This window comes from Aethalodelphis obliquidens, unplaced genomic scaffold, assembly GCF_003676395.1.
Source record: "Aethalodelphis obliquidens isolate GAN/ISIS:26980383/991018 unplaced genomic scaffold, ASM367639v1 scaffold5, whole genome shotgun sequence".
NCBI classification, from domain to species: domain Eukaryota; kingdom Metazoa; phylum Chordata; class Mammalia; order Artiodactyla; family Delphinidae; genus Aethalodelphis; species Aethalodelphis obliquidens.
In genome coordinates, this window is record NW_020837949.1 from 11451802 (window position 1) to 11592679 (window position 140878).

A 140878-nucleotide genomic window follows, 5' to 3' on the forward strand; every position below is an offset into this window, starting at 1 on the left:
ATATCATATCTGAAAATGCTGTGTAATACCCAGTATTATTATTCAATTCGCAGTTCTGACAGGTTAACCTAAGGCCATTTTCCCCATATGTCCCCTTCCAGGTTTCCAGGCACGTCTCTCATGGGCCCTGGTTTATGCATGCCGTCTCCTTCCTTCAACTTGATCAAATATTTAATCACACCTAAGACTACCTCTTTGTCTCCTTCTCAGACCCCACCGATCTTTCTTTTCTCTGGTGTCTTATTGCCTTTGTCACCGGTATTTCTCACAGCCACAAGCATGTGTAGCCATGTATAACATGAAGCATGCAGTGCAGACCTTCTCTGACACGTATAAGCTGGTCCTGGGCCTGTCCCTGTGAAGATCTGCTAGAAATTCGATACTAGATTTCCTGTGAGACCAAAAGTCTCATCGCCAATCCTTCAAAACATACCCACTTAGGAAAGTTAGGAAGATGGTTTCCAGAAAGCATCACGACAGTAAAAGCCATCTGCCCTCTCAATGTCTCCTTAAGGAATGTGCATGTGCAAAATATAGTATATTTAATTGTTAGGCAGCTGAACCTATTTATAAATCAAGAATAGACGAGTGCAGAGGCAAGCGCAGTTTGACTGACAACTAAGAGCATTCGGGATGCAGAATGCTATTCGGGAAGCTAAGAGTTTTAAGCCAGGCATTCTAAATACAGGAAGAAACACACAGAGTATCCCAGAAGGACAGATTCACTAGGCCAGGATGTCTCAAGTGGAGTTGCAAGGTCAATGCTTTTAAAATGCACACAACCAAAATAAATTAATTAATTTAATTAAGTGCACACAATGAATAAGAGCAGTCCTAATGATTTTTAGTTATTTTTCTTAAGTAAGCAACTCTAATTGATCTCCTCAGGTAGTGCGTGTAAAGTGTAGTGCAGAAGTACACGTTCCGCCTAATCATTTCCAACAGCTTGAGGCCAGACAAGAGAGAGGAAGAAAATGGGCAGTGACCTTTGCTACTTAAAACATCTCTACACACCTCCAAGGATTTATATCCACCAGGTGCCAGAAAGTCTCCTTCAAGGGCGCACAACATAAAGTAAGAAGTTAGAAAGTAGTAAAGAAAAAGAAGAAAAAAAAAAAAAAAGGAAGGAACAAGGGCAATGGCAAAAAAATAAATTCTGAAATGAGAAGAGGGATGCGATCACGAGGTTCTTTCCATATGCTGGCTGCAGACGGACTGAGGGTCAATTATGTGCCAGGTGCTGCGCTAGGCGCACAAACAACAGCAAGGACAGCAACCACCGTAACAACCACAACAATAACAGCACGCACTTAGATAAAGCTCAGCATGGGGTGCTAAGCACAATACCTATTACCCCACTTAATCTTCACAATAAACCTGTGAGGAATGTACATTATTATCCCATTTTTCAGTTAAGAAAACTGAGGCCAACTGGATGTTAGATTTTCCACCTCCTAAACTGCAGAAAGTTTCTTGCAATCCAAGTATTTTATTATTTGAATACAGCCCTGCCCCCTACTTACGTCCTCGCAGTGCATCACTTGCTCCCTCAGGAGCGCCCGCTTGGTGCATCTACAGCCTCTTCAGGTCAGCCTCCAACTCCATCCCCCACTTTAAGTCCTTGGGCCACCATTTTCTTCTTCCATTACATCGTATCATCAAATTCTGTCTGTCTGTCTGTCCATCTGCATATGTGTATACACACACACGTTTTGTGTATGTGAGATATATATATGTATTATATATTTGTGTAATAGAACATTTCCAGAGCCTTCTCAAAGAATTGTTAACAGTGTTAGGTGTTAGGACATAGAATTGGGGGAATGCGGAGGTCTTTTATAACTGTCTTTTTCTCCATGAATATGTATTACTCTTATCATTTAAAAAATAGGAAAAGAAAGGAGAGAAATGACAGAGACATCATCTCTTTTTCCTTATATCAGAGTGTTTTCTTGCACTGAATACTGGGTGCAAGTGGTCTACAGCTTTCCCAGATTTACTCCTCTCTTAGTCCCACTTGCATCTGCTTGTCAGGACAAAAGAATCTCTCATCCGTGGGACTGCAGGCATGATGGAAGGTAGGGTGGGAATGGAGGTGGGGGTGGGTGAAGTCCCAGCAAGGCCCAGGGATGTTTGTGGCAAAGCCAAGGAAGAGCAGCTCCCTGCTCTGCCCAGGGGCACCCACACCCCGCGCCCCACCCCTCCAGTCTACCCCTCATCCCCCTCCCTACGCCCACCTCCACAATGGAAGGGATGAACTTAAAGCTACAAATAACCCCCCTTTTCCTCCTTTCTTCCTGACATCAGAACATCATCGTCTGTGCACTTTCTCTTCCATTCCCCAACCTCAGTTTAACCAATATTTACCAATAACGTCTATGTTATAGGCACCCGGGATATAGAGATAAATAAGCCCAGTTCTTTCCTTCAAGGTACTCGATCTAGAGTAAAAACACTTAAGTAGGTATTTTTAGTATAATCAAGTAAGTGCTAAGATGAGATTACAAAGTTTTCACCCACCCAATAGTGCTGGCTTGGTGTGGCTACACTAACTACAATAGCTGGGTGGACTTCTCATTATTTAAACCTCATTATTATTATCCCACCAGGTCTGAAGCAGCAGTGAGGATTCCAGGACTAGGGGAGCAAAGCCTGCATAGGGCGTTTAGGGAACAGAGGTCCAAAGAGACACGGGGGCTACCCTGGTGGCGCAGTGGTTAAGAATCCGCCTGCCAATGCAGGGGACACGGGTTCGACCCCTGGTCCGGGAAGATCGCACATGCTGTGGAGCAACTAAGCCCACGGGCCACAACTACTGAGGCTGCGCTCTAGAGCCCATGAGCCACAACTACTGAGGCTGCATGCTACAACTACTGAAGCCCGCGCGCCTAGAGCCCGTGCTCCACAACAAGAGAAGACACTGCAAAGAGAAGCCCGCGCACCGCAAGGAAGAGTAGCCCCCGCTTGCCGCAACTAGAGAAAGCCCGCGCGCAGCAACGAAGACCCAACGCAGCCAAAAATAAATAAGGAAAATACATTTTTAAAAAGAGAAGAAGAGGCACAGAAGTCTCCATACACCCCAAGGTCTGAGCCAGATGGGCACCCAAAGAGCCTGCCAGCATCAGTCAGGCAGAGATGTGTGGTGGTTACAGGGGCAGAACGAGGCAGATGGTCAGATGGCAAAGAGTCAGCAGCCAGGGGAGCTGGGAAGGGCAGACAGGAAAAGAGGCCCAGGGTACCAACAGTAGCACAGGCAGGTTACTGGCGCTGAGGCCACCGCTAGCGGAGCATCTGCTGCTTCCCTTCCCCCTGAACCCAGGGGAAGCCAAAACATCAGAGAGAGCCAGGGCTAGAAGCTAGATTGTTTGTCACTGAAAATAGCCGACTAAGTCACTACAGGAAGTAGACATGTCAGGGAGTGGGGACGTTAAATACAGATAAATAACCTAGTTGCCTCCCCACCCCGGTCCCTTTAATAAGGTGGTCCTAATGTAAAGAAACCCACCAGGCTAGCCTGACGCAGGAACTCAGTGCCCCTGAGCCAACCCTCAGCGCTCACTCAAGGTTCCTCAAGCGCCTTCCTGCCACCCATTTAGTTGTTGTTGACCTCGCCATCCAGATATATGCTGCTTCAGAACGTGGCCAATGGGTGCCCAGTCTCAGATAAAGGGACGGGGACCCACCCCGAACAGCGGGTGGCTTCATAACGAGGCTTCTCAGCATGCTTGAGAGAGCTGGAGACGGGCCTTATGTTCCCATGTGTGAGATGCTCCCGGAGGACACTCAGGCCACAGAGCAGCCTACCCATTTCCAGCACAGCAGAGGAGGCCTAGCACAGTGCCTGCCACCAAGCCAGGACCTCAGATACACTTACTGACTGAAATAGAGTTCCAGAACCATTGAAATCTTGTACTAGATCAAGGGAGATCCTGCGTTTGAGAAAGCTTAAAGGCTTTCTATAACATCTTCGATCATTCATTTGTTTACTCAACAGGTATTTATTGAGGATCTACTAGGTGTGGGACACTTTGGTAGGTGCTGGAAATGTAATATTGAGCAAAACCAGACGTGATCTCAAGCTCTCACGGAGGGTCCGTGCCCTCAGGGAGTCGGCCAGGCGAGATATTAATCAAATAATCACAAACAAAATGTAAAACTGCCACTGTTACCAGAACCTCAGGAGAAAGATTGATGATGCAAGTGCTTGAGCACATAACTAACTGGGAGATGTGTCCTGGCTGGGGAGCTCCAGGGAGGGATGTGCAAGCTGAGATCTGAAAGATTAGGAGGCCTTAACCAGGCAAAGTGGGAGGGGAAGCATTCCACGCGGAGGGAGCAGCATTTGCAAAGCCCTGGGATGGCGATGAGCACAGCCTGTCCCTTGCTTACACTGAAGGAGGCAGGCATGACTGGGGTGTCTGAGAGCGAGGTGTAGACGCAGGCTGCAGCAGAGCTGGACAGGTGGTTGTGCAGATGCTGATCGCGTTAAAGCATTTTGACTTTGTCCTGAGAACAGGGAGGAGTTGCTGCAGAGTTTCAGGTTGAAAAGAATGGCATGAAAAGGCTTGAGAGCTGTGAAAATCTCCCAGGATTTCCAATCTTGGGACAGTGTGGAGAATAACAGAAAGGTCCAGTACAGATGTGGACAGACCAGTTCAGAGGCGATGGTAGAGCTCTAGGTGCAATGGGGAGGCTTGTGGAGGTGGATAGATTAGAGGGCTATAGAGGACATGAAATCGTCGACGGAACCGAGTGATGGATTGAGTTCGCGCCTGGGGGTTGGTAGGCGGGGAGAAAGAGACGTCAGGGATCCAGCGCAGCTGCTGGCTCAGAAGGTGGTGCTCTCTGCTGAGAGGAGCAGGTCTGGGAGGAAGACTGTGTGTTTGGCTGTGGACGTGCTGAGAAAAAGAGGGTGTATGGTAAGCAGTGGGATATCCAGGTCTAGAGCAGAGAAAACAGGACTGTGCTGAGAATCCACATTTATGAGTCATCGGCCTCCAAGTAGTTGTTCAAATCTGTTATTGGATGACAAAGTCGCCTAGCGAGTATTACCTGCGAAGCTGAGAAAGCTTAGGATGGGCTCTGATGGATGATAGTGTTTGATGGATAGCTGGAAGAGGTAGGCCTGACTCTCACAGTAAGGAAGCCCTTCCGCAGACTCCACAGACTACGCTCTCCAAGCCTCCGTGTCTCCTCCAACAGGAGTGAAGAAAGGACCCCTCTTTCCCTCTAATCCTCTTACACTCACTGCCTTGCCTCCATGTGCCCTGCTCCGAGACCACCAGAACTAATTACATTAAGCCCCTTAACCCCGATTTGTCAGTCAGCCTTTCCCTCTCTACTTGTTCCTTCTCATCAGTATACTGATAGGCTATTGTTTGCCCCACCTTAAAAAAAATTTTTTCCCCTCCCTGCCACTCCATTTCTCTGCTCATTTTTGCACAAAACTTGAGTTTTCTATACTCGCTATCTCTGGTTTCTCTTCTCTCATTTTCTCTTAACTTGCTGCAATTATCTTTTTTTATATAAATTTATTCATTTTTGGCTGTGTTGGGTCTTCGTTGCTGTGCATGGGCTTTCTCTAGTTGCGGCGACTGGGGGCTACTCTTCGTTGCAGTGTGCAGGCTTCTCATAGCAGTGGCTTCTCTTGTTGCGGAGCACAGGCTCTAGGCTTGCGGGCTTCAGTGGTTGTGGTGCGCAGGCTCAGTAGCTGTGGCGCATGGGCTTAGTCGCTCTGCGGCATGTGGGATCTTCCTGGACCAGGGCTCAAACCCGTGTCCCCTGCATTGGCAGGTGGATTCTTAACCACTGTGCCACCAGGGAAGTCCTGCAATTATCTTTTACCCCTACCACTTCACCGAAATTACTCTTCTCAAGGTCAGCAATGACCTCCATGTTGCTAAACACAATAAACGCTTGGTTCCCACTTTTCTTGACACATCAGCTATATTTGATTCAGTTGTTTGCTCTCTCCTTTGTGAAACAGTCGTTGGTTGCCTCACTTTCTGCACATCACATACTCCTACTTTTCCGTCAACCTCACTGATCCATGTTTCTCAGTCTCCTTGTTTGTCTACAACTTCTCTGCTAAGCCTCTAAATGTTGGGGTGCCCCAGGGTTGAGTCCTGGTACCTCTTCTCTTCTTTTACTCTTTCTTTGCTGATTATACCCAGTCTTAAGCCCCTAAATGCCATCTATATGCTAATAATTCCCAAATTTATATCTCTGTGTTGGACCTTTCCTATGACCTAACAACACATATATCCAAACTCTTACTCACAATTCCCACTTGATTATTTTTTTAATATTTATTTAATTTATTTATTTGGTTGCACCGGGTCTTATTTGTGGCTTACTGGCTCCTTAGTTGCGGCTCACTGGCTCCTTAGTTGTGGCACACGGGCTCCTTAGTTGTGGCATGCAAACTCTTAGTTGTGGCATGCATGTGGGATCTAGTTCCCTGACCAGGGATCGAACCCGGGCCCCCTGCATTGGGAGCACGGAGTCTTAAACAACTGCTCCACCAGGGAAGTCCCTCCCACTTGATTATTGAATAGACATTTCAAATGAAATATGTCCAAAACTTAATTCCTACTCTTGCCCCCTAAAACTTGTTCTACCCATAATCTTTTTCATGTCACTACTAGAAATTCTATTCTTTGGCTCAGGCCAAAAACTTTGGAGTCATCATCAACATCGCTCTTTCTTTGGCGCTCCAAATCCATCACATCTTGTTGATTCTGTCTTCAAAACATTTCCAGAAACTGACCACTTCGCACCATTTCCACCACTGCCTTTTTGGTCAAAGACTCCATCATTTCTTCTGATTTACTGCAATAGCTCACATCCCTACAATCTACTCTCAATATAGCAGCCAGTGTTATCCTTTCATCTTACTTAAGAGCATGTTATTCTGATCAAAACTCTTCTTCCCTATTTCACTCAGAATGAAAACCACAGTTGTTTTTTTTAATATCATGTCTTTTTTCATTTTCATTATTTTGGAAATAATAGGTATGCATAAGTGCTTTGATGTATATTTTCTATAATATACCTATGTCATATATATTAGCAAATATATAAACATATATATGTGTGTATATATATGAAGTAAATATTTTAAGTATGATTCAAATTTTCAATGTCTGTATTAAATTGACTGCAATTTTTTTCTTTGCCTTTTGACCTCCTTCACCCTTTTCTCCCACTCCTTACCCCCCACCTATGGTAACCACCAATCTGTTCTCTGCATCTGTGAGCTTGTTTTTTGTTTTGGGTTTTTCTTTTTAGAGTTCACATATAAGAGAGTTCATATGGTGTTTGTCTTTCTCTGTCTGACAAATTTCACTTAGCATAATGCCCTCAAGATCCACCTATGTTTCCACAAATGGCAAGATTTCCTTTTTTTTGGCTGAATAATATTCCATTTTATATATATATATATATATATATATATATATATACACACCACAATTCTTTATCCAGTTATCTATTGATGGACACTTAGGTTGTTTCCATATCTTGGCAATTGTAAATAATGCTGCAATGAATATGGGGGTGCAGATATCTTTTTGAGCTAGTATTTTCATTTTCTTAGGATAAATACCCCAAAGTGGAATTGTTGGGTCATATGGTTGTTCCATTTGGAATTTTTTGAGGAATCTCCATACTGTTTTCCATGGTGGCTGCACCAGTTTACATTCTCACCAACAGTGCTCAGGGTTTTCCTTTTATCCACATGCTTGCCGACACTTGTTATTTCTTATCTTTTTGATAATAGCCATTCTAACAGGTATAAGGTGATATTTCATTGTGGTTTGGATTTGCATTTCCCTGGTAATTAATAACGTTGATCATCTGTTCATGTACCTATTGGCCATATGTATGTCTTCTTTGGAAAAATCTCTATTCAGATCTTCTGCCCATTTTTCAATCGAGTTTTTTGTTTTCTTTGCTATTGAGTTGTAGGAGTTCTTTATATATTCTGGGTATTAGACCTTATCAGATATATGATTTTCAGATATTCTCTCCCATTCCAGAGGTTGCCTTTTCATTTTGCTGTCTGTTTCCTTTGCTGTGCAGAAGCTTTTCAGTTTGATGTAGTCCCACTTATTTATTTTTGCTTTTGTTGCTTTTGCTTTTGGTGTCAGATTCAAAAAATCATCTCCAAGACCAATGTCAAGGAACTTAAGACCTGTGTTTTCTTCAAGGAGTTTTATGGTTTTAGCTCTTACATTCAAGTCTTTAATCCATTTTGAGTTAACTTTTGTGTATGGTGTAAGACAGTGGTCGGGTTTCATACTTTTGCATGTCACTGCTCGGTTTTCTCACCACTATTTATTGAAGACTGTCCTTTCCCCACTGTATATTCTTAGCTCCTTTGTCAGGGAGCAAAGTTACAGCAGAGTACAAGGCTCTCCCCAGACTGGCCCCACCTATTCTCTGAGCTCATCTCCTATGACTCATTCTGCTTCAGCCACACTGTTCTCTCTGCTCTCCTTCCAATGTGCAAAGCACACTCCCACCTCTGAGCTTTGCACTTGCTGTTCCCTCTGCTTGGAAGGCTCTTCCCCAGACATCTGCCTTGATCACTCTAGTATCTCCTTCTTGTCTTTCTTCAAATGCCACCTTCTCGGTGAGGCCATCCCTGACCACTGTATTTAGAACTACATATACCAACACGCTTTACTGGTTATCCTCCTTTCCTTCACTTTTCTTCATATCATTTATCACCTTAAATATATTATTCAGTCCTGGGTTTCAGCACCAAAACCCACTACATCACTTATCTAATTCGTTTATTGCTGTCTCCTTTCCACTACTTCTCACTAGACCCTAAGCCCCATAAAGGTATGAGTTTCAGCCTCCACCACCTAGAATAGTCCTGATATATAGTAGGAGCTCAATAAATACCTGTAATATAGAATGAATGAATGGACGGAATGAACTAATGAGCAGTCAGAAAGGCAGGTAGAAAACCAGGAAAGAGTGGGGACAAGGGAATGTGGACTGCTCCTGGTGTGCAAAGATGAGAAATGAACAAAATCGACTGACATAGAGGATAGAGCAGACCCCTGTGCGAGCTGTTTCAGGAGAGTGAAGACGCCAGACTGGAGTGGGATGAGGACTGAATGCAGGTGAGGAATTGAAGATGAATGTCAGCAGCTCTTTCAAGAACGTTGGCTGTGGAGGAAACTTGAGAGATACAGGGAGAGAAAGATCAAGTGGCAAATTCCAGCTCTTACCTCAGAATGCAGAAATTACTCCTACTCCTTCCCTAAACCCAGTTTTCTGGTCACTGTGGCTAGAAGAAGCGACTGCCTGATGTTACCTATTTGATTCTTCCTTGCTCTGTCAGTGGCTCTGGGATTTATGAGTGCTGAGAACTCACTTGATCTCCAAAGATCCCATCTGGTCCAGCTCTCTGGGACTGATGAACTCCAGTGTTGATTGCCTACCTGGCCTCTGACTTACGGTTGCCCAAACTCTAGGCCTGCTTCCTCGGTCCTGGCATCCTGCCTGGTCTGCTGCTGCCTGTGACCAGGACATGATGATGGTACCCTGAGCCCCTGCATATGCTTTGGGGCAGGAAGTAGTAAAGCACTGACACCGTCCCAGGTCCTCTGGGTTAAACCCTCCCCTTCTCTGAGAGAGACGTAGGAGCCCATCAGCCCAGAACCCAGGCTTTTCTCATCAGAATGTTTGGATAATACCCCCAAATCTGAAGTGATTCTGTTCCAGACTTTCCCACAGTCCTGTTTCTCCAAGAAAAGACAGGGCAAATGCATTCCCTTGATAATCTAAAGAATAGACTATTGGAGTCACCAGGGAAACATTTGTTCAAGCATTCTTCTCTGCTGAATGGGAACCTTAAGATCCTTCCTGCGAAATGTGTACTCAGTCATGCTGACCCGCCCATGGAAGCTTTAGCTCATGCATGGAGGTGTGTATCTGGGGACAGAACCAAGGTGGGCAGGGGTGAGTGGGGAGCCACCACTGCCCACGTTACTAAGCTTCCTTTTCGTACTCCACACTGGAATGAGCTCACCTTAAATCCCTAATATTTTGCAAAGGTTTCAAACCTCATCTAAAAAGTCAAACGCACAATAACGTGTGCTGGTGTAAAAGGTTTTATCTTCCTTGGTGTTCAACAGAACAGAGATTGATCAAATGAGACCTTTAGGCTCATTGGAAACCAGAGAATTTCTGCTGGGACATGTCATTCTGCATAACTAGCTGCCCTGAGAAGTCCTTCCTTCCTCAGTAAACTTGTTCTGCTCGGGAAACCCCCTGCCCCAGCATAACAGCCAGGAACCTCATCTACTAATTACATTGGAAATCCAGAGGACGGTGGGTGTGGGAAAGAGAGCTCCACAGACCACCAGCACAGCTTCTGTGGCCACTTCCTACTCTGTGGAAATACAACTTACACACTACCAACATTCCCACCGTGGACCCATCCGTGACTTAAGTCTGAGTCTTCCTTGATGTGTCAGCAACCCAACCCCCAAGCCCCATTCTTCGTCTTCCTGTTCACCGGGTATTGAGGAAATTAATCCCTTTTCAAAGAATACAGACTTCCATCACCTTTCTTAGACTCTTCTGATTTCCACCCAGACCCCATGCTATTCCAGGCAACTCAGTGCCAAACAATCTACCCCAGCCCTGTTACAGAGCTCCTCTAGTATCAGCACACCCACTTCTGGTGTCTTAAGCAAATAGGGCCTCCCATGAGCCACTAAGGGCTTCCCACAAGCTGACTAAATTTGGAAGCAGCCTGAATCACCTACTTGTTGCGTCGAGATACAGACCCAGATACGATACACAGATGTTTCTGTGATAGTACAGGTCTTTGCTGTCATGTTTTAGAGCTGCCTCTCCAGTTTTGGGGGGCAGGCCTGCCTTTGGTGTGTCTCTTTCAGTCCTGCAGATAAAAAGGGACATATCTTTGTTCTTGGGGACCCAGTCTTCAAAATGGGATGATGAGTATCTTGCTTGGTCCTTTAAGTTGGTGCTATTAACCAGACTATTAAGCTCTTGCAGAATTTAGAGACTTCCACCACCACTATCACCACCAAATATGTATTTAGAGACCAGGGGTTCTTAAACTCTTTTGTGCCCTGGATCGCTTGGCAATCTGGAAAATCCATGGTTTCCCTCTCAGAATAATATTAAATGCATAAAACAAAATACAGATTACAAAGGGTACCGATTATATAAAAATAGTTATAAAATTGTGGTGTAGTAGTATATCTGCTTCTTTATAAAAGCATTAAATAAGTAAACGTAGAGGCAGGTTCAATACTACTATAATTTCAAAGTAGTGACGAACATAAAGAATGTTGTAAAAAATCTGCCACAACTGTTGTCTAATAGAAACATCTGCAATTTTCATGGCTGATAAAGACACAGTACAATACCTCTGATACAACTATGGTTTGCTGCCTACATGCCTAATATAAGTGGATGGGGAATTTCGGTTACAAGTTAGTGAACATAATTTTTTTTCCCATCCAAGGTTATGGATTCTGGATTCCGTCCATGAATCCTGGGACAAGAGTCCCCATTTTAGGCAGTACTGGCTCTCAGCTTGGTTTGTCCTTCTGTCCAAGACCTGTCCACAGGAGATTAGGAGCACGAAGCAGCAACCACAGAGAGGATGGAAGCATAATTTCACCTTGGTGTTGTGTCCCAAAGAGAGCCAATAAGGAAGATGCCAGTGTCATGCTGGGGCATTCTGCCAAAGTCCTATATTTTTAGACTTTGGAAATGGACTGATTAATATTGTAATTTCATTGAGAGTCAATCTGTAACTGATGAGTGGAACTGGACATTTGTAAAATATAAGCTTTCTTCAAGGAATCCCATAAATTATTTGGGATGGAAAGCCTGACAAAAGGCAGGAGAAGAATCTATGTGTGTGTGTTTGTGTGTGTGTGATTTTTAAACAAAAATTGATACACTGTAATTCTTATAGCCTGCTTTTTTATAATATCGCAATGTATCATGAATAATTTTCAACAAATACAGTTATAAGATAGTATTAATGGCTGCATAATATTCTATTATAGGCATATAGCATAATTTATTTAATTAAGCCCCAGGTTTGAACATGTGGGCTGTGTACAATCTTTATAACTATTATGAAATTGTACTCTGATGGATGCTGTAGATTTCATCTTCGTCCACATTCTATTTTTATTTTCTTAGACTATTTCTATAAATGGAATTGCTGTGTCACAATTTAGTAACAATAGTAATGCATGTTTTGAAGATTTTTTGATCTGTACTGTCCTCCAGAAAGGTTGTTCCTGTTCATAACAGAACTAGAATCTTTGACCTTGGCTCAGAACACAGCAAAGAGACTGGAAGAATGTCTCTAAATGGTGAGAAGTAAGAAGATTCAAGAAGCAGGAAGGAAGCATGCCAGTGTTGTGCCTATGATAGTCTCCTTTGCTCTGATGCTGGAAATACCTTTAAGACAGAATATGGGATGGGACTGAGTCTTCTAGACCTGGGATCCCTTGTGTTGACTTGATTTAAACCATTTGGATAAATCCAGCCTTATACAGCTGTGCTAAGGGGACCCAAGGAAGGGTTTGTATCCATGTTTGGACCAGATTAATACTGAGAATAGTGGAATCAGAAAGCACCCCAAGGGCTTCCCTGGTGGCGCAGTAGTTGAGAGTCCGCCTGCCGATGCAGGGGACACGGGTTCGTGCCCCGGTCCGGGAAGATCCCACATGCCGCAGAGCGGCTGGGCCCGTGAGCCGTGGCCGCTGAGCCTGCGCGTCCGGCCGCAACGGGAGAGGCCACAACAGTGAGAGGCCCGCGTACCGCAAAAAAAAAGAAAGAAAGAAAGCACCCCAAGGGAAGAGCAGTTTCAGGTGAGAAGGCATGAGCAGAGCTGGCCACCTGGTCCATTACTGCTGACCTGGAGAGTCAGCGCCTTCTCTGCTCACACAGTAGGGGTTTGGGAGCATTACTATAGTAATGGAGGCTGTTTCTTCCTTTTATCTTTTTTTTTTTTTAACCATCTTTCCATTTTCTTTCTTTTGCAGCTAGACGCTATATTCCAGGAGGGCAGAAACCACTTAGTACCTCTTTTGTATAACCAACAAAAGCTGATCTGGGGGGTGGAAAATACTTTCTAATTCCCTCCACTGTCAAAATAAGAGAGCAGATCCTGCCACAAAGTGTACTGGACAATTAAAATCTAAGCCCACCCGCCACTGACCTTTCTCTCTTCTCTCTCATGGTTCTATAGATGTAGACTTGGTTTGTTTCTTCATGCACAGAGACCAAAGATTAGTTCCCTTTCCATCATCCTATCTCCTAGATCTGCAATTAAATTATTAGTATCTTCCCCTACATCTCTCATCTGGGATTCCACAGAAGGCAGTGGTTACCACCCTAAAGTTTAGCTTCCTATTCATAATCTAAAGATCAAAAAATTGCATCCGTTAAGACTTGGTCTCTCTCCCTGTTCCAGGTCCTCACCAGGGCCCCCTGGCCCACTGCCCTACTACTCCCTGTCCAACCTCAGGAGGGACATAAGATCAGGTGGGCAGCAAACAGATCCTAGATTAGCATTTGCTTCTGACATTGGTGCTCACCAGGTAGGCTCCCTCGAACTTTGGGGTACTGCTTAGATAAAAGGGTCTCCTTTTCTCATGCGACTTTTCTGGATTCCACTTCTTGCCTGCTGTAACTGTAGTGCCCACCTAACCCTTGCCACTTAGATGTCTCTCCGTCTCTTACCCAAGAGGCCCTTGGTACCTACCCCATCCGACCCCACTAGCCTGAGGGCAATCCACCCCGCTCTTGCCCGCCTCTGACATCCTTGCGCTCATTTGTCAGAGAAGGCCAAGGCTCAGAAAAGTTACACTGGATATAAAACTGTCTCCTAGCCAGCCTCGGGCCCTGACATTTTTATTTCCCTCGAGATGGGATCGAATTATCTTCTATCCCCATCCCCGATCAGAACTGGAGTAAGATTATCTGCACCATCCCCACACCCATGCCCGATTTTCCCGCGAGCGCCGAGCACCGGCAAGTCTAAAACACGATCCACTTGCGAAGACTTCGCGATCTGTTTGGGTGGATAAAACAGCGCACAGGAAACGCAGAGCAACCGGAGCTGCATCCAATCACGCTCCCGTTTGGGTCCCAGATGCAGCCCCAGGAAGAAAACAAGTGTTTGCGGAATTTAGCGGCGAAGGCCCTTCATCCAGGCTTTATTCTCACTCCTGCCCCACTTTCTCTCTAGACATCCCCAACCCCGAGCCTCAAAATCAATCCCCCAGATCCGAAGGGTGGGCCCGGGTTTCTTTACCCGGCTCCTGAGACCCAAGGCGGGCATCCTCCGGGTCTCCAGCAGCCCCCGGGCGCGAGCCCAGCGGGGACCCGGCGAGCAGCCCCCGAGCGTCTCTGGGGAAGGGCGAGAGAGGCAAGCGGCGTCAAGGCCCCCAGACAGCCCGGCTCCCCGAGGGAGCGCCGCGGCGGGGTCAGGGGCAGGGCGGGGAGGCGCCGGCGCAACCAATCCCCGGGCCGCCCCCTCCACGCCGCCGCGAGCCGAGCCGGGGCGGGGGAGCCAGGCGGCGGCGGCGGCGGCGGCGGCGACGACGGAGGCTGCCGTGGGGAGGGATGGAGAGGGGAGGGGGGAGCGGAGCCGAGCGGAGACAGCCGCGGCGCTGCAGAGCGGCTGGGGCGGCGGCGCGGCTCCCGGTGCTCCCCCCGGCGCCCGCCCCGCGTCGGTGAGGGCCCGGCCTGGAGGCCCGGAGCCATGGGCTGCATCGGCTCCCGGACCGTGGGTGGGTACCGCGGCGGCGCGGGCGCGGGCGGCGGCAGGACTCGGCGGGGTCCGGTCCTCCGGCCCCTCCCCCACCAATCCCCGCGCCCCTCCGGGTCCCTCTCTCCGCACCGCTCGGCCCCGCCGCGCTCCCTCACTTTCCCTCTGTGCCCTCGCAGTCCCTGCCTTCCTCTCTCCTCCCCGTTCTCCCCTCGCGCCTCCGGGCCTCGCATCCCTCTGGACTCAGTTCTCTCCGTCTCCCTCCGGCTTCCTTCCATTGCCCTTGCCCAGGCGCGGTCCCTCTCCATCATCTCCCCGCCAACCTTCTCTCTCCTCCGTCGCCCTCCCCGACTCTCCCGTTCCCACACCCTCCATCTCCAGGCCATCGGCCTCGACTTTGCCTTCCCCAGCGCCTCCTCGCCCCCCCTCCATTTCTGAAGCAGCCCCCGTTTTAAGGACCCCCAGTCTCAGTCTCAGCCCCGAGTCCCTTTCGCACGCCCCCGCCCCCGCTCCGCCTCCATCTGGCTTGGGTGTTTTGCCCCCATCTCTTTCCCTCTCCGTTGCCTTTTTCGGTCGTTTCTGCCTCCCCCGATTTGCTTTGTTCACGTGCATTTTCCCTCCGGGGCGGGGGCGGGGTGAGCCTGGTGCCTCGGGGAGGGGAAGGGGTTCCACGGCCGGAGGCAATGGGTCCGGGCTGGGTTGGGGTGGAAGAGCCGGGGACGCCGGGGGGAGGCCGGCGGTTCGAGGGCCGGAGAGGGGTCGGGAGCCCGCTCCCAGGAGGGTGGGGCTGGCCGAGCGAGGGAACCCGGGGACCTGGCTGCACCTGTCGGCGGGGGCTGGCGGGGCGGGGCCAGCTCTTTATTTACCTTTGACCGGGGGAAGGAAGAGAAGCGCCTCGGAATTCTTCTCCCCTCAGCATTTGCCTTGCTACCCAGTGCCTTCTCCTGCACCCCGTACACCCACTCCGCTCTCACAGCTCAGCAGATTGATTCAACCCTCTCCCAAAACCCCCAATTTTTCCCATTCCGACTCCCAATTTCTCCCGCCTACATGCCCCAGTGACCTCAGGCTGAGAGAATAATTGGTATTATTATCACAAACAAACTCACTCTCCGGAAGCCTGATTTCTCTGAGACCCGATTTATTTCCATGGATACCCCCACTTCCTCCTCTGCTTTCACCTCTTCTCTGGGTTCTTTCCCTCCCCCTCCCTGTCCCCCATGGCTCTGACTCAGCTCTCCCTCTTCTACAAAGGCCACCTCCCCTCACCCCTCTCTCCCACTCTGCCCTCGCCATCTCCCTTCCCCTCAGAGGTTGTCCTCTGCCTGCCCATTCCTGCTCTATCCGCCCAGATGTCCATCTTTCCTCTTCCCTTCCAGCCACTGGTCTGACCCATCTCACCATTCCCCTGTAGCCCCAAGGGAGAGTGTGCCCACTTCGGAGGGGCCTTACCTCTCTCAGACCTGTCCAGCACAACCCCTTCCTCTTGCAGCAGCTATGCTGTTGCCTGCCGAATGCCTCCTGGTGCCCAAGACCCCATTCAATTCACCCCTCCTCAAGAGTGGACGCCTAATCCTAAATTCAGAATCAAAAAACTTTATGTGTAGAAAAGATCTATAAGGTCAGGTGGTTCTTCCCCAAGGCTTCCAGTTGGCATACCCACCCCTCACGGCAGCAGTCCCCCTTTATGAGGAGCTGTGGCCTCGGCTGCAGAATTACCATCTTCCTAGGTCCTCCAGTTTGCCAGTCAGCCCTCAAACCCTGTCCACCCTCTCCCATTGTCTTTTGTCTTCTCTCTGACTCGAATTCCTATTCTTTTAGTTCCTATTTTAAAAAGTCCCCTGCTCTCCTCCTGCTGTCCCCCTTCTCTCCTCTTTAATCCATCACTTGTCTCCCAAGAGTCAGGTAAAATGATTCCATCTCACTCTTTGCTTTCTCTGCTTTCATTGCTTCTAGGTGTACACACCCAGCTCTTGCCTCTATCCCCACCAAACCTCCTTCCTGTCAGACGAATCCACCAACTCCTCTGGGGGATCCACTAGGGAAGATGCAATCCTTGCACCTCACAAATAATAAGGCCAACACTTAGGGAAGCTTGCCCCTGGAAAAGTTCTGCCCTTATTTGTAGGAACATAATAGAGGAAAAGCACAGCTCCCATGCACTCCCATACTGAAACCCTCAGAGATTCCTCAGGATAGAATGGAGACCTGTTTTCCGTCTAAAACCCAGCCACTGACCCTTCCATTTAAACAACAACAAATGAGGCCATAGAACACTTTTTCCGAGTGTGCTGTTCTTGACTGAGCTCAGCATTATTACCTCTCCTAACAAAAATTTGGGGCGAGTGGGGATGTAAAAGAAAATAGGCAATCAGAAGAGGGAGTGGGAGTGGGAGGGCAGGGAGGGGTCTGGAGGGCCTGGCCCCCATCTGTGGCCTCAGCGTTCTGAAGGAAAAGGACGAGGACGGGCCTTCGGGTTGGGCATAGGGAGGTGAAAGGGAAGCAGCTAACCATCTGTCCATCTCAGGAAATGAAGTGATAGCCGTGGACTGGAAGGGCCTGAAGGATGTGGACCAAATCAACATGGACAGCACCAGCTCGCTGCACGGGAGCAGCCTCCACCGGCCATCCACTGAGGTGAGGCCCTCCGTGCTCAGCCCCCCTCCCAGAGGACCTCGAAAACACCCCCAGAACCACCATGCATAAGCCTAGTCCTTCGGCCACCTTCCTAAATTCCAGGACAACCTCCCAGACACACCTTCAGACTGACGCTCTCACAGAACATTTCTCCTCCTTTCCTCAAACACAAGCCAAACGCTCCACGCGGAGATCCCAGTTCCCTGTGTTAATCTCAGGAAAGCCCTCTCTACCTCACGCTCTTCTGGAAGGCCCTCTGAGGAAGTGCCCCGGGTACCCACTCCCTCTCCTCTTTCCTCACAGCAAACCCGGACTGACTTCTCCTGGGATGGCATCAATGTGAGTGCAGCTCCCCCCAGGCCTCTGCAACCCACCCTACCTCCTCTTCCTTGGCCTCTCCCACCTGCTGCCGTAGCACACAGCGCCCCCTTCCTCCAGCGGGCACTGGGAGCCCTCACATTCTTTAGCCACCCCCAAACTCTCAAGGGTGGTTGGGGGATAGGCCTCCTAGGGACCCCCCCGGGTATAATGGTAGCCTGATCGCCCGCCCTGGCTCATATCCTTACTCCTGGAAACCGTGGACTGTCCTCCACGTATAAAGCACCTCATAGCCTCTTATTCCTCTGCCCCTCCTCCCACATTCCCTATCCCAGCTCTCCATGGAGGACACCACTTCCATCCTTCCGAAGCTTAAGCGAAACTCTAACGCCTATGGCATTGGGGCCCTGGCCAAGTCATCGTTCTCAGGTGAGACTCCGACCTGGGGATGCGTGCAGACAGGAGACTCCCTAGGGGCTCATGCTTTCAGTGTCCCTGCCCCTTCAGGCCTGAAGAAGACCCTCATCCCCAGACCCCGGACCTATTTGCCCTTTCTGTCAAGCCTCTCCCATCCTCCAGGCGGCCCCTCATAGACAGAGTCTTAGGGCATACCTGCCCCCTTCATGGGATGGAGTCCCACGGGGACTAGGGTGGGGGTGATGGCGGGGGCGGGGGCGGGACAGATCTGGTGCGGGTATTGTGTGATGTTCTGGAGCACCTGGGGAATGTCTGGCCCCTCAGGGATTTCGCGAAGCATGAAGGACCATGTGACAAAGCCCACAGCCATGGGGCAGGGCCGGGTGGCTCACATGATTGAGTGGCAGGGCTGGGGGAAGGCACCAGCCATTCAGCCGCAACACAGCCACGAGGCCGTGCGCAGGGATACAGACGCCTACTCCGACCTCAGCGATGGCGAGAAGGAGGCACGTTTCCTAGCAGGTACTTGTTCCCCAGCCCCTCAAGAGACACATGTTCAGGATGGCCAGAGACCGACCCTTCAGCCTGATCCCCTATGGCAGGATTGGCTCTGTTCATGTGATACCATCAGACTTAATTTCCCAACTAGCTCTAATTTCAAGGACTCTGACTTGTTTATTCTAAGTACCCTCAAACTTATTTTTATTATCGTCTCGGAAGTTGAGGGGAGTTAACATGGGATTGTGGGTCCACCTGATGCCTTCTCTCCTACATGGTGGGACTGTCCAAACCCTGGGTTCCCTCAGTACAGGAGGAAAAAAAAAAAGGCAGGTATCTTAGGCTTCAAAAGTCTGTGCTTCTACTCATGTTTTATGATGAAAATGAAAGAAAAGCCTTGGGGTTCTCTTCTCGCCTTTGCCCATCAGCACACTGCAGTCATGAATGCAATTACAGGTCACATTACTCGTGACAACCACCAGATCAAGGGACCTGGGTGAGGAGAGGGTGTGTACAGAAGAGCTTTTAAAATTCAGTATAGGTACGAGGCAGGCATACGGTGTACCTACAACCCTGCCCGAGCCCTAGTGGCAGATCTCGATAAGATACCTAGGAAAAATGATAGATCTGGAATAGACAAGAGGGTTCTTTGGTTGGTGGTGTGGGTGGTGGAAGAAATATCAGTGGGGAGGGGAGACAAACATGTAGTGGGTAGTGTAGGGCAGCTAGCAATGTAAGCTTCAACTTACTCATGGCTTTGACCAACACGGGAACCCCAAGTCTACCCATCTTCATTATTCTATCCTTCCTCCCTTGTCCTTCCCAGACCTTGAACTTGATACCACTGTGGACCTACAATCCCTCCCATTTAGACTCCTCTGGCCTTGACTACCTAGCACTGGCTACCATTCCTAAAAAAATTCCAAAGCTAAACTTCTGGAAATCCCCAATTTCAATCCCTTAGGATATCTCACCAGAAGACCCCCCCAACTCTTTCCCCTAGGAATCCTAAATCTGACCTTCTGGGAAGTCCCCCACGATTTTGCCTTGTTTCGGGGCATATACCAAGGCTGTGCTGTCCAATACAGTAGCCACTGGCCACATGTGGCCATTGAGAACTTGAAATGTGGCTAGTCCGAATGGAGATGTGCTGTAAGTGTAAAATATCGACTGGATTTCAAAGATTTCGTATGAATAAAAGAATGTAAAGTACCTCAATAGTTTTATATGGATTCTACATTGAAATGATAATGTTTTATATAGATTAGGTTAAATAAGATGTATTATTAAAATTAATTTCACCTATGTCTTTTCATTTTTTTTTAATACGGCTACTAGAAAATTTAAAATTGCATAAGTAGCTTGCATTATATCTCTATTGAACAGCGCTGCACTGACGTCCCCCTGCCCCATGCATGTGTCTCAGGCTTCCCCGAGGTATCTCGTGCTAACTACGTTTCTTCTCCCAGGCGTCATGGAACAGTTTGCTATCTCCGAGGCCACGCTCATGGCCTGGTCCTCCATGGATGGTGAGGACATGAGTGTCAACTCCGCCCAGGAGCCATTGGGCTGCAATTACAGTGACAACTACCAGGAATTGATGGAGAGTCAGGGTGAGGGATGGTTCCAGAATCCGACCCCAGAGGCCTAAGAGGCCTCCTCAACTATCCAGGCTACCTCCATGCACCTCTGTTCTAAGACTTCCTGTTCATATAGGCTTTCCTACTCCCCCCCTCACCCACCGCCCCGCACCTCACCCTCAATTCTCTGTGCTGTTGTTACTGCCTTTGATATTTGTGACCCCACCAACCGCCGTGATTCTCCTTACAGATGCCCTTGCTCAAGCCCCGATGGATGGATGGCCTCACTCCTACGTGTCCCAGGGCATGTACTGTCTGGGGTCATCGGACGCCTGGGAAGCAAGCGACCAGTCCCTCATTGCCTCTCCGGCCACAGGATCCTATCTCGGCCCCGCATTTGATGACTCACAGCCTAGCTTGCACGAAATGGGACCTTCCCAACCTGCTTCGGGATACGCTGCTCAGGAGCCTCCAGCCTTGCTGGGGGGAGACACTGACTGGGCTCCAGGGGTGGGCGGGGTGGACCTGGCCAGGGGCCCCGCCGAGGAGGAGAAGAGGCCATTGGCGCCCGAGGAGGAAGAGGATGCGGGATGTCGGGACCTGGAGTCGCTTTCCCCACGAGAAGACCCCGAGATGCCCACCGCTCTCAGTCGGAAGGTGTCTGACGTCACATCCTCAGGCGTGCAGTCCTTCGATGAGGAGGAGGGAGAGGCCAACAACTAGCTTCCTCCCACCGAATGCCCCACCTTCCACTCCCACCTGAGGGGCACGGCTGCAACCACACCCTCCCTTCCCCCAGCAGTACGGCCGAAACCTGGGCAGAAGACTCTCACGAGCCCAGGAGTCCTGTCCAGCAAAACGGAGGGCCGGGGTGGGATTTTATCCAGGCTTGCACTGTAGAGACCACAGGTCCAGGAACTGAGGCCCAGGCAAGCAGATGGCCATGAACTTCGCTTGGCTGCGGGCTTCTGGGTCTGTGGTGGTGGCGCTCCGGCGTGTGTCCTGAGCACAGGAGCGCAGAGCGGCCCGTGGCCGGCCCCTGGATCTCAGTTCTTTGCTCCCTGATCTCGTCTTCCAGGAGCCTTGACTGTAGCTGCCTGAAGGCCTCCTTTGTCCACGTCACTCTTGCTTTTCCCAACTCTGTTTTCTCTGGCTGTGGCCCAAGCTCATCCCTCCTATGAGGAACAGACCTCAGGGGCTGTGGGACATGGTTCGATGGGCACAGGGGAAGCAACGTACAGACCCCGTCTCCTCAGAGTGAGGTGGCTCTGCCCTCAGAGGTAACTTGGCTTCTGAGATCAGGAGTCACGGAGGAGGTGGACGTGGCCGCCGGGATGCACAGGGGCACAAGGCCTGTCCAGAGACCAGGCGGTCACTGGTGAGACCGAGGACAAACATGGCCACTTGTTCTGGGATCTTGACTATCCTGTGGCTGGAAGGAGGACCCTAAGGATATGGGAAAGGACCCCACCAGGGCTGGCGACTCCAGCTCTTGCTTCCCTTTTCTGCCTTCTTCTGTCTCCTGCTCTGGGAACCCCGGGGCCCCGAGGCGGTGGGGGGGCGAGGGGGGTGACACAGGATGCAGGTGTCTTGGCTAGACGGGGAAGCATGAGGCTGTGTCTCCCTCCATCTACCCCTAATTCTCTGGAGCTGTTTACACTTTTCTCTCTGCCTTTTCTACATTTTTATAACTTCTTGGGGACTCAGGGGTGAGTAGGGTGGAGGGAGGGGTCCGGTGCTGTCAGGCCCCCAGCCGGGGCAGGGTGTCTGCCAAGGAGGAGCGTGGGCTCTGGGCTCCCTTGGCCCCTCTTCACCGACTCCCAGGAGGGCCTCACAGGTGTCCCCCCACCCCCCGCCCTCCTGAGGAGAAGGAGAGGAGGATCTGGGTATTCTTCCTTCCAGGATGTTTTACAATGAGGCATAAGCCCCTGAAACTGCTTGCCCTCTGCACCCACTCTCCATTCTGGTGGGGACTTCTGCACAGCCCTGGAGCCCCAGCACTCCTGTAAGACGTCCTGAGGGCAGAGGACAGGGTCGAAGGGTAGAGTGAAGAGACGGCAGCACACTGCCCCTCCCCTGCTGCAGCGGTGTCCCAGAATGAGGAGGTTGAGAGTTGGGGTGCTTCTGTCCATCTGTGACCCTGCCTCCGTCAAGCCCACAGTGTCATACACTTGTGCCCCTGAAACGCAACCGAGGCCAGGTCCACATCTTCTGGGGAGGGGGAGGATGGCTACCTGAAGTTGGTTCTTGGAGGAAACAGGACTAGGCATGGCGAGCACAGGTAGCTGAAGTCACCTCATCTAAAACTGTTAAAGGGTTGTGCGTGCTCACGTGGCCTCACTCAGGCCCTTGCTGCTGGCCTCGCCCTGCACTCCTGCTGCAGGTCCTTGGGGTTTTGCATGTCACAGTTCCCTCCTCTCACGGGGTCCCCGTTTTCTTATCTTGTGCAAATTGCCCTCTCTAAGGCATCATCCTTTTCTCTTAATCTCACCCCCCTCGTGTCCCATATTCCGCCCCCGGACCACAGCGGACATCCAGTCCAGGGAGCGGGTTCACGCAGCACGGTTCCGTTTTCGCTCAGGGCTCTGTGGAGTTAGGAAAGGTCATCTAAAGCAGTGTTCTTTCCTCCCACCTTCACTGAGGAAGCCAAACGGTCCCTGCTGGTCCCTGCCAAAAGACGACTAAAACTCAAGGGTTCTAGCAGAGTTCGGACGTGAGCGTGAGCGTGGCCCAGCATCCCTGGGTGCTGGCATCGCTGCTGCCCAGAGGTCGGGCGGGGTGGCGGGGGGAGGCGTCTCCACTCTGAAGAGGGAGAAAACCTGAGGAGCTGGCCTGAGACCCTCTCAGGACTCTTCTGGAGGGAGGAACTGCCTCTCTGGTGCTGGGGGGGGGCCAGGGTGCATGGGGTTTGCTTATAGCCTATTTTAGGGGGAGGGGAGGGGCATGTGCAGGAAGAGGCTGTTGGGGGATGGGGGAGGGTTGCTTTTCCCTTGGGGTTAAAGGCTGTGCCGCACGTTTTACAGCAGTCCCAGAACGGGGCTGTTTTCATATCATGGTGAATGAAACTTCTCTTGCTAAATGATTTTCTTCTGGTGTTGGGGGGGGGTGCCCTTTCATTTTGAGTTCACTTTATTAAAGGAAAATCCAATTCTTCCATCCCTCCCCCTGCCCCCGCCCCGCCCCCCCCCACCCACACCTTCCTTCTTATCCTTGTGTCAAGGAGGGAATCTTGGTGAATGAGTTTATTACCTCTTCTCACCCCCACCTGTACATCCCATACTCCGTCTTCCAGGTCTAGGGAATATCCATTTTTATGGCCAGTCTTAGCATGTTTTCTTAATGTGACATTTCCACCCCAAGCCCAAGAGAGATTCTATGACATATATTACAGAGAGAATTCTATATAAATATATATATAAATATTATAGATTATATACACATGGGCTTGGGCTCGAAGGCCCACTGCCAGCCCCCCTCCCCAGGCTACAGCCTCTCTCTCTTGGCCTGGGGAGGCGGAAGGGCTGTATCGCTGGAGAGGGCTCCGGGCTGTGTTCAATGGCACTAAACGACGTGGTGGCACCTTCGGCTATGAGTGTCTTATTTGGGGGATGATGGAGGCCGGGCACAGGGTGGGGAAGGAGGAGAATGCTGGGGAGGGGGCACAACTGCAGAACTAAACGAGCCATAAAAGAAGGGATGGACAAAAGCCCTGGGGGTGGGAGCAAGGGTCTCTGGCCGCTCAGAGCACCTGGGACCGCTTATAGAAAAGGCAGGGTGATGGCAGTCTCCCTGTCGCTGGTTTGGGGACGATAAGGATCTGACTTCCCAGGTGTGGGAAGCCTCAAAAAGGTCTGCCGTCTTGACGCTGAACCCCTAGAAGAGAAACACAAAGAACCAGTCCCTAAGAAGGTATAGTCTCTGGGTGAACCAGTGGCCCAGCTGCCCTGAGCTCCCACTCTTGGAAGGAGAAGCCCCAGCTAGAGCACCTCAAGGGCAGAGCTGACCCTTGGGCAGGACAGATCAAGGACTACAGCGGAGAGGCAGTGGCCTGGAAACTGGAAGCTGTGATGTGAGATGGGAGGCATTTCTGCCAGAGGGAGTTAAGTAAATCCATTGGCCGCAGGACTGTTGGGTACTGCCCCTTTCACACAGAGCCTTCCTGCGACCTTTCCTCTTCCAGGCTGTTCCCCACAGGCTCTTTATCCATGCCTCACTGCTTAAATGGAGGACAAAGGAGGGGCAAGTGGGATTGGCCTTTCCCCGCCCTAGTAATGGCATAGTGGGAGCCAGGATGGAGTCTGGAGGCAAATTTCAGGGAATGGCTGTGGGCAAGTGGAGGACGGGGTGGGGGGCTCTGAGAGAAGGGGCTGTGGACAGTTCGCAGGTACACTCTGGTGTCATCAGTCCATGAGGCCATGAGGTGACCCCGTCTCCTCCTCCCACATGGCACTGGCAGGACCAGTCATCCTGGGCCTGCCTTAACCCCGCCCGCCCCCGGGGAAACTGACAGGGGATGGGCAAGGCCAGGAAGACACTGGGACAAGAACACTGGGGAGTGTGGGGGAGTGAGGGGGGCCAGGCAGAGGCAGGCATTCCCCACCCGCACACAGGCAAACTCAAGAAGCCCGTGGACTACCAGGGGCCCTTCGCAGGGGTTACAACCACCGCCTGTCTGGGGACGGGGGGACACGCCCAAATGATTGACCAAGGCTACTCCTGCCCAGATTCTGGCTCCTTCTCCAACACGATCAGGATGACATTTTAAAATTCCTAGCAGAGGCCGGATATCGGTGCGATCTCTCCGGCTTCAGGAAATACCCTCTTCCACACAGGTCCACCCTCTAGCCTGGCTCTCTGGATGGTCTTTATGCGGCGGTCTGGGAGGCGCTCAGAGGACCATTTCATCTTCATCCTCATCATCGGTGGATCGCAGACTGGGGCCCTGCAGGATGTCGGCCAGCTCCCCCTCCGGCCCCGGAGCCCCCGCCAGCTCCAGTTCCTCCAGCTCACTCTCTGCCTTGGCCGGAGCCCAGGAGAGAGGGGCCTCTGGGGAGGCGGATGGCACAGAGGTCTCTGGGGAGGCAGGGGCCACATCCCCTGCCCCAGTGGCCCCACTTCCATCCTGAGGCAGGCTCCAGGCCTCTGCAGCAGGGAGTGGGCCCCCAGGAGTCTTTCGAGTCGAAGTTGCACTCCGGAAGCTGGCAAGGGGAGGGCGGAGCTGCACCCCAGACTTGGTGTGCCCCTCAATGGCCTTCTGCAGCTGCGGGGCAGAGGGAAGGGGAGAGAGGGTACAACATGGGGAGGAAAAGAAGAAAGGGGCAGTGAGAGAAACAGACATGAGAGAGGAGCAGACGATAAAAGGAAAAAGCATGGGAAAGCAAGATGCATGGCGAGGAGGGATCAAAAGGAGAAGACAGAAAAAGGAAAAAAGGGGCATGATGGACGAAAAGCCCCACCTACAGAGCAGTGAATCTCAAGACCCCTGACACAGGACCTCCTTCGGCCCCTTCCTAGCAACCCTCAGGCCTTCTTCAGCCACTTCCCATCTCCTCCCCCTTCCATGCACCACCACAGCGCACCCCTATGAAACCATGACTCGGGCCCTGAACCCCCATCCCAAGCCCATGCCGTCCTTAGAAGGGCACAGGGCTGCACTTCCGCCCCCTCCAGTCTCTGCATGAAAAACAGGAGGGGAATCTGGAGGAACTTCCCGGATGTTAAGGCCACCCCTGCCCCCCACCCCCGTATCCTGTGCCCCACTCTTCCTCACTGCTCAAATGGGACAATCGCTCTTACCTCCTCCAAGGCCAGCACCCCCGTGAGCTTCCCCATGCTGGTCACATACGCAAGGTGGAGGCCGAGCAGGGAGAAGAGCGTGTGAGTCTGCGAGGAAAGGGCGGCAGGTCAGTACGCAGAGGCCCCGCACCTCCCGGCCCTCCCAGCAGCCCTGCTCGGCGGGCGGTGGGCATCGGGCAAGGACTCGCCTTGTGCAGCGACGTCTGCTCCACCAGCTGGAAGGGGGACTGGTCGATACAGCAAGAGTCAAAACAGACAGGCTGGCTCAGCTGCTCTCGCTCCCAGGCCTCAATCTGCCGGAGAGGAGGGCCGTCACCCAGTATCAGAGCCCCCTCAAACCTCAGATCTTGACCCCAAACAGCCCTCCTCGCCCTGGCCCAGAAGCCTGAAATACACAGTGAACCGTCACAGCTCCTCCAGACCACTAGTCCTCTTCCCTTTCCCCCAGGGAGCCGCACCGCTCTCTTGCCTCCTCCAGCCCCAAATCAACCTTCACCCTCAAGGTGCTCAGAACATGCTCCTTCTTCCTGGTGCCCCAAACACTTATTTCCAACCCATCTTTCCAGCCTTATTTTCCACTACTCCTGTAACACCCACAGCTCCAGTGAAGCCAGATGTGCTTCCGCTTCTGCGACTGCTGTTCTGGGTTTCCCCAAGAACCCCACCCTGCGCCCATATCCTACGCCTGACACTCCGGGTCAGACGTGCTCTGCCAGGCTCTCCTTTTCATCTTAGGCTGGCGTTTGTCTTAATTCTGCCCCCTGGGCGGAACTCCTCCAGAGTGCTGTGTGCTATCAGTTGCTGTGTGTCATGGAGAAACCAGCACACTGACCTTTTACACAGCACGGCAAAGATTTGTTGGATTGGAAGAGCTGTCCTGGGTCACGTGGCACTTTGTTGACTCAAACAAGCCGTTTCTGTGTGTTTGGTTTGGTTTACATTGTTTTGTCTATGACCGAAGCATTAAGGCAATAGTTGAACTTTCCTCTGGATTTTAGATGTGCACGTCAAAAATCCCCAAGATTCTGAATAATCCAGTATCGCTTTGTTTCTCATTAATGACTTTTAAATTTTCTGTAATCTCTTTTCAGGCAGTCCCTTCTGAATGAGGTACTACTTTGTTTTCCTGTTTGCCCAAATCTATACGTTTCAAGCTTCAGAGGACGTCACCGAAGGCCATCCCCTAGTTCTCGTGTCCTGTGTTTGGTCCACAGCGCTGTGCTTTCCATCTGTCCCGTCCTGCTCTTTCTGGACTGCAATTACACCTCCTCTAAACTCTCACCTTCCCTGACTATAGGTTCACACAAAATTCTCACAGGATGGATGACCACTTAGCAGGTATGTTGCAGAAAGGATTTACTTATAGGACGGGGAGGGAGGCAGCCCCTTGCCAACCCTGGTTTGGCTGGTCCTGTCCTCCTGGAGCATTCTATGATCATTTCTGGCCTCCCTGGTTCCTTTTTTGCCTGCCCTTAGGGAACAACACTAACAGAACCATTTCCAGTGCACATGCACCAAGCACTTCCTTGGTGCCAAGCATTATTCTAATTGCTTCACTCATTGAATCCTCTGCGACAACCCTATCATTATCCCCATTCTACAGATGAGAAAACAGAGGCATGGAGTGCTTAAGTGTCTGCCCAAGATTACACAGGGGTGGGCTTCTGACCTTGACTGCTGATCGTGTTCCTGGGACCCCCAGCTTTTTTCTGCTCTTTGTCTGATGTGTTCCACGACTTGAAAAATCTCAGCATCAAATACAAACCAGGGCTCTAACTGTGTGTATCCCTAACAGAGCAGCAGAATTAAACAAGACAGAGGACTTCCCTGGTGGCTCAGTAGTTAAGAATCTGCCTGCCAATGCAGGGGACATGGGTTCGAGCCCTGGTCTGGGAAGATCCCACATGCCGCGGAGCAACTAAGCCCGTGTGCCACAGCTACTGTGCCTGCATGCCGCAACTACTGAAGCCCAGGCGCCTAGAGCCTGTGCTCTGCAACAAGAGAAACCACCGCGATGAGAAGCCCACGCACCACAACAAAGAGTAGACCCCGCTCGCCGCAACTGGAGAACACCCGCGTGCAGCAACGAAGACCCAACACAACCAAAAATAAATTAAAAAAAAAAAAGCCATAGCAAGGACTTCTGGCAACCTAGAACGGAATTCTTTGACTATTCCCAGAGGTATCATCTTGATATTGTCAAGGGTGTCATCTTGATCTAGCCTGAAAACTGTGTTAAAATATCCTGAAGTTTGACTCCTACTGAATCTTATCCTTTCAAAAAGTCTTGGTGGTTCCCATGGGAGTTGAGAGTGGCTTAAAATCTTCCTTGAGAAAGATATCACCTAAAAATGTATGATCTATCTTCTTTTGATCCCTAGTTGCATTTTATTTCCAGTGGTCATTAAATAAGCTCACTGATCAGCTAGTTGGCTTTCTTCAGTGTATTAAAAAAAAAAAGTATTGGGCTTCCCTGGTGGCACAATGGTTGAGAGTCTGCCTGCCGATGCAGGGGACACGGGTTCGTGCCCCGGTCTGGGAAGATCCCACATGCCGCGGAGTGGCTAGGCCCATGAGCCATGGCCGCTGAGCCTGCGCATCCGGAGCCTGTGCTCCGCAACGGAAGAGGCCACAGCAGTGAGAGGCCCGCGTACCGCAAAAAAAAAAAAAAAAAAGTATTATTGGTTTGAGCACCCTAGTAAGGCACTCCTTAATTGTAGTTATGGCCTATCTGATTCCTGCTTGTGGGCAGAAGGAATAGTTCGAGTTTTTTCTTCTGTGATCATCCATTTGATTTTTTAGGTCATTTATCAGAAATGTGTGTGTCTCGAGGGGTGTCAAGGGGAGAAGGGGAAGACTACCTTTCTCTCTTGTCACTCACCACCCCCTCCTCCAACCCTGAGTACTTTTAATTCTTAGCACATATATATTCTGGATATCCAGTGGATGTTTATTTAAAGATAATACACATTATGGTATTTTGTCAGCTACATACTTTTTTTCTTTTTCTTTTTTGCGGTACGCGGGCCTCTCACTGTTGTGGCCTCTCCCGCTGCGGAGCACAGGCTCAGCGGCCATGGCTCACGGGCCCAGCCGCTCCGCGGCATGTGGGATCTTCCCGGACCGGGGCACGAACCCGTGTCCCCTGCATCGGCAGGCGGACTCTCAACCACTGCGCCACCAGGGAAGCTCAGCTACATACTTTTAAAGCTCTACCTTTCAGCCTTCGAAGCAAGCTGCATTCCTTTACTAAGTGGAATAGTTGCTAATGGATGCTGTCAGTGTCTCTCCACACGCCGGGGTAGTTCTGATGGGCACAGCTCAGCCACCTGCTCCCACTCACTGTGCCACGTTCTGTTCACTCGGCACAACCAAACCCACTCAGTACTTGATTTTCCCTCTCATGGATTCTATAGGGGATAGTGGTTTGTCCCAATGAGGCGACACTGTCAGAATCTGCCCTCAGTTTGTGGTTCTTCCCAGTCTCGCTTCCTGGAATCTTCTCATTGTCCACTGTCTCAGGACCCTGGTCAATCCAGCAGAGTAACCTCACCAGACACTGAATGCCCCATCTTAGTCCACATTGGTTTGCATAAGTGCTGGCAGCCAGGTGCCATTTTCCTGCAGGTAAATCTCACCCATCCCGCATAGCCTCTGCCTGGTCTAGAACTTCCCTAATGTCTAAAAGCTCTAAGGGTCATCCTAGCACCACGGGCGCATCTACACACAGAGGCTCAAAACTTCCCTCTCCTGAAATGACGCCGGTCCCCATGAGCACACCGCCATGTTCCCCTACCTCCGAGCAACGTGCTCAGTACTGTCTCCATGGTCACACCTCATTTCCAACCTCTCAGAACGCTTTCCTGCCTAGACTCACATGTTACTCTTACAACAACACAATGAAGAAGGTCGAAAAAAGTGAGCAATATGTTCATGTGACAAAACAACCCACCCCAGGTTCCTGTTTCCTTTACTTACCTCTTCAGGTGACATGTTATCCACTAAATCCTCTGAATCCTAGAGAAGAAAGACATAGGTCCAAGTTCCTTCCCTTTTCTTCCAAGTGGAACCACAGCCATCTCTCCCTGGCCAAGCCACAGATGCCTCTTTCCAACCCATCATCCCTTCCATGTGATGAAGCTTCTTCTTGGTGGGACCTCTTCTCTCCTGATTTAAGAATCATGGGTTTCTTGCTCCTCAAAGACAAGCTCCCTGTCCCATGTCCCCCGCCCCCAACACATCTCCTCTCACCTGGGTCATTTTCTTTGTGGGGCGAGCTCTGCCCAGCAAGCAGCGCAGCAGGGACTGAAAGATGGAGGGTCTTTGACCTGAGAGGAGTGGTGAATGAATGGAAATGGAAAGAAAGCAATATCCATCCTGGGAGGAAATGGTCAGGGGCTTCAAGTGGTCCTGACACTTCACCACAAAAGGTCCATACTTCTAGGTGCTTCACCTCCACAGGAACTCTCCCCTTCCATCCTCCTAATCCAGCCCTTGCCCCCATGCCTTGGGATGGTAACATGGAGACTCGAAGAATAGAAACCCCCTCCCACCATCCTCAGGCCTCACCCCTCCTCATAGTAGGAGCCGTTAGGTTGAGGAGTGCCCAGACAGAACCACAAGGCATGAGGCAAGGGTGAGGTGCATGATGGGAGAATCTTTACCTGCAGTCTCAAGGGTGAGGTGCATGATGGGAGAATCTTTACCTGCAGTCTCAAGGGTGAGGTGCATGATGGGAGAATCTTTACCTTCAAGCTCCGGTGCTTCCAACTGCTGTTTGTGGCCGGGCAGGGGCCCGTTGGGCTCTTCGGGGGGCAGTGGAGCAGTAGGAAAGGAGTGAGGAGGAGGAAGAGGAGGCAGCTGTAAAGAATAGAAAAAGTTCTCAGTCCCAGAGAAGAGGCTACCTTTTCCTGTCTTTACCAGGTGGTGTCCTGGGAAACCCATCTACCTCTATGAACCTCTAGTTCAGAAGTCCTTATAGCACTTTGAATTCTCACGGTACCATCAGTTGCAAACTTATCTCCTTCAGTCCCTGGACCCAGGGGCACTTGTCTCTTTGACTTTGTCAATAATCAGCATCTTCCCTCTCTCTTCCTATTTTCCCTTTGCCCCATCTATCCTGTTCACCCGGCCCCTCCCAGCCCACTCACCTCGGGCTTCCCACAGAGGTCCTCATCTTCATCCTCATCCACAAAGGCAAAAGACTCAGGTCGACCCTGGACGCCACGGCGCCCCTCCCCAGCCTGCCGCACCTTCCCGTCGAAGGGCAGCTCTGACAACTTCCTTGCCATGTCCTGGGCTAACTGCAGCCTCCGTTCAGGACACAGGTGATGCTGCAGAAGGGACTGCAGTTCTGAACGCTCCACGGAGCCCAGCAGGATCATCGAATCTGGGGGAGATCCAAGCTCAGCCTGAGGGCCCGCTCAATTACCCTCCACCCCCACCCTGCTCGGCAGGATGGAGTCAGGGACAGAAGCCCAGCACCAATCTTTTTTCAGCTCTTACCCTCTCTTCCTAAAAACTCATTTCAAAAGTCTTCCAGGATTGATCTCACTCAATCCCTATTATTTCACCCATTTAGCACTTAGAGCCCCAACTGGTAGTACACTAATTGGTGCTAATTTGTACTTATTTTGATGCAGCCCTTACATAGATTGTTTGTAAATAGGTGAACCTGGTATTAAAATAGGCTAATCAATACTGTCTCCAAAAGAAGACACATTAAAAGCCATTCATACTGAGATGAACGAATATACTTTGAAAGAAGTCTACAAGGATATCTGATGTTTAATCACTTAAAGACTCTGGGTCCTTGTAGGTATAAACAGAATGCCTACTTTTCCTGGGAAGGTCTTTTATGTATTTATCAGAATTCTGCTACTATAATTAACATTTTCATTAAGTTTTGAGGCCATAAGATCGCAGCAGTGTTACTGAGACAAATCTTACCATGAGGTCTTAGTCATTATTATGAAAACCCTGCAGCCCGTCGGCTGTACCCCTATTCCAGTGAGAAACCACTGCGTTAGAGGCCACTGAAAGGTGTTTGGGAATTGGGAAAATATTAAAACTAAGCTAATTTGAGTAGTTTGGATACTCTGATGATCTGAACTTAGAGCTAACAAGTTAAATGGCTCCAAATATCCCTAAATGATTCTATTACACTAATACAATCATTAGACACGTATTTATTTAATATCCAGTAAATACCTATAAGGAGACAGTCTGAGTGAGACAGGTGTTATAGTCTCTGCCCTCAAGGGATACACAATCTACTGAGGAAGATAAGACACAGATATAGAAACCACAATAAGAAATAATACAAAGCAAGATTAAGTGCCAAAGGTGGGCAGAAAGGATGGTGAAGGAGGTGAAATCACTGCTCATTAAACACGTTCACTCCTTCATATGGAACATCTGCTCCTCAAATTGGGCATTAAAGAACAGCTATCACTTAGCTAGGTAGCAATGAGAACCACATAAGGGGCCGTAAGATTTCTAGCCAAGCCTCATTATTCTCGGATTCCCTATTTGTGAATTCACCTACGGGCTTAAATATCTTTGTAACCCAAAATCAATATTTGCAGTACTTTTCCCATCATTCATAGACATGTGCAGAGCAGCAAAAATTTGAGTTACCCCACGCACACATTCCAAGCTGAGTCTGAACAAAGTGATGCTCTGCCCTTTTTTTTTCCAGCTTTCATATTGTAAAAAATGTTCTTTCGTGGTCCATTGAATGCCATGTTTTTTGCATTTTTTGTGTTGGGGATTTTGCTGTTTTTTAAGGGTTTTTGTTTTTTAAATTTATTTATTTTATTTATTTATTTTTGGCTGCATTGGGTCTTCGTTGCGGTACGCAGGCTTCTCATTGTGGTGTTGCAGAGCATGGGCTCTAGAGTGCAGGCTCAGTAGTTGTGGCACATGGGCTCTAGAGTACAGGCTCAGTAGTTGGGGCACACGGGCTTTGTTGCTCAGCGGCATGTGGGATCTTCCCGGACCAGGGCTCGAACCCGTGTCTCCTGCATTGGCAGGCAGATTCTTAATGACTGCGCCACCAGGGAAGCCCAATTTGGCTGTTTAAAATAGCCCTAAGCAGGAAGGCTGTGCTGTGCCTTATGGAGAAAAGAAGTGTGTTAGATAAAAGCTTTGTTCAGCCATGAGCTAACCTTCTGTTGGTCATGGTGAGTTCAATGCTGATGAATTAAATAAGGTGTCTTTAAGGAGAAACACACCTAAGACAAGTGTATGCTTTGATTACTTGAAGAAAGTGTTGTGACCAGAGGCTTGCAGGAACCTCACCCTCAATTTCCTCTAGGAGCAATGGTTCAGTATAGTGTCCCTAATTCAGTGTTCTTGGAAACTTCATAGAACATAACTACAAGGACTAATGAGAATCAACTGTATTTCTTTCATTGGCTTTTTTAACTGTCTTCTTGTGCTGTGTTATGGCTGTGTTTTTCCTTCCTTGAAGATGACCATGTTCCCTAAGGCTGAGCGTTCTGCAGCAGCCTGGGTGGCCCCTTAGACAAGCCCACACCACAGTGCTGCCTCCACTTCTGTGGAGCCCTTGTTCAGGTCACTAGCTCAGGAATCTGCTTCCTTCCCTCCCACTGACCTTTTGAATCGACCAGTGGTAAAGTCTTGACTGTGGTGGTCTGGAGCAAGTTTCGCAACTCCCCATAAGTGCAAGAAGCTGAAACAAACTTCACGTCCCGTACCATGATGTCCTCAACAAAGACTGTAAATTTGCTGCAGAGGGAGAAAGCACAGGCAGGGTTAGCCTTACCCCATGCCTGTCCCTTCCACTCCTCCCGTCAGGTCTGCCATGCATTTGATCACTCATAATATTTATGAAGTGCGTGGGAATGTAAAAATAAGTAAAAAGCAGTGCTTCCAGACGTTGACCTTAACCTCATGCTCAATCTCAGAACCTCCCACACCAACCCCATCAAATCTGAACTAATTCCAGCTGGTGCCTCTGACCTGAGCTGGTTCCAACCAAGGTCAGGCAAGTAGGGTAGCTTCTTGACCTGGATGATGCTGTCATAAAGGGAGGGCTGCAGGCTCTGAGCCACCATGTTGGCCAAGATAACAGCCACCATCATGGGTAGGATGTGAGCGATCTGACCCGTTAGTTCGAAGCAAATCACGGCTGTGGAGACTGTGTGGGATACTGCACCAGTCAGCGCTGCTGCTCCTAGAATGAGACACAGGAGCGTACCGGTGGGTTAGGGCTGCCTTTCTTGTCATGGGGGCTACATGGGGATGCGACGGGAGTGACACAGGGTGGGGACACATGATCCTGGGCAGTGCCAACACTCCTGAGATAACCATTTGTCAGGAGTAAAGGGTTAGAATGCTGAACTGTTAGAAACTCGTCGTTTTGATCTCATTCTATGACCTTCGGCAATTTACAAAAATTTTGTGTGTGGCCGAAGTTTCATTTATAAAATAAAGATGGTGATGTGGCATCTATTCCTTGCTTTGAAAAGTTTGGATCACTCTTAACTGAGCATTTAAAAACCCATTTACAGTGTTTTCCCTTGGACCTCAGGTTTTGTTCTGTTTTGTTTATAAGTTTATTTATTTATTTTGGCTACGTTGGGCCTTTGTTGCTGCGCGGGCTTTCTCTAGTTGTGGCGAGAGAGGGCTACTCTTCGTTGTGGTTCGCGGGCTTCTCACTGCGGTGGCTTCTCTTGTTGCGGAGCATGGGCTCTAGGCGCACAGGCTTCAGTAGCTGTGGCACGCGGCGGGCTTAGTTGCTCTGCGGCACGTGGGATCTTCCCGGACCAGGGGTCGAACCCGTGTCCCCTGCGTTGGCAGGCAGGTTCTTAACCACTGCACCACCAGGGAAGCCCAGACCTCAGGTTTTGATGCCAACAATTTATGAGTGGATAGAGTCAAAATTCAGGAATCATGCTGTAGACGTGGATCAATGAGATCCTGATTCTACTGTTTCTCAACTGTATGAATAGAACTTAATTCTTCTGGAATCCTATGCTCTCATCTCTAAGGTGAAAGGCGTCATTAGATAAGTTCTAAGGCCCTTGCAGATCTAAATCATTATGATTCCATAAGCTCTTAGACAATAGAATCTGTCTTACTTGTTTTTGGTTACGTTTTCCCACCAACCAAAATAGTCCCTAGTGCATTAACTATATTTGTTATTTAAATATGGGAAGAGGGCTTCCCTAGCGGCACAGTGGTTGAGAGTCCGCCTGCCGATGCAGGGGACACGGGTTCGTGCCCCGGTCCGGGAAGATCCCACATGCAGCGGAGCGGCTGGGCCCGTGAGCCATGGCCGCTGAGCCTGCGCGTCCGGAGCCTGTGCTCCGCAACGGGAGAGGCCACAACAGTGAGAGCCCCGTGTACCGCAAAAAAAATAAAATAAAATAAAAAAATAAACATGGGAAGATATTCTATGAGAAAAGATGCTGGGGAAGCCATACATCAAAATGGAACAAGAAAAAGTCACAAAAGGGAAATATTGGGAGGAATGATTCTCCTGGATGGTATACCCAGTATCCTTCAGAACATAAACTAACACAGGAGCTATACTGGCAAAGGTCCACCAGGGAGATTGGGGGGATACCTGAGAGGCATGAAGATGGGGAATAAGAGCAGATGACTCTTATTGATGAAGGAGGTTTTTGTAAAGAACTATGACGGGGGAGTAAGGTCCCTGTATGCACTATAAAGCTGGTTAGTTCTAAATCAAAGGGAGGCATGGCCGTAGATGTTACGGGATTTCAGTGAGGAGGGGAGGGAGGGAGGAAGCATAATAATTCTGGGGCATACACTGGTCATTTTGTTAGACATGGCTTTTGGTTGGAAGGGACTATAGATTTAACGGAAAAAGATTATCTCAGACTCTCAAAATGTTAGGGCTGTAAGACACCTCAGAAGTCATTTTAGAATAAAGAAACTAAGGTGCAGAAAGGCCACTAACTTGCCCCATGGTTATCCAGTGACAAAAGACAGGGATGAGTCCAGAGCCCATGTTTCTTAGCTCTTAGTCATGTGCTCTTAAGTCCCATTAACAAGAGCACATCTGCAGGTTAAGAGTATTCAAGCCAGTCACCTGCACTGTTGTTTCCACGATTCTTTGGAAAAAAAAAAAAAACCCTTACCAAGCATTCAGAGGTGGTCCTAGGTGCTCTCATCCTTGTTATCTCATTTATTCCCCATAAGCCCTTTTCTACATGAAGAAACTAAGGCTCTCGGGCTTCCCTGGTGGCGCAGTGGTTGGGAGTCCACCTGCCGATGCGGGGGACGCGGGTTCGTGCCCCGGTCCGGGAAGATCCCACATGCCGCGGAGCGGCTGGGCCCGTGAGCCATGGCCGCTGAGCCTGCGCGTCCGGAGCCTGTGCTCCGCAACGGGAGAGGCCACAACAGTGAGAGACCCGCGTACTGGAAAAAAAAAAAAAAAGCAAAAAAACCAAAAAACTAAGGCTCAGAGATGTTTAATAAGAGCTAATGAGAGTCAGAGCCAAGGGTTGCTTATGTGAATAAAAGTTGAATTAAACAACATTAAATTAAAACCATATTGTGTAGCCTGGAATACAGATATCATGGGGGAGTTCGAGTGTGGGTATTTGGGGTGACAGGAGGGTGGAATGTGTCTCACCAATTACTGCATAGCCCCCAGGTAGGATCTTGTAGATGATGTCATCAAATAAGATACCATCTGGGAAAAGAATGGCCATGATCTCTCCTACCAGCCTTCCAAATGCAGCTCCTAGGGAGAGACAAAAGGAAGGAAGGTGTTAAGAGATTCAAGGTCTTTATCCTCTTTTTTCAGAGCCATACCTCCTTGGGCGTTAAGACTAAATACAAACCCCCAGCCTTCCAGGCCTTTCCTTATTTTCTCAGTACACTAGATTGCAGCCATCAGTAAGATCCCAGGCTTCCCATCAGAACTTACCGAGCACAAACACAGGCATGAAGCCTCCGCAGGGTATGGGCATAGTGGTGGCCACGATGGACATCCAGAACTGGGGTAAAAAGAGGCGTCAGGACACCCTCTCAACTCTGCCCAATACACACACACACACACACACACACACACACACACACACACTCTCAACCTCCTTCCCACTATCCTCCTCCTTCTTGCTTCAAGAGTTACAGACATCCTGGGATAGCTAATCCTTCTGGAAGCCATCCTGTCTGTCACCCTTCCTCCAGAACCAAAACCACATGGGGCACTCAGGCTAAGAGCTCACCAAAGACAACACTATAAGAAGGTTCAACCCAAATTGTTCCTACCTGGAGTGATAATATTTGCCTTTAGGCAATAAAAACAAGGAGTGAGGCCCCAGAGGACTCCTCTGTCACTGCCCCCAAAAGGGCCCTAGCCTACTGTATCCTCTTAGCCCACAAAGGTCACCTCAGCTAAGCAGCCTGAGCTCTTGAACGTGGAGGATACCTTTTCCTGGCCAGACTGTTTCTGAAAAAAAAGCCCCAGCTCTAAGTGACAGACACCTTAAAGTCATAGTGACTTACTGCATGATTGCTTTAGCTTCACTACGATCATTTATTTACAAAGCCATCTATATGGCAAGCCTCACAAGGGAACCCGGAGTGAAGAGAGTCCTGCCTGAGCCATTTCCTTTAACATCAAATCACCTTCAACAAAGGATCAGAAAATCAGATCTGTCCTGACCAACCTGCAAGAGCCCATTGAGAGAGCCAGCTAAACCAGCCAGCGTGATAGAAAGGACCTCCAAGGCCAAGGTAGTATTCCAACAGGAATTGGGATGATTTGAGCAAAAGCAATGTGTACATTCTGCAGCAAAGAACGCAAAGGAACTGAGAAACCGAATGGAAAAAGGAGGAGTGGTTGACCTTTTGAAATATCTGTAAAAGAAATAAACATATGAGACATGATATGAAAATTAAGCAACAGGTTTACATATCATTTCCCAAATAAGTAAACCGATCTTAGAAAATGATCTCAAACTAATTTGGTGAAAGAGGACAACAGCTAAAGGTCAAAAAAAAATTCCCAGGCTCAAAATATTTACAATTTAAACACTGCACGAACTTTATTGTAAACTAATGAGAAATAAGTTTCCTAATTTTCTGAACCTTAGAGAGAGCGTCTTTTGAGCCAGGGCTGTCCTCAAGAGACAATCTCTGAGAAGAGGCAAAATACATATGTCTCCATTTCAGAATAGGACTGTTTAAAACAGTGGAGAGCAGCAAATTTAAACGTACAATTGAAGAGGATACAGATTGCAAATTCTTCGAGTGTGTAACAACAGTGTATCTTGTTGTGTTTGCCTTCTCTCAGCACTGGCACAGTGCTCAGTAAATGCAGGCAGGATGTAGGTAGGTAAGTTAAGTAAGTAGGTAGGAAGGAAGGAAGGAGGGAAGGAAAGAAGAGAGTTTGGTCAAACAGTATTCATGCAAAGCAGAAACATGTAGAGCTAATATTTGCTTAAAACATCCAACAGTAATGCTTTCAGGGGAACTTGTTTAAACTGCGGATGACCAGACACCACTGGCAGCTACCCCATCAGACTGTCTGGAGACAGAGTTCTAGGCGCTTGGAGGCGTTTCTTAAGTGATCCTGACATACAACATTTTGAGACCCCTTGAACGATTCTGTACTGTCTCTTAGGAATAAGTACATGAAAGCCATAGGGTTTTTGTAGGCTCAGGTTAATCTGAAAGCTCCAGTAATAAAGATAATAGGTGGCTGACTGGTCTGATTTCAGAGGATGAACTTCAGATTATCCTCCAAGATAAGTGTAAGAATAGCAACAGGATCAGGGGACACTGAAGTTATCAACTCCTATAGCACAGAGAATGACCCGAGACTAGCATTCTTTTTGAGCTGTTAGCACATGAAAGGGAAGATCCAGAAGCAGGGTAAGTGATCTGGAATACCAATAATTCCCAAGATTTTAGACAGCCAGTTCTAGAGAACTGGGAAACTAGAGACCCCTTATCACAGATTCTACTTTATTTAAACCCTTCACAGGAAGGAACCATAGGAAGATTAGGCAAGAATGCTACAGAGCCTCAGGCAGTACTGAGAACTCAGGGATCTAGGTAATAATGTTAGACTTATTAAAAAGGAAACTGAGATGTTGTAATTATATTCATACTCATTAGAAACACTCCAGAGTTACAACATGGTGATGCCTTCCATGTCTTAAAATTGAGAAGATGGAAGTTCCCTTCATCAATGTTATAAAGAGCTGAACTGAGAATCTTATCTGTGAGCACTGAGACTGCCAGAAGACCACATAAGCTAAATTTCAAATCAAACTGTGGACAAATAGTTCTAAGTCACTTGTATGTTTTAATGTGCCTACGCACCCTATTGTCCACACTTTGGAAATAACAAGGGTATGGTTATGCGTCCAATGAGAAGACAGTGAAAATGCTGGAAGCAGTGATTACTAGGTAATATCATGGATTTATAGCAGTGAATGGTTTCACATTTAAAATATTATAGAATAGCATAGGCCTGCTTCAATCTGTTGGGCTTGAAATACAGCCCAAGAAATGTGAGTTTCTTCTCGATTCACTTATTATGTAGACAGTGTGGAGGATGTGATTCAGTGAGAAATTAATAAGAATGACATAGAGTTGAGTCCTGCTATACAATCCAAGTAGGTTTCTCAGAATAAATTTTAATCTGTACGGTGAAATCCAGAGATATACTTGGGAATCTGAGGAAATGAGGTCAGGTGGGAAGGAAATGTTGAAAATACATACAGAATTTTGTTTCTCCAAAAATTTTCAAACGCTTAACATTTCAAAAGTATATATGATCCCAAAGTAACCATACAGCTCAGTCTAGAGGAGTATCAGAAAAACACCATTGTTATCATTGAACAAGAAATTCTGAGATGCCATCAAAACTTGGACTTGGTTACTGCAGATGGGTTTGTACGCTCAACAACCAGTTACAGGAAGCCGGGGTTTATAAATTAGAGACGAGAAGCTCTATAACGAAAGTCCCAAAATCAGACCCCTAACAAGACACTGAGAACTTCTTTATGATAAAAATATCAAATCTTTTGAAGGAAGAAATGAAAATGATCTAATGAATAAAGTGGGTGTGCAAAATATGGAAGCCACAGACCCAATTAATCCCCCTGGAATGGAATGAAAAAGAACATACGTAAATACAGCCTCCAGAAACCCCACAGCAAATCCTGAGAACGTAAGTGACAGAATTGGAACCTGTATGTCAAGCACCTGGTATCTCTAAGGATAAGACCATTGACAGGCACATTAAATGAGCAGCAAAAAACCATGAAGGAAATTTTAAAATAATTTTTTTCAACCATAAGCGTTAGATTCACCAAAGATCAATAATCAACTATTACATATTTGGCCCACAGTAGGTACATGAGAACATTTATTGAATAAGTGAACCCACTACAGCTATTACAATATAAATATAACTTAGTGACTCATATCCTGGGGAAATATAGATTCACAATAAATATCAAGAATAAGTTAATAGCAAGGTACGAAAAACCATGAAAGATTAATGTGGACAGACTTTCAAATGAAGGCCCTAATATATAGAGGAAAATGTTGGGTTATTGAAGCAAGACATACTATGAATAATCAGGCAATCATCAAAAAAGAGAAAAAAAGGCAATCAGCAATTATAACAGATGTCACAACCAGTGATGGAAATAAAAATATACTTGTATAAGGCAGTAATTGAGAAGTCTATAAACACGTGATCCTTAATGGGCAAATATGAAAAAGAACTGTTATAAAAGAGATCAGCTTTTGTTTCCTAATTGAAGTTAGAAGAAAATGGTTTAAGAATGGCAAAATCCTCACAGCCTCACTACCTAAATAGAGAATGATAACATTTATAAAAATTATTTATAGTCACTAATAAAGTGGATTTAAATATTTTATCCCTTTTGTAATTCTAGAAAAGAGATCATCCACTAGACTGGGGAAAAAATGGATATGCAAATCATCTGAAAATGGATAATCAGATGCATGGAGAATGAAGTACCTAATTATCTACCATGTGGGGGGATTTGGTTAATTTATCTGAGGTCTTCACACAGTTATCTGTATTGCTAAGCTCTGTATTGCTAAGCTCTTGTCCTTACTTACTTGGCTGCTGTCTCAATAATTTAGCAAGCGGAACCTTTAGAAGGTTATAATAATTATGGCAACATCACTAAGCTGACATGAATGGAACATTAACCCAGATATTGGTTCACTTCTCTAGATGAGCAACTTACTTACGTTCTGGTTTCCAAACTGTTTTTTTTTTATTAGGTTGGACGAAGACCAAATGAAGTTTTACCGTTCCCTACCCTATGCACACCCCGGTTCCTAGGTTGAAAACAGAAGCCCAGGGAGCCAGGAATGTAGGGAGAGGTACCTTCATGATGAAGAAGAGGATGATGATGATGACGACATTGACTTTTGGGTGGATCCACACAGCTGACTGGCCCAGGCTTTCAGGGTCCCCTTCATGCTTTACCCACGTGTTGTTGTCAAACAGGGTACTGATGGCTTCGCGAGGCATCAACTGTGAGAGGAGGAAGCAAAAGGGAGCAGTTCTCCAGGGATGTTCGGTACTTCCATTTTTTTAAGAGAACCAATTCCGCAGTTTCATTTTTCACGGGACCCTTTTGCTTTTTTCTCAGGGAGAGAGTCTATCCTTGGGCAAAAGCATATATGCTCAGAAGCCTGAGGGACACCTGTGCTCTTTCCTCCTTTCCATGTGGTCCCGTCCTGGCTTTGTCCCAGTCATGTGCTCAGTGACCTGACTCCCACCCTCAGAGGTCACCCTTGGAGCTGACCTCTCCAGCCATGAATTGTCCCATTCCTGGTGGGAAGGTGAAGGAGGCGATGACAAAGGTAACAATTCCAGGATAGAGCAGGCGGCTGAAAAAGAAACAATTAATCCTCACCCTAATTTAGTCAGGCCATAGTGGACAGCTCTCTGGACTCTGGTAAGCCAAAGTTATACTGTCGTCTACTACAGTAAAACTGGAGTCTACTGTAGTCTCAGGCCATTAGACAGAGAATTCTCTCCACCAACAAGCAATCTTTAAAGGGGAAACTACACCATTCGTCCTTGTACAGTATCAGGGCTTCTATATTTTATCACAAGCCACCTAAAGGCATTTAACGCCTTCCACAAAGATTAAAAGGGAGGAACTCTTGGAGAAACCACAAGGTAAACAGGTAGGGCAGAAGACGGGCGGTGACTCACTGCTTCGCCAGAAACTGGCTGAGGGCCTTGTGCTTTCGGACACCAAGCATGACTTGGCGATGCAGGTACACAAATACAGCTCCCAGGAAACCACAGCAAATCCTGAGGGTGTAAGTTATGCAGAAATGATACCGTCATCCCTCGGACCTGGCTACCGCAGGGAAACAAATACCAGGCACACACCTTCCCTTTCTACCCACCTCCCCCCAACAATGTACACTTCACCCACACCAACCCCACCTTCCCAACTTGGGTCCCTTCCAGTGCAAAGCCACGCCCCAGCCCTGGCTCCCGACTGTCCTCCGAGCAGACAAACCCACTGACCCGATGGCTGCAAAGGCTGGGAGCTCCTGCAGGTCAAAGGGGAAATCCATTCGGAAATTGGTTCTGAAGAGAGCTGTGATGGTGACTATAGGATGGAAAGGCCAAGGATTATGGTGGGAGCATCACAGAAACGCACCGAGAAGGAACCAGGGTCACAGGTTTTAAGGATTAAAGCTTCCTCCCATCCCAATGTCTCCTCTTCTATTTGATTTCCTTTTTCTAACACTCCTGGCTGAGATACTCTCCCCTATTCCATGACCTGTATCCTTGCCCTATATATACCCTTGGGCCTTGGTCTCACTTCCCAGATGATGCCATCCACTCTTTTTCTGCACTGTCCCACAGAACTTCCCTCCATGCCCCATTACCAGCCTCCCTATTTCACACCGCCTCCACCCCAGGGCTCCCCTGTTACCAGCATCCTTGTTCCACACGGCTAGCACTCGGAAAACAAAGGCGCTGAACGTGGCTGCAAAGAATCCTCGCCAGTAGTTCCTCACGGCGAAGTAGGTAGAGGTGACCTCGATGCTAAACAGCACTCCTGTAGGGGCCAGGAAGTAGGGTCAGGTGCAGACAAAAGTGCGAGGCTCTCTCCCGCGCTCCCACCCCGTGGACCCAAGGAGCTTTTGCTGAAACTTCAATGACAGGGGGAGCAGAACTGGGAAGTGATGATCTCTTAGACTGCGCTATGCTCTAAACCATATACCTGCTCATGCTAGCAGTTTTCTGCAGGCCAGGGATGTGGTTCAACAAGATACAGAGAGGATGGGAAAGGAGGGGGTTTAACCCACGAAACCTGAGGGTCAGGTGGTCGTGCCCTTTCCATCCCTTAGAAAGCAAGGTTGGGTGGGATTCACAGTTGTCTGGTATCCACAGGGATTTGAAAAATTTCTGCAAGAAAAGTTACAGAAGAGAAAGCTTCCAGGGCAGGTGCTCACCGGAGTGCCAAGCAGAGCTCAAGATTTACAGGGACTCTCCTTAACACCCCCCTCAATCTCTCCTCCCTTCTCCCATGCACCACGTACCATGCAACTTTTAGGGAAGAAATAAGAAAAATGAATAGGAAAGGGCTTTGTGAGAGCTGACAATACTCAATATTGCAAGAAAGGAAAGAGGATTCATCCACATTTTTTTAAAAATTAATATTTCAGTCCTGACTGAAAAGGACCAAATCCAGGGGGAAAACCAAGAGGCCAGAAGAAGCTATAAACAATTATGCTTAAGAAAGGTGGGTGATGATCCCCGGTCAGGGAACTAGATCCCACGTGCGTGCCGCAACTAAGAGTTCGCAACTAAGACCTGATGCAACCAAATAAATAAATTTTTTTTTTTTTAAAAAAAAGAAAGGTGGGTGAGGTAGAAGGAAACCTAATTAAGAGTCCTAAGTTGTACTGTTTCTGAGAGTAGTTGCTGGAACACAAATGAGAAGGTAAATAGATAGAAAAATAGCAAGAGTTGGTGGAGACAAAGTAAGGAAGCTAATAAGGGTATAAAAGATAGACTTAAAACATGCAAAGAGGGCTTCCCTGGTGGCACAGTGGTTAAGAATCTGCCTGCCAATGCAGGGGACACAGGTTCGAGCCCTGGTCCGGGAAGATCCCACATGCCGTGAAGCAACTAAGCCCGTGCGCCACAACTACTGAGCCTGTGCTCTACAGCCCATGAGCCACAACTACTGAGTCCACATGCCACAACTACTGAAGCCCGCGGGCCTAGAGCCCATGCTCCGCAACAAGAGAAGCCACCGCAATGAGAAACCCGCGCACTGCAATGAAGAGTAGCCCCTGCTCGCCGCAACTAGAGAAAGCCCGCGTGCAGCAACGAAGACACAAAGCAGCCAAAAATAAATAAAGGAAAAAAAAAGATGCAAAGAAAATAGTCTTTAAACATACCAAGAATCAGGGAATAGACTGTGATTAGATGCAAAGAAAAAACTTACAAGAGAATTACCTAACACCTGGCTAAGCCTCACTTTTATCGGAAATGAAGAAGGAAAACAAGGAAATGCAGCCCATAATTAGATGAATGGAGAAGAGGCCCAGACCTAGGAAAGCCCGTGAACTAGATAAGGTTCGTCTCCCCTTGCTCTCTGCGAGAACGGCTGCTGGCCAGCCCAAGACCCCCAGCCCTCTCCTCCGTAGGTGACAGTCAGCGATGACAGGAAGTCACTTATGCCAAGGGAGTGTGGTTACTTCCTCGTGGAGGAGCTGCTGCATCTGAACAGGGGATTCCTCATGGTTAGCTCAATGGCGCCTTCTCTGGGAAGGCGTCCCCGATCCCCCTCCGCGGGTAAAAACAGTCCTTCCCTTCCCTTGTTCTCTCGGAATCCTGGACTATCAGAGCACTTAGCACTTTCAGGTATAGTTATTTATTTACATCTCTGAGTTCCCCCAGGATTGAAAGTTCCTTGGAACCCAACACCGAACACAGTGCCTGGTACATAATCAGGGCTCGGGGCCTGTTCTACGGATGCACAGAAAGGAGAGGGGAGAGGGGGACGGGGAAGGAAGAAAGAGAGCAGAAGAGAATAGATGGGGGGCATTTCAGAAAGCAGGGAATCTGAGGGACAGAGCTTTGCTAACCACCTCTTGCCCCTGCTCCCCAAATCTTATCTGGTAAGGCAGCTGTTTCCTTGGCCTAAAAGGACTTGACAGAGTGGGGAGTCAGGTAGAGCAAGTCTCTCCTTTTCTTTTTTTTTCTTTTCTTTTTTTTTTTTTTGTGGTACGTGGGCCTCTCACTGTTGTGGCCTCTCCCGTTGTGGAGCACAGGCTCCGGACACGCAGGCTCAGCGGCCATGGTTCACGGGCCCAGCCGCTCCACGGCATGTGGGATCTTCCCGGACCGGGGCACGAACCCGCGTCCCCTACATCGGCAGGCGGACTCCCAACCACTGCGCCACCAGGAAAGCCCCTCTCCTCTTCTTTACCAGTAACAAAACCAAAGTCGGCTTTGATTTGTCGGATGTAAACTATCCAACTCATGAATGGTTTACGACCAGTTTTTGAAATCCTAGGCTAGATTTTCTTTCCTGCGATGTGGTTCTGGGACACCTTCTCTAACAGTCTGTCACTGTGTACTTCGGAACGAGAGCTCATTTTCATATTCGCCTGAGCCAGACAGAAAATGTGCTGCTAAGAGGAAACAAAGCATTAAAAACACAAACAGCATTTGGAAACTCTCTAGTCTCCTAGGTTCTGTAATATTGCTCTCTTTCCCACCCTGAAGGCTCCTCTCTGCCTTCTCCCTGGCGCCTTTGCCTCTGCCCAGCCAGCGCCTTGTCCTTGGTCTCCAACAATTGCTCCTCATAGACACACTTTCTCGATTTCATTCATGCCCATGGCTTCAACTACCACCTCCATGCTAACCTACTGGTTAACAAAGCAATGCTTTCAGCTCAGTTCCTGAACCTCAGACTCACCAAGCCAGCTGCCTATTTGGTATCACTTGGAGACGCCACGGGAACTTCAAATGCCACGTATTCAAAGTGAAATGTATCGGCTCCCCCAGACCTGTTTCACTTCCTATATTCCCTATCTTTTTTTTTTTTTTGCGGTACGCAGACCTCTCACTGTTGTGGCCTCTCCCGTTGCGGAGCACAGGCTCCGGACGCGCAGGCTCAGCGGCCATGGCTCACGCACCCAGCCGCTCCGCGGCATGTGGGATCTTCCCAGACCGGGGCTCGAACCCGTGTCCCCTGCATCGGCAGGCGGACTCTCAACCACTGCGCCACCAGGGAAGCCCCCTATATTCCCTATCTTGCTTGCAGCATCACTATCGACGCCATTTCCCTCGTTGTAAAATTGGAAGTTAGCGTAGATTCCTCCTCCTTTCTTACCTTTCACATCCTCACATAAATCAGCCACCAGGTCCCATCGATTTTATTTTCTATCACCCATATATATCATCCTGTTCTCTGTCTCTTCTGCCTCTGCCCAGTTCGGTCTCTCATTATCTAGCATCAGGACTATGACAATAGTCTTCTTGTTAATCTTGGATAAATCCTGTTCATCCACAGGCCAGTTCTATCCTGCACAGATCTGCCAGAGTTGGCCATGTCACTTCCTTATTTGAAATTCTTCCATGGCTCCCCTTCACCTGTGACAGCGTTCCCCAAAGTCAGGTCCATGAGATACTATGAGTTCCATAAGAAGGTCCTTGCAAAAATGCTACACTTGGGATATTCACAATACATGTCAGCATATCAAACGTTCTGATAACTCTTCCAGTTTAAAAAACTACCTTTTGGGGCTTCCCTGGTGGCACAGTGGTTGGGAGTCCGCCTGCCGATGCAGGGGAGGCAGGTTCGTTTCCCGGTCCAGGAAGATCCCACATGCCGCGGAGCGGCTGGGCCCGTGAGCCATGGCCGCTGAGCCTGCGTGTCTGGAGCCTGTGCTCCACAACGGGAGAGGCCACAACAGTGAGAGGCCCGCGTACCGCAAAAAAACAAAAACAAAAAAACTACCTTTTGAACCCAGTATTTTTCAACTTATCTTATCTTGGAACACTGTTTAAGGGTTATGTCTGTTAACACCATGAACTGTGTTCCATAAAACACATTCGGGCTAATTCTAGCCTAGAGAATGAAATTGACATTCTTGTGCATTTCCTAGGAGGACCTTCAGGCTTCAGCCCCCAGGTACCTATCCAGACTCATTTCCTGTCATTCCTTCCCCTGTATCCTCTAGAAATGCACATATATGTTAATTTTAGTCCCTTACATCTTGACTTTGCAATGCTGTCTCCTCTCTCTCCAGAATATCTTCCTTGCACTTTGCCCAGGCTGCCACTGGGACGCTTCTTGAGTGAAGTGTGATGGTCTGCTTGCCTTCCTGTCCACCCTTTCAGCCGTGGGTACCTGAGAGCACAGGAACCAGCACAGCGCCCAGAGGGCTCACGGCAGAGGGCACATATGGAAGCAAAAACATATTTGCCATTTTAGCCAAACAGTGAAGCAAATTTCTTTCATCGGTGTAAGGAATTAAGAGTTGACCATATAGTGAATAAATTATTCTAATTTTTTAATTTTAGAATTAGTCTATGTTCATAAAATAAAGGCAATCAAGTAATGTTATCTACAAATTCATTTAATATTTGCCACTTATTACAAACATCCTGAAAACAGCATTTTGACTTTTCAATGCTTAACATTTTCTCAGGAGCCATGTTTTATCTGTAACTTTTCTATTTGCCTCTCCCGTTCTCTACACGGGATCATGAAGAACCTTCCTCATTCACCCCAGAAATTCTAGTTTTATGCAAACAATTCATATTCTCTTCACTTTAAAAGAATCTGATTAGAAACAAAAACAAAAACAAATGCTACCTTTCTAAAAACGTTCTTCAGACCTTCTGGATTTGTAAGACAAAAGACCAAATAAAGGTGAGAGCGGGTATAAATGCAAGTGTGAACATTTAATGTGTGCAGAAATTCAAACACACGACCCTTCACTGGCTGGTGACTATGACTTTAATGACAAGAGCTGACAACAAAAGTGCAAACAGGATGCCAGCTGACGTGTTCGCTGACATTGGTTCAGTGTCAGTTCAAGTGAGCATGGTACGTTTTCATTAACTGTACACGTTTATCCATATATCGTTCCTGAGCCAAGTCATCTTAGTTTCCTGAGACTCCTCTGTGCAAGGACTGATTACGTGTTCATAATTGAAAGACACCTCTAACAGCTGGTGCGTTTAAGAAGCATATGCCTTTCCTGCAGTTTTGCTTCTCAGATTGTCAACATGGTGTCTTTTTTATCACCAATGAATCCAATGAATGATCTTTATAATCCTTGCTCTGTTAATCTGGTTATAACTGTTATCAATGAGTAAATAAACAGATACAACAGCTTTCTCTGACCATGCCCACTTGTTAGTTATTCAGGACAAGGAAAATAATCTGAAAGGTTACCCTATGTCTAACATTAGTAGAAAGAGCTAAACTCAATCTTAAATTGCTGGCAAGGAAAAACGACACTTTACTTCCACCTGTAGTCCTCATTTAAAGCTGATTATTGGGACTTCCCTGGCGGTCCAGTGGTTAAGACTCCACGTTCCCAATGAAGGGGGCACAGGTTTGATCCCTGGTCGGGGGACTAAGATCCCGCATGCCCCAAAGCGCGGCCAAAAAATAAAAATAAAGCTGACCATTAATCTAAGTAAGGTCCGCCTAAACTTCTGTGTCATTAACAACATACAACCAAAGGGAAGTCTTCCCTTGGAGAAGAAAATACACAGAGGCGTCAATTATACTTCAATTAAAAACAATGACAAAAATGAATTATTCAAGAGCAAAAAACCAAGAGGAACATCCACAGGAGTCCCCTGTTAGAAGATGTAATAAGTGAAAGGCAAAAATATCCAACAATACGAAGGGTTTTAATATAAGTACGGGACCCATAAAGGCCGCCTCGGTTTTCCTTCCTGGCTCTACCGCTTATTAACAGGATGACCTTGCTCAAGTCACTAACTCTCCCTCTCTTCCTTAATGTAGATCTCATCCAGCTTTGGACAGGAAGGGATGTAAAGTCCTCAGAACACTGCCCGCACATAGTAAATGCTCACTAAAAGCTATTCTTGCTTTACCCTTGTTTTCACTGCTCGTAATAGAACTTGGGGATGCTGACGAAAACTGTTTTGGGAGTAAGACCAGGCAAGTGGACAGACGCAGGCGGGGGTAAATCACTTGCCTCCAAGCGGTGTCCCAAAGCAACAGCCGACTCCTACTGCACAGCCCACGGTCAGCATGTCAGTGTAATAGTATGGCTGCTACTGGGGGAGACACAGACAAAGAGCCAGATGGGAAGGATGGGCAGGGGGGCAGAGGAGGAAAGGACAACAGGCAAGGGTGGGGAATAAAGAAGGAGCGGCTTAAGTCACAGGGAATCACAGTGGCCCCGTCTCCCCCCTGCGATCCCAGGCCAAGAGAAACTCAAGTTAGTTTGGCAAACAGGAAGTGATCTCCTAGCACAAGGTCAAACGTAGAAAATGAAATAAATGTTAGGCAAATATATGGAAGGAAGGTCAGCCAATCAATGGTCACCAGAGAGGCGCTGGAGATGGGGACAATCATGGCAAGAAGTGTCAATAGCAAGAGAGACAGGAAAGGACTTCAGACAAACAGCACCAATAAGGCCGGCAAGAAACAGCCACCAGCCTCAAAAGAACAGACAGCTCTCTGGTAAAAAAAAAAAAAAAAAAAAAGCGCGGGTGCCTGGAGTCCAGGGCCTGTGATCCAGGGTCACACCCTGAAGGTCCACCCACCAGTCCCTTCCGCGAGCACCCCTCTCCACCCCAAAGCTTGTGGCAACCGCTCCAACCCCTCGGGCCACCGGGGTAGGGAGGAAGTGGGACTTGCCTCCGACAGGGGCTGCAAAGCAGCATCCCACGCCCACCGCGCAGGCCGACACCAGGAGATCAAGCTGCCCAGGCACAGTCTGCAACAGAGAAGCTCGCGGCCAGGGCGGGGGAGCGCGCACGAGACGGGGTGGAGGGGCAGAAACAACAAAGGGACGGGGCGGCACCGGAGGGGAACTGACACCCGGGCGGCTGAGGAGCGGACCACGTGCCGAGCCCCGATGCGGGGGCAGGGATCGGGGTGGGGGTGGGGGGCGTCAAGGAACGGGCACAGGCTAAACAGCGGCATCGCGTGGCTGCAGTAGGCGGGTGGCGCCACGTGTGTGGGGACGAGGGAGCGTGGGTTAGCGCAGTGCCCGGCTCAGCATCACGGCCAAGGCAGCCCTGCCCCACCCGCCAGCGCGCACAGCCCCAGCTCCTTTTGCCTTCTCAGCCTTACCTCGTACACCCCACAGAGCACGGACATGAACTTGCTGAGGACAGCGGCGCAGATGCTGGCAATGTGGACAAATGGGCCCTGGGAGAGAGAAGGGGGACGAGGGGTCAGGGGCAGGGGGCCGGATGGGGGGCTTGGCGGCATTCTTGGACAGACATTGGTTGCTCCAGGCACTGTACCAGGGGCTGGAAATACAGACGTGAGCAAGATAGAGGTTCTGCCTTCGCAGAGCTTCATCCCAGGGAGGAAGGGGGGTGATACGCCAGCATATTATCATTTCAGAAAATGTCCCCCGCTCGCCACGAGAGAAAGCCCCCGCTCAGCAACGAAGACCCAACGCAGCCATAAATACATATATACATACATACATACATACGTTTCCAAAAAAAAGGGAGAAAAAGGAAATGCTAGGGGCTAAGAAGAAATTGAGGGAGGGTCAGAGGAGAGAGAGAGAGACAGGAAAACTGAGGGTGGGATGGGGAAGGTCACAACTGAGTAAGGCATTGATGGAAATGAGGCGTGAGCCGCTTGGGCACCGGGAAGGAGAATGTTCCAGGCTGAGGGGACAGCAAGTGCAGGGGCCGGGGGGGGGGGGGGGGGCAGGCTCGCGCAGTTGAGTGGCAGAAAGTGCCTGTCACTCAAGCTCGGGGGAGGAGGGGCAGCCTGATCACCACAGCCCCCTAGGCCCCAGGAATAAGTGTGGACCTCATTTGAAGAGGAATGGAAAGCCATGCGAAGTTCCTGACCAGAGGGCAGACATTCCTGATTCCATTTTGAAAAGATAACTCTGGCTGCAGGGGGGGCGAGAAGGTACAGGAGCATAACCTTGAAAAAAAACAGCCTCTTTTAGGTCTCAGTTTTCACAGAATGTGTCTGGATTGTCTCTAAGGCAGTGGTTCTCAACTGGGGGAGATTTTGCCCCCAGGGGACCTTTGGCAATGTCTGGAGACATTCTGATTGTCACAGCGGGGGTTGGGGACGGGGAGAGGACAGCTGCTGGCATGTAGGGGGTAGAGGCCAGGGAGGCTGCTAGTCGTCCTACAATGTACGGGACGGCCCCCCAGAACCAAGACTTACTCAGCCCCAAATGCCCACTGTGCCCAGGATGCGAGATTCTGCTCTAAGGTGCTCCCAGCGCTGATGAGGACCTTCCCATGTATCTCTCCTCCGGAATCCCCATGGTCCACGGCTGCCCCCGGAGCTCCCTCTAGACTCAGTGCCGCCCTCTGCCTGAGGACCTGCCTAGCTCACCCCACAGTAACTGGAGTCCTACCTCTTTCCCTACAGGGATGCCACTGCCCAGCCCCGCAGTCAGGGCCACAACCTTGGCCACGAAGGCCTTGAGGGTGAGATATTCCTTCAGGACAACCCCGCGAAGTATTGTCTTCATTTCAGGGATTCCAGAGCCTAAAAGGGTTTTTAAAAAAACGATTGTGTGCAGGTTCAAGCTGGAGGTTAAAGGTAGACGGACATCCAGATAGTGGACATAGGGGTGGGGCAAGAGGTCTATGGGGGGAGGACAGTAGCAAAGCGGCGAAAGGACTGTCAGGGGGGTGGGGGAGGGAGGGAGGGGAGCGCGAGGTCTACAGGCCAATGAGATTCTGCTGGATTATGTTGATGGCATGATGGGGAAGTTCTCACCGACAGCCTGGGGAGAGATGAGGTGGCAGAAGAGGGCACTGAAGAGGATGAGGATGAGTGGGAAGCTGACCCAGACCAGGAACTGCAGAGGCAGGTTGGGCTGCATCTGGTAGTAGGTCCACTTGTAGGCTGCAGAGACAGGCGTCTGGGCTTAGTCCTATGTGGATGGCATGTTGCTGCCATCCCACACTCACGGCATGGAACAGCGTGCTAGGAGCGTGCTCCCGCCATGGCTGTCCCGTTCGACCTCAGAGATGGCACTGTTCTCATTTGACACAGTGGGGGGGTCTAAGCTGGGGGATGAGACGCGACCCGTTCAAGTTCCCACCAGTTGTAGGAGGTCAAGTGGGCGCCAGTGCAGCAAACCACACTCTGTGGGCGCGTCATTGGCGGCTGTGGCTCACCCAACCACTCCGGTTAACCCGGCACTGAGGGGCTCCTGGGACTCCAGGTGTTTCCAGTTGCCTGAACTGAAAAGTCCTAGGAGAGCTAGGACAAGTTGGTCACCCTGTGAGAGGGGTCCCCACAGCTTGGCTGGTAGCAGGTGGGAGGGGCAGAAAAAATGGATCTGGGTCTGGGTCTGGTCTCATCCTGGGCCAGAGCTACACCTGATCTCCTCTGTGTACCATCCTCCTCCCAAAGCCCCCCCCCCCCCCCACCCCCCCCCCCCCCCCCACAGCTTACCCTAGGTCGAAACTCTAGAACAACTGCAGTATGGGGAGGGCTGAGGGCAAAGGGCCAGGTTAAACCTACCCTGAAGGGTTTTGGCACTGACATAATCCATGCACCAGCTAACCAGAGCCATAAGCAGCCCCAGAAGCAGCAGAAAGATCCAGTCTTCCCCTAATTTTCTTCTCATCACGAGTCCCAGACGGTGGATACAACCTAGGAAAAGAAAGTAAAGGGGAGCAGGTAACCAGTCACTACTGTGTGTGTGTGGCTGAGGACGGGACGTGCAGGGCCCTCGGGGTCTTGTCTCTATGTCTCATTCCCTGAGTTTCTTCTCATTGCTCTGCCCTTCAGAAGGCACCAAAGTCCAATTCCCCATTGGCTACTTGATTCCTTTCTAAACCCTAGTTTCTTGGGGCTGCGTGGAAGGGATAGTAGGAAGGCAGAATGAGAAGGACATGGGAGCCATGTCTTCTCCTTAATACCTGGAGGAGGGCTTTGGTGTGCGTGTGGGGATGACGAGCCAGAAATATGCAGCACGTCTTCTGAGCTAGTGTCCTAATCCCTGTACCTCCTTGCATTACACATTCCTTTATCCCCCGGTCCCCGTCACCTTGACATTTAGAATAGTGATCCTCTTCCGTGCTGTCCATGGAAGCACTGGAGTCCATCGTCTTGGGCATCCCCGTGTCCTGCTCGTTGTCTGAGAACTGCGCTTTGTGATGGCCATAGATCTGGACAGAGGGAGATGGGAAAGGTCTGTCTTGTTGAAGAGTTAAAAGAAATAGAGGGAAGCATATAGATCCATAGATAAAACAAACAAACAGCTTTTAAAAATCCTGGATGTTGGGCTTCCCTGGTAGCGCAGTGGTTGAGAGTCCACCTGCCGATGCGGGGGACACGGGTTTGAGCCCCGGTCCGGGAAGATAACACACGCCGCAGAGCGGCTGGGCCCGTGAGCCATGGCCGCTGAGCCTGAGCATCCGGAGCCTGTGCTCCGCAACGGGAGAGGCCACAACAGTGAGAGGCCGGCGTGCCGCAAAAAAAATAAATAAATAAAAATAAAATAAAATAAAATCCTGGGTGTTGAGGGCCTTGGGCAGGGTCACTTTGTGGTCATCCGTGCCCTCCACTTCCCATTCTCCGTCTGCACTTTTCCCACTCCTCACCCTTGTCTATCCATCCACACCTTTGCACATCTGTAGTCATCTTGGTCAACAGCAGCCTTAATCAAGGGGACCAATTTCTACTCTGAAGTAGGGATACAAAAACTGTGCTGAGGGCTTTCCTGGCGGCGCAGTGGTTAAGAATCCACCTGCCAGTGCAGGGGACACAGGTTCGAGCCCTGGTCCGGGAAGATCCCACATGCCGCGGAGCAACTAAGCCCATGAGCCACAACTACTGAGCCTGCGCTCTACAGCCCGCGAGCCACAACTACTGAAGCCTGCACGCCTAGAGCCCGTGCTCCACAACAAGAGAAGCCACCGCAATGAGAAGCCGGCACCACGACGAAGAGTAGCCCCTGCTCGCCACAACTGGAGAAAGCCCGTGCACAGCAATGAACACCCGATGTTGCCATAAATACATACATACATACATATATACATAAATGTATTTTTTTAAAAAACTGTGCTGATACTGGGCATCTGCATCAATTACATGTTTTTGTGTCACTGCTTCCTGTGTCTCAGCCTCTCTCTTGTTTCCCCAGACCCCTCACACTGATGTGGACGGGGTAAGGAAAGATCAGCAGGTGACTCTTCGTTGCTCTTGGCCTTGCTGTGTCTAGCTTCAATGAGGCCCCTCAGTTGCCCTGCCAGGCTTAGAGAAAGCCCATCTACCTCCCCTTCCTGTGCTCAAATGCACAAACTGGACTCAGCCCGGATAAAGCAAGGCAGTCCACTTCCTCCTGAAGTAGAGCTTGCGTGTTTGGGGTGTGCGTGTGTGTGTGTGTGTGTGTGTGTGTGTGTGTACAAGGTCTCTAACTGCCCCACCTCCACTGCACTAACTACGTCCTCTGGAGCCAGGGTCAGGCCAGGCCATGTTGCTGGTTCTGGGAGAGCCTGGGTAGAAGAGATCTGATTTCACAATACAAGAAGTAGAGTTTATGCCCGAGTCCTGGACAGGCACGCACTAATACCCTGCTCATGGCTCTTTCGTCTTCTGGGATGTGACTGAGAGAAGCCGTGTTTCCCTCTGTGCCCTACCTGGCCCCCGAGAGAAGACATTACCCACGGGGGGCCAGCACACGGGCTGCCTCAGCCCCCTTGGTTCCCAGGCTGGTGGAGACGAGAAGAGGGTGCTCCATGCCAAACTGGGCTGGGAAACACTGAAAGAGCCGGATCTGTGCTGGCTGGACCAGTGTGCACCAGTCGAGCAGGGCTGGGGGGGCAGGGAGAAAGCAAGCCTGAAAGCATTCGCAGCGTCCAGATTCCTTAACAAAAACACCCGTGTGTGGGGGGCTGGGGCTGGGGCTGGGAGGATGGGTGAAGCGATGCTGACAAAATACTGATGACTGACCATCGGGCAAGGGGTACTTGGGCATTCATTACACTGCTCTTTCTGTTTTTGTATGAGTGTGAAATTTCCATAATAAAATTTAAACAGAGGAAAACTTAAGTCCAAACTCCCCTTCTTTGCTTTCAGGGCCCTTTGGAGGTCCTTTGGAACCCTACTTCCCAAGTCACCTGAGCATTCCTTTGCAACAGGAAGCTTCACGCTAGTGTACCTGGTTTCCTCACTGTCACCAGAAGATGCCATAACTGCACCTTTACGCAAGTCGTCATCCCACCCAGACCGCCTACACGGTGACAGTGAGCCCAGGGCCATGAGCAGAGGTCTTTCTGTCCAACCCCACACAGTGTTCCAGGGTCCCCTCCTCCAGGAAGCCCTCTCTGACTCACCATTGGAGCCTCTGCTGGCTTTTGTGTCCCGGTCCCCACCTGATTCTCCGGGGCTGCCCTTACCCGCCACCCTCGGGATGGATCCGGACTGAGACGCGGATCCTCTTGACCCCGGTGCTGAGATCACCAGCCCAGGCCAGCCCTCAGTTTCCCAGTCCTGTCTAGACCCCGTGAACTAGAGGAACCACAGTCCACCCCCTCGTTGGCTAACACACTTTTAAATCTTGATTTCCTGGTCCTCCTGACAGGTTCCATCCTGTCGCTCTCTGCAGGCACATTCACTCGCTAATCCTAACCTGTGTATTTATCTGCGACAAGCTCCCAGCCTGTCTTTCAGCGATGCTCATCCCATTGCCCATTCCTAGATGTCTAGAAGCCCTGGAGGATATCTATCCCTGGACATCCCTAATTAGTTCACAAGCCCCTCTCTCTGGGTACAGATCTCTGTACCTGTCCAGGTGCCTGCCATTTCATCGGTGCTTAATTAATCCTCCCACCTGAAAGTTTGATTATATTTCTTCTGCTCGTTTGACACTGGTCTACCTTTGATCACTGATATGCAATTCAGTCCATTTTCTCCACTCATCCCAACTCTTCTGCCTTCTGCAGAAGTGCTGATTTGTGTGTGTCCTGCCGAGGGTGGGGAGGGAGAAATCCGGTGGTGTCTGCACGCGGGTGAGGGTGTAAGGACAGCTCACGCACACAGAGGTGTGGTCCCCTCTGCCACTCACCTCGTGTGGGTTACGTAAGCACGAGCTCGTCATGCATGTGTGGCTCTGCCCTCTCCCCCCAGGATTCGGGGGTTCTGTTAGTAAAGCTTGTGTTAAAGTACCCGTGTATCTCTGTATAAGGAGCTCACAAGGCTGAATCCAGACCTTTGAAGAATGTTCATATTTTGAACACATGACTGCATACTTTTTCAAGTTAAAAAGATCACAGTGCTCCCTCTTTTCACCTGATTCCTCTTTGCCCCCAATCCATGGTACCACCGTCTCCTCGAATCCACCGCCCCCTCCCCTTAGGACGTTACCTGTGTGGGGCGGGCGTTGGGACGGGAGCCTGCATCCCTCCGGAGCCTGTGCTGCAGGCCGCCACTCTTGGAGGGCAGTCCATAGCTGGTGCAGTGTTCAAAGGGCATGTACTGGTACTGGGGGGCGCTACCCCACCAGCTGGGCTCGGCCCCATGCCTCTGGGACCCAGATGGCTCCATGCTCCCTCCCGCAGCCAGGCCTCGGCCTGCTTGTCCCTGCCCTCCCCCCAGTACAGCTCCTTAAGCCTGCCCTCCTGCCTGTCCCCAAGGCGTCTGGGGCAGCGTGCCCACCCCCAGCTATTTATAGCCATCTCTCCGTCACATGACACCCCCCAACCCAGCCACATTTGATCTGCTTGGGGTCGAAGCAGGTGTGAGAGCCGTGTGGGGGGAGGGGTTGGGATGAGAACCTGTGGGACAGCCCCGCAGGGAATTCCCTCAGCAGGGCCAGCACTGTCCCCCTCCTTAGTCACTAGGAGGCTCCCAGCCCCAAGCCACTGGTCCGGCTGTAAACATTGCCCAGACCAGGATGGAAAACAGCTTCGCATGCTCTCAGACCTGTGTGCTGCCCCGGGTCTGCCTCCTCTAAGCAACCCACCTCTTTTCTTCAGTCTGTGGGGACATGAGGGCGGAGGAGCTGGATGGAGTGGTCCTAGGGTCCCGAAGCACCGGGGGGCAGCTCACCTGGCAGAGTAACCGGCGCCTCTCTGCCATCTTTCCCTGCAGGCTTGTTCCCGGCTCTGTGTCTTCCTGAGGTTTAGTTCTCATCTGTGGAACCAGCTCTCCCCCAACCCAGCCAGTGTTCGGCTTTCTCCTCCAGCTCTGCCTTTTCTGTCTGCCAGAGGCTGCTGGTGATGCTTTGGGGTCATCCCCTTGACCACACCTTCATCACCCCCTGGGTGTGGGACACAGGGGTAATAGCCTCGCGTTCTGGCATTTCTCCCACGTCCCAGACTGGTACACGTCAGCCACACCAGCAGCCTGGATGTACAGGGAGGGACTGAGCCTCCGTTCAGACCGTGGAGCATCCCTCGGAGGTCTATCAGGGCAGGTTAGATAACGGGGGAGAAGGGGAAGTGGGCCAGGGGAACGAGGGAGGCCGAGGAGGGAAGGGAAAGGGCGTTTCTCGCGATGAGCCCGACACACGTAAAAGATGACAGGGAAGTACTCTGATATTCTTCCCTTTTCAGGTCAATAAATAATTTTTGGCCAAGGCCAAACTACTCTATCTGGCATCACACTTTTTTTTAAACCAGTTTTCCTAGTACAGTCCTTCCCCTCTGAGCTCTTCACTATAGAAAAAAATTGATAAACGTGAGCCAATGTGTGGTTTAGGATCCATCATCAAGTGAGGTCTGTCCCAGGACAGCCAACGTTCAGGGGCTGCAGGGTAGGGACACCAAACATCTGGGCTACAATTACATTTTGTTCTAGGCTGAATGGGACTGTCCAAAGCAGGTGAGAAAATGAATACCATTAAAAGTACCTTTTCTAACATAAATCTGAAGGCCTATAATCTACCCACGAAGATTAAAAATGTGTGATTTGAGGGCCTGGAGGTTCTGTAATATCTCACTCCTCTGCAGGCAGAATGTAAGAAAAGAGATCTAAGGGGATGGCGTGAGATGAAAGAAATACTTTCTTAATAAAGAAGATAGAATGCCGAAGTGCAATTATATTCTTTGCGGGGGGCTTCAGAAACAGAAAAGGTTTCCACGCCTTTGTGGAGTATGGCTCCCCTGAAGGTAGCCGGTTTCTGTAGGGGCGTCATAATCCCAAGAAACAGGTATCTAGGGCAATTGCAATTTCTTCACCGTTCCTGAGAAAATCAGGTCCTGGTTGTAGATTCCAGAATTTGAAGGCAGAGGTTGTTGGCACTGAGAAAACCCTCACACTCCACCAAGCCACCTAGAAGAACGAGCAGCAATTCTAAAAACCAGATTCTGAAATCACGAGGGTCGAGGAAGTCTATAGCTGCTAGTGCTGGAGGGCAAGGATTTGAGAGGAATGATCTTGAGTCTGAGATTAGAGCTAGTTAAAATCTCATGGGCTATCAGCCTGCAAGAGAAGAAAATAAAATGTAAACGGTGCCCCCCTCCATGCCAACACCCCATGGGTGACAGCGCTTAGGCTCTTAGTTGGAAGACCAAAGATGGGTTTCTGGGGAGTTCTTCGAAAAGCTCCTAAATTTGGAAACAAATTCATAAGCATGCATTTATCTATGAGATATGTATACCGTATATGTATTCTTTTGGGGTTTTAAGTAGACTTTCTTGAGGTCCATGAGACTAGAAGGTTAAAACCTATAGGCTTATAGAATTTCTATTTGAAGAAAGCTTGTTGAAATGACCATCTGGGTCACAGGTGCAAGGGGACGTGTGTTAGGGTATAGGTGGTCGTGAACAGCCAGCCCCTTGGCATCCCCACATCAATTTAAGCAGGAACTTTCTCCCTGGGTTAAACCCTTGTTTTCAGACTCCCACCTCTTCAAGTCTGGCCTCTCCAACCATTGGATGATACACCATTACATTCTCTCTAAGGCGCTTTCGGTCATGACTTCCCCTCTGCACATCCAGCCTAGCATGGAACCCATGACCACCTACTTGCTGAAACTTCACCTAGGCAACTGCAACTTCCTCTGAACACACTTTCCCTTTGCAGTTGTCCTCACTGGCAGTCATTTCTCCTCTACTGCTTCTTGGACCTTGCCTTCCAGATCCTTCAAAAATCCCTGGTCCCTTCCCATACCCTGCATATGAGGCCTTCCCGAGAGCGCTGGACAGGGCTCTTTCTTTCTCCCCTTCTGTATTTTTGAACACGATACAGTACACTTTTTCCCTATTCTCTACCCCAAAAGGGCTAAGATGGAATAAAGTCTCTGGTCTCAGGCTCCTTCTCCCAGCTCAGTGGGAAAAATCTCTGGCCCCAAAAAGTGAGGAGGGAGAAAATCTCATGCTAAGAAAAAAGTCACAGAAGCAATATTGTTAGCTGAGAGCATGAACTCAAGTTGCCAGATTGTTTCCCATCCTGGCCTCCGTTTCCTCAGAAAGGCAGTAACTTAACAGGGTTACAGAGAGAAAAGAACGCACGTGGAAGTCATAGTGCCTGCCCCAAAGTGAGCTCTGAATGTTAACTTGTGTCATTAAACCGAAGTTTATTCTGTGAGATGGTTAACAGCCATCTCAGATGTCCGGAGAGGTAGGTTGTACACATGCAGGTGGGCTATGGGGTTAGCAGATGGTTAACAGATGTGTAATGTGTTAACCCTGTGGGATCCACCATGCATACTCGTAGGGTAGCATCCTTCATCCTTTTAAGGTAGCAATGATTTCCCTGTGTTTAGATAAGGGTGAGATTAGGTACCTTAGCCACGGTCTCTGATACCTTAAAAGGCCAAGCCACCATTTGCCATCTATTTAATTCTAGAGTCCATGTCCTTAAAGCTACATCTTTTTTTTTTTTTGGATAATTGAAGTCTCTGAGCCTCATTTTCCACTTCTGAAAAAGAACCAGGGAGATGACGCCCTCCTGGCCTGTGGGAGGACGGTGTAAAGCTGCACAGCGCCTGGGAGATGCACCGAGCACTAGGGCAACTAGAGCTGTTACGAACCTCTTCGCCTCAGACCACTTTCCCCCTCAGCTCATATCCCATCTGTCCCATTTCTTCCTGTTTTCCTCTTCCCTATTACAGGAAACAGGATGGGGGAGGGCAGCAAACGGCCACCCCCAGCTCAGGGATGGGGTATAATTTTAGAAAATCCCCTGGCAGAGGGGACAGAGCTCTGAAATTCAACCTGATACCCTTATTCAAGGGTGGGGCAGGAAGGACGTGGAATCCAGCTCAGCATATGCTGCTCTCTAATCCCCAACACACCGGCCTCCCCAACTCTTTCCTCCCACTATTCCAGTGCCCCTCCCTGGGGCTGTGTCTCCACCTCCCACCCCTGGAGAAGGTCCCCGGGTCCAGCCCGCTCCGCAGTTCAGTGCCCCTCCTCCACCCAGTGATGTTTCAGCTCAGCTTCATCCCTGTTAACTCTTCCTCCTCTGGATTCCTGGACAAGCTTCCTTCCAAGGTCCACAGCAGCTTCCTACCACAATGCTCCAACAGAACGTGTTGGCCCCCCGTAGCCCATCTGCATGCGTACACCCACCTCTCTGGGCGAAGACACACCACACACCGAGAACTCCCAGGTTACACAGCCCACTACTTAGACCTCTTCCATGCTGCCCGAGAATTCTCTTACGACCTATGCCCACCCTGGAAAACCTTAAATCCAAATCGGATCACGTGAGATCGGAAATTCTAGGATCCTCATCCTATTCTAGCTCAACCTGTTTCTCCAGCCTCCATCCCATAATCTAAGCAATCCAGAACTAACACTGCTTGCCAGTGACTCTTCCATCTCTTCTGACCATGAGGAGTCCCAGTGCTGGTAGCCATATTTTGGGGTTGCCTGTGGCCACGACAATGGAGATGGGCTCATCCAAGGTGTGGATCTGCTTGTATAAAAAAGATCTGGCAGGGCTTCCCTGGTGGCGCAGTGGTTGAGAGTCCGCCTGCCAATGCAGGGGACACGGGTTCGTGCCCCGGTCCGGGAGGATCCCGCGTGCCGTGGAGCGGCTGGGCCCGTGAGCCATGGCCGCTAAGCCTGCGCGTCCGGAGCCTGTGCTCCGCAACGGGAGAGGCCACAACAGTGAGAGGCCCGTGTACAGCAAAAAAGTAAAAATAAACAAGATCTGGCAGCAAAACAAGAGGTGTTCGGCTCTGGGTATGCCTCGTGAGGTGGTGAGGAACGCTGTAAGAAGCTAAGGCAGTGGAAGTAAGTGGGCTTTAGACACAGATTATTCACAGCTACAGAGACGTCAGGCACACATCGGTAATAAATATGAACGTTTATTTGGCACCAGATGGCAATACAAAATCCTGGCAGTGGGAAGAGGAAAGGTTCTGTCACCCAAATACTTCCATACGATACCGAGCCCACGGCAGCACTTGGCAACAAGTCTCCGAAGCCCTGCAGAACAAGTATTCACCGAGCACCTGAACCACGAGAGGCTGAGCAGTGTGCCCGGAACCACACGAGGTGTGGAAAAAGTTGTCCTACGTGCGACTTCTGTCTTCAGGAGCTAATAATACGAGTGGATGAAACAAAACGTGGGAAAATACAGAGTACAAGTACTAAACTGGGTATTTTGCCAAAAGGGAAATTTTGTCAAAAAGTAGGAGTCTAGCTAGGGTCGCTTCCTTCCTTCCGCAAACATTTATTGAAGATCCAAGACATGTCAGGCACTGGGTACATGTTAGTGAACAAAAGAGACAAGGTTTCTGCTCTCATGGAGCTTAAAGTGGAGACGGGAATGAACAAGTGAAGCACGCTAATTGATGATTACGCATTGTGATAAGTGCAATAAGGGGGATTAAACAGGACACAGTAATAAAGAAACGTGATTCTTAGAGACAGAATGGCCTGGGAAGGCCTCCACAACAAGGTGGCATTTAAGCTCAGACTTGAAGGATAAAGAAAGAAGCCACCAGAGACAAGAGTGGACTCAGTGGACCCAGGAGTGTCTGATGGCCTCGGGCAGGAAAGGCCTCAGAATGTCTGAGAAACTGAGGACAGCAGTAGGTTACGGGGAAATCAGCACTTAGTGAGGCCCTGCAGGCCAAGGTAAAGAGTCTGGATTTTATTTGAGGTGTGATAGGAAACCAGAGGATTCCAAGCAGGGGAGTAACAGCATCAGATTTATACTTAAAAACCCAAACCAATGGGCTTCCCTGGTGGCGCAGTGGTTGAGAGTCCGCCTGCCGATGCAGGGGACACGGGTTCGTGTCCCGGTCCGGGAAGATCCCACATGCCGCGGAGCGGCTAGGCCCGTGAGCCATGGCTGCTGAGCCTGCGCGTCCGGAGCCTGTGCTCCACAACGGGAGAGGCCACGGCAGTGAGAGGCCCACATACCGCAAAAAAAAAAAAAAAAAAAAGAATAAGGAAGTTTCATAAAAGCACAGATAAAGATGGCTTCTAGGGTGAACAAATAACATATACAGCAGTGGTCTCCCTGAAATGGAAAGTCATAACAGGAAGGGGAAATTGGCCACATAAAATCAAGAGGGGATTTAATACTGAAGCAGAAAGAGGGAACAAGGTACTACATCACATCCTTGAGCAGCCAAATGATCCAATTAAGCAGTATTTTAGACAGAGCTGGTGGCAGCAGTAAACAGGATGAGACGAAGGTGAAGAGGGGAGAAACAGGAAGCAGGGAGATAACTAGGAAGCTTTTATAGAGGGGACACTTCATAGGAAGAAAAACGAGGATAAGGTGACAGATTACAGAGTATGAACAAGCATACCACTCTTATCTGCCTCTGTTGACACTCCCTGCAGGGCTCATTTCAGGTACAAAGCTCGGAGAAAGGACAACCAATTAAAAGATCTTTGAAACTTCCGTGGGCAAAGATCAACAGGCAACAGATACAAGGCATCCAAACCCTAACCTCTGCTGAACGCTGGATTCCCTGAGCCCCAAGGAGCCAAGAGTGGAGTTGAGAAGACAGTCCTTCCGGGGGGTGACATTCTGGAACCAAAGGGAATGAATGCACAGGTACGGGCCCACCCACAGCAGCAGAGAGTGACTGCTGTCCTGCTTGGCCTTTTGAAACCAAATGAAAAAGGTCTATGTTAAACCAGGACACCTTCCAAACTCACTCTGAGACAAATGGGGCTGGGATGTGACAGAAAAGATGGGAGATGACCTCTGAGACATCTCAACTAAAGTAATAAAAGCAATCACCAAACGCTTCCTACAAGAGCCCTGGGGGCAGAAACTGAACACAACATGGAGGAAACCCACACGTCCTCTCCCCACCCATCGAGACACTATGTTCGTAACATCACTTGCCAGGTCCCTCAACTGAGGCCAAACGCTCCAGGCAACAAGTCCAGCCGGAGCTGGTTCCACAGGGAGAGAGCCTCCCATGGGAGTAGCCGGCCTGTAGTCCCAGGTGAAAGATGGAGACGATGGGCGTGTGAAATGAGCCTGGGATATTCCCAATCCCTGAGGGGGAGGGACAGAAACCGTGCGTCCTAGAGACAGGAGGCTCTATCACACCTCCCGTGGTCCAGCGGCCTCCATGTGGCCCAGGTGATGGGAGGTGGCATCACGTGGGAGGGTGTCCCGGGAAGAGATAGAGGTGGCGGCACAGAGTGCTACAGTACTCGGACATCTCCTTGCATCGGTGGAACTCCGTGCCCGGGGCGTAGCCTTCACGCTCCTTGATGAGCGCGTTCACCTGCAAAGGCAGAAACCCAGGGCCCATGGTTTGAGAATCAGGTGTTTCCATGATCCCAGAAGAGGAAGGGTAGGGAGACTGTGAAAAACAGGGCAAGGGCGGAGGAAGGTAGAACAGCACGGGGACGTAGAAGGTTCCTGGCACCACTGAGCCGACTTACCTCCACGAGCATGTCGGCCACATGCTTGTCACACGCCCTCTCACAGAACACCTGAGTGAGGGCCTCCACGTACCAGGAGCCCCGCTTGGTGTTGCGCATGGCAGCGGTCCCTGCAACCAGGACAGCAGTGAGCACACAGGGAAGGTCCTGGGCACCCTCACACAGCTGGACGGACCTCGCCGACACCCGCTCCCTCCGCAGTCAGAGAGAGACGCCACCTTTTGGATCTCTCCTTTGGAACTCACGATACCTCTGAGGCAGGCGTAGCCACAAATCATGTCCGAGCGAGTGGGCAGTCGCATCTTCAGCCCCTCCTCTTTACTGGCATCGCTCTCCTCGCACTCGGGGGATCGCTCATGGTTCTTCCCGTCTTGCTGGTCGACCCCACGATCCGTCTCATCTGTACAAAGGCAGACAGAGTGGACAGAGATGTTATTTCCTCTCTTGGGCCTGTCACAGTCAAGCCCGAGTTCCCTGCAACCTTGACTGGGAAGAACCATTTCCAGCTGTTGCCTCCAACCTGTGGCTGATGAATTAAAAAACAAACAAACAAACGAACGAACACCATTACTCCCATTCCCCTGCCAGAGTACACCGATCACACAGAGGGTGCCCATGGCAGGCCGGACGCCGCGCCCAAGCACATGCACATACACGCAGTCCGAGCTCTGTCCACGCTGTGTAAGACAGGGCAAGTGCTGAACCAAATACTCCTTGTAAACAGAATGAAAAGCCATCTGCGTCCATGATTCACTTGTTCAATTGTCAATATTCCTGGAAGTCAAAGTGCTCCTTATTGCAATACACAGTAAAATATTGATATATTTCGCTTTATTATGTAAAAAAAACCAAGAAACCAAAAATATGATTACTCCATTTATGCCATATGAAAACTACAACCTCAAATCTATCAATAAACAAATTATAAAACTAAGCATGATCAGCTGTTTTCAGGGTGTTTTGGGTATTTTTAAATCATTTATTGTTTATTAATTTCATAAGCCAAATTGTAGCTGGCGTGCAAAATTTGAGAAATTTAAAGAAACTTAAAATTGGGATAATTTGACTATTTTCTCCTACACAATGTAAAAAGAACACTATTATTCAATATTAGCAGTAGATTCTCAACATACCCTGAGCACATGTCCAACCTCCTGACCTAGGCCTTATCTACCCCAAGACATGTTCTCTTTCTGATGCTGTTGTCGTGGGGGTGGTAGGAGAGACACAGGACACACGGCTGTCACGCCGAAGCTGAAGGAGTAAGTATGCTTTCTTATACCTCCCTCTCCATAGGACCCCCAAGACAGCCTGAAACGGGAGTGAGGCTTGAAGGTCTGTGCAGAAAATGACCAAGGTTCACTGATCCAATAAAAATTTACTGAGCAACTTCCATATGCCAGGCACTGTTTTTGTTTGAGGCCCTAGGGATATAGTGAAAAGTCCCTGCCCTTCTGGAGCTTACACTCCAGTTTAGGAGCCAGTCATCCGGGGTGGGGCGGTCCTTCTAACAGGCATCAATTATGTTAACTGAATAGAGCGGAAGACAGTTGAGCTCAGGCTTTCAAAGGAAGAGCTGGCTACTGGTCATGCCTTGAAGGATTTAATTGTAGAGAGAAGATTCACGTTAGCCCAGAAGAGCGCAATTCTCCCCTATCCAGGTCTAGTATTTGTATATAATCTCTGAACATAGGAGGAGAAAATGATCATGAACATGTTTATTTCCTTTTACTTTGCTAGTGACACCTCCTAAAGGAAACAGGCCAAGCTGAATGTGTCCCTCAAGAGAAAGGAGCCTCCTCCCTTGTCTTTGTGTCTCAGATCTGTTAATCAATAAATGTTTTTTTCACAGTATCCCCATATATGTTTTTTATATCATTGCTACGCTTTTTAGGCAGATTAATTTCCATCCATTCGTTCGATATTTATGAAGTGCTACTACATATCAGGTAGTGCTCTGAGACTGGGGATACAGCAGGTGCATAAAAAAGCAAGCTCCTGCCTGCACAGACTCTTTTCTTAGCACTTTTCCCTGCCATGGTAATCGTCCTGAAAAAAAAATTTATCGCATTATTTCTTACTTAAGCTCCCAATAGCTCTGTACTATTATCTGTCAAAGTCCGAAGTCCAAAATCTGAGCTGTAGCTAAAGGTATAGATCACGTGGTCAGCCACATCCCACTACATATGACTGATGCAGACGCGCAGTTTTTAAATTAGATTCGGGCATACTTCTGGCTCAGCACACCTTTTTTTTGGCGGGGGGAAGGGGATATCTTTTTAATCTTGGTATGCTTGTCATTGCATTCCCCCCTTTTCCCTGAAAGGATCTATCTGTTACTCCACACCCATGTAAAAAATGTATTATTTGAATGCTTGGACAAAGTGACCTTTAAATCAAACTACAAGCCCCTTAGGGGCACGGATCATGTCCTAACAGTCAGAGCTGGTACTTTCCGCGGATTTCCTATGGGCCAGGTACTGTGCTAAGTAAGTCCTTCATACGAACCATTTCACTTAAGCATCACAACAGCCTGACCTTATGAAGTAGGTCTGATGATTATCTACATTTTATACTGAGGAAACTCAGGTGCAGGGACATCGAGCAACTTCTCTAACCTGACATAACTAGTCAGTGGTAGAGGCAGAATTGGACTCCACATTTAGAGCTTTTAGTTATTACTGTTTTCCTCCAAGATGAGAGGCAGGCCTCCATGTCTTCTGAGCCTAGTCGGGGAGTCCTGGCTCTTCAAGGGGTAAAAGAGACTGCGTGCAAGAAAGAAGAGGGGCGGCAGCAGCTCACGGAAGAGCACGAGCCAGAGGCTGACACGGGGCTTCTGCGCTGCTTTCCTGCGTGACACGTGAGTGACACAGAGAAGGGAGGAGACGAGAACGCAGTGTAGCTGAGACGAGAAGTAAAAGGAGAAGGTGGAAAGGGGGAGGAGAGGTGGAGAAAAAAAAGAGGAAGAGCATAAAGTGAGAGGGCTAGGAAGCAGAGACAGCCGGAAAATCCTTAACTGGAATAAGTAACCAAAAAAGCGCATCAGCGTTAATAAGCACAGAAAGAAGGAAGCGTCCTCAGGAAAGAAGGCGAAGACACTGGCAGAGAGCGTCTGGCAGGACAGGATGTGGCAGGTGCACAGGGCTGACCAACCTGAGAGCCAGGGGCTGCCCAAGTCCCAGCACACCCCATGCATTGGGAGACACTTACAGAGCAAGAGAGGCGGTGGCAGCAGTGAACAGAAGGAGGTGCCCAAGGGATCCGATAGCACCTGAGAGGAGCAAACAGGAAAGTGAGAGCTGGTGGGAGGCTGCCCAGGAGCCACACCCAGGTGCTGGTCTGCCAGGGCACTCACCTCCACGGCAGGCCTGGATGAAGAACATTTTCGGTTTGTTCTGTAGGCTCGGGCAGTTGGCATTGTCAAACAGCCGGAAAACCTCTTGTAGCTGCCAGAAACAAACAAGGGAGAAGGGAGGTTGGTGGTCAGTGGGACCTCCTGAGTCCTACACGCAACAGCAGCCGTCACTGGAGAGAGGGGCAGGCGGGAGGTGAAGCGGCCCAGCTTGCAGAGCTGCGGCCACGGGACGGCACGCACCTGAAGCAGCGTGCCGTCCACGCCATAGACACCGCCCTCCATGCCGTGGGAGAGGAGTGCCACTATGCAGGAGTCCATGACACGGTGAGCGGGTAGCTGGGCAAAATCCCGGAGCTTCTCTTGCATTTCCTAGAAGAAAGACACCTTTCAGCGTTGTTCACTAGTCAGCACCAATGTAAGCTTTTCTTCAGTGTCTGAAACCCTAAGCTATTAGAAGGTACAGTGTGTTCCCTACATTCCTGTGGTCGATGGTAAGTGAAGTCAGAGATGCACCAGAAAACTGCATGACTTCAGACAAAATTCTGAATATAATTTTACAATTCACAGGCTCACTGAGGTATGTTAAGAACTCCTGGATTAAAGCAAGTTATTAATGAAGGAGCTAGCTAACTTTATCCATTCTCCAATCATCAACCCGATCCTTCTTCAGAGCATATGCCCTTGTATATAAATGGCACAAGGGGGACCGCCGGGTAAACTGTAACAGCTACAAGAACTGCTGTGTGACAGAGGGCTCACAGGATCGTGAGAGTAGAGAACAGCAGTACTCCTTTGCTGTTGTCTGTCTGAGAATTTAAGTTCCCGGAGACAGTGATGATGTCTGTATAAAACGCTTTGTCCATGGAAGAACACACTCTATGGAGGATTCTGTACAGGGTCATGACTACATATATGGGCCAAGGGATCAGAGAGACCTCAGCTGGATCCCTAGGTTCATAAATTAGAACAAGTTATTTAGCCCCTCAAAGCTCTAGTACCCATTTTGTAAGACAATTAAGCGTACATTTCCTCCAAGTTTGTACAGATTAAATGAGATATGGCACAGAAAGGACTTATCACTGTGTCTGGCACATACTGCAAAGATCTGCCATTGCAATGTACTTGTCTAATGAAGGGTAACAATATTATTTTTTCAAAGAAACCGTGTAGTCTAACTTAAGAATCTTTTTGATCTTGCACTAGACTGACATATATGAATAACACTCTAACTGAAGCATTATACCTAACAGTACAATAATATGATACCAACTTTTAAACCTATGTCTCCCTCTACAACTCTAGATGTCTGGATTGTCTCTGAGACGAGCAGAGAGAAAACAGGCTCATTTTACTATGAACTTGATCAAAATATAATGAAGAATATGCTATCTAGGCAGAACAGTTACAGTACACATATATCTAACAGTCCATACACAGCCCCCAGTAAAACACACACTTGTGTAATACATTGCGGTGGTTCTCCAAGTGCGGCCCCTAAAACAGCAGCATCAGCGTCACAGGGGAACCTGTAAGAACTGCAGAGTCTTGGCCCCCAGCAAACTGTTTTCACAAGCCCTCCAGGTAATTCTGATGTGCTAACGTTTGAAAACTGCTTATCTGTTTGGAATAGTTCTGTTTGCACATAATTGAGACTTAATAAGAGACTTGAAAGTCTGCAGTTTCACTGGGAATGGAGAAACTGGCTGTGCTGAAAGAGCATGTGTATTTTCTGAGCAAACAGAACCCAACCATAATATTGGAGATCTTAAGGTAATAAAAGATATCCAAAATTCATTCATTTTAAGAATATATCATCTCAAGAGCCTACTGCCCATCTGGAGTTGACTGTAACAGAATTTAACATGTAATAGGTGAAGTTCATTTTGCTCCAAGGAGGGAATATACAGGTTAGGCACTCAGGAGCATTTTGCACTTAAGTGAGATTACTAGGTCAGTAAATAGAAGACAACAAAGCCCGAAGTTAAGAACACATGGGCTTTGTAACTGAATTTAATAAGATTAAACCATTCAATCAATGGGGGTTAGTCATTTGGGGAAATTTTTCCGAAAGTAGCGTAGCTTAAAATAGGATCTCTAGATCTATTTCTGATAAAATTACAGAACTTCTATAAATAGCAGGGCTCTTAACACTTCCAAGTGTTTTTGGCTGGGGGACACAGAAGAAAAGAATAACCTGTGAACTCCCTGAAATGATACCCCAAATTTTACTGGCAGCTGTATTTTCCAGAGATGACCCACAGCTTGCCCCTATACCCTCAAATCCGTCTGTGACCAAATGCAAGTTACAAACCAATACCACGACATGGTGAAAGGAAACCTGCCACTTTAAAGTGTATCTCATTTCCTAATATACAATAAACTGTAATTCTAGAACTAGTAAAACTCATGAGATAGATGCAAGAAGAAAAGACTCTGATGATGAACAGAAGCACTGAACACCTACATGAGCGGTGAGGATAATAGCGTGCTCTCCAGCACTGTCAGGCGAAATGGTTCTCTGAGACTACACTGTCTCCAATTTTTCAATGGAATTATCTCTAAAGCAAAAAGGAATAATATGGGGAGAAAAAGAGGATCTAAATTTTCTTGGTTCTGTCTCTTTGCTCACCAAATAATTATATAAAAGACTTGAGGGACTTCCCCTGAGGTCCAGTGGTTAAGACTCAACGCTTCCACTGCAGGGAGCACAGGTTCAATCCCTGGTCGGGGAACTGAGATCCTGCATGCCTTGTGGCATGGCCAAAAAGTTTAAAAAAAAAAAAAAAGAATTGAGCCCCTTGAGATGTTCTATCAGAAAGACAGTATCCTGTACAGATGCCTAGCGCACCAAATTATCACACCCACTGTCGCTACCTGGTTTTAACTGCATCTGAAAGTTCGATTGGCCGCTGTCAGAAACTGGTCCTGCAACGTCCTCCTCCTGCTTCTGAATCTCCAGAGCCGAGGACTAGCGTGCATGGAGGGTGTATCCCGAAGGGTCAGTCCTAGCCCTTTTGCTTTTTCTCAAGGATCATGATCTCTCATTACTTGAAGTCTTTTTCCTACACAAGTAGTTCCCAAATTTACATCTTTGGCCCTGACTTCCTCTGAGGCCCTCAATTCCTTACGTTCTCCATCTTCTTCCATAGGTAGTTATTTAATCACAAAGCGCTGACAGTACAATCATGTACTATTTTTTTCTACTATTTTTCACATATACTATTTTTCACATATATTCTTTTCCTTTTGGTCCACTATCCCGTCCAGGCCCCCACCATCTCATACTGGCATTATGATATTAACTCCAAACTGTATTCCCTGCCACTGGTCTCTACCTCATTCATTACTGTCATATTAATCTTCCTGAATCATCACTGTGAATGCGTCACCTTTCTATTCAAAAACCACTAACGATGTGCTAATGTCAACACAAGGAAGTCCAATTCCTTTGGGAAGACATTCAAGGCCCTGTGCATTCTGGTCCCTTTTTCCCCAATCTTGTTGTTGGAACTCCTGTGCCCTAGACATTTGGTTCACCCACAAGGTCCCTAACACACACATTTCTAATCTGTATGCTGTTCTCCTTGTGTAGGACCCCTTCACTCCTCCTCTCTTGCCTCAGTAGCTTCCATCCTTCGTGGGCAGCTTAAGTCTCACATCCTCCACTTATCCTTCTGACCACATCTACCCAGGTGATGGTTTCTTCCTCTTAACTACTGTAGAAGACACTGTCTCTAGTCTTTTGTTGTCCTTTAAGGGGATGTGCCTCTTTTTTTTTTTTTAAACTGATGTCAAGACTCCCCCATCTAAATGAGGTCCCTTGAACTCAAGGTCCACATTAAAAAAAATCTCTGGCAGCTAACATAGTTGCCCCCTGTTATAAGGTGCTCAAAATTGAACGCCACTGCGATTCAAGTTATAGAACAACGTAACCAGAGAATCAGAATCCAACAGGTCCTGGAATCTGCATCAGGGAATGGCATTTGTGAAGTGGGCCCGTAGGCCCATCAAAGCTACTGTCTCTAAGATAAGAATCAGTAGTACACAGTTGACCCGGTGCTTAGTGATGTATCTTTAACTATCAAGCACATAAAATCCCTTATCAACTGCATAAAATTTGGAAAACCGTGACATAATAAATTCCTAGTAAAAAAAATGACTAGACCAAAAGCTGTAAAGAAATGTAAATCGCATTCATTTTGTTAAGTGACCTTCTAATAGGATTCCCTCTGTAAGAATTACAGCTGTTGTCCCACCTTTATTCCCTTCATGCCCAGCAGATCTCTCAGGAAAGCATATAACCTACATGAATACTTGATGTAGAAAGGAGCTGTTCTAGCCATGGCTTTGAAGCAAGGGTGGGTTTACTTCTTTGCCTGAGCTATTATTGGGAAGCTGGTAATAGCATGTAAAGAACAACATTCAGGTCCCTACCAATGAATCTGGCCTTACCCCAAATTTAGCAAATACACAATTATTCTCACAGAAGCAAGACAGCTGAGAAATAGAAATGAAGACCACAGACAATGCTGACCACCCTACCTCAACAGACCAAAGAGAATCTTCTAGAAACCTTAATTTTACCATGGATATTCCCAAAGGCAAGTTTAGGAAAGCACTATTATTCTGAATCAAAATAAAGAATTAGTATTAATTTACCAATGGACTATTTTCAATTTCAAAACAGAACTACCTAAAGGTAACAAAGTCAGTGGTACAGCCCGGTAACTGAGGCTGAAGGGGACTAAATCCTAACAAGAATGCTTAGGACCTGCAGGAACCTAGCTCAGAAGTAATCTACGCTAAGATCTGTCTTGTGGCCACAAAACTGATAAGAATAGGTTATGTTAGGGACTTCCCTGGTGGCGTAGTGGTTAAGAATCCGCCTGCCAATGCAGGGGACATGGGTTTGAGCCCTGGTCTGGGAAGACCCCACGTGCCGCGGAGCAACTAAGCCTGTGAGCCACAACTACCGAATCCCGCGCACCTAGAGCCCGTACTCTGCAGCAAGAGAAGCCACCGCAATGAGAAGCCCACTCACCGCAACGAAGAGTAGCTCCCGCTCGCTGCAACTAGAGAAAGCCCGCGCGCAGCAACAAAGACCCAACACAGCCCAAAGAAAAAAAAAAGAATAGGTTAATTCATGAAATGACCACAAAACAGTATTTACAAGGACAATTCTAGCAAACTTTCATTTGTAAGAATTTTATCTGCCAACGTAATCTTGAGAACTGGACTCCTAGGCAGCAACGTCAACCAAGAAGTCACTGTCCTGTGTAACCCTGACTTATAAATATCTTTTTTTAGTTGGTTGGGTGCATATCAGTATCTCACCTCCTGAGGGACTGGGAATCAAGTTGCTGAGCATGTAAAAGTGAGAACCCGACCCTGGACTATTCTTACTCAGGGAGCGCACAGCCACCCTGAGAAGTCAACACCCAGGCAGCTGGCTGGCCTGAATCCTTTCTCTCTTTTCTTTTGTTTTCTTTTTATTATTTATTTTTTGGCTGTGTTGGGTCTTCGTTGATGCGCATGGGGTTTCTCTAGTTGCGGCGAGCGGGGGCTACTCTTCGTTGCGGTATGCGGGCTTCTCATTGCAGTGGCTCCTCTTGTTGCGGAGCATGGGCTCTAGGCACAGAGGCTTCAGTAGTTGTGGCAGGCGGGCTCAGTAGTTGTGGCTCGTGGGCTCTAGAGCACAGGCTCAGTAGCTGTGGCGCACGGGCTCAGTTGCTCCACTGCATGTGGGATGTCCCCTGCACTGGCAGGCGGATTCTCAACCATTGCGCCACCAGGGAAGCCCTTTTTTTTTTTTTTTTTTTTTAAAAAAAAACTAGATTGCAAGATGGGCGGCAGAACACAGCAAGTAAAAGGTAGGTAGAGAACATAACTCTAGTAAGGCACAACCCAGCAGGCAGAGGAGCATGGACATTTCTGGCCCCCAAGTGTTGTCCCGTTCTCTAATGCACACGTCAGCATGTCCTGCCTCGGGTACCTGTGCAGTCTGGTCAAGAAGAACATGAACTTTGTAGCCCAAGAGCTTGAAGAGGGTGACTAGAGTGCTGTGGTCCACATCCCCTCCAGAGCGGAATTCCAAGTCTTTCTCGCCAGTGAAGTGCACGTTGCTCAGCACCAGTGCCAGGCCACGAGGCCGAGACTGCAACCTATAGGCCTGGGGAGGGGAGGCCGATTAGACCGTGAGCTTCTTGAGGACAGAAACTATGCCTCCCCCACTAGACGAGGCATTTCAAGAAAACACAGACATCACGTTCTTCTTCTTAATCCCACCAGGTCAAGTATAGAAATACCCACAAAACACAATCAGCAATTATTTTCTGACTAATAAAGGCAGGAAAGAAATGTATATACACAAACTAAGTTCAGATGCCCAGGAAGGGTATCTCATTTCCCAACGCTTTTCCTCTTGCCATTTTGCAAGACTTACCAGCTGGTAGTGCGCTTGATAAAACTCAGGAGTGCAAGACTTCACCTGAAGGCTGGGAGGCCCATCTCCATGGTCTAGGGAGTGTTCCACTGTATCTGCGGCATAGAGAGCAGAAAAGCTAGCACACAACCTACACAGCAATCCTAGTGCTTCACTGTAACTTCAGGCGCCCTTTTCGTAATTACTGGTCTGGCTCACGTCCCTTGTCTGTAAGCTCTATGGGGGCAGAGACCCTGTTTGCTTTCGTTCACCACTGGATCCTCTGCACTTAGCCTGCGTATAGTAGTAGGTGCTCAACTCAGTAAATGACTGAATGGGGTATATGGTAAAACCCTTGTTCTAATCACTAGAATACTCAATCAGTAGGGTAGAGGCCCATGATGTAGTCTTTCCTCATCGTAAAATAACTAAGCTTTACAGAGGAGATAGGCCAATTATGTGCAGGAACTTCCTACCTGCACAAGTTGCTCCAAGGGCCGATCACCATTAAAAAACCATCTATGACGGAAGAAGAAAAACAGGCCCAACCCAGAGCCCATCTGAACTGTCCTGCTGGTCCCTAACAAATTCACTGAGGAAACCGTTCCAATATGAACGAAAATAGGTTTCACACTGGGGCAAAGTCAGATGCCAGTCAAGGAAGCGGAAGTCGATCTGCGGGACCCATTTTACGCCATCAGTTCTCACCTGGGGACAGGCGGCGCTGCTTGCGGGGGGGGCAGGACTCACACACCGGGAAAGGGAGACGCAAGTGGTAGTCGCAGCGCAACTGTAAGAAAGCAGGACCCCCCGTACCAGGCCTTAGGGAGCTGGTCCAGCCCAAATAATACAGAAATCTAGTCCCGTTCCCCACTTCACCAGTCTCAAAAATGCCCTTCCTACCAAACCAACCCTTCCTAACATACCACGTGTCTAGGGCTCCATACCGGTGGGGGTATGTGCTGAAGACCAGCCAGGGTTGTGAGCAACAGGTCCTCCAGGTGACCCTGCTTGGTCTCCCTCAGGGCCACACAGAAGGCATCAAAAGCCTGGGGGCCCCTCTTGGGCAGCAAGTTGAGGAGTTCCACATTCTGGCTGAAACTGCACACCTTGGCCTACGATACAAGAATAAAACATGACATCACATTTACTTATCCAGCTGTAATTCTGTTTCTCCAGATGAGCTTCCTAGTAACAGCATCATCCATCTCAAGAACTCCTTTTACAGAAAAATATGTACGTGGGAAGCCCTTCCCCCACTATTCTTGAATTATATGTCTTTTCTGTTAAATGCTCTAGGGTAGAAGAGCATTTTCATTTCCTTAGTAAAGCACTACATCTTTTTCACACTTTACTATGCTCTGTTCCTCTTCCTACCGCTAATATATTCACTTGGCTTTTCTCTTTTGCCTTCAGATACCTGAATGTGCTCCCTCATTTCCAAGGTGATAATGTCCTTCTCCAGGAGATGTTCTAACAGTTCGCTCAGCAACAGCTGTTTGGCCAGCACCACTCGGTTCTTTTTGAGAGCTTCCTGATGGTCAGGATGCATGCCATACACTCCCAGTATCCTACAGATAAAAGACAGAAAAGCTGTCAAGTACAAGATCTGGCAGAGAAGTGGAACAGAAGAGGTGTGGGTAGGAGAAATATAAAGAACAGGACTTACGATAACTAAAATGAGACATATTTTATTGAATGTGCTTAAAATCATAGAAGTGTTAAGCAGTAACACACTGATCATAAGGAAATGATATACAATCCTTTATGGAGGATGTTCAACTGAGACCATCTTCTGAGATGAATGGTCTGACGAGGGGAAATATCTATCGTGACAAAAATAATACACACACGAGTAGACATACTCACAAGAAGGAACATTCCTCCATCTGACCGACCAATTTTCATTAAGGAGTATTCCAGAAAACATTTCACACTACTTATCTAAGCTGCTGACAGTGATATGAGTCTAAAATAATCCTTTATATATATATATATAAATTTATTTTATTTATCTATTTATTTTTGGCTGTGTTGGGTCTTCGTTGCTGCGTGCGGGCTTTCTCTAGTTGCGGTGAGCGGGGGTTACTCTTTGCTGCAGTGCGCGGGCTTCTCATTGCGGTGGCTTCTCTCGTTGTGGAGCACGGGCTCTAGGGGCTTCATTAGTTGTGGCATGCGGGCTTCATTAGTTGTGGCTCGCGGGCTCTAGAGCACAGGCTCAGTAGTTGTGGTACACGGGCTTAGCTGTTCCGCGGCATGTGGGATCTTCCCAGACCAGGGCTCGAACCCATGTCCCCTACACTGGCAGGCGGATTCTCAACCACTGCGCCACCAGGGAAACCCCACAACTATGGTTTTTAAAACGGTAAGTTCCTGTGACAAAATAACACTAGAAATGACCAGGATCCTATAAGAACCGAATTAAGTAAAAAATCTGACGGAAAGTCACAGTAGATAAATGCCAATGATGAAAACAATCAACATAACCTGAAATCACTCAAAGAGTTAAAGCATGTAAAGGCGAAATTATTTTGGGAATTTAGTTTACGAGGGATGTCTTCATTTCAAGGATTCCTTAGTTTTGCTATGCGTTTGGAAAGAGTTCAGCTTCTGTTGATGAACTCAAAGAATCCCATGTCCAGGTGAGAGGGAGACACAAGAGGGAGGAGATATGGGGATATATGTATACGTATAGCTGATTCACTTTGTTATAAAGCAGAAACTAACACACCATTGAAAAGCAATTATACTCCAATAAAGATGTTATAAAGAAAATAAAAGAATCCCATTTCCAGTGTGTAACATCTATGTGCCTAATTTATATAAACCCAGGGTGTGCCAGCCTGCTTAGTCACAGTTTCCAAGTACATGACAACAGTAAAGACCTGATGGCAGTGAGAAAGGAATATGGTACCAGCTTCAGATTATAACTTAAAAAACCTATTTTAAAATGCATTCCGGGGGTTTCCCTGGTGGCGCAGTAGTTAAGAATCCGCCTGCCAATGCAGGGGACACGGGTTCGAGCCCCGGTCTGGGAAGATCCCACATGCCGCGGAGCAACTAAGTCCCTGCACCACAACTACTGAGCCCGTGCTCTAGAGCCTGCGAGACACGACTACTGAGCCCATGTGCCACAACCACTGAAGCCCGCACGCCTAGAGCCCGTGCTCCGCCAAGAGAAGCCATGGCGAGAAGCCCGTGCACCGCAACGATGAGTAGACCCCGCTCGCCGCAACTAGAGAAAGCCTGCATAGCAACAAAGACCCAACGCAGCCAAAAATAAATAAATTAATTAATTAAAACAAAACCAAAAAGAATCACCTTGGAACATACCAAAGCAGTTAACAATGACAACGTGTATGAACTCTGGTAAAAATAAGTGTTGGGCTTCCCGGGTGGCGCAGTGGTTGAGAGTCCACCTGCCGAGGCGGGGGACACAGGTTCGTGCCCCGGTCTGGGAAGATCCCACATGCCGCGGAGCGGCTGGACCCGTGAGCCATGGCCGCTGAGCCTGCGCGTCCGGAGCCTGTGCTCTGCAGCGGGAGAGGCCACGACAGTGAGAGGCCCGCGTACCGCAAAAAAAAAAAAAAAAAAGTGTTAATAGTTCAATCGCAAAATAACATCGTAGCTGGATTCTGGGTATTTCCTCAGGATACACACCAATGGTGGGGTGGGTTTACTCGACTTTTTTCCCTTAATTTACCAGTAGCATTTTCTCCTTAAAACTTTCTCCTCCCTTGGTTTCCATGACACCATTCTCTCCAGTTTCCCTCTCTGCTTACTAGGTCCCCGTTTCCTTCACAGGACCTTTGGCCTGCCCTTAAATGTTGACATTCCGTTAGGAAGCCCCCTCAAAAAGCCTCTCCCTACTCAGTATCATCCACACAATTCACTAATCGACTCCCCGTTCTTAACTCTAAGTTGTAGACTTGAATTTTCAATCAATAACTTATTAGGTTTAATCTGAAGCAGTATCCATTCTACACACACCCGCTCCTTGCAGGATTCCATACTACGGGGAGTCTCAAAGGTGGACTTTCCAAAAGTAACCACAATCACCTAGAACTTTAGAACACATCGGGAAAGGGGGGAGCGGGTGGAGGAAAGGACACAAAGACGATTCTTAAGTCTTGATTCTGTGTCCTTCTGCAAGTTCTGGTTCCAAAGTCCTCAATTCATCACCTGGGTCTGGACCGGGAGGCATTAAAATATGTTATCCTGGGCGATGTCTGCCATGATACGATTTAACTGGGGCAGAGGCTGAGACACTCGGAGCCTCGGGAACTTCCTTGTCTCAGAGTACACCCAAACCCCAAAATCTGTGTTGACTGCTGTGAAAATCTGGTCATTACACCCAACGCAATACGGATCATGATATATTCAATCCGAAACAAATGCACATCAGGCAGAATTCCGAGATCTGCAGGTCTCATCGGTGTTTATGAGTACAGAGTTTAGTTCCTCAAAAGGGAACCGAGGAAAAGAAAGAATCAAGAATCTTTTAAGAGAAACCGAGATTTGACAGGACTGGAAAGAGCTCGCCTGGTTCAGAGCCTCCGGGATTGGAAGAATGGAGGCTGGGGAATCTTTGCTCGAGAGGGACGAGGCCCAGAAGAGATTCGCCCGCCCGCGCTCCCCTCGGGGGCTCAGCCGGCCTCCCACCCTTGGCTGGAAGCTTGGACACCGCGGCTTCCAGGGGCTCCGAGGGGAGGGGCGCCAGGGCCATACGCCTGAAACCCGCGTCTCCCTCCCTGGGTCCCACTACGGACCCCTGGGACCCTCCCCACTCACCTGCGCCCCCTATCAGCGGTCACCAGCCCCTTTTGCGGGAGGGCGGACCGGGGGCCTGCGCTCGGCGCCGCCATTTCCCGCTTTTCCCGGGCTGTGCGCGCACCGCCCACAACCCAAACAAACCGCGAGCCCTCTGGTCCCCCGCATCCCTCCCACGTCCGCCGGCGCGCAAAGCGCCTGCGCGCTGCTATCCCAGCTCCGCCCCCACGCGAGGCCGGCCGCGCCGTCGCCGGAGCGCGCGCAGGCGCAGAACCCACGCGGCGGACTCGCTGTCCAATGGGATGAGCGAGCGCGCTCGGCGGAAGGGGAAGCGAGGAGCCGCCCCGCCCTACTTGGCCATCCGATTGGTCGTCGGTTCCCGCGGAAATCACAGCTCCCTCCCCGGAACCGCCCACCTCTCCTCACCCGCCTGTTGCAAGAACTGTATGGAGATGGGTGTGGCCGGGCTTTTCACTTTATTAAAGTTAACTGTTGGGACCAGGGTAAGGAGGACAAGGACAGAACTAGAAGGCGCTAGACAGATACCCGCGTAAAGAATGAGCGTGGGTCAGCGATGGTTGGCTCAAACCTGCATCACAGGCACAGCACATGATTAGAGAAGCTGGTGTTCTGTTTGGATCTGAGGAAACAGGGCAGGGGGTCCTCGGGTAAAACCCAGCGGGGTCAGGCGCAGGGGTGAGGCTGAAGCTATTGCAGACAGTGCAAGTGTTTCCAGTGCTTCATAATAGATGATGCAAGAGGGATCCTTAGATGCTCCACCACCCCTCGCAAAGGACCTCGGGTTTTCTCTTTTCTGACCATCATATCCACCCATCCTCAGAATCAGATGTCCCTACCCCTGGGGCAGTTTACTCCACTGCTTCTAGATAGGATGGGATCCTGCACTGGGGACTGCTGTCTAGCCCCCCGGGGCAGGAATTTCCCATCTGGAGCAGGGGCCATCACAGTTTTGATCAGCTCTGCTCCTCTAGGAGGCTGGGCACACTCCTGGTCCCACTCAGCACTCCCTGTCTGCAGACACAGCTGGTCCCCCATTCTGTCTACACGAAGTCTTCTACCCCTCACCAGCCATTGACCAAGACAGAAATTGAGAGATATGTGCATGAACTGGCTTCTGTTGCCTTGTATTGAAAACACAAGGGCTATGGGATCAGAAGAGCAGAATTTAAGACATTTGTGTGTTATTTACTAGCAGTGTGCCCCTGTGCAAATTATCAATTTTTTCTGACCCTTAGGATCCTCGTTTTTCAAATGAGGACAATAATACCTCATTTTTGTGATCTAATAGAGGCAAAGCACCTGGAACAGAAGCAACAGAGCTGTCACTCAGATATTGTTTCTTTTCTTCCTTCACTAGATTCTCTGGAATCTCCTCATCTCACCCTCAGTCTAACTCTGGAAATACCAGGTATGGGGTAGGTCACTGAATATTGCCTGAAGACTCAAATTGTGCCGCCTACATCCCTGGGATGTGCCACTGTAAAACTGGGAAGGGCTCACCATAGCCTCACTCCCCTCTGGGTTAAAGTCATCATTTGTGACATCCAGGTGGAGACGCAGTTCCTGACACATAACAGGCACTGGGAAGCACTGTTCGAATGAATGACTGGGTCTGGTGCAGAAAGACGACATATCCTGGGAAAGTCCTTTAGTGGGGTGTCCAGTTGTTTCCATAGAAAACATCATCATCGAGGTGACCAAAGCTGACATCGTAGGCAGGGGGTGGAGTAAGAGGTTCCAATTTGGGGGGCGCCCACAAGCTCTGCAGATCAGGAACAGTGGACGCAACTCGTGGTCCCCGAAGCCGCAGGCTGACTGGAGGTCTTCCAGGGCTTCCTGAGATCACAGACCCCTCTGAGCCCACTCGCCTGTCCAGTCTGGCTCTCCTGGGCTCCTCTGGATGGCTAGGCTGTCTCACCTCAAGTTCTGGGGGGATTACAACACTGGTGTAGGAGGGTGGTTGATCCGCCCCTGGGGGGTGGCACTGTGATTCCAACACTGTGGCCTCTTCGTAGGTTGGCACCTCAAAGGCTTCATTGTCCCTGAAGGGGCGGGGGGGAGAAATAAGGTCATTAGTGGCTTCCTGAAAGAAGCCTGTTTTCCCTTTTCTATCTTCTACCAGCAAAAGACCCCTCCACTAGCCCCTGACCCTGATACCAGTGACAGGGGGAAAGCAGAGGCTGTCCGCCTAAAGTCTAGAGGGACACAGGGAGAATGGGTCCACATGTAATCCTCCAATCCTGCCCACCCCTTAACTCACCGTGCATTGCTTGAGGCCCCTGGGCTCTCGGTCTGCACTGATCGAGACCCCCATTCCAAAACACAGGCCAGGAGGCAGGCCAACAAAAAGAAGCCACCCAAGGTGAGAAAGAAATAAGCAACAGGGGCGATGTCCGGCCGTATCCCCAGCAAAGCCAGCCCCAGGAGGAAGGAGGTGCAACACAGGAAGAGAAGCGGCTTCTCCAGAGTCCCCCAGAATTGGCTTGGCACCATGGCCCCTCCCCAGGCTCCTGCAAAAAGACACACAGCTGTTGTGTCTAAACTAGCAATTGGCATCACCGCTAGGTTAGATTTCAAAGTAAGCATATCAGACACCTTTGTTTGGGTTTGTTTCTTCTATCTCAAATCAAATAAAGGGCCCAAAGAAGTGATCTGCAGGGTCCCCTTCAGCTCTGGGATTCTCTCTAGGATCACACTGTTGTCCCAGGGTATCAGTATGTGTGGAATAGCCAGGAACCAGCCCGGAAGTTCTGACTCCCAGACCTCATGTGAGTTTACTATGTCAGAGCCCTACGTTCCTTACTTTTAACTTCTTCCCTATGGTCTCCCTTCCGTCTCTGTATTTCTACCCATTCCAGGATCCAGTCCTAGGCAGGCCCTGCCTGGGGCCTCAGGACTCACGGCATCTCTGGAATCCAGGTGATAGGCGGGCCCCACCCTTTATTATTGCTTGCAACGAACGTCCACCCCCCACCTGCCCAGTCTGAGTCCCTCAGTCTGACCTTGTAGGGCGCCACTTACCCTGTTTGACCCCGTCTTCCCATTTGCTCCCGTCAGCCCCACGCTCCAGTTGGAGGGAGAAAGTGCACATAGACACAACAAAGCCACAGGACACAACTACCTGAGAATCTTACAGACAGAGGTCTAAGGCGATAGAGGTCTAGGGCAATGGACAGAGGCCCAGATGATTCTTGACCTCTCCGTGCCCCATGGCTGTCACGGTCCCCTGCTCTCTACCGGCCCTCACTCGGTAAACTCGGATTTCAAGTTTCCTGCCTGGAGTTATTAGCACAGGGGCTGGGAGGCTGGTGGGGCGAAGCCTTTTCATCCCCCTGCAACACAACAGCAGCACCTAGGCAGCCACTACCCCCAGCCAGCCTGTCAGGAGTTCCCTGAGCTCTGCAGAGGAAGGAGTTGCCGATTCTACAAAGGGGCCAGACCGCCTCCTTACATGCCAGCCCCAAAGCCACGACCCTCCTGCCCCTCTTACCAGCGTTAGGAGTTCCTCCCTCACCTGTCTCACCAGACTGCAAGGTAGGTAGGTTGTAGGGGGGGTTTGGGAGGAGGAGACGGGGTGGCGCCCACTGGTTCCACCCACTTTTCTGCCCCAATCCTGCGCGAGATTCCTCCTCCCCCTTTCTGCTGAAGGCTGAACTCCTACTACTGCCCCACCTTGATTTTTCTGCCTCTTATTTACTCCACCCATCCCCTACAGCACCCTAAAGAGAGTCCTCCCCAAACTCACCCCCAGTGATGTTTGTACTTCGGACCAGAGTGAAATTTACATTTCTTCTCCCTTCTTCTCAATGCGCTTGGTATTCCGAGCAGTTTGCATTATATTTAGGTAATACGTTTTGTGCCTGGGAGGAGAGGCCACGGTTTATTTGATCTCTGCGGATCACGCAGTGCTTTGCACACCGTAAGCACTACCGTGGACATGGAATGATGTGTCCTACTTCTGCTGCCAAAGTACCATTTCTGTAAGTTCCTTGTTTTCTGCAGACCTGTAAGACGTGTTGTGTATGCTTCTTGGCCCAGTTAACTCTTGATTCTTCACGGGCCACCTCCGAGGTGACGCCTGCTGCAGAGACTGTCTCCACTGCGTCCGCACGGCGTTCCTTCCTCCCCTGCCCACACCTTTTCCTGCTATATAGTGACGTTCTGTTTACACACCTTCCTTCTGAAACTGAGCAGGACCCTGAGGAGCCCTCCTGGGTACAAAAGCCTTTCTGGGTCCCCTGTTTCTTGTTGGTAGGAAAAAGCCTTTAGCCTCCGAGACTTTCCCTGAGTTTCAAAGGGCAGATTTAAACAGTTTCTAATTACGGAAGGAAGGCAATGTAGACACCGTGGAGGAGCAGTCAGGAAACAATAGTTCTGCGATAAAGCCAAGTCCCGGTTCCTCCTCAAGGGATATAGTGACAACATACCCTTGAGTTCTTCTACCGGAGCTAAGGCCTCCTCCCAGGTGGAGGATGGTAACTTCAGGCTGTGCACAGAATTCCTGGAGCACCGCCCTGTTACCTTACCACCAACCAATCAGAGGAAGGTCGCACACCTCACAGCCCTCACCTCATATTTTGCCTTTGAAAACTCTTCCCCCAAACCATCGGGGAGTTCAGGTCTTTTGAGCAAGTGCTGCTCTTTCTTCTTGCACAGCCCTGGCAATAACTTTTCTCTGCCCCAAACGCTGACGTTTGGGCTTCTTGGGCCTCACTGTGGAGCCGACAAGCGAACCTGTGTTGGGCAACACTTCTGTTGTGAGCTTCTCAAGGTGAGTAGTGTCAACCATCCTGAATCTTTGAAGCTAACACAGTTCCTGACACGTGGTAGGTGCTCCCTGAACACAGCTGAGTGCTCTCATTGGAAGGCTCCCGTTCCACCTGGGCTCACCACACACTGGGGATCTGGAACCCACTCTTTTCAGTTATGGATCTAGTAGTAAGTCTGGGTGAGGCAGGTGCTGGAGGCGTACTTTGTTCTTGAGACGGGGCTGGACTCTGTGCCTTCAGAATGTTACTAGTGGACAAACCGAAGGGGTAGCAGTCCTGGGGCACAGCCAGGGCTACTGCAGCGGAGGATGTGTGGAAGAGAGAGGAGGAGAACAGAAATGACATGGATGAGAGTGAGTGTGCCTGGGGTTGTGTGTGTAAGGAGTGGTGGGGTGTCAGTGTCGATTCTCTGCCCCAGACTGACAACGGAGAGGGAGGTGATCGACGTAACAGGAAGGCTATGATAGTCTAAATGAGCCGTGTCTCTCTAGGAAGTGGGAATGCAGGGTGGGAGTGTAACAGGGAAGAGAGCCAATTTTGACTCCGTGTGGGATCTGTTTCTTTGACTTTAGCCTTTCTCATTGCTTTTGTTATTATAATCATACATAATGGCCCGCCTCTGGGAACCCTACCCACCTGTGAATGGCTGCGAGAGAGAAGAAATCAACACATCCCCTCCCCGAGGCTGGCCATTCCAAGCGATGTTTTGCGAGACTGATAGTCCTTTTTACTTTACTTCCTCCCCGCCTCTCTCTCTCTATTCTACCTTTTTACTTTACTTCCCTCTCTGATTCTACAAAAGAAACTGGCATCCAGACCCCAATAAGATGTTTTTGGGGGGGACCCTAGTCCGCCATCTTCTCGGTCTACCGGCTTTCCGAATAAAGTCGTGTTCCTTGCCTCAACACCTTGCCTCCCGATTTGTTGGCCCATCGTGTGGCGAGCACAGGGAGCTTGGACTTAGTAAGAGGAGGAGAGCTGGTTGTTATGAAACCGGAGGGAAGGGGTCAGGGTACAACCTTTGAAAGCATGACATAGCCTGAGGACGTGACATAGACTGATTAGAACCAAATGGGTCCAAGATGGCGGACAAGTCAACTTCCACTAGACCTGAGCCTCACGATACACTCACTGTAACACATCAGCAAGCTAAATGACACCACCCACAGGCGCCATGATAGTTCCGAGACCCACCGTAAGGATCAAAAAGTGGGCGGTGGCCCAATGCCTGGAAATCCCCGCCCCTTCCCAAAATAGCTGGAATACTCCTCCCCCTCATTAGCCTAGGAAATTACCCACCCCTACAAAAACTGACAACCCCATACCCTGGTGCCTTTCTCACCTTCTGAGATGGCCCACAGTCTATGGAGTGTGTTTCTCTCTAAATAAATCCACTTCTTATCTATCCGTTTGTCTCTCACTGAATTCTTTCTGCGATGAGACATCAAGAACGGAGCTTCATTAAGTCCTGAAACCAGGTGTGTGATCTCAGTTGGAAGACTGTGGGTTCTGGCCGGGTTTGAGTCCCAGCTGCATGGGTTCGAATCCCAGTCTGAGGGGCATGGTTTCAGTTGCAGCTGGCCCTTTAAATCTGCGGGTTTCGCATTGACTCACATTCATCCCACCTCACATAGAAAATATTCATAAAAAAAAAATCTAGAAAGTTCCAACAAGCGAAACTTGAATTTGCTGAGTGCTGGCAACTGTTTATATAACATTTATATTGTATTTACAGCTATTACAAATCATTTACATTGTTGGGTATTATAAGTAACATAGAGATGGTTTGTTTTTTTTTTTGAAGATGTGGGGGGTAGGAGTTTATTCATTAATTAATTTATTTTTGCTGTGTTGGGTCTTCGTTTCTGTGCGAGGGCTTTCTCTAGTTGTGGCAAGTGGGGACCACTCTTCATCGCGGTGCGCGGGCCTCTCACTATCGTGGCGTCTCTTGTTGCGGAGCACAGGCTCCAGACGCGCAGGCTCAGTAGTTGTGGCTCACGGGCCTAGTTGCTCCGCGGCATGTGGGATCCTCCCAGACCAGGGCTCGAACCCGTGTTCCCTGCATTGGCAGGCAGACACTCAACCGTTGCGCCACCAGGGAAGCCCCATAGAGATGGTTTTAAAGTGTACAGGAGGATGTGCTGGGTTGTATGCAAATACTACACCATTTTATATAAGGGACTTGAGCATCCTCAGATTTTGAGCATTTGTAGGGTTTCACTCCAGTGTGTACTCTATGATATCCAATGAGATGTGAGCTTTGAATGAAGGCTTTTCCACATTCATCGCATTTGGGAGTCCTGGAACCAATCCCTTATCAATACTGAGGGATGAATATCTTGTTTCCACCAATTTTCTTACTATTCAGCTCATAAGGAGAAAGTATGGCTGGGATCAGAAGGACCTACAGTGAATATATTAATAGAAGGAAATTGGCCAAGAGTCACTGGTATGCAATGATAGGCTTAGTTAAGGAGTGAGCTCTGGGGGGTTTGGGGAGTGTCGGCTGAGAGGTAAGAGGGCCAAAGGGTGAAGGCCTGAAAGTCTACAGTGTGAAAAGTCATGCAGCCTGGGTGAGGTGGGACCTTTGTAGCTTAAGGCTCTTGGTTGCTAGAAGGAGCCTGCACTAGAGAGATTTGTTAAGTAAGAACTGGATCCAAATCATAGGGGCTGGACTGCTGTCTGGCTGTGCCCTACAATATATTCTCTATTTCAATAATTTTAAATAGATTTTCTAAAAATTCCATTTTTTAAAAAATATAAAATGTTAAAAAATATTTAAAGGCTAAAGAAAAAAGTGTCCACAATCTCATTACCCTAACATGGCCACTTAAAATTTCTATACATTTCTTCCAGTCTGTTCACACACAAACCAGAATATACTCTAGTTGAGATCAGAGTATGTTCACCATTTGTTATCTTTAAAAAAACTTTTAACATTGTAACAGAATTGCCTTTTGATATAGTTTTTCTTGTAGTAATTTCTAACAGCCAATAAGATAATATTTTATTGAATGGATATACCATAATTTAACAGACCTTTATATTATGTTATTCAATAACATTGAGTTTATTTTATTCAATTTTTCTTTTTTTTTCCTCTTGGTCATCAAAATTAATGCTTTAAGAGACAAAAAAATAGATTAGTGGTTGCTAAGGGCTGGAGAGAGGGAGGAATAGGAAGTAACTGTGAATGGATTTATTGCTTTGGGTTAATGAAAATGTTTTCTAATTAGGTAGTAATGATGCTTGTACAACTCTGTGAATATACCAAAAATACCCCACAACGCATTGAATTTTACACTTTAAAGGGGTGAATTGTACCTCTATAAAGCTGTTTAAAAAATATAATTCTGGAAAAAGAAAAAAAAAAACGCACAACAAAAAATATAATTCTGGGCTTCCCTGGTGGCACAGTGGTTAAGAATCCACCTACCAATGCAGGGGACACGTGTTCGAGCCCTGGTCTGGGAAGATCCCACGTGCCACGGAGCAACTAAGCCCATGAGCCACAACTACTGAAGCCCGTGTGCCACAACTACTGAGCCCGCGTGCCTAGAGCTCATGGTGCTCCACAACAAGAGAAGCCACCGCAGTGAGAAGCCTGCGCACCACAGCGGAAGAGTATCCCCCACTCGCCACAACTAGAGAAAAGCCCGTGTGCAGCAAAGAAGACCCAAAGCAGCCAAAAAAAAAATTTTTATATATATATATATATATATATATATATATATATATAAAATTCTATCTTCTTGGGTGTAGTTTTTCCTTCTTTTGGGGTTATTTCCTCCAGCTGAATTCTAAAGGATGTCATTACTGAGACAAGCATGGTGAAAGTTTTTGTTGCCCTGAATGCATGTGGCCAAACTCCTTCCCCAAGTTTTTACTTTCCTTTTTTCTTTATCAACTTAGTATCCTTAGCAGAATATGAATTCACCACTTAATTCAATTGTCTTTCCGCTTTCTACTTGCCAGCTTCCCACAAAGCACCTGGCTAGAGGTTGGAACTCTCCTCTTGGCTGGTCTACCACACTGCCTCATCTTGGAGGATAATGGTGCAGGGAAGTGGGTGGTCAGGGGAAAAGGGAGAAGTGCAGATAATCCACAGACTTCCTGGGAAGGGTCACGGGTGTCTACCGCTGTGTGCTGCTGTGTCTCCAGATTTCTGTGGTTTTGTGTTTCTGAATCTGGATCTGTTTTATACTTACAGCCAACATGTGTGGAGTGTTTTGTACGTACTGCTCATTGTGCTAAATGCTTTACACAAATTAGGTAACTTAAAATATAATGTAATAAGGGGTAGTTATTATATCATTTTGTAGGTGAGGTCAGAGACTTGAGAAAAATACATAGCTAATCGAGGGTGGGTCAAGATTTGAACCCACAGTCCCAGTCCAGAGCACTGGCTCTTAACCACTATGTCATCCAACTCTTAACACTTTTTTTTTTTGGCTGCCTAATTTAACACAACACCTATGACATTCTAAGATCGTTACCCTGGTCTTCCCTGGAGGAGTGGTTAGATGCCATTTCCCCCATTGTTTGTCGTCTTAAGAAAAGACTGATTTTCAGGTAGCAAAAGAGAATATCAGAAGATAAAATAAGGTTATTAGCCTATAAAGCAAGATTAGGAAATTAAGATTGTAGTCTCTATCAGGATGCTCATCTTTTATGAGCTAATTAAGACTGATTATAAAAAGTAACATTTTAACTGAACAGCTCTTAGAAGCCTCATGTGCACGTGACTTCTTCTAACACAGTGTTGGTGGTAGAAACAATTTGGTCCACATCCACAATCTCATTTGGTCCTTAATAACAATCGTGGGGTAAATCTGATTATCATTTTCATGTTACAGAGGAGGAAACCAGCTCAGAGAAAGCCCATGATTTGTTTAGTTAGAATCAAACTCAGAATCTTGATCTTTGAACTCTGTTGAGGGTTTTTTCTTCTGTGTTAGTTGCCTTACAGCTCCTCCAAATGTGTAGGGAAGGTGGTTAAATGATATAACAGGAAGTAAATCAGAAACATTGATATTTTGGGGACAGAAATGCTTTCAAAGAATCCTCAAGTATGTAAGGATAAATATTACCCTCACCAGCTAGTTGTAACATTGTACAAAGCTCACTGGGAATGAACTGAGTGAACAATGGTGTTCAGTGCTGTCAGGTATTCAGCACTATGCCACAAAAAGCAACCCTGAAATTTAAGAAACTGAGTGTGGTTTTTGCCAAGTAACAAAAAGCATTGTTTTTATTAGAAAATTCTACAGATAGTGGCAACAGTGTCCCACATAACTGTGTCCCCATGCATGAGAAAATAGGGCTGTATTGTGGTTAATCACATATTTTTTGGAGATGGCCAACCCAGGTTTCAAATCTCAGCTCTACCACTTAACTGTGTGACCTTGGGTAAGTACTTAACCTTTCTGGGCTTCAGTTTCTAATTTGTAAATTGGTGAAAATAAGCCCAAGCTTATCACCCCTTTCCCACCCCGCTCCTGCAGCCCGGCTATGACCCAGGAGCTACAGCCAAAGTCTGAGTGTAATGGCCACACCAGGGACCCACCAACAGGGCCACCATCCTGTCACAGGGACTGGATTTCACTGTGGAGCACTTGTTTGTAACTTACATTGTACATCGTCCTCTGCTAATCTCTAGTTATCTATGCAGGAAATGTAACACTTTTGATCTTGGTCTCCAGGATTTTCTGAGGTGGATAGAAAGATGACAGCCTGACACGCTGTATGAAAGAGTTAATGATTTAGTTTAGCTTAGTTTAGTTTTGTTTTGCGGTACGGGGGCCTCTCACTGTTGTGGCCTCTCCCGTTGCGGAGCACAGGCTCCGGATGCGCAGGCTCAGCGGCCATGGCTCACGGGCCCAGCCGCTCCGCGGCATGTGGGATCTTCCTGGACCGGGGTACGAACCCGTGTCCCCTGCATCGGCAGGCGGACTCTCAACCACTGCGCCACCAGGGAAGCCCATATTAAGAAATTTTTTTAAACATAAAACTTAAAGATATAGATTACTAAAGATAATTATTTTAGTTAAAAAAATAATCTATACTCATAGTATACATTTCAACAGTTAAAAAGGATTAGAGGGGCTTCTAATTTCATTATACTTTATTACATATCTATCCATCACTTTATCCATCAATATATCTTATTTTTTGATACATTTCAAAGTAGGCTGCAGACATCAGTACACTTCCACCTAGCTACTTCAGCGTGCATAAAAGTAACAAGAATTAAATACTAGTTTACAGTTAACTTTTTTTTTTTAAAGTAAAATTTGCATGCAGTGAATTGCACAGATTTTAACTGGACCATTCCATGAGTTTTGATAAAATTTACATTGGTGTAACCCAAACTCCAATCAAGATAGGAAACATTACTATCACCCAGAAAGTTCCATCATTCCCCTTCCCACTCAACCCCATAGGCAAAAAGATGTTCAATATTGTTAGGGAAATGGAAATTCAAATCACAATGAGATACCACTACACACCAATCAGAAAAGGTAAAATAAGAAATTGTAATAATACCAAATGCTGGTGAGGATGTGGAAAAATTGTATCACTCATGAATTGCCGGTGTGAAGGGAAAATGGTATGGCTACTCCGGAAAAGTAGAGCAGTTTCTTTACAACACTAAGCATTCGCTTACCACATGACTCAGCAACTACTCCTGGGCATTTACCCCAGAGAAATGAAAATTCATGTGCACACACAAACCTGTACATGCATGTTCATAGCAGCTTTACCTGGGATAGCCCCTGTGATATTGTGATTGATAAGATATATATATATATATATATACATTTATATACACGTATTTGGATATTCAGATGACCAAAATATATTTCTCATATATATGTGGTTTTAGTCCACAGTTCCTGGCTCACAGCTTCCAAAAGCCTTGTAATTTCCTAAGCGTTGACAGTGATAAGGGTGTCTTTTGTGAATGAAGTGACTTTTAGAAGCACCTGAAGATCGGGGGCCTGGTTGCCAGGAGAACCAACCAAGTGATTAGAGGGTTGGAATTTTCAGTTCCACTCCCTGATTTCTGGGGAGGAGAGAGGAGCTTGAGGTTAAATCCATTGCCATTGGCCAGAGATTTAGTCAATCATGACTATGTAATGAAGTCTCCATAAAAACCCCATTTTCGGAGAGCTTCCACAATGGGAAACCAGGATGCTTCCATGTGCCACCATGCTGGTCCCCAAGCTCCAGAGGACAAAAGCTCCTTTGTTCAGGACCTCACCCTATGTATCTCTTCATCTCCATGAGGACAGAAGCTCCTTTGTTCAGGACCTCGCCCTATTTATCTATTCATCTGGGTTTTGAATCATATCCTTTAATATACTTTTATAATAAATCAGTAATCTAGTGAGTAAATGGGTTTTATTGAGTTCTGTGAGCCATTCTAGCAAATTAATTAAACCCGAGAAGGGGGTCATGGGAACCTCTGGTTTATAACCAGTCTGTCAGAAGCACAGGTGACGACCTGGACTTGCACCTGGAAGTGGAGGGTGGTCTTACACGTGGAATGTAATGCTATCTCCAGGTAGATAGTGTTGGAATTGAGTTGAATTCTTGAAAACCCTGCTGGCATCCGAAAATTGCTTGCTGGTGTGGGGAAGCCTACACACACACAAACACACACACACACACACGTTGGAATTTGAAATTTTTCAGCCCCAAAGTGGAAACAACTTAAATGTCCTTCAACAGGTTAAACAAACTGGCACATCCATACCAAGGAACAGGACTCAGCAACAAAAAGAAAAAAGCTACAAACTACAGAGACACATAGTACCTTGGGTGGACCTCAGGGGGTTATGCTGAGTGAAAACAAGCCAATCTGATTCCGTTCATACAGCCCTCGTAAAATGACAACTATGTGAACAGATCATGGTTGCCAAGGGTTAGGAAGTGGGGAGGGAGGGAGGGAGGTGGCTATTGCTACAAAAAGGGCAGTATGAGGGATCCCTAAGCTGGAAGCATTCTGTGTCTAGACTGTGGTTGTGGTGACATGAGTCTACAGGTTATAAAATTACACGGAATTAAACACAGACACATAAATGTGTGCATATCAAACTGACGAAATCTGAATGAGGTTGATGGATTGTATCAATGCCAATTTTCTGGTTGTGTTATTGTACCAGACAGGCAAGATGTCACCATTGGGGAAACTGGATGAAGGGTATATGGAATCTCTGTATTATGCCTGACATTTGTGTTTAAAAAAAAAAGGGCATTTCTCAAAGCATACACAAAAAAGTGAAGAGTGGGAAAGGGAGAACTCTTCACTTTTCATTTCACACCTTGCTCTGTTTTTTGTTTTTGTTTTACCACATGCATGCAATACTTTATTGTCTTTAATTACCACTTGTATTTTGGTTCTGTAAAAAAATATCACTTTTGGGACTTCCCTGGTGGTCCAGTGGTAAAGAATCCACCTTCCAATTCAGGGGACGTGGGTTTGATCCCTGGTCAGGGAACTAAGACCCTACCTGCCGTGGGAAAACTAAGACCATGTGCCACAACTACTGAGCTCACATGCCTCAGCAAGAGAGCCCACGTGCCGCAAACTACAGAGCCCACGGCGCCCTGGAGGCCGCACGCCATAGCTAGAGAGAAGCCCGCACACCACAATTAGAGAGAAGGCCGTGAAGCTGGCGCACTGCAACAAAGACACACGCAGCCAAAAAAAAAATATATATATACATATATATATATAAAATTTTAAAGAATTTTACCTAAAAAAGTTGTGTTTTAGAAGTATAACATTATTTGGTAAGCTTGGAATTTGAATTACAACACAAGGAAGTGGTTCAGTATTGAATTCTGAGCATTGACATAATTGCAAATTTTATATTACAACTGTTGATCAGAAGGAGAGGAGAGGAAGCAACTAAGCATGAAACGGTTTAAATTATAGAAAAGAGTGTTCCTTAACTGAAATAAAATAGGGCTGCATTTGGAGGCTTTTCCTTTTCTCGCTGTGATGGTTAGTTTTATGTGGCAAGTTGACTGTGCTAACGGATGCCCAAATTGCTGATAAAACATAATTTCTGGGTGTGCCTGCGAGGGTGTTTCCAGAAGAGATTAGCATTGGAATCCGTAGAAGAGGTGGTTCTCACCAATGCGGGTTTTCATCATCCAATCCATTGAGGGCCCGAATAGCACAAAAAGGCAGAAGGGAGAATTTGCTCTGTTTGAACAGAGACAGCCATCTTCTCCTTCCCTCGGACATTGGCTCTCCTGGTTCTCAGGCCTTTGAACTTGGACTGGAACTGACCCCAGCTTTCCTGGGCCTCCAACTTGCAGATGGCAAATGATGGGACTCCTCAGCTTCCGTAGTCATGTAAGCCAATACCTCACAATAAATCTTTCTAAATATTTATAAACATCCTATTGATTCTTTTTGGGAAAACCCTAATATAATCATTTTTTATTCTATTTGGCATAAGTTCAGACATTAAAATCTAGATCACACGTGTTAAGGATTAGTCGACAAATTGTCTCATTCCTTCAGTGAAGATTAAATTCTTCTATTGGATTAGAAAAATAGGATGCTAGGACTTCCCTGGTGGCACAGTGGTTAAGAATCCGCCTGCCAATGCAGGGAACATGGGTTTGAGCCCTGGTCCGGGAAGATCCCACATGCCACAGAGCAGCTGAGCCCGTGCGCCACAACTGCTGAGCCTGTGCTCTAAAGCCCATGAGCCACAACTACTGAGCCCACATGCCACAACTACTGAAGCCCACGCACCTAGAGCCCGTGTTCAACAAGAGAAGCACGCACACTGCAACGAAGAGCAGCCCCTGTACGCCGCAACTAGAGAAAGGCTGCGTGCAGCAGCGAAGACCCAACGCAGCCAATAAATAAATAAATGAATGAATGAATGAATAACTGTAAAAAAAAAAAAAAAAAAAGAGTACTACTCTTAAAAAAAAGAAAAAGAAAAATAGGATGCTAGAGCCTTTAAAGGAAGAGTGGCCAGGACTGGGAAATCTGCCTCTACAATAAGAGATTATACCACATTAGTCTGGGATGACAAAGAAGTCCAGACCCTATTGAAACACAACGCATTCTGATGATCATACAGGGGGCACAGAAAGAGCAGGGACTTTGGATTAATAACTGGGGGAGTGGGAAAGCTATTGGTTTGTGTGGGAGGGAACAGGGGTCATAATAGGCCGGGAGAAAGGCCTGAGTTTTCCTTGGGATCTGCTTTGTCGGTGAGGGGAAGGAACCATAAGGGGACGAGCAACGTCTTCAGGCCGTGGCAGCTCCGGCCAGTCTCCTTGCCTGGCCTTGTCCTGGTTAGAGTAGCTGGACCCCGTTTACATATCTGGATGCAAGCTCAGTCATGCTCTGGCTCCCTCCAGCCTTCATTCCCCAGGGGCTTCTGGCCCCAGCCCTGTCTCAGGCACCACGGCTGGTCAGAAGACAGTGCCCAACTGGTTAGGGGCAAAATCCATCCGGCTTAGTTTTCTGTCTCTGACAGACTCAGGAAGCTTCTGGAGAAGAGAAAGAGGGACTGTTTCCTGCTCCCTCCACATAAGCTGCCCCAAGGTGGGCAGGGGGCTGGGAGCACACAGTGAGCTGCTCTTCTCATGGCCAGGTGTGATCGCAGGAACAAGAACACACAAACACCAGGGAAGACACAGACCCAGAAATATGGTGCCTGATGGCATTAGGTTTATTTTGTGGGAAGCAGAGTTTGGGGCTCTCGAAAGGCACTCGTGAGGCACAGAAGTAACGGCAGCCGTGAGATAATGGTAGACGGTGCACTGCAGAGCCCCTCGCCGGCATCCCCCAGGGCCAGAGAGGAACCTGTGTGAGACAGGAAACCAGAGTCCCAGGGCCCCACGGTGGAGGAGGGGTAAGGAGATAGTCTGCTTTCTTATACCAGTAATTCTGCTGCTTCTGGGCTTCCTTAAAGTCTGGCAGTTGCAGCTGGAGGCACAGGGCCCATCCACTTCTCTCCTGGATGGAGAAAATCATGCCAGAGGCTGGCCGCACAGGCCCCGGGGGGTTCTCTAGGACGAGCTCCGCCTGGCTTCAAGGTACAGAGGCTTCCTTCTCTCCTGTGGGAGAAGGTGGCCCCCTCCCCATTCCACCTCAGGCACACCTGTGTCTGTATGAGGCTCCATTACTGGAAGGGCCTAGAACATTCTTTTTTGTGCTCTGAATCCATCCTTCTGGGCAACTGATATCACGCAGCGGTGGGGTCCAGGGCAGCTCAGCATGAACCTGTAACTTACCCAGAAGGTGTGCCAGCAGCTCCATCCGGTCAGAGCCAAACAGCATGTAGGTTTCATCATCCAGGTGGGCCACAGTGACAGGCAGCCCAAAGGCCTGGAGAAAGCAGTCGGCGTGCAGGAAGGAGGGTGATGGAGCAGGTGGTTATTGGGCTGCCGTTGAAGGCTGCACTTCAATACTGGTCTGAGGTCACAGACACAAAGCAGCCAGAGGCGTCCGATAAGAGGCTCCGGGTCTCTAGGGAGAGTTCTGTCTCCTCTCTCACCATCTAGCTCCCTCCCTTCCTTTCCTGGGGTCCAGGGAAAGGAAGGGAGAGAGTGAGGGTGGCCTGGGAGAGCCAGGAGGGCTCACGGTTGGTGAGCAGCTTTTGGACAGGAGCATGGGGACCCTGTCTCAGCACTGAGGCTGGGGACACACAGAGTTGCTCACCCCGTATTTGCAGGCTGCATCAGTGGTCTCCTTGAGCTGGTTCTTCACCTGTGGTGTTGAGACCCTTTCCAGAAGTTCCCGGGCTCGTCCCGTGGACATGCCAGCCTTCTCTGCAGCCTGAAGGGATGGGGTAGGGAACACAACTGTGTCTGCATTAGTGGGGGAGGGGAATCTCAGGAAAAAACCGTTTTTTTAAATTTTGTGTCCCCACGTTATCCTGGCAATGCCTTTACCCACCCATGAGTGGAGGTCTATCCTTGCCAACGGGGGCTGTTTTTCCCTTCAAAATCATGAGATGGGTGGAAAGAGTGGGTGGCAGAGGCACAGTTGCAGAAATTTAATGCCAGAGGGCATCTTAGAGACCAGCTTCCCAACCACTTTGTCAACAGATAAGCCTGAAGTCCAGAAACGTACATATCTTGGTCAGTGTTGAAGAGCTTGTTAGTAGCAGAGCCAATGCGAGAATCTGAGTCCCCTGACAGTAAGTCTGGGGCTCGTGCCTTCCTACTTCTTAGAACTCCTGAATCAAGGGCTGGGCTCTAATTCCTATAGAATTTCCTGCGGACTCTGGACAAGGCACACGGCTACAGCTATGAGTGTCTGGCTTCAAGAGAACGTTGAAGGCTTCAGTTTGGGGTTTGCTGGGATCGGTGGCTCTTCACTTTAGCTGCACATACGAGAATCTCCTGGGGGAGCTTTTGAAAATCCCAGTTTGCATGTCATCCCTGAGTACAAGTACGTCGGAATTTCTGGGCGGTGGTGCGCAGGTGATTTTAATATACAGCCAGGGTTGACAACCACTGGGACCTGACCTCCACGACCTGGACTGGGAAATGCAAAGTCATCCATGACGTTGTCTTTGACCACATGAGGGAATTGTGTTCTGACCAAGGGTTCAATAATAGGGCAGTGGTTAACTAAACAAATCCACTGAATGGAATGCTATGTGGAAACTAACAATTATACTCTCCAAGAGTTTTAAATGGCATGGAAAAGGACTGTTAAATATTAAGTGAAAAAGCAAGCCTGGGCATAGACTTTGCAACAATAAAAACATGAAGGATACATTGGCATGCTTTGTATGTTTAACTTTTTTGTGACTTGTCGTTTTATCTATTACATTTGAATATGCCTCAACTGTCTTTTGTAAACTTAAGGGAAAAAAAAATATGGTGTTGAATTTTCCGATTCAATCCTGCAGAAACACTTACTTTTCATAGCCCTATCTATGGCTGGCACACATTTTAACGTTTTGAGCTATTTCCATTTTTCTCACTCGGGCTTCTGCGTAATTTTGGCTTGAGTCAGTTATCTCTTTTTGTCTTTTTTTTTTTTTTTTTTTTTTGCGGTACGTGGGCCTCTCACTCCCGTGGCCTCTCCCGTTGCGGAGCACAGGCTCCGGACACGCAGGCCCAGCGGCCATGGCTCACAGGCCCAGCCGCTCGACAGCATGTGGGATCTTCCCGGACCGGGGCACGAACCCGTGTCCCCTGCATCGGCAGGCGGACTCTCAACCACTGCGCCACCAGGGAAGCCCTTTTTTTGTCTTTTTAAAGCCTGTTTTTAAAGTCTCCTGGATGTGATGGTGAGGTCTGTGTTGGAGTCTTTGGGGCCAAGACTTGCCAGTACTTCACATCTGCAGGTGCCAACATTCAACACCTCTCTCCCACTGGCTTCTTGCATCAAATACGTGCTGCCCATGTAGAATGGTGCACTTCCTCTTTCAACCATGGGATAGTCTTTCGCGAGTCCTCTTACTTCCAACCCTTTAGTAATTTCGCCTATCAAAGATCCTTTCTCCCCTAACTATGACCTCTTCTACCCAATAAGAAAACGATGTCCTCTTTGCCCCCGGATGTCAACTGTCCTCAGACTCCCCACGGGAGGAGTGGGGACACTCACGGCCAGGATGCTCTGGGGCTCCGTGATGTCTTCGTCCTGGAAAAAAAAGGACACTCAGTACAAGGTGAGGGGCGTGATGGAGGACACTAGGTCAGTGAACGATGGGGAAGGCAGGACCTGGACTGAGCCTAGGACAGGGTCATCGAATCATCCAGGGTCTCCCTGCAAGTGGGTTCCCAGAGCCCCGCCCTCACCCGTGACCAGACGCGCATCCACAGTTCCCTGGACACTTTCTCCAGCAACTCCGGGTGCTCCAGTTTCACGATGGTGAGGAAGCGCATGGCTGTCAAACTTCCTGTGGGACAGAGGCACTCAGAGGTAGGGCTCCTCTAGCTTGTTTCCCCATGGAAGACCAGCTCTTTCCTGCTTCTGACACCCCCCAGTGCTCCAACGCCCTCAGGCTCCCACCCACGTTTCTGATAACCCGTTTGTCCTGCTCTCCCTCCCCTGACGTCCTCAAACCTTCTGCTCCCTTAACTCTGATCCTGAGTTTTCCCAAGGCTTGTTTCACTTCATGGAATCACCCGAACCCCTCCTTTCTGGCCCTGCAATCTCCAAATCCACTCCTCTCTACTTGAGGCCCCATCTACATCCCACTCTCTTCACCTTTTTCAAAGATCACAAAGAAGAAATCCTTGGGTAAGTGGATGGGAACCTGGAGATACCGTCCCAGGCGCCTAACGTCATTTTTCAAGTATAGGGCTTTGCGGGGAAGCAAAGCTGGCGGCTGGTTTCCTGCAAGCAGAAAGTTGAGCTCACTGGTGAGGGACGACCTAAGGGTCCCAGGACTGGGGGACCCCTACCGGGGCTTCAGGTAGAGGGCATGTTACTAGCTGCTGCCGCCAATATGAAGATCCAGTGGAGGGCCACTCCCCTGGGCCTTTGCATCAGTCTTCCCTCAAATCCCTGCCGAAAACGCTGCGGCCTTCATACCGCTGTCTTTCATGATCCCTGCAATTAAGGTCGGGCGCAGCTGCAGGCTGACGTTCCAGATGTTCTTATACCGGCACAGGACCTGCAGGGCGGGGGCGAAGATAGAGAGTGAAAATGGCTGAGGGAGGGGAAGGGTGCTTCACGGCAGTCATCAGCCAGAAGCTATAGGCGCAGACAAGGGGTTATGAGGACGTCCTAAATTGTTTGGTTTGAAAGGGCAAAACCCTCTCCACTGCTAGAAATCGACCCCAGGACCTTTGCTCCTGTGGACAGTTTTTAATCTGTTCTTCACTCCACACACACCCCCACCAAACGGAAATCGAAGGGCTACGAAGAGGGCTTATATCCTGATTCTCTGAAGTTGATCATCTTCTTAACCACTGGGGGAAGCCCCTGCCTTAGGCTATAAGGGTTCGACCTGGAGCCAGCGATCGTATCCGGTTTACCAACAAAGTGACCTTCAGCCTGGCTCTCTATCTGCTTGTCCTAAACCGCGTCGGGCAGCGCCAGGACATTCACGAGATTGCGGTCTCTACGCCCTTCGCTCGTCCTTCCCTCTGCCCTCGTCCTCCAAGCCCCGGCCGAAGCGGCTCCCCCGGCGTCACCTCGAAGGCCAGCCAGGAATAGGGGGACAGCACATCGTAGAAGAGTTCGAGAGTCCGCGGCAGCGGTCCCATGGTGCAGCTGGGCGCAGGCAAAGCTACCACGGCCCCGGAAGCGCGCGGGCGGGTACTTCCTTCCTCCTGCGCGCGGCGACCCCGCCTCGGCGCCCGGCGGCCCCGCCCCGGCGCCCGGCCTCCCCGGAGGACCGCCCCGCCCCGCCCCGCCCCGCCCCGGCCGCGCAGCCTCGCAGGGGAAATCCGCCCCCGGGACAGAGTCAGGTGGTTGGTCGGAGTGTGGGGGGCTACCCGAGGGCGGCCGTGGAGGGCGAGGGTGAGGGGCGTCCCCTGGGGAGCGCGCCGCTGTGGTGACCCGCTCACCTCGTGGTCACCGCCCTGCCCTGGGGGTGGAGTGTGGGGCAAAGGGGCGTGGTTTGAGATGCACTTGCCTCTTGCTTAGCTGTGCACCTCTGGCAAGCCTGTTGACCTCTCTGAACTATAGTATCCTCGTCCCTCGTAAAAATAGGCATAAAAATACGGGATATATAATGATAACCCTACCTATAGACTTGTGAGGAGTGAAAGAGTTCCTATTCACGTTAGTTATTAGTGTTAGTTGGCAGTTACAAGAACTTTCTGGGACTGGGGCAGAGTAAGAAGTGCCCCAATGATACTTTTGTTTGTTTGTTTTGTTTTTAATTTCTCAAGAGTTTAGGACGATGTCTGGAATATATTTGGTAATCAATACATATTGTGAGTGAGTGAAGGAAAGGAGACCTTATTGCAACGATAATTGGAGGGATAATGGGAATGGTCTGCCCTACTTTTACCGGTAAGTATGTCATGTTGTCTTATACTGGGATTACATTTAATGCAAAGAAACAGAACTTTCTAAGTTCCATTTAATTTTATTAAAATTATTCTTAATATTACTAATTTTATGAATTTTAAAACATAATAAACATTCCACTTCTCATTTGTACGCATTGGAAAAACAATCCTAGGCCTTCAGAATACAAGGACACAGTGGAAACCTTTACATAGAGTAAAACAAAGAAAATGGAATGAGAAATGAGGTTATCTTCACTCACTTTCACATTAAACTAATTTCTTGATGATCACTGAAACTAAAAAAATTATACTTTGTTTTCCTCCAGTAATACTGATATTAATTTAAAAGTATCCAAGAGCTAATTTAGCCCGGTAATAAGATTTTATTTTGAAAATACCTTTATATTTGGAAATAATTTTAGACTTACAGAAGAGTTGTAAAGGTAGTACAAAGAGTTTCTGCATATCCTTCAACCAGCTTCCCCTAATGTGAACATTTTACATAACCATGGTATAACATCAAAACTGAGAAATTAACACTTAAAAATTAACTAGATTACAGGCTTCATACTGCACCCGTCTTTCCACTAATGACTTTTTCTGCTCCAGGAACCAGTTCAGGGTACCCCACAGCATTTAGATGTCATGTCTCTTTAGTCTCCTCTTTTTTTTTTTTTTTCACGTTTTTATTTATTTATTTATTTTTGGCTGCTTTGGGTCTTCGTTGCTGCACACGGGCTTTGTCTAGTTGCAGCAAGAGGGGTCTACTCTTCCTTGCGGTGTGTGGGCTTCTCATTGCGGTGGCTTCTCTTGTTGAGGACCATGGGCTCTTAGGGGTGTGGGCTTCAGTAGTTGTGGCTCATGGGCTTCAGTAGTTGTGGCTCACGGGCTTCAGTAGTTACGGCACGCAGGCTCAGTAGCTGTGGCGCATGGGCTTAGTTGCTCCTCAGCATGCGGGATCTTCCCGGACCAGTGATCTAACCCATGTCCCTGCGCTGGCAGGTGGATTCTTAACCACTGTGCCACCAGTCCTCTTATCTATGAAAGTGTTTTGACTTTTTCTTGTGTTTCGTGATCTTGGCACTTTTGAAAAGTATTGGGCAAGTATTTTGTAGAGTGTCCCTCAATTTGGGTTTGGTGTTTTCTCATGCCAAGGCTGGGGTTATGGATTTGGGGGAAGTATACCACAGAGGTGAAGTGCTCTTCTGCACTTGAGTCAGGGGGTTTCCAACATAAACATGATTCATTGTCAGTGATGTTAACTTTGATCACTTGGTCACTGTTGATCAGTATTTCCCTCCTTTCCATGTTGTATTCTTTGGAAGGAAGTCACTAAGTGCAGCCCACTCTGGGGGGTGGGGTTAGGGGTTGGGTAGATTAAACCCACCTTCTGGAGGGAAGAACATCAAAGAATTTGTGGACATATGTTAAAACCATCGCAGTAATTAAGACATATTTTGGGGGGAGATACTTTGAGGCTTGCATAAGTCTTGTTCCTCCTTAAAGTTTCACCTACCAGCTTTATCATTTATCAGTAGAACTTGCCTGCAGCAATGATTACTGTGGTGTTCTAATCGAGATTTTCTATTTCCCTCATTTCTTCTACATTTATTAATTAGAATTCTTCCGAAAGGAGAATTGTCCCATTCACTCGTTCATTCATTTGATGATTTATTTATATCACTGTGGACTCGTGGATATTTATTTTAAGAGTCATAGAATGGTAAACATTGATCTGAGTCTCTGTATCCTGCCTCATGCACCATTATTATTATGACTATTATGAATTAGATTGGGCCCTGTTGTGGGTAATATGGAGTGTAAACAACAACAAAAAATATGTACACTTCTGTGCAGAATGATCTGCACTTTGCTGAAAGGAGTGTCTTGGTACTGATTAGTTGGAACTAGAAATAGTGGTGTGAGTCAATGATTTAAGGTAGCTAAAGTAACTAATAGTACTTAGTAACAGAGGAACTAAACATGATGTACTTATCAAGCTTTGGAGGAGGGAGAGAAAGGGTAGCGTATGGAAACTAAATCCCAGCTTTCACACACAAGTCAGTGAAGTAGCCTGCATTCAAAACACCGCTACAGCTTTAATCATGTAATTTCCAGTTACATATTTGAAACCAGAAATGCTTTAAATAAGTTGCTTTTTAAAATCAGTAAAAGATGGATTATTAAATGGTAGGGAACAACTGGTAATTTTAAAGAAAATGTAACCGGGCCCATACCTCACACCTTACACAAGGAACATCTCTAGATGGATCAAATATTTAATGTTAGAGAAAGAAACCAATAAAGTACCTGAGGAACTTAAGGGAAAAAACCTTTAAAAAAAATTCTGGGAGTAGAAACAGCTTTGCTAACTAGTACCAAATGCAGCAGCCTTAGAAGAAAAGATTTATATATTCAATTACATAAAATTTTTAAAAAATCTGTTTGGCAAAATCCAGCAAGTCAAAAAATAACTGGGAAAAATATTTGGGTTCATTTCACAGTCAGAAAGGTAGTTATCCTAGTGTAGAAAGAGCTAAAACATCAATAAAGTAAAAGAACAGAAGCCCAGTGGAAAAGCAGGCAAATGATATGAACAGAACATTCACAGAAATGGACAAATAGATTGCTGTAAAACACAAACCTGCTTGTATACACTTACGAAAACTGTGAGCTAAAATTACATTATGATATGTTTTCATCTATCAAGTTGGCAGAGATCAAAAAGGGTTATGACTCAGGTAGTTGGCAGGAATCCATGGAAAATCATTGTCTTATGTAAGTGGTGGGAGTGTAAATCAGTACAACCTCTAAGCAGGGCAGTTTAGCAATATCTCTCTGTTTTAAAAATGCACACACCTTTTGACCTAGCAATTCCCTTTTTAAGAATTTATACTATAAACATGTTTACCTACATGATGTGCTGTGAGGTTATTCCAGCGTTGTTTGTCATTAACAAAAGATTGGAAAACTACCTAAAGCTTCACCCATGTGGGTCTAATTCAATACACCAATATTTATAATATTTTCAACTTTAAAAAGAATTTGGAAGCTCTTTATGTGTTAATATCGGATGATAGCCTGTATATTGAAAAGTGAAAGACACGGTGTAAAACAGTGCAAATAATTTGCTATCTTTTTTTGCAGGGTTTAAATACTCTCTAAGTGTGTGGATATACACATACCCATATATGCTCATTGATACTGATGGAGAGCTAAAAAACTGATAAAACCAGTTGCATTTGAGGAGGGAAGCTAGGTGACTGGGGGCAGGGCAGGAAGGAGACTTTTTGTTGTATATCGTGTTTACTACTTTTTGATTTTTGACCCATGTGAGTATATTATCTACCCACTAAAGGAAGACAGGAAAGAAGGACAAAGAGAGGAAGGAAGGAAGAAAAATTAAAAAAGGAAGGAAGGAAGGTGCCTTTAGGAATTTGTACTGGCAGAAAGCGGGGGGAGGGGATTTCAAGGAGATTTACTTATATGATTTATTAGCTTTTGTATATTTTACTTTGATTTAAGGAAAATGTCAATTATGAAGGCCATGTGGCAACACATGTGACACAGTTTTAAGATATAATATTTTCCAAGATACAACTGAGTATTTACATCACTGGTTCTCAGCGCCTGACATTTTCCTAAGGAGATGCCAAGGGTGGTGTGGAATTCTGTGTGCTAGCTTCCACACATAAGAAACCATCCCAGAATGCAAGAGACTCAAGTTGACATTATTATGGTTCTCATCTTGGAATATGCTGTGCTATATTAAAAGAGGTAAACCTTGGCAAACCAGGTTTTTGTTTCTTGTGGTACGCGGGCCTCTCACTGTTGTGGCCTCTCCCGCCGCGGAGCACAGGCTCTAGACGCGCAGGTTCAGAGGCCATGGCTCACGCGCCCAGCCGCTCCGCGGCATGTGGGATCTTCCCGGACCGGGGCACGAACCCGTGTCCCCTGCATCGGCAGGCGGACTCTCAACCACTGCGCCACCAGGGAAGCCCCAAACCAGGTATTTTAAATACGATTAATAACAAATTTAGTTGGAACATCTTGTAGCTCATCAGGACATACCAGTGTGACAACATCGCAGCTGAGAACAGCTAATATATGCTGTCATTATACCCTTGTAAAATACGCACATATTGGACATAGGGACAAAACCAAAAAACAATGGAAAAAATGAAAATAGCTGTATTAGGGATTATACATAATTTTCTTAATTTCTAAGACTCCCTTTCAGGCTTTGATAATTTCTTTTTCTTCCCCCTTCTAAAACAGCTTTTTTGAGGTACAACTGACAAACGATAAACAGCACGTATTTCACGTGTACACTTTGCTAAGTTTCGACATATGCATACACCTGTGAAAGCATCACCACAATCAAGATGTGAACATACCCATCATCCCCCACGTTTCCTGTGTCCCTTGGCAATAACCACACCCCAAACAACCAGTGACCTGCTTTCTGTCACTAGAGGTTAGTTTGCATGAATCTTTCTGTCACTGTTAGATTAGACTTTTATACATTAAAAATACTTATATTCCAAAATAAATTTTAGAAGCCAGAGCCATTGTTTCCAGTTGTCACGATTGGGAGGTTGATTCCTGGAGATTAGAGAGAAGGAGCTCTATTAGGGATTGATTTTATGATTGACACCTGTGGAAAGGAAGGGACAAGAAGGGGAGGAGAGAGATGCTGGGCTGTGATGCTGTCTTAACAAAGGCCTCAGCCAGCCCCCAAGGAATTCTGAAGCTGAGTTGGCCCTTCAGAGTTACCCCGAGTTGGGTGACTTGCTGGCCTGTTACCTGCCGCCCCCCTCCCGCAATAAACCTGGCATAGGATGTAAGCTGCCCTGGGAAGAGGGCTTGACGTTGGCTGAGGTGACTTCCCACCTACAGCTGGCAACACCCCACGAGATGGGGGTCACGTCTGAAAGGTGATCTGTGCAGAGCATCACAGCGCTCCTGATATAATAATTCTGACATTTTGCCCATCCTGGGGACTTCTTTAAAAATATTATTATTAGAGCAACAAATGTCAAATCGTGGAAAGGGAAGGGGTGTTGAAATATTTTTAGAGAGTTTTCTTAGAATTTGAGAGGACAGTCCTTAAATTCAAGTGTAAAAAACGATTCATTGGTTCATCGATTCACACTTTCATTCCACTCGAGCAGGATTTCTCAACCTCAGCACTACTGACATTTTGGACTGGGTAATTCTTGCTGTGGGAGCTGTCCTGTGCATTGTAGGATGTTTAGCTGCATCCCTGGCCTCTACCCACTAGGTGGCAGTAGCATCCTCCAACCCCAGTTGTGACAAAATATATGCAAAGTGAAAGAAAACAGATGCAAAGGACTCCATATCATATGATTTCATTTATATGAAGTTCTCAGAGAAGACAGAAAGCAGATCATTGGTTTCTCCTGAGGCTGGGAGTAGGAGTGGGTATTGACTGAAAATTGGCACAGCGGAACTTTCTTTTTTTAAAAATTTTATTTATTTATTTATTTTATTTATTTATTTTTGGCTGCGTTGGGTCTTTGTTGCTGGCGCGGGCTTTCTCTAGTTGCGGCGAGCGGGGACTACTCTGTTGCGGTGCGCGGGCTTCTCATTGCGGTGGCTTCTCCTGTGGAGCACGGGCTCTTGGCGCGTGGACTTCAGTAGTTGTGGCTCACGGGCTTAGTTGCTCCGCAGCATGTGGGATCTTCCCGTGTCCCCTGCATTGGCAGGTGGATTCTTAACCACTGCGCCACCAGGGAAGTCCACAGCGGAACTCTCTGAGGTCATATAATTACTAGATGTCTTCTCAGGGTTTGAATCACCCCACTGCATGGATGGACCACATTCTGTTTATCCATTCACCAGTTGATGGGCATTTGGATTATTCGCAGCTGTTTACCATTATGAACAACGCTGCCAGGATTATTTGCATACAAGTTTTCGTGTGAAAAAGTTTTTATTTCTCTTGGATAGATACCTGGCAGTGAAATTATTGGGTCTAACAATCAGTTTATGTTTAACTCTTTGAGAAACTGACAAACTGTCCGCCCAAATGGCTGTTCAGGTAGGTACTATTATCACCCTGGTCCCTGTTTTATTGATGGGGAAACTGAGGCATGGAGAGATTCAGAAACTTGCATAAAGTCATAGAGCCGATAAGTGGTGGAGGTGGGAATTGAACCTGTGGAATTTGGAGCTGGTCTCTGTGAACGTGACCCTAAACTTTGGTGGCCACTTCCTGGGTTGGAAACTGTTCTCAGTTTCAAAGAATGCACCTTGTGTTCTTTCCCTGACCAGATTTTGGTTTCAAAACTGCTAGAGAACATGTTATTCAGCTCTGTCCATGGGAATTGTGCCTGAAAGAATGTCTGTGATGTCCTTTTCCTTCTTTCCTTCCAAGGTCATTCCCTAAGCAAATTTCAGGCCACTCAAGTATTTCTGTCTTCGTGTTCCTTCCATGAGAAAAATGAACAAACCTAGCGAGTGTTTTGCAAATGGGATTTGTAAACTCTCCAGTGATCGAGTCCCTTTCTTGGACCAAGAAACACATCCTTAGGACAAAATAACATTCTAGCTACTGACTCAATGTGTGTGTCTGGTGGATTTTTTTTTTTTTAATGCGGCAGCTGGTAGCCAACAGTACACGTGCCAATGATGGTGTGTGGGCCGCCTTGCAGCCACTCACGGGCCAGTTGCTCAAAAGACCCTTTGCAGCTGACTGATTACGCCTCCTGATTTCAAAGGCCAGCACAGTCATCACTCCGTTCTGCTTCCAAGATTTGATATGATCACCACTGTCTGTTCCCTTCCTTTGCTGAAGACTGCAAAAGAATGCCACAGCCCTGCCCCCCTCCATGCTCTAAACAAACCAGGGAGGAGATGCATATTTAGGCCTTTAGGTTACTGTACACATGCTTGACAATATGCACTTTTAGGGATTGTTCTTAAAGAGATGTGAACTGCCTTGAGAGAGTGTTGATCACAGTTAAGGTTATGGTGAGGTTCCGCTGGGGTCTTTGAGCTCTAATAATATATTCTTAGGGATGGGTGTTTTCTAGGTGTCTTTACTCTGGGAATTTTACTTGCCAAAAATCATACAGGCTGGTAGGAGGCACAACTGTGATCCTAACTCAGGTGCCAAATCTTAAGCCCTAAACCATACTGCCCATCAAGACTCCTATCCTCCAGAATCCCTTTGTGAACCTGCAGGTTATGCTAAATGTCTCTCTTCTGGGTTCTTGTACTGCCCTGTGCATTCTGTTACCATGTCTTTGCCATAGTGTATTGAAATTTTCAGTTTCTCCCATTGTACTGCAAGCTTCTGCAGGGAGGAAGACATGTGTGTTGGTGTGTGCGTGTGGATGTGTGTGTGTGTGTGTTTTAACTTCAGGTACCAAGTTAAGTTAATCGTTCCCTTCAATTCATAGCTCACTATGATCATACATACAAGTCCCCACACTTTTTTTTTTTTTTAACTTATTTTTGGCTGTGTTGGGCTTTGTTGCTGCACGCGGGCTTTCTTTAGTTGCGGCAGGCAGGGTCTACTCTTTGTTGCGGTGCGCGGGATTCTCATTGCAGTGGCTTCTCTTGTTGCGGAGCACGGGCTCTAGGCGCGCGGGCTTCAGTAGTTGTGGCATGCGGGCTCAGTAGTTGTGGCTCGTGGGCTTAGTTGCTCCGCAGCATGTGGGATCTTCCCGGACCAGGGCTCAAACCCGTGTCCCCTGCATTGGCAGGCGGATTCTTAACCACTTCGCCGCCAGGGAAGTCCACACACTTGTTTTAATTTAATTTTCTCTTCCGCTCTTGCTCCGCCACTCATATTATTATGGCTAATAACAACATCACCACTCAGTACTTGCTGACAGGCATGAAGTGTTTTTATTAACTCTGCTCGTGAACCCCACTGAGTAGTTAGTTACTATTATTATCTCTCATTCTTCAGATGAAGCTGATTAAACACAGAGGTTGAGAGACTTGCCCAAGGTGACCGAGCAAGTAAGCAGCAGAGGCAGGATTTAAAGCCAAGTGGTCTGGCTCCAGAAGCCCTGTTCTGTGCTTTTCCCAGACGCGCTGCTGTGGGTGATGACATCCCACAGCTGTTCTACCGCCGTTCTGTGTGGGAGGTGTTTTCCACATGCGTAGGTGGTGTTGGGCTACAGATCTTTTTTTTGTTTGTTTGGCATACAGTTTATTTTGACCATGAAGATATGGAACAGTTCCATCACCCCCCGAAATACCTCCTGCTGCCCACCTGTGGGCTACAGATCTTGTTCGCGTCTTCCACTTGTCTCTACACCCTCTCCACGGTGCTGTTTGTCCCTCTAGCTCACTGAGTGTGACTGCTCCAATGCCATCCTGCACCGGGCACCCACTGTACCTTGCTGACCCGTCTCCTCTCTAGGGGTGCCTTCACCTCTGACCTCCACAAATCATGCTGTGAGGGCCATCCTTATCTCTGTCCCCCATGAACTTGTGCTGCAGTTTCTTTTTTGGAATGTACCCGGGAGTGAGTTTCTGAGTCAAAGCATGTGTGAATCTTTTATTTCACCAAGTCCTGACGGATTGCTCTCCAGAATGACGGTGCAATTTCACACCCCTTCCAGCAGCACCAAGCTTTCTTTTCTTCACATCCTTGCCAACATTTGGTAATTTTTGGCCATTCTGATGAACGCGAAGTAGTATATTATTGTTGTTTTAACTTGGATATTTCTGGTTACAGGTGAGGATGAGGACCTCTCCTGTTGTGCGTTTGAGTTTCCTCCGCCTCTGTGTGTGTGTGTGTGTGTGTGTGTGTTCCCCAGTTTTCCTTGTATAGTCTAGCTAGTGGTCTCCTATGTTGTGAATGTTTTCTCCCTGACTGTCATCTGTGCCTTTCATTGAATGGAACTCCAGCCAATTTTTGAGCTTTTGGGATTTTGCCATTCCTCACCCTTTAGTCACAAAATTATTCTATATTTTCTTCTATTAATTTTACCTTTCACATTTAGGTCTTTTATCCATTTGGATTTACCTTTGTATAAAGTAAGAGGAAGGGATCCAACTTTATTTTCTTCCAAACAGTGAGTCTTATTCATAGTGCCACTTAATGAATGATCTGTCCTCTGCCCACGTATATGTGGTTCACATGTTATCATATCTGAAGTTCCCGTGGATGAATGAGTCCATTTTTATGCTCATTTTCCTGTGTATTACTCTCACTATAACTCAGTAGTATGCCTTCATATATGGTTGAGGTTACTATGCCTTACGATCTAGTAGATGCCTCTATTCTTCTATATAAGTTTTAGAAATAAGTTGTTGAGTTCATTTAAAAATTAATATTTTATTTCTGGGAAAATCTTGTAGATTTGTTGATAAGTAAGTTCCTTGCTTCTGTATGATTCTTATTTACCTTTATATCCTTACTGCTTGGCCTAGTACCTCACATATACAGTAGCTAAGTAAATATTTATAGAACTGAACTATTGTTCAATTGATTTAGGTCTCCTTGCTGGGCAGGGAAGCGAGTGATGTGGTAATGGACGTCATATTTGAAGCCATCTTGTTTTCTTTTGAGCAAGGGGAGAGAGATGAGGAGAGCAAATGGCAGGGAGTTGACCCCTCTGTAACAGGGACAACTGCGACTTTGGTTTGATTTCTTATAAGATTTAAAATATTAATAGCTTCTGCCTAGAGTTGTTTTTGTAATATAAATTTATTTATTTAAATAATTTATTTATTATTATTTTGGGCTGCGTTGGGTCTTTGTTGCTGCGCACGGGCTTTCTCTAGTTGCGGAGAGCGGGGGCTACTCTTCGTTTCAGTGCGCAGGCTTCTCATTGCAGTGGCTTCTCTTGTTGCGGAGCACGGGCTCTAGGCACTCGGGCTTCAGTAGTTGTGGCTCGCGGGCTCTAGAGCGCAAGCTCAGTAGTTGTGGCGCACGGGATTAGTTGCTCCGCGGCATGTGGGATTTTCGCGGACCAGGGCTCGAACCCGTGTACCCTGCATTGGCAGGCGGATTCTTAACCACTGCACCACCGGGGAAGTCTTGCCTAGAGTTTTAGAGGTGGCTACACTCAAGGGTCAATAGCTGGGTTCCTAATGGATTTTCAGAGGAAAATATGAAGCTTAAACTGGGAGATGAAAGGGGAACATTTTTGTCAGTTCATTCCTATGATTGAATTAATGACTTGTTTCGTATCGAATTGCGAATACCTCTGCGGAAAGGGTTTTTGCTACAGAAATGAGGAGGGTGCCATCTAGTGGCAATAAATTTATACAACACCATTTGATTTTCAGTCCCAAGTAATAACAGGAAATGCGTTACTGTACAGTGGCTGCAGTATGTTAGGCACTATTCTAAGAATTTTGCACGTTACGACAGTAACCCCATGAGACAGACATGTTATTATCCTTATTTTAAAGATGAAGTAACTGAGGCTCAGAGGAGTTAGGCACCTTGCCCAACGTCACAGAGGTACTACTGTGTTAATATCTGGACTGTGTAGCTCTGGAATCAGTAGGTACAATCTTTCTGCTATTTTTCCCGAGAGGAAGAGGGAGTGCAGGGCTGTAATTGGCTCCTACCGCCAAGAGGGCGTAGATGGTGTGCATCTCTTCCCCGCGATCCATCCACTGACATCTCCTTGGTAGTTCAAAGTCCATCATGGTGGGAGAATTTACCCAATGGAAATCAGAAAATTCTACACATTAGGGATTTCTTTCTTTTTCTTTTCCTTCCTTCCCTCCTCCCTCCCTCCCTCCTTCCCTCCCCTCCTTCTTTCCTTTTTCTCTCTCCCTTTCTTTCTTCCTTCCTTCCTTTTTCTTTTTCTTTCTTTCTTTCCTTTCTTCTCTCTCTCGTTCTTTCTCTCTTTTTCTCTTTCTTCCTTTCTTTCTTTCCTTCTTTCTTTCCTTCTTTCTCTTTTTCTTTCTTTCTTCCTTCCTTCCTTTCTTTCTTTCTTTCTTTCTTTCTTTCTCTCTCTCTCTCTCTCTCTCTCTGTCTCTCTTTCTTTCTTTCTTTCTTCTTTCTTTCTTTCTGTCTTTTCTTTCCTTCTTTCTTCTCCCGAGAACCAATTTGCCTATACACCCTAGGTGAAAATGTCTGAGAAGGCACACATTGCAGCACTAAGCTTTCTTTGAGAAAGCTGGAAAAGAGATTTGGAAAGTAATTAAAACCTAGTTTGGCGGGGGCAGGGGGGGATAAAGAGATCTTAAGACTTTTCTTCTTGATTTTTTATATGAGAACAGAAACGGGTAGTTTATGACTAATGTAGAACTCCTTCAAATGAAGACAGACATATTGAAGAGTAATGTGAAATTGTTCAACTGCTTTATGAGAAGGGAAAACAGAATAGTTGCAGGGTCTGTGTTGCATCACAAATGGCCAAAGAGACAGAGGAGTCAGGAAGAACAAGCAGAACCATTTTTAGAGGAACTTAAGTTAAATACAGCGGGGCCTACTTGACCATTGTTGAAACAGGCAAAGTAGAATTGGAAGAGCGAAAATTCAGAGAGCACACGTGTGGCGATCTGAAGGCAAGCAAATCACAGACTGAGGATGGTCACGGCGTTTAGGGGAAGTGACACAACGTTGCTACAGTTTTCGACTTTAGAACCCACAGAATCCTTTGGGCTAAAGCTACTAGAAATATTTGAATCATAGAATAACCCTACTCAAAACTTTCAATAGATGGGGCTTCCCTGGTGGCGCAGTGGTTGAGAGTCCGCCTGCCGATGCGGGGGACGCGGGTTCGTGCCCCGGTCCGGGAGGATCCCACATGCCACGGAGCGGCTGGGCCCGTGAGCCATGGCCGCTGAGCCTGCGCGTCCGGAGCCTGTGCTCCGCAACGGGGGAGGCCACAGCAGTGAGAGGCCCGTGTATCGCAAACAAAACAAAACTTTCAATAGATGGTACTGACAAAATGTTGACAGTACTTGAGGCTTAATACATAGAGGATCCTCATATATTTCTTCTCCTTTCTGTATGTTGGAAATTTTCCATAATTAAGATTTAAAACGAGAACCAAGCCCTTGTAAGTGATTATATTCCGTAGAGTGAATGAAATAAAGCATCAAGATCTGTCAGAAAAAGTAGGCCTGAGATGCAGTTTGCAGGGCTTTGCGTGCCAATCTGAAGACCTGTGGGTAACGGGAACCCATTGGAGGATTTTAAGAAGGTGGCATGTATGTGCATGTGCAAAGTTCAAGTGTGTTCATATCTGCTTGTAAAGGAAGGGCGCTGGAGAGAATAGCATGACTGCCGTTGGAAGGTAACACTTGAAATCTGAATATCGCCTCAGTCATTTGGGTGATGCTATAGGGTGACCAACCATTCTGGTTTGCCCAGACCCGAACGTTTTTCTGAGATGTGGAAATTTCAGTTTTGAAATCTGGATGGCTGGTCGCTTTAGCGTTGGCAGCAGATGAAGTGTACAAATTGTGAGCGACTTCTGTGTTTGAAAGGTGTTGATGGATAAGGAAACAGGAGAAAAACCAGGCAGCTGAACAGATTCTGAAGCCAAGAATAGAGCGTTTTAAAAGGGGTTGGGGGCTTCCCTGGTGGCGCAGTGGTTGAGAGTCCGCCTGCCGATGCAGGGGACACGGGTTCGTGCCCCGGTCCGGGAAGATCCCACGTGCCGCGGAGCGGCTGGACCCGTGAGCCATGGCCGCTGAGCCTGCGCGTCTGGAGCCTGCGCGTCTGGATCCTGTGCTCCGCAACGGGAGAGGCCACAGCAATGAGAGGCCCGCGTACTGCAAAAAAACAAAACAAAACGAAACATTCCCAGGGATCCTATAGGGACTGGTTTGCCAGTCTTTACTCCTTGTTATCGATTGAATAGCTTCAGGGTGGTATCTCTCAAAGCTTTAGATAAAAACTCACTTGGAGACTGTGTGTGTGTCCTTAACAGAATCGTGGTGGTGGCAGAGAGGGGACCAGGGCATTAGATGTCTGTTTGTTTTTCACAAAGAATTAAAGGGTTCCCTGCGTTGTTGGTGGGAATGTAAATTGATACAGCCAATATGGAGAACAGTATGGAAGTTCCTTAAAAAACTAAAAATAGAACTACCATACAACGCAGCAATCCCACTACTGGGCATATACCCTGAGAAAACCATAAATCAAAAAGAGTCATCTGGGGCTTCCCTGGTGGCACAGTGGTTGAGAATCTGCCTGCTAATGCAGGAACACGGGTTCGAGCCCTGGTCTGGGAGGATCCCACATGCCGCGGAGCAAGTAGGCCCATGAGCCACAACTACTGAGCCTGTGCATCTGGAGCCTGTGCTCCGCAACAAGAGAGGCCACGATAGTGAGAGGCCTGTGCACTGCAATGAAGAGTGGCCCCCGCTTGCCACAACTAGAGAAAGCCCTCGCACAGAAATGAAGACCCAATGCAGCCAAAAATAAATAAATAAATAGCTTTAAAAATAAATAAATAAATAAATACTCCTGTTCTCTGTTTAAAAACAAACAAAAAAAACCAGTCATCTACCACAATGTTCATGGAAGCTCTATTTACAATAGCCAGGACATGGAAGCAACCTAAGTGTCCAGGGACAGATGAATGGATGAAGAAGATGTGGCACATATATACAATGGAATATTACTCAGCCATAAAAAGAAACGAAATTGAATTATTTGTAGTGAGGTGGATGGACCTAGAGTCTGTCATACAGAGTGAAGTAAGTCAGAAAGAGAAAAACAAATACTGGATGCTAACACACATATATGGAATCTAAAAAAAAAAAAAACCATACTGATGAATCTAGTGGCAGGGCAGGAATAAAGACACAGACGTAGAGAATGGACTTGAGGACACGGGGGTGAGGGGGGAAGGCGAAGCTGGGACAAAGTGAGAGTGTAGCACTGACATATATACACTACCAAATGTAAAATAGATAGCTAGTGGGAAGCAGCTGCATAGCACAGGGAGATCAGCTCTGTGCTTTGTGACCACCTAGAGGGGTGGGATAGGGAGGGAGGGAGGGAGATGCAAGAGGGAGGGGATATGGGGATATACGTATACATATAGCTGATTCACTTTGTTGTACAGAAGAAACTGACACAACATTGTAAAGCAATTATACTCCAGTAAAGATATAAAAAAAATTAAAGGGTTGTGCTTTAGGGATTGCAAAGATGTGGACAAAACCTGGAGAAATTATAAGTGGCAAAAATATTTGGAAAGTTGCAATGTTCAAAACATTGCAAAAACTGTCATGATAAGTGTCTCTGGTTTACGGTGAAGATAAGTGGGGTTTGATGGTAGGTTTTGATGCCCCCTTAGGTTGGAGAAAGTACCAAGTGCAGGGTTGGTAAACTGTGGTTTGGGGGTCAAATCTGACCCACCGCCTGTTTTTGTAGAGCTTATGAGCTGAGAATGCTTTTTGCATGTTTAAATGGTTGAAAAAAGTCAAGAGAATATTTCATGATGTGAAAATTATATGAAATTCACATTTCAGTGCCAGTGAATAAAATGTTGTTGGAGGACAGCCAGACCCATTCACTTACATGTTGCCTCTGGTGGCTTTTGTGCTACCGTAGAAGAGTTGAGTACTTGTGACAGGGACTGCATGTGGCCCACAGAGCTTAAAATAGTTACTATATGGCCCGCAACCGAAAGTTTGCTGACCCTGACCTAGTGCCCTGCTTTGTTCAAAATAGGGACTTGAATAATTTCCAGGTGGCTATAAAGCCTGGAGTCTTTCTGATGTTGTCCGGAGTGGGTGCAGGAGCGGAATACTTCAGGGCACCCCCTCTCCCTCCCTTCCTCCCCGCTGGAGTGACTGAGCTTCTGCAGATTGAACTGTGTTTTTCCGGAGCCCCTGGTATGGGCCTAGCCCTTTCTGTGCATCCGGCCCAACCTGAGCGCTGGCTTTTCACATCTGACCTGCTCTGAATGTCCTCATTCTAGACACCTACCTCTCAACCTCACATCCCTTACTTTCAGACTATAAATGGCTAACGTTTATTGAGAGCTTACTCTGGACCAGACAGTGTTTTATCTCACTCATTTCTTAGGGTGAGATAGATAATCCTAGGAGGTAGGTATTATTATTGTTATTCCCATTTTACAGATACAGAAACTGAGGTTCAGAGACATGCACTAACATGCCTGCGTCACACACCAGTAAGTAGCAGAGCCAGGACCCCAAGCTTAAGTCATCTGGACTCTGGGGACTGCAGAGCAGCAGGGCGAGGGGTGTGGGTGGGGAGTGGGGCGCAGCTGCCGCCCACATGAGATTTTTCCATTCATGTTCCACCTTGGAATTCTTTTCTCAGGTCCCCTCTCACTGCTGCTGCCACACCGAACCAAACCCAGCCCAGGGGATTACTGATTCTTTTTCTCCTTGAACTGTCTTCAGAACCACTTTTCTCTTATTTTCTCCTGATGCAACTGAGAGAGGGCAGAACATTCTCTAAACACTTTACTGAAAACAATGAGGAAGACCAAACGAGAGATAAACCAGAAACTTAAAAAAAAGTCCATTTCCCCCTCAGTGAGGCTGGTTGACAGGCTAGCTTTGCAGACACAGAGCACCTCTGCCATACTGCACCCCAAACTGTGAAGGGTCCCACCCAGAAAGTTCCTCTGGAAAGCTCTGGGAAGATGTTCTGTTTGGTTGCTTGCTTGCAGGGATAATCCCCAGAGGCTTCTCCGAATGAGACTGGCCAAGTTTGTCTTCCGTGCTCAGCACCTTCACACCTTCCCTTTCCCAGTACCTGCTGCTCTGTTCTCCACCCCTCACTACTGTGCTGCTGTCTTCTGCCTGGGCCTGCCCTGTGTGGGCCACCTGAGCTATGTCCCAGGCTCCAGAATGCTTCCGTCTTCCTTCCACTGATAGAAACGTCTAACTGCCTGTAACCTGTGACCTCCCCGCAGAGGACCCCAGAGATGGGCGTTTCCCCCCATCTTTCACCTCTCCTGTAGAAGGCACTGCCTTCCGGTCTAGAGGAGGGGTCCAGAGAGCTCCCCCAGCCTTCACATGTTGGGGACTGGCCCCCCCAGCTTGTTTATCCCTTCCTCTTCCCACAAACCCATGTTACTGAGTGTGGAAGAAATTTCCATTCCTCCACCTTCCTCTAAGGAGTCCGCTTCTCTCCAGATGGATGAGGGAAACAGGAGCTGGGTGGAAGGCTCCCTCCCCATCAGCGTCTCTTCCTTTCCTGCCCCGATGGCTTCAGATTTCTGCCCTTGGTTTCTGTCCTCTCTCAACTCAAGACTTGTAACTGGTTGATTGAACTTATGGTGTCTTGTCTCTTATTCAATAGATGCTTAGGAGCCCAAAAATAAAATAATGTAGATGTTGGCCTATAAGATAAAACTTGATCACTGGTGGACTAACGCTGTCCAACATTAGGCAGTACAAGACAAAACACAACTGCGGGCCAGATTTTGCTTTATGTTTCCAAATGGTAAGAGACAAAGTGAGAAGAAAGGAAAGGGAGAACAAAGTAAAAAGAGAGAATAATGAAAGAGAATTCCAGCGGAATTCTCTCCCAGTAAAGCAGGAACCACAGTGGAATTTAGCAGACACTGAGGCACTAGAAGGGGAAGATGGTGCTGGATTGTGGGAAGATCTGGTGCCTCTCAAATCCCTGCCCTTGGCTTGACCCCAGCTGCTAGTTCAGTTCTCATTTGCAAGGACTCAGCCAGGTCTGAGACACCTGGCCCTGCACTGGGCCTTCCAGACTGGACTTCCACGGCAGCCAATATCCCCTTAGCTGCTGCACGTGGTGGATGATGTCTGGGATGAATTTGCGGGTAAAGAAATCCTTCACACTAACTTTCAACATCTCTCAGGGGACAAGGGTGTTGTGTAGAGTTTGCAAAGTGGATCCCTTAGGAATTCTGTTTTCTGTCCAACCAATTCAAAGACAGGGTATTGTGGCCCATTCTGGAAGTTTAGGTGTGTTTTACAGAAAGAAAGGAAAAAAAAAAGGGGGGGGGGAGGGAAGGAGGAGTGGAGAGAACTTAATCTGGTTAAAGTAGGGCAACATACAGTATTGATGAGGATGTTATCATCCTTAAAGCCCTTGTTAGCTCTCTGCTGCCTTCGGCTTTTGCAAACAATGAGATAATATTTCTTTATAATCACGGAGAGAGATTATACAGTTTATTTTCTTGGCAGGGTTCATATTAATGACATGATGACTTTAAATCAATTTTCTGTTTTTCAGTGGGTATGGATGTATGTAGTATTTGGAAAAAATGTATATTTCTCTATTCTTTAGGAATTGAAATGAAACCTCAAAATCAGATTTGTTTTGCTATAACAGTTATGCCAACCTTAAATAGTCCTAAATAGGTATCACTTAGGAAACCTATCAAAAGAGTGTGTTTTCATAAACATTTTTCTTTACAGCTGAGTAAGTCCCAAGTTGTCTGAACTATAAAGGGACGAATGTGAGAGAGGGAGAGAGAGAGAGAGAGAGTGTGTGTGTGTGTGTGTATGTGATTTTTTTGCCATTTAAGAGGTGAGGGACTCTCTGAAATATGTGCTTGAGGACCCAGGAACTCAGAATTTAGTCTTTGCTGGTGACCTTACAACCAGTTACAAGCCCCTTAAGCTTGATATGATCAGCAGCCTTCTTTTCAGTTACCTCCGTAATTCTGATTTTAAAAATACCAAATACAAGAAAACCCAATCTCCTAACTTCTAGTTCCAAGATGTCTGGGAGGTGGGGTGTCTCACTTTGTGACCAGCCTTCTGAGGCCTTGCTGACGTTCTCATTCTGGAGAGTGACAATGAACAGTAAGGAGTGTTTCCTTGTCAAGCAACCCCTCCCAGGTACCCTGCCTCACCCCCCTGGTTACCCAGAGGTGACCCAGAACTGGAAAAGCCTGAGGCACGGGTGTCACGTACATTGTCACAAACCCAGGAGTGAAGCAAAAGAGACTATTCGCTGGTCTGGTCTCTTTCTCTCTATTTTCTGCTTCTCGCACATGTCACTCTTGTTACTTTGTTCTCCCTTCCCTTTCTTCTCACTTGGTCTCTTATCATTTGGAAACCTAAAGCAAAATCTGGCCAGCCGTTGTGTTTTGTCTTGTACTGCCTAATGTTGGACAGCATTAGTCCACCAGTGATCAATTTTTATCTTACAGGCTAACATCTGAATTTAGGAGATTGCATATATGTACACACAAAAGTCTGTCTTCTCTTGAAAAATTAGAAGATTTGGCAATATTGGGTCTGCATGGTGAATTGTTTGAAGTAGAATAGTGGCTGCCCATTTAAAACAGGTATGCATGCACTTTTCAGTGTTATAGTATCCACCAATTCCTCTTGACCCTGAGGCCTCGTGCCCGTGTGCTTGCCCTATTATAATTGTTATCATATAAATGGAAGGCTAATAAAATGGATTTCCCTAATCGCAAATTAATTTTATTTCAAATTAGTGAGAGATTTATTTTTATTATAAAATTGTATTATTAAATCATATTTGTTTAAAAATAGCACCAGACAAAGCAGTATACTGCCAAGTTAAGAAAGCATTGTTTAGAGACATGAAAATTCATGCAAAATTCAACACAAAGACTGGTACAAGAATGACTTTATTCATAATCGCCGGAGACAGAAAACAAGGTTCTTTGACAAATTCCGCATCTTCAGTGAGAGAGTCATGTTACTTATGTTACTTCTACTAATAGAGGAGAGTAGTATTGGTCACCAGCTTTCATGTATGACAAAGCAGTGAATTCACCTTTCTTATTTTGTCCCAAGTTATACAAGTTTGTAATAAATAACATCTCCCCAGATTTCTTGCCCATAATTATTGATTTCCATTGATTTGGTAGCGTCTTCTATTGGTGTTCATTCACGTTTATCTCTGATTTTTTTTTTTTTTTTGTAGCGCACAGGCTCTGGACGCGCAGGCTCAGCGGCCATGGCTCACGGGCCTAGCCGCTCCACGGCACGTGGGATCCTCCCCGTCCGGGGCACGAACCCGTTTGCCCTGCATTGGCAGGTGGACTCTCAACCACTGCGCCACCAGGGAAGCCCTATCTCTGATTTTAAGAGGTGAAAGCATAGGGGGCGTGTGGGCAGGCACTGTATTTATAGGGATGGGGGGCCGGTTTATTTTTTGATCCTTTCTCATTTGGGGAGCTAGAATGGAGGCACCTGTATTTTGGGGAGACTCTCACGGTGGAACCAAACACCAAAGGTTTCAAATTCTTAGCTATTAAGTTCAAATACTTTGGTCCAGGTGTAGGATAGAACAGATTTGGAAGAATATGTGATTGGGGAACCATTTTCCTTTCACTTCTATCTCAAGCACCACCATGCAGACTAGAAAATGCTTTTCCAAGTTAGGGAGGAATGAGAGAAGTGGCAGGGAAGAGTTGGAGAGGGTAAGCATCTCTCTGAAAGGGGCCCTACGTCTTGGCCCATCACTCATGGCTGCGTGGAGGTGTCAGTGGCAGAGGGGGCTTTGCAAACTCGCTCCCGAGTCTCCCACAGCCCATCCACCCTTGGGAGAATCCCTGTATCTTCCTTGTGTTCGCAAAAAGGGTTTGGAAATTTGCTGATGGAGTTAGTAGATTCCAAGGGGGTCTGGTGGTCGGTCATACCAAGGAGGCTTTGCCAGCTTGGGTTCTGATGAAGCCAGTGCAAGGACAGAGGAACATCCACCTCCTGCCCCCTCCAAGTCTCTGTTTGATCCCCAAACACAGATGCCTCACCTCAGGGAGGATAGGAAGGAGGACTCCTAAGAAAATCTTGTAATCCTAGGGTTCAAGCCTACTATGACTGAGAAAACACGAAAGAATAATTGGTTTAGGGAGCAGTGTCAACTCAGTGAGGGGGATAAACATGAACAAGATTTCCCCTTCAGTCATAGCGCTCAGCTCTGTGCTGTGGAATCTATTCCCATCCTGTTGTCGAACCCAAGTTCACGTGCCCGATGCACAGTGAGCCCAAACTGAAACAGAGTTTGGAGCAGAGAAAGGTTGATTAGTAGAGGAGGTGCCAACTCAGAAGATGGAGACCTAGATTCATCTCAAATCCAACCTGTTGGCTGGCTGGGGTGCGAGGTTTATTTTTTTGTTTATTTTTTTTGCGGTACGCGGGCCTCTCACTGTTGTGGCCTCTCCCGTTGCGGAGCACAGGCTCCGGACGCGCAGGTTCAGCGGCCATGGCCCACGGGCCCAGCCGCTCTGCGGCATGTGGGATCTTCCCGGACCGGGGCACGAACCCGTGTCCCCTGCATCGGCAGGCAGACTCTCAACCACTGTGCCACCAGGGAAGCCCTGGAATGCGAGGTTTTTAAAGGCAAAAGAGGTAAAGGGGAGGGGGTCTTTGTGATCTCACCTTCCCGATAAGGCCTCCGTTGCAGACTTCCTGGCACCGTCACGTGACTCGGGGTGTCCCTGGTGATTGTGATTGATCTGTGAGCGCCTGCAAAGCAAACTAGTAAATCATGGCCTTGTGATCCCTTAACTTCTTTCCAGGAGAGAGCAAAAGCCTTGGCTGAAGCATTTCATTATTTACTCAGAGCTTTTGTGGTGGTTCAGAAGCTTCATTTCTTAATTAGCCCTCCTGGTGTCATCAATTTTAAGTTCACTTGGGGCAGCTGGTTGAAGCCACAGGACATTATCTCCACAGTTTGGGGTCATAAATGAAGGCATTAGTTTAAGCTAACCATCGTGGAAAAGATTTTGTTGGGCTTGCTTTTCCTTTGTTTCTGCATTCCCTCACTTCCCTAGTTGTAACTGTTTGAATCTGCGCTTTGGAACTCAAGGAAAGGTCTAGGAGTCTAAAACCTTTTTCTACAAACAAGAGACAGGAGACATGGAAAGGTTTTTGTACCCGGTGGGACCCCACAGGGTCCTGCTCGGTTTTAATCCCGTAGTGATATCTTGGGCAGGTTGCATCTTTCCTAGTCTTTTTTGGTTATTACTACTCAATCCAAGTTAGTGTCATATTTGGTTTAAACCTTACCTTCTCCCTTTGTCCCAAGCACAGTTTGAGCTGAGACCCATCTGCTTGGGTTGGATGGGAAGGGGGTAGGCTCTGAGACACCGGTCTCTCCTTCCTCTTCCTCCAGGGTGCTGGTGTGGAGAGGGGGGCCGGAGGATGTCTCATTATTTTACTGGCTGCTGTGGTAAATGTACTGTCTTGCGGGTGCTGCTTCCCCTACACCATCTGGCCATGGTGCCTCTGGGGGCCAGGCATCCCTGTACTGGCTATCTCCTGAGGAGCACAAGTGAGTTCCTTGAGAGGGCTTTGTGGCACTGTCCAGCGTACTGCCCATGACTCATGTCACCCTCCTTTTCTTTCCCTCCCCTCCCCTTTTTAAAAGTATGACCAAGGTGGACAGTTGCTGTTGGGATCCTGGCTGGTTACAGTACGGCTGGCATTTCCTCATTTTGGTAAACTTTCAGGGTAAGTACGTAACCTTAGTTCTTGGCTGCTTTCTTTAATCTGTCCTTCTTAACCCTGTCTACATACCACAATTGCCTGAATTACCTGAAGGGCTTAAAAAAAAAAAAAATCCACACCCAGGTCTCCCACCCTCAAAAATTCTGAGCCATCGATCTGGAGAAAATCTAAGCATTGGCATCTCCAAAGCTCCCCATTGCAAGTCTGATTTGGAGCAGGGGGTGGTTGAGAATGACTACAGGTAAAGGGTACTTTCCTGTGTGGTTTATAGTGTGGGCTCTAGGGTCAATTCTGGGGCAACAGGAACCAAGCCACCCAACATCTTCGTGGAAGTGACTGACTGACTTCCTGGAGGAAACTAAGAGGACAATTCTCCCACCAGGTAGAGGGATACCAGATCCAGAGGTTGAAAATTATAATATTTTTAAAAACTGAGATTTGAGCTTGTGAAAATCACTTCTACTACATAGTGTAGTAGATTGGATCAAAATATTGCTTGGATTTTAGTAAACAAAGAGTGTTGCCTGCCATTACAGTAAACAATGAATTATGCCCACCATCGAGCCGTCAGTCACTGTTGCCACCCCACTGTGTGCCCTGAGAGGAAATTCAGGATGGTGAAAAAAACTATCTGGCCCTAGATATTTAAGATGCTTATCAAAGGAATAATTTCAATGGACCCAGACTTTTGCATCTTCCCATATGTAGAAAAGCACTAAAATCATTAACCTGACATGTCTGTTTTTTTGTGATTAGCAGTAATCTTTTGATGTTCAGCTACATGTTTTTTTTGTTTTTCCCCAACAAAAACTATATATCCTGGCTCTTCCCTTACCTCTTTGGAACAGTTCCTCAGAGCTATATGAGAGGCTGTCTCCCAGTCCATAGTCCTCAGTAATGTCCCTGAATAAAACATAACTCTTTAGGTTGTACCTTTTGTTTTTTCTTAGTTGACAAATGTAATTAAAGAAAACAGCCTAGATGCCCTATGAAATAAACCACTGTAAGAACAAAGACCAGGGATGTGGAAGCGACGTGATCAAAGCCTAATGCGCTCCCAGGAGAACTGAAGTGTCAGCAAGGTTTGTGCTGGTTGTTCATAAAATAAGCAGTTATGTGTTTAAGGGGAAAATCTGCCTGGGACATCAAAGTCTTCACAGACCGCAAGTTGTAACAGAGTATCTTTTGAATGTAGCGGAAATTGTGTGTCCTGAAAAGACGGAAGCCCGGGCAAATGTAAGCATAACTGGAAATGCTGTTGTTCAATGTCCTGGAAATATGGCTAGGAAACGAAAAGATAAATTGTGTGAAAAGTTTTAAACATTGTGACGTTTGCTATTACAGCTGATGAGGTTACATATTTAGTAGTATTTAGATGTAATAATTAGCTCTATTTATTCACTCTGGGTTTGAGGGTTTTTTTTTAATTAATTAATTAAAAAAATTTTATTTTTGGCTGCGTTGGGTCTTTGTTGCTGCGCGCGGACTTTCTCTAGTTGCGGTGTCCCCTGCATTGGCAGGCGGATTCTTAACCACTGCACCACCAGGGAAGCCCCAAGGGTTTGAGAATTTTTTTGCAGTACGCGGGCCTCTCACTGTTGTGGCCTCTCCCATTGCGGAGCACAGGCTCCGGACGCGCAGGCTCAGCAGCCATGGCTCACGGGCCCAGCCGCTCCACGGCATGTGGGATCTTCCCGGACCGGGGCACGAACCCATGTCCCCTGCATCGGCAGGCGGACTCTCAACCACTGCGCCACCAGGGAAGCCCTGAGAATTTTTATGATTGAAAATATTTTGGACAGCATGCCCATGACAGGCACAATACAAGGAAGTGAGTAAGAAATTCATTTTTGTAACAGAGGAAACTTTCAAACAATTTTATGTAGATGATGTTCCTGGGATAGATGATGCTCATATTGGACTTGCCATTAAATGTAAGTTTCATGTCGTAAGTTACATGAGGACACAGCTTTTACATCTACTCATTTGCATCATTCAGCAGAAATTGCTTTCTGCTGGAAGTTAAAAATGGAATGCATCACAGACACAGAGCTCACCACCTGTAAGCTGGATCTCCTCCTAGGGTTTGGACCACAGAGTGTTCCAGGTGCTGTTTGATGAATTGGACACGTAACACAGCAGTCTCCTCACGGCAGGTAGGTTGAGAGGCTTAGTCATGGCTGAAGCTAAGGAGTATTATTGAACTGTTGAAACAAACTCATTCACATCATCTGAGGAAAAAGAAAAATCTTTGCTTATGTTAAGCAGCAAAGATTGTTGTCACATATTTGGCCCTTTGGGTTGACAGACACTTTGAATATTTCCTACAAAGCCATCCACAGTAGTTATACAGCATGATGGAGACAGTTATCTGGCACAGTGTTACCTGGTCCTCTTTTCTGTGCTAGAATTAGTTTCTCGAACTGTAACTGATGGCCTGAATTCCGTGATGGATACACTGACAGCTGACTTTCCAAAGTGGTTTATTGATCTCAAACTCTGGAACTAACCTCCCACTGCTCTGTGCTCCTTTATCAATTCTTACCTATAATGTGGAAGATGGTCCATGGTGTCATACAGGATGGAAAATTTAGTACAGTGACACTAGAAAGTCAGACTCCTGCAAATACCTTAGCAATTGTGCAGAGACTTTTGGAAAATCTTTGAAAATGCCTACGTTTTTCAAGAGCTCTTTTCCAATGTCAAACATCACTTCTAGTCAAGACTACCTGTCAAGGCTGAATTCTGAGTTCATATCAAACTTAAAACAAGATTTAGCAATGAAATATTCCTGCCAAAGAAAAAGTTGCAGATTTCTGGTTCCAAAATAAAAGTCAACAAATTGTGAAAGAAAATATTAGAAGTAAAAGATTCCAATTTTTATCTTGGTTTTTATTTATTTATTTATGGCTGTGTTGGGTCTTCGTTGCTGTGTGCGGGCTTTCTCTAGTTGTGGCGAGCAGGGGCTACCCTTTGTTGAGGTGCGCAGACTTCTTCATTGTGGTGGCTTCTCTTGTTGCGGAGCACGGGCTCTAAGCGCATGGGCTTCAATAGTTGTGGCACGTCGGATCAGTAGTTGTGGCTCACGGGCTCAGTAGTTGTGGTGCACGGGCTTAGTTGCTCCACGGCATGTGGGATCTTCCCCAGCCAGGGCTCGAACCGGTGTCCCCTGCCTTGGCAGGCAGATTCTTAACCACTGTGCCACCAGGGAAACCCTTTTATCTTGATTTTTTTTTTCAATTTTGAATTTGAGATACAATTGTCAGTATCACACATGCACATATTATGTGGTTTGGTTGCAGTCATAGTTCAGAAAAATACAGTTTGATTATTTTCCTGGCACTTGGTTTGTTTTTCTTACCCAGAAAATAGACCTTTATGTTCCTGGCTTCTGTAGTCCCTGGAGTTTTCAATGATCTCTTCAATTCACCTCTCGTGCAGGCAATGAATTATGTGGCTCTAAAGCTTAGCTAACAGTTTTCACCATAAGATGAAGTCAATGAATCCTTCTTGGAAAATCAAGCAATTATTTAATTCTTCCACTAGTGGGCGGGCACGCTCTTTCTTTCTAAATAGGAGCCTCAGGAAAGTCTTTTTTTTAACATCTTTATTGGAGTATAATTGCTTTACAATGGTGTGTTAGTTTCTGCTTTATAACAAAGTGAATCAGTTATACATATACATATGTTCCCATATCTCTTCCCTCTCGCGTCTCCCTCCCTCCCACCCTCCCTATCCCACCCCTCTAGGTGGTCACAAACTACCGAGCTGATCTCCCTGTGCTATGTGGCTGCTTCCCACTAGCTATCTATTTGACGGTTGGTAGTGTATATATGTCCATGACACTCTCTCACTTCATCCCAGCTTACCCTTCCCCCTCCCGACATCCTCAAGTCCATTCTCTAGTAGGTCTGTGTCTTTATTCCCGTCTTGCCCCTAGGTTCTTCATGAACTTTTTTTTTTTCCTTAGATTCCATATGTTAGCATATGGTATTTGTTTTTCTCTTTCTGACTTACTTCACTCTGTATGACTCTATAGATGGAGAGATATACCATGTTCTTGGATTGGAAGAATCAACATTGTGAAAATGACTCTACTACCCAAAGCAATCTACAAATTCAATGCAATCCCTATCAAACTACCACTGGCATTTTTCACAGAACTAGAACAAAAAATTTCACAATTTGTGTGGAAACACAAAAGACCCCGAATAGCCAAAGCAATCTTGAGAACGAAAAACGGAGCTGGAGGAATCAGGCTTCTGTACTTCAGACTATACTACAAAGCTACAGTAATCAAGACAGTATGGTACTGGCACAAAAACAGAAATATAGATCAATGGCATAGGACAGAAAGCCCAGAGATAAACCCACGCACATATGGTCACCTTATCTTTGATAAAGGAGGCAAGAATATACAGTGGAGAAAAGACAGCCTTTTCAATAAGTGGTGCTGGGAAAACTGGACAGCTACATGTAAAAGTATGAAACTAGAACACTCCCTAACACCACACACAAAAATAAACTCAAAATGGATTAAAGACCTAAATGTAAGGCCAGACACTATAAAACTCTTAGAGGAAAACATAGGCAGAACACTCTATGACATAAATCACAGCAAGATCCTTTTTGACCCACCTCCTAGAGAAATGGAAATAAAAACAAAAATAAACAAAGGGGACCTAATGAAACTTAAAAGCTTTTGCACAGCAAAGGAAACCATAAACAAGACCAAAAGACAACCCTCAGAATGGGAGAAAATATTTCCAAATGAAACAACTGACAAAGGATTAATCTCCAAAATTTACAAGCAGCTCATGCAGCTCAATATCAAAAAAACAAACAACCCAATCCAAAAATGGGCAGAAGACCTAAATAGACATTTCTCCAAAGAAGATACTCAGGAAAGTCTTTGAGAACCTTTTCTATTTTAGGCGGTTGGCCAAGAGTTTTATCTACTCACTTTTAGGGAGAGCTCTGAATCTTTATACTCATGGTCAGAAATACTTCAGAAAGCTTTTATAAGAAAATTCATATTGTCTCTCCTTTTTTTTTTTTAAATATGAGATTTTGTTGTTGTTGTTTTTTTTGTTTGTTTTGTTTTGGCTACATCGTGCAGCATGTGGGATCTTAGTTCCCAGACCAGGGATCAAACCTGTGCCACCTGCAATGGAAGCATGGAGTCTTAACCACTGGACCATCAGAAAAGTCCCTATATTGTCTCTTAATAGTGTATCTTTTAATTAACATGTTGGTTAATATTTATTTTTGAAAGACATATTGCAAATAAAAACTATATTCCTTAAATAGACTAACTTTAGGTGACTACAGAGGCTGTTTCTGAAGAATTCAAAACATCAGAATACTAGAATACCAGTAAACACTGTGCTTGACCTGAGAGCTGGTTTAGTACATCGAGCTCACCATTCAGAGGTAAGTAGACATTGTTAGGCGATGAGGACGTTGTTGAATATTAAGTACTGCATCTTGGATAGCCCCTTTACACTTGCCTTTGGATTTCTACTGAAGTTCTCTGCAGACTCTCTCTTTATCAGTGTGTAGTTACTTTTGCCTATTTACTTTCTTCACACCCAGTCCAGGAAGTGGTAATGAAATCTCATTTAGGCCCATCACACAACAATCTTTTTTTGCCCTAAGTTAAATGATTTCTTGCACTCAGGAAGTGTAGATACATACAATGGCCATTTTTTTTTCCTAAAAAAAAAGTGGAGTTTCCTTTATTCATTCATTCAACAAATATTTATTAATTGCTGACTATATCCCAGACGTTGGATATAAACAGTAAGTGAGACAATTTTGTCTTTGTGAAACTTAGTTTAGTTTGTGTGTGTTGGTGGGGGGAGAAAATATGGGAGGAGAGGAGTGAGGGAGTTTGAGAAGGGCAGATGATATAATTTCAGATGGTGATAAGCACCATAAAGAAAATAAAGTATTGATTTTCAACAAGGGTGCCAAAACTGCTTAATGGGGGGAGAAGAGTCTTTTCAAAAATGATGTAACAACTGAATATCCTCATGCAAAAGAATGAAGTTAGATTCTATCTCATACTATGTACAAAAATTAACTCAAAATGGGTCAAAGACTTAAATGTAAGAGCTAAAATTATTGAATTCTTACAGGAAAATATAAGTGTAAATTTTTGTGATCTTGGATTACACAAAGGTTTACTAGATATGACATATAAAGTGCAAGCAATGAAAGAAAATTTATTTCAAATATTTCAAATATTTCAAAATTTTCAAATATTAAAGCTTCGTGCTTCAAAGGACACTATCCAGAAAGTGAAAAGACACCCCACATAATGGGAAGAAATATTTGCAAATCATATATATGATGAGTCTAGGACCCAGAATATATAAAGAACTCTTACAGCCTCAGCAATAAAAAGACAGCTCAATTAAAAAACAGGCAAAGCCAAACTATTACATTTAGGATGGATAAACAAGGTCCTACCGTATAGCACAGGGAATTATATCCAGTCTCTTTACCATAATGGTAAAGAATATTAAAAATGAGTGTGTAAAGCTGAGTCACTTTGTTGTGCAGCAGAGATTAGCACAACATTGTAAATCAACTGTACTTCAAAAAAAGGAAACAGGCAAAGGATTTGAAGATATTTTTTCCAAAGAAAATATACAAATGGCCAATAAGTATGTGAAAAAAAGCACTCAGCCCTATTAGTCATTAGGGAAATGCAAATCAAAACCACAATGAGCTACCATTTCACATCCATTCGGATGGCAAAAATAAAAGACAATTACAAGTGTTGGCAAGGATGTGGAGAAATTGGAACCCTCATACATTGCTAGTGTGAATGTAAAATGGTGCAACCACTTTGGAAAACAGTTCAGCAGTCCTTCAAAAAGTTAAACATCGAGTTACCATATGATTCAGAAATTATATTCCTAGGTAGGACAAGACAATTGAAAACATATGTCTACACAAAAACTTGAATGTGAACGTATGTAACAGCACTATTCATGATAGTGAAGAAGAGAAAACAACCCAAATTGTCTGAGAAATTTTAAAAATGTGGTATATCCTTTCAAAGAAATATTATTTTGCCATGAAAAAGGAATGAAGTAGAGATGTATACTACAACAGGGATAAACCCTGAAAGCATTATGCTAAGTAAAAGAAGCCAGAAACAAAAGGCTGATTCCATTCATATGAAATGCCCAGCATAGGCCAATTCATAGAGATAGAAAGTAGGTTGGTGATTGACAGGGACTAGGGAGGGGAAATGGGGAATAACTGCTAAAGAAACAGGGTTTCTTACTGGGGTGATGAAAATGTTCCAGAATTAGATAGCAGTGATTGGTTGCACAAATCTTGTAAATATACTAAAACCCACTGAATTATACACTTAAAAGAGTGAATTTTATGGCGTGGGGTTACATCTCAATTAAAAAAAGAAAGAAGAAGGGTGAGAGGATGGAAAGTGGGCATAGGGTGGTAAGTGGGTTATTTTAAACACTGGTCAGGGAGAGTTTTGATGGAAAGGTCATGTTTGAGTAGAATATTTGTTGAATTCATGAATGACTAGATGAAGCACACAGACCCCGCCATGCTCTCTATACACTTTTCCTTCGTTTGTATATGTCCTTTCTCTGATACATACAATATTAGAGTGTGTCTCTACCCATTCCAATTCTACAAATTTGTGTGAAAGACACATTCAGGAAATGAAAATCATCGTCATTTCATGGAAATGTTTGCTTACAATGCTTCCCTGCAGAATCGGTTAACAGGAAAATCTCTAAACTCTAACAATGCCTTAATTGTCTTAAGGAAGGTGTGTTAACAGGATGTTAAATGAGGCTCTTGAATGTTTTCTAAACCATTCAAGTGGAATACAATTGGTGATAAGTGGCCACATAATCTGGAGAGAATTCTTAATTCATCTCTGTTGGAGGACGGAGGGAATGAAAAGTGCCCACCAACTGAGAAGTTATCTTTTTTTTTTTAAACATCTTTGTTGGAGTATAGTTGCTTTACAATAGTGTGTTAGTTTCTTCTTTATAACAAATGGAATCAGCTGTACATATATCCCTGTATCTGCTCTCCCTTGAGACCGAAAAACAAGGCAGGCAGCTGCATAAAATCAGTGGATCAGTTTCTTTTTTTTTTTTTGTTCTACGTGGGCTTCTCACTGCTGTGGCCTCTCCCGTTGCTCCGCGGCCATGGCTCACGGGCCCAGCTGCTCCGCGGCACGTGGGATCCTCCCAGACCTGGGCATGATCCCGTGTCCCCTGCATCGGCAGGTGGACCCTCAAGCACTGCGCCACCAGGGAAGCCCTGGATCCATTTCTTATAGGGTGACTTACTCACAGTGTGTGACCAGGAGACAACAATCCAGAAGCATTAGAAGCTGCACTCTACAACCCTGAGGGACCACTGGGACAACTTTATAGTTAACCTATAAGAGGGTGTGGGGGCACGTGCTTGGAAGGAAGCAGGATGTGCATTCCTAAGTCAAGATTTATGAATGGGTAACTAGTCTTTGGGAGTTGGGAACACATCAGCACAGTTCTTCATTGTTGGGGGACTAACAGAGCATAAAGGCCACTTGGTTTTAATTATTAAAAAAATGTCTATTAGGGCTTCCCTGGTGGCGCAGTGGTTGAGGGTCCGCCTGCCGATGCAGGGGACACGGGTTTGTGCCCTGGTCCGGGAAGATCCCACATGCCGCGGAGCAGCTGGGCCCGTGAGCCATGGCCGCTGAGCCTGCGCGTCCGGAGCCTGTGCTCCGCAATGGGAGAGGCCACAACAGTGAGAGGCCCGCATACCGCAAAAAAAAAAAAAAAAAAAAAAAAAGTCTATTAACTACAAAGCCCTTGATGACAGGGAAGTGATATGCCACACAGCCCTGGGTAGGGTCAGCGTAAGGACTGGAGCAACGGTATGGAACCAAGATGGCATCAGTTATGACAAGAGCCATACAACCTCCCACCTCTAACCTACAAAAGAGAGGATCCTTCAGTAGGGGCTGCATGAATTGGGGATGTGTGGTGAGCCAAGAAGGCTCATTACCCGCCCCTCAGGCACAGGTGGTAGAAGTGAATCAATCTCAAGGTATTTTGAAATGACCCTCTTGGAGGGGGGCCGTCTGTTGGGCAGGAGAGAGATTTCTAAGAAGCCAAAGAGTTCATTGCTTGCTTTAGAGTGGGATTTTTCAGCCTTGACACTACTGACGTTTTGGACCTAATAGTTGTTGTAGGAGTCTGTCCTGTGCATTGTTGGCTGGTCAGCTGTATCTCTGGCCTCCACCCACTAGAAATCACTGCCCCCCTCCCCCTGTACCAGTTAATGTAATTGAAAATGTTTCCAGACTTTATCAAATACCCCCTGGGGGTGGGGGGCAAACATTGCCCCTGGTTGAGAAGCAGTGCTTTCAAGAAAGGTACGTGTTGTGTTGTACCCTGAAGGCCTACAAGGCCTGTGCGCATGCCCAGCTTTAAGACCGAAGAAAGAGCCCGGAGTCAGCAACAGAGACGTCAGTGGTTTAATGGATGGGGGATCTTACATGTTGGGGGCAAGGTCCTGGAGCCACACCCCACCGTGTGCGGTGGACCGCAGGCTGGACAAGGTGGCAGTCGTCCCTCCGGGGTGGGGGTGGTAGAGGTAGGGGGGTGGCCACGGAGGGGGAGAGATTGCTAGTTAAGGGGGAATTGATGTCAGGTTGGCTCATCGGTTACCAGGGAAACTAGCAGAGGGGCAAGGTCAGTCGTGTGAGTAGGTGTAGGTGAAGCAGGCGCTGGTCGAGTAGGGGATGTACAGAAAACAAGAGAACAGCCACCTTGAGCAGCCTGGCCATACAGTACATGCCAAGATACCCACTGTGGGAGTCTGGAAAGTTCTCCATGAGTCAGCATATTAGTTTCTCATTGCTGCTCTGATAGATTACCAAAAACTTGTGGTTTAAAACAATGCACATTCATGATCTCATAGCTCTGGAGGTGAGAAGTCTAACATGGGTCTCGGGGGGCTAAGATCAGGGTGCTAGCAGGCTTGTGTTTCTTCTGGGAGCTCAAGTGGAGAATTTCTGTCCTTGAACTTTCCAACTCTTTGAGGCTGCCCTCCTTCCTCAGCTCCCAGCTCCCAGTCAGCAATGATATCACCTGACGTCTGCTTCCACCATCACACCTCCTTCTCGGACTCTGACCCTCCTGCCTCCCTGTTATAAAGACACTTGGGATTACATTGGGCCCACCTGGATAATCCAGGCCAATCGTTCCCATCTGAAGGTCCTAAACTTCATCACATCCACAAAGTCCCTTGTTCAATGGAAGGTAATGTATTCACAGGTTTCACAGATTAGAATGTGGACAGCTTTGGGGAAGGTATTTTCTGCCAATGACAGTCGGTATTTGGGCATGGAGTAGCCAGATGGCATCAGCACTAGTTAAGTAATATTCTGTGCTTTCTGCAGTCCTCCCTTGGTATCTGCAGGTGATTGCTTTCAGGATCCTCGCGCACCTGCCTGCCCCACGCCCCCAGGATATCTGCAGATTCCCAAGTCCTTATACAAAATGGCAGAGTAATACAACGTAAATACTTTGTAAATAGTTCCCGGGTGCCCAGCAAATTCAAGTTTTAGTTTTTGGAAGTTTCTGGAAATTTTTTCCCCGAATATTTTCCACCTGTAGTTGCTTGAATCTGCAGATAAGGAACCTGGGGATACCGAGGGCTGACTCAACTTCCTTCTTTCCTGGCTCCTCCCAGGAATGGGAGGTGCCTGAGCTAGTGGGAAACGAGGTTGATGAAGAGATCTCACCCAGTTCTTCCCCGGCCGTGGGGCGGAGCGGCTGTGTAGCTCAGGCCTAGCTGGAGGGAGGACGGATTTTAAATTAAGTGGAAGATAATGGTTTTGATTACAATAGAACTGAATTTTTTTTGTTTTTAACTGAAGGTTATGCTGTTTTAATTCCTGACTTGTCTGGAAAGCCACGGGCTCTACCTGGAAGGTTGCTCGAGGCTGGAAAAAGAACTTTTAGGCTGTAAAACCAAAGGCAATGATGGGGTGAGAGAAAATCGCTTTTCAGGGTCCCTTGCAGACTCCGGCTCGTTGAATAAACCTGCTACAAGATGATTTTGGGGGAGAGGGGATTTCAAAATTCTACTGATTCACCCCATGAACTAAAAAGACCCTCTTCCTAGAAGGGGAGAGGCGGCTGAGTGCGGAGCTGTCTGCAGCCGGAGGCCGAGCAGTGGGGAGGCCTCCGGAAGCCCGTGGTTTTCCCTATTTTCTCAGGAACGCCGGATGATTTTTCTCTTACGTAGAAATTTGTGGGAGGAAGTAGAGGAAGGAGAGAAGAGAAAAGAGTGGGAAAAGGCTGGAAGGACCCGGACTGAATTACTGGCACTCACATAGGGAAAAAGATGTAGACGGTCTTTCCAGTCTGTGCTGGCAGGAGAAGCCAGGGCATACGGCTCCACAGGAAGGGGCGCAGCTCACACCTCTGCAGCTCCGAATCCGACCAACATGCTTCCCAACGTGTAGATGTATGGCTGCCCAAACCCAGAAACTATCGCCAGAAAACTTCGTGGGCTTCTTGAGGACACCAAGGAGATAGCGAAACCCCAGTTTGTCCCCTTGTGGCTGGGCAAGCCTGCTTCCTTCACTCCTGGGACCTGCGACACAGTGGACCAAGCCATAGACAAAGACAACTGTGAGTGGCGACCATTATTAAAACCAAAGTTACCTATTGTTTTTTATTATATGGGGTGTGTTTATAGATAATTATAATGACTATTTGAAGCATTCAAACATGACAGCTGTATTCTATTCACAGTTCTTTCTGAAAGAGAGAGGTGAGGATTTGGGGTGAGATGGCTTTGTTTTGCTTGTTGTTGTTGTGGAGATCATGGAGCCCGAAACATGGATGCAGGTTTCATGCGTGAAATGAGGTGCTGGTTGGTTTGAATGGAGTGGAGTAGTCACGAGAGAGTGCAGCAGGCAATGAAGATAACGCGATAAGATAAACAAATGTTGTGTGCCTTCCACATCAGTGTAGGGCCTGGGGAAATGCGAAGCAGGAGAAGTGGGCCCGGCCCTCGTCAGAGCCCCAGGTCCAGAGAGAAGAAACATGCTCAAAAGTGATGTGGGGAGAGGCAGGGAGCAGTTAAGCAGAATTCACCTTTCTTTAGGTTCTAAATAGGAATGAACTTTGTTTTTCTTTAAATCAGTTTTTGTTTTTTAATGTATTTATTTTTTATTTTTGGTTGCGTTGGGTCTTCGTGGCTGCGCGCGGGCTTTCTCTAGTTGCGGTGAGCGGGGGCTACTCTTCGTTGCAGTGTCCGGGCTGCTCATTGCGGTGGCTTCTCTTGTTGTGGAGCACAGGCTCTAGGTGTGCGGGCTTCAGTAGTTGTGGCACGTGGGCTCAGTAGTTGCGGCTTGCAGGCTTAGTTGCTCCACGGCATGTGGCATTTTCCTGGACCAGGGCTCAAACCCATGGTCCCTGCCTTGACAGATGGATTCTTAACCACCGTGCCACCTGGGAAGCCCAGGAATGAACTTTTAAAGCTTTACTCCAGGTGCTTGGCAGGTATTGGAAGTAGGACGTTTTTTATGTATCTACCCCTGTGGGCGTATGCTGCTTTCATGCCCACAATACTACCCAGGATGGGCAATGAAAAAAACCTGGATTTTTTCTTTCTCCTCAGGTGGGTGGGCAGAAATATCCAGCCGGAGCTGGATTCTGTCTCTCTGCATGTATTTCTAGCTATCTACCTGGGAACAGGTGCTTCTTACTTTTAAATTGCACGTTGTAAAGTCTCATTTTCTAAATTAAGAAGATTGTGCCTGGCCACACGTTAGGATCTTGGTAAGTAATTTGTTGAAGGAAGGAGAGTAGGGAGGAAAGAGGGAGGGAAGGAAGGAAGAAGGCAAGAAATAAGACTTGCCTTAGGTGTGTGCTGGGTGTGTTATCACACGACTTTGCTTCAGGAGGTGGCCCAGGAGATGATGGAAGAGCTAAGCTCTGGGAAGCGCACTCCAAGGCTTAGGGCTGTGACTAAAGGAAACAGGGGGGTTACTCTGGTGCCAGATTTTCAAGGTTTGTGGTGGGAGGAGTAGAACCGTCCGTATTCTGTGACTACGGGTAAGAAATGTTACCGTGAAGGTGGGATGAGTTACCAGTGAGCTCCGGGACCCTTGTAACTCGATTCTCCCTGAAGAGCTGCTTAATTGCCTTTCTCTCGGTGCAGAAATCAGTAAAACCCAAGCAGCCCTGTGCTTTCTTCATTTACTGCCCTGCTTTAAGATCACTCTCTTCTCTCCCTGGAGCCTCGTTCTCCTGCATCTGTCTGGGTGTTTGATGCTGTTAGCCCTGTGCTCTGCACTTGTGGTTTTTGTTTCTTTAAATGGGGCGGTGGGGTTGTTATCTACCTTCTGTGGTCGCAGCGGAGTTGGTGTTGCTCTGGCCTCACACACACCTTTTGTGCTGTACTGTGACCTCCAAAATTTGTCTGTTCCAAGGTGGCTGGAACTTGGCTGGGTGTAAACAAGCTGTTGAGAATATTAAACGTGAAGAGTCCAGGTGTATGTAGAGTGGATGTTCGTCAGTATTTGTGGATTTGGGAAATTCTTACACGCTTAGTGTTTACTCTTTGCCTGTCTTTATTCTCAACGCTGTCTTCTTTTGTTGTCCAGTCAAGACCCCACGTCTATGACACACACGATGGAGAGCATTGTTTTCTGTTTTGACAAGCGTAAGCCACTACACTTCTGAACAGGGGTGGCCTGATCTGGGCCATCCCTAAAGGAGGCGATGCTTCCTGCTCTATTTGACTGGGGGTCAGGTAGGGAGTCCAGGTTGGAGCATTGCGAGGTGATTAGAAGAGAAATGAAGGAATAAAGTAAGATATATACCTTTCTTCTCCTTTTCCTTTCCCACATATATTGAGAAATACAAGGGTTCAGCAGAAAATGGGAACTCGAGGAGATACTGGAGCAGAGACAGGAATGCTCCACGATTATGGCCTGGAAGTCCCTGCATTTCCTGCCCACCTTACAGGTAGGCGGGGCTGTGTCATTTGTTCTGGCCCTGAATGGAAGGAGATTTGTGACATCCTTACCAATGCACAGAAAAGCAAGGGCAGCAGCTCAAAAGCTCCCTTCTCTTGCTAAGGTGACCCCTGGGCCTCGTTTGAGGTGGTGGAACATTAGCTCCAAGCAGCTTGAATGCCTGAGATGGAGAACAGCTGCGCTTGGAGGGCGTGGGCATGTAGAAGGCTTTGAAGGAGCAAGAAATAAATGTTACTGAACCAAAGTTGGGTTCGTTCGCCCACGCGCAGTAAAGCCAATCTACGGACACTGGATTGTGGTGAAGGAAAGTACAGTGTTTGCTGAAGGGCACCAAGCAGGATGGATTTCAGCAAAGTATTTTTAAAGGCAAGGTTTGGGGGGTGGGGTGCATCCCAGGGTATGTGATCAGCTCGTGCACAATTCTGATTTGTTGATGGTGAGGTAACAGGGTGGTGTCACAGGGGTTAACAGTATTAATCCTTAGGTGCCAGTAGGTCTGGGGGCTACGTGCTCATGGTCATCAAGTAGTTAATTTGTTCCATTTGGTGGGGGTTTTTAGCTTCTGTGAAACAACTCAGGAAATGTGCATCAGATACTATTATCTAGGTACTTCAGAGAGGAGCTAAAGCAGAGGATATGGGGGAGGGGTCCATCCGGAAAGGCCCCATAAAGCCCTACTGCTCTGTTACAAATACGTGTTTTCTTAAGCCACTGAAACTTTAAATTTTTTTTTAATTTTAATTTTTTAAATTATATCAAATGAATTTCATTGATGTAATTTTCCAGTTTAAAAACACTTATGTAGCAGTTTATAATTTATAGAGCATTTTTTCCATAGATATTATTTCCTTTAAAGCTCACAGTGCTCTTCAGGTAATTTTTCTTTAACTTTTTTTTTTTTTTTTGGCTGTGTTGGGTCTTCATTACTGCTTGTAGGCTTTCTCTAGTTGCAGCGCGCAGGCTCTAGGGTGTGCGGGCTCAGTACATGTGGCACACGGGCTTAGTCGCTCCGCGGCATGGGGGATCTTCCCGTACCAGGGAACGAACCCGTCTCCCGTGCATTGGCAGGCGGATTCTTAACCACTGCGCTACCAGGCAAGTCCCTCTTTTAACTTTGATTTTGACTTAATTTCAGACTTTTAGACAAATCGCAAGAAGAGCACAAAGGATTCTTGCATATCCTTCGTCCGGATGATTGAAATGTTACCATTACTGCATTACTTGATTCTGTTTTTTTAATATAAATTTATTTATTTATTTTTATTTTTGGCTGCGTTGGGTCTTTGTTGCTGCGCGTGGGTAAACGGCGAGCTGGGGCCACTCTTCGTTGAGGTGCCTGGGCTTCTCATTGGGTGGCTTTTCTTGCTGCAGAGCATGGGCTCTAGGCACCTGGGCTTCAGTAGCTGTGGCACGTGGGCTCAGTAGTTGTGGCTCGCAGGCTCAGTAGTTGTGGCTCATGGGCTGTAAAGTGCAGGCTCAGTAGTTGTGGCACACGGGCTTAGTTGCTCCGCGGCATGCGGGGTCTTCCTGGAGCAGGGCTTGAACCCGTGCCCCTGCATTGGCGGGTGGATTCTTAACCACTGCGCCACCTGGGAAGCCCACATTACTAGATGTCTTTCTTGTCTTTCTCTCTAAATATGTATACAGTTGTCCCTTGGTATCTGCAGGGGATTGATTCCAATCACGCCCCCATTCCCCTGTGGATACCAAAATCAGAGGATGCTCAGGTCCCTTTTATAAAATGATGTAGTATGTGCGTACAACCTTCCACATCCTCCCTTGTACATTAAATCATGTCTAGATTATTTATAATACCTAAGTAAATGCTTTGTAAATAGTTGATAGCTGCCAGGAGCTGGCAAATTCAAGTGTTGCTTTTTGGAACATTCTGCAATTTTTTTTTTCCTTTTTCAATATTTTTGATCTGTGGTTGGTTGAATTCGAGACTGTGGAACCGACGGATACAAAACGCCAACTGTATACATATTACTTTTTTTCTGAACTGTGTGAGAGGAAGCTGCAGATGTGATGCCCCTTCACCCCTAAAGACATCAGTGTGTTCCGTAGAAACAAGGACGGTAGGACCATGGGTTCTGCAGCCTGTTCTAGACTAAAACAGGCAAACTTTGTGGAATTCCTAAGTGGGGAAGGTTGAGTACAAGTTGAAGCTGCAGACCAGAGGTCACAGCCCATTAGGGAAAGCCAGGTCAGAACTTGGAAGCATAGAATCTTAAGGAAAACAGGTTTTTAATTTTGTAACTGATATTTTGATATGATATGGTATTTAGGGGGCCAGATAAAGAGTTAATGGGATTCCTACCTTCAGGTGTGTGGGTAGAAGTGATTTCAGGAAAATCTGTTTCCTAAGGAAGATAAAACTGGACTTGCTTTTTTTTTAACATCTTTATTGGAGTATAATTGCTTTACAATGGTGTGTTAGTTTCTGCTGTATAACAAAGTGAATCAGCTCTACGTATATCCTCATATCCCCTCCCTCTTGCGTCTCCCTCCCACGCTACCTATCCCACCCGTCTAGGTGGTCACAAAGCACGAGCTGACTCCCTGTGCTATGCAGTTGCTTCCCACTAGCTATCTACCTTACGTTTGGTAGCGTATATATGTCTGTGCTACTCTCTCACTTCGTCCCAGCCATCTTGAAGGTCCCCCCTGGACTTTGTTTCTACTTTGTGCCATGGTGGGCTACTATTATCACTGTTTATTGACACGTTTTCAGTAAAATCACTTCTGTCTATTCCAGGCCTGAAAATGTGTCCCTGGCAATGATGACATTCTTTAAAAGGATGTAGTTAATGAAAGTATAGGAAGGTGTCTTGGGGGTGGGTGGGAGGGAGGGAGGGCTAGCAGTTGCAAATGACACCCATTGAACTAAAGGAACATTGTCGATACAGTTCAAAGTCAGGTTAGGGTTAGACACTGAGGAATGTGCTGCCCCCTTCTCTTCTGACAGTGACTTGGGCTCCTTCATCCCAATTTCCAGAGCTGTGTCCTTTTCACTCCTTCTTCCAAATCCACCTCCACATGAGCTTTCAATCTGTGCCTGGGTTCTGGTTTGAACGAGCCACTGATTTATTTGCAGACATCCGGGACCTGGTGTGCAGATGCAAATGGCAGTTTTCTCAAGAAGTGTTGGTGGCAATCGGATCCTTTTCTGATTTGCATTCTCAAGGCCTGCAGGTTCTCAGAAAACCACATCTTACAGGCAGTCTGGTGAGGGTTATTTTTAATCTCAGATGTAAATGCCAGTCCGTAATAGTTCTTCAAACGGAAAGAGCTTTCGCTTGCAAGGCAGAGGATAGTTAGAGACAGTTATTAGTTTAGCAAAAATCTTCATCCAAAAAGGAGATGGGAGAAAGGACTTTGGGGACACAGAGGGCTTGGGGTTCCAGAGTGAGATATGGGACGACACAACTTTAGAAGTCATTGGCTTTTTGAAGCTCTTATTGAATAGTGAGAACAGAGGGGTTTGCTCAGGGAGAGAGAAGAAAGTGCAGTATGGCTCTACCTTGGGCTTTTCAAGCACCTGTATTTCTCTTTCAAAGTCAGTCTCATTATAATTCATCCCCATTTCTGATATCGGCAGTGCCTTCTGAGAATCCGTCTCATCTATTCCCACCACTTCTCAGCCTCTTGTCCTTTGCCTCTCACTGGTCCTGCCTGGAGACGACGTTACTCCAATTTCTAGTCCAGCGATTGGAATTGGTTTCTGTGCAGATGTATGCCCTGCGAGGAATTTTTGAGATCCCAGATGAGATAAGATAGGGATGAATTTTTACATTTGCAAATCAAATGTGTGAAAAAGCAGCTTACATTTTAAAGTAATTGGTTTAGTATTCGAGTAACCCCCCCACCCCCCAGCCACCTGGTGGGTGAAAACATAATTCTGGGAAAACTCACTCACTGCATGTTACACTCATCCCACTCAAGATAGTCTCTCGTGCTTTGCGCCTGTCTGCTAGTTAAAGGTAGAAGTTGGTCTCCAAGCCAAATAACTATCCAGTCACCAGCCCATCTTTCCCATCTGCAGAGTTACTACCTGTAACCCTCTTTCCTCTCGCTGTGACCGCTGTGTCCAGTATGTCACCTTTTCTTCTCTCTTAAACTGCCCCTTCTCTTGCTCATTCTCCTGGCACTAGTAGCTGCATCTGTGTGTTCAGCTAGGTTTGTTGTACAGAATCCCATTACTTGATGGCTGGAAGAGTGTCTCCATGGTGAGATAGGCACAAGACTTCAGGGAATCGGCCACCATGCCTTCTTATATACTTGGCGGGCAAGTTAGAGTCGGCTGGGATGGCCTGCGTTCTACTTTTATCTTTTCTCTGTTTGTTCTCAGCTCCTATGAAAAAACTTCCCAAGGTAGTGGTGAGGGACATGCACATTGCTGTGTAGAGTACGTGCTAAGAGGTCCCATATGGATGTTTTTCTTTATTTTAAGGAAAACAACACTTAACTAACAACTTACTGATAAAACCTCTCATCTCTAGCCCAACAATCAGCTTTCATGAATTTAAGCTTTCTGGAAATTTTCTATGAAACTACTGAGAAAAGGGAATTGGAGCTGCCACTGTTTCACCAACTTAAAGGATTGATAAACTTTCCAAAGAGGGGAGTCACAAAATGGAATTAACAGGGCTTCCCTGGCGCAGTGGTTAAGAATCCACCTGCCAATGCAGGGGACACGGGTTCGAGCCCTGGTCCGGGAAGATCCCACATGCCGCGGGGCAACTAAGCCCCTGCGCCACAACTACAGAGCCTGCACTCTAGAGCCCGTGAGCCACAACTATTGAGCCCGCATGCTACAACTACTGAGCCTGCGCTCTAGAGCCCGTGCTGCTCAACAAGAGAAGCCACTGCAATGAGAAGCCCGCGCACCGCAATGAAGCCCCCGCTCACCGCAACTAGAGAAAGCCCACGTGCAGCAACGAAGACCCAAAGCAGCCAAAAATAAATAAATTAAATTAATTAAAAAGGAATTAACAGGTCTGTTAACAGGTGATTAAAACACTGACATAAAACAAAAACAAGATCAGCCTGTTATCAATGGAGTTAATGTTCCAGTTCAAAAATTTCTTTAGAAATTTCCTGTAGAAAACGAGTTTGGGGGCATTTTTATGATCCAAAATTAAGATATGGGCCATACAAGTTGGTCCATGATAAAACATTGTAGGCATCAAAGATTAAGCTTCTGTAATATGCTTAGAGGTTCTTGCATAATAAAAAAGTTTGTAGAAGGTTTCTGATTTTAAATGTTAGACCAAACAGATGCATTTGCCTCCCCTTTTGAGACTCCATTGGCAGAAAAATCTTAATGATGAAGAGAGAGGCGTGGGGATGGCCAACAGCAGACTAGAGAATTCATCCCATTTCTTGGATGTGGACCATCAATGAAAATGTATCATAGGCAAAGTGGAGTAGAGGATGCTCGGAATAGGCATGTGGTTGACCTCTGGGAACGTGCAGAGTTAGCTCATCAACTTGCCACATCCAGGGCCCTGGATTTAGGGTTCCTAGCTTTGGAGAGTGAGAGTGAGGTATGGTGCAAAACCAGAGGTATCATTAAAATTTTGTGTGCCAGATAGCTGCTTCAGTGATCCCTTCCAACTTTTCCCCACCCCTGCACACAGAACCATTGGCAGCCCCCATATGGACAATTCATTTCTAGAGAAATTGAATACATTTCCCAGGAAGAACTAGGGCTTCTAGTGCCGGTGTGTGCACATAGATTAGAGTCCTTCTTATTGTGACATTTTAGATTTCCAGGCTAATGTCAGATTCCTCACTCTCATACCTCCAAGAAAAGCCACTTGTCAGAAGCCGGTCCTGGTGAACCGGATGGATGACCCAGTTACAAAGCAGAGCTCTCTGTCAACCGTTCTGTTCAGGAGACTGTCTTACTAGGGAATAACACTTTTTATGCAAAACAGCCTTTCATTTTCCCTCATGAATTAGTAATCAGGGATTATCAGAAATAGCAAAATCCATAGCTTGCAAGAGAAAGCCAAGATAAGCTTTCAGGGTAAATGACCCCTGAAGAAATAAAGATCAAAGGACACTTAAAAATTCAAACTTATATCCT

General features: G+C 47.3%; 5 protein-coding genes across 16 annotated transcripts; 1 reads left to right on the forward strand and 4 right to left on the reverse strand.

The window, feature by feature from the left end:
- The first annotated feature begins 14651 nt into the window (after positions 1-14651).
- On the forward strand, positions 14652-23820 carry FAM131B (family with sequence similarity 131 member B). 2 transcript variants are annotated; one of them, XM_027101666.1, is made up of 7 exons: positions 14654-14813; positions 17319-17428; positions 17732-17767; positions 18082-18175; positions 18488-18685; positions 20131-20274; positions 20492-21872. In XM_027101666.1, exons 1-7 carry the CDS (start codon positions 14786-14788, stop codon positions 20962-20964), a joined length of 1083 nt encoding a protein of 360 aa, XP_026957467.1. In that variant the 5' UTR covers positions 14654-14785; the 3' UTR covers positions 20965-21872. The 2 variants fall into 2 exon arrangements, with proteins under 2 accessions (XP_026957468.1, XP_026957467.1); XM_027101667.1 differs by lacking the exon at positions 17732-17767 and having other exon boundaries at positions 14652-14813; positions 20492-23820.
- On the reverse strand, positions 23469-56798 carry CLCN1 (chloride voltage-gated channel 1). Its single transcript, XM_027101675.1, has 23 exons — positions 56619-56798; positions 53299-53419; positions 52770-52901; positions 52017-52145; positions 51649-51782; positions 50379-50456; positions 49273-49351; positions 43002-43127; positions 42587-42671; positions 42263-42364; positions 41847-41931; positions 41423-41572; positions 36965-37034; positions 36668-36778; positions 34024-34237; positions 33656-33789; positions 31188-31426; positions 30786-30897; positions 30289-30365; positions 30016-30054; positions 26226-26330; positions 26038-26124; positions 23469-25501 (listed from the first exon to the last, which is right to left on the reverse strand). Exons 1-23 carry the CDS (start codon positions 56796-56798, stop codon positions 25130-25132), a joined length of 2961 nt encoding a protein of 986 aa, XP_026957476.1. The 3' UTR covers positions 23469-25129.
- Positions 56799-62732: 5934 nt separating this feature from the next.
- CASP2 (caspase 2) lies at positions 62733-78803 on the reverse strand. Of its 5 annotated transcripts, none has more exons than XM_027101656.1 (11): positions 78637-78803; positions 75266-75416; positions 74793-74960; positions 74554-74635; positions 73867-73961; positions 73417-73593; positions 67665-67793; positions 67425-67515; positions 64320-64469; positions 64070-64179; positions 62733-63909 (listed from the first exon to the last, which is right to left on the reverse strand). In XM_027101656.1, exons 1-11 carry the CDS (start codon positions 78708-78710, stop codon positions 63778-63780), a joined length of 1359 nt encoding a protein of 452 aa, XP_026957457.1. In that variant the 5' UTR covers positions 78711-78803; the 3' UTR covers positions 62733-63777. The 5 variants fall into 5 exon arrangements, with proteins under 5 accessions (XP_026957457.1, XP_026957456.1, XP_026957458.1 ...); XM_027101655.1 differs by having other exon boundaries at positions 74772-74960; positions 78637-78785; XM_027101657.1 differs by lacking the exon at positions 78637-78803 and adding an exon at positions 77179-77311 and having other exon boundaries at positions 74772-74960.
- A 271-nt stretch (positions 78804-79074) lies between these two features.
- On the reverse strand, positions 79075-83353 carry TMEM139 (transmembrane protein 139). 4 transcript variants are annotated; one of them, XM_027101674.1, is made up of 3 exons: positions 82127-82341; positions 80897-81146; positions 79075-80678 (listed from the first exon to the last, which is right to left on the reverse strand). In XM_027101674.1, the coding sequence occupies exons 2-3, from the start codon at positions 81127-81129 to the stop codon at positions 80285-80287; spliced, it is 627 nt and encodes a 208-aa protein (XP_026957475.1). In that variant the 5' UTR covers positions 81130-81146; positions 82127-82341; the 3' UTR covers positions 79075-80284. The 4 variants fall into 4 exon arrangements, 2 of the variants coding, with proteins under 2 accessions (XP_026957475.1, XP_026957474.1); XM_027101673.1 differs by lacking the exon at positions 82127-82341 and having other exon boundaries at positions 80897-82117; XR_003431840.1 differs by lacking the exons at positions 80897-81146; positions 82127-82341 and adding an exon at positions 82382-83353 and having other exon boundaries at positions 80566-80678.
- A 10661-nt stretch (positions 83354-94014) lies between these two features.
- On the reverse strand, positions 94015-98679 carry GSTK1 (glutathione S-transferase kappa 1). Of its 4 annotated transcripts, none has more exons than XM_027101661.1 (8): positions 98550-98679; positions 97945-98026; positions 97618-97746; positions 97206-97306; positions 97012-97047; positions 95110-95226; positions 94683-94832; positions 94015-94404 (listed from the first exon to the last, which is right to left on the reverse strand). In XM_027101661.1, exons 1-8 carry the CDS (start codon positions 98619-98621, stop codon positions 94030-94032), a joined length of 1062 nt encoding a protein of 353 aa, XP_026957462.1. In that variant the 5' UTR covers positions 98622-98679; the 3' UTR covers positions 94015-94029. The 4 variants fall into 4 exon arrangements, with proteins under 4 accessions (XP_026957462.1, XP_026957461.1, XP_026957464.1 ...); XM_027101660.1 differs by having other exon boundaries at positions 98481-98636; XM_027101663.1 differs by having other exon boundaries at positions 94245-94404; positions 94683-94776; positions 98550-98678.
- Between the last annotated feature and the right edge of the window lie 42199 nt (positions 98680-140878).

What these genes read in the sequence shown, in the direction of transcription:
- FAM131B (XM_027101666.1), top strand. Translation starts at nt 14,786, where the DNA reads ATGGGCTGCATCGGCTCCCGGACCGTGG. An exon ending in GGCCAAGTCATCGTTCTCAG is followed by an intron (nt 18,176 to 18,487) that starts GTGAGACTCCGA and finishes CTGGCCCCTCAG; the next exon opens with GGATTTCGCGAAGCATGAAG. An exon ending in GGAATTGATGGAGAGTCAGG is followed by an intron (nt 20,275 to 20,491) that starts GTGAGGGATGGT and finishes TTCTCCTTACAG; the next exon opens with ATGCCCTTGCTCAAGCCCCG.
- TMEM139 (XM_027101673.1), bottom strand. Translation starts at nt 81,222, where the DNA reads ATGCTTACTTTGAAATCTAACCTAGCGGTGATGCCAATTGCTAGTTTA. An exon ending in GGGGCCTCAAGCAATGCACG is followed by an intron (nt 80,679 to 80,896) that starts GTGAGTTAAGGG and finishes CCGCCCCTTCAG; the next exon opens with GGACAATGAAGCCTTTGAGG.
- CASP2 (XM_027101655.1), bottom strand. Translation starts at nt 78,710, where the DNA reads ATGGCGGCGCCGAGCGCAGGCCCCCGGTCCGCCCTCCCGCAAAAGGGG. An exon ending in CATCCAGGCCTGCCGTGGAG is followed by an intron (nt 64,470 to 67,424) that starts GTGAGTGCCCTG and finishes GCCTTTGTACAG; the next exon opens with ATGAGACGGATCGTGGGGTC. An exon ending in TGGCCGACATGCTCGTGGAG is followed by an intron (nt 63,910 to 64,069) that starts GTAAGTCGGCTC and finishes CTGCCTTTGCAG; the next exon opens with GTGAACGCGCTCATCAAGGA.
- GSTK1 (XM_027101660.1), bottom strand. Translation starts at nt 98,621, where the DNA reads ATGGGACCGCTGCCGCGGACTCTCGAACTCTTCTACGATGTGCTGTCC. An exon ending in GGATGCGCGTCTGGTCACGG is followed by an intron (nt 97,048 to 97,205) that starts GTGAGGGCGGGG and finishes TTTTTTTTCCAG; the next exon opens with GACGAAGACATCACGGAGCC. An exon ending in GCTGCTGGCACACCTTCTGG is followed by an intron (nt 94,405 to 94,682) that starts GTAAGTTACAGG and finishes TTCTCCATCCAG; the next exon opens with GAGAGAAGTGGATGGGCCCT.
- CLCN1 (XM_027101675.1), bottom strand. Translation starts at nt 56,798, where the DNA reads ATGGAGCCATCTGGGTCCCAGAGGCATGGGGCCGAGCCCAGCTGGTGG. An exon ending in CATCTCTCCCCAGGCTGTCG is followed by an intron (nt 51,783 to 52,016) that starts GTGAGAACTTCC and finishes AAACCCTTTTAG; the next exon opens with GCTCTGGAATCCCTGAAATG. An exon ending in TCCTCTTCTTCATCATGAAG is followed by an intron (nt 37,035 to 41,422) that starts GTACCTCTCCCT and finishes TTTTTACCCCAG; the next exon opens with TTCTGGATGTCCATCGTGGC.